Source organism: Paroedura picta, chromosome 18 (genome assembly GCF_049243985.1).
Source record: "Paroedura picta isolate Pp20150507F chromosome 18, Ppicta_v3.0, whole genome shotgun sequence".
NCBI classification, from domain to species: domain Eukaryota; kingdom Metazoa; phylum Chordata; class Lepidosauria; order Squamata; family Gekkonidae; genus Paroedura; species Paroedura picta.
This window is the reverse complement of record NC_135386.1, coordinates 15,409,962-15,554,140: the sequence shown is the minus strand read 5'-3', so window position 1 is coordinate 15,554,140 and position 144,179 is coordinate 15,409,962.

Sequence of the window (144,179 nt, the reverse complement as noted above, 5' to 3'; positions counted from 1 at the left end):
ACTCTTCTCCCTCCCCCCCCCAAAAAAAAACACTCTGCAAGAGATAAAGTTACAAAGGGACACATAGAGATATAACATAAACATCTACAAGGAGAAATCTATGAGAACCTCCTCTTTTTAAAGAGGATATAAAAAAAAATCAAGGGCTGTATCTAAAACAAGCCAGTTTAGGAAAAGGAAGCTCCCCTCCTCTGAGCAATCCTATAGACCAGGGGTAGTCAAACTGCGGCCCTCCAGATGTCCATGGACTACAATTCCCAGGAGCCCCCTGCCAGCGAACGCTGGCAGGGGGCTCCTGGGAATTGTAGTCCATGGACATCTGGAGGGCCGCAGTTTGACTACCCCTGCTATAGACAATCCATTAAGAATGGATATGAACCGCGTGTTTGTGTTTTGTTTCGGTTCGCAAAGCAATCCAAGCTGGGAGGTTGAGTCGGAAGTCAAGCCAGTTCATAGTGGTTTGCTGCCCTGTGTTTTGCACCGTATTTTGCACTATATTTTAAAATATACTTTTTGCACGCTGCCACAAGCCGCCACAAATTGCCTCGAAATTTCTGAAGTTCATGGTGACTCTTTCGTTCACAAACCAGGAACTGGGCACAATTCATCACAAAATGACATTGGCGAGCTGGCTGGAGCCCATCCCCAGTAAAAACGTAAACCCAGAATAACAAATCCGACTGCCAGGACTACATTTCATTGGAGACTCCTCTCAGCTCCTCCTGTCTGCATCATCCACGTGAATGCAACATCCTGGCGAGCGATTGAAAATGTACAAGATTTGTTTCCAGCCCGCTGACAGGTGGGCTCAAGAGACAATGCAGAATCCCTACCTTGTTGGTCTAATTTTAGGCCTGCCAAAACTGACAGTATCTCTTTGAAAGAAATCTATATTCTTTCCTCACTGATCTAAACAGCCGTGTTGTTGTCCCCCCCCTTCCCCCCCTCTACTTTAGCCTGCAACCACAACAACACAAGAATTGTCTATGCCTGATCGGACCAAAACAGCCTACTAGTTACACGTTCTGGTTCTCAACATCCACAAGCCAAGTATCTCTTCGAAGTCTGCAAACAAATAGAGGAGGTGTTTGGTTTCTTTTCCCTGCTGTTTTTTCCTACCACTCCCATTCCCGAAAAATTCCCCGGTTCAAAGTTGCTTCTCCCGTCTGCAAATCAAACCTGCGATTCCTCATTCCTTTTAATCAAATTAGTCTTGCGCAGTGTTTGCATTTTGCGACGTTATTTCCTCGTCAATAAATTAGAGGCCTTAATTATACAGATAACATGTATGACTTTCATATACAGCACGGTACGACACGCAAGCAAACAGAACAGCAGGGGGGAAATGGAGTGCCAAAACTTATGAGAATAACATATACAAGTATCCATACAAAGACAGTGTGGTGTAGTGGTTAGACTAGACTCTGGAAGACATGGATTCACATCTCTGCTCTGCCATAGAAACTCATAGTGTGATTTTGGGGAGGGTCTGTGTCTCAGTGGTCAGGGACCTGCTTGGCATGTAGAAGACCTCACTCCCAGTATCTCCAAGTTAAAGGACCCGGCAGCAGGTGATATGTATACATGCGTCAGCCCCCCCCCCCTCTCTCTCTGTCTCAGCCTTCAGGCCCTCCTGAAGGAGCAAATAGCCGACTCACATAAATGACACCGAGTTGCAACTGACCTATGGTGATCCCAGCAAGGGGCCTTCAATGCAAAAGAGAAACAATAATGGTTGGCCATTGCCTTCCTCTGCAGAGTCTTCCTGGATGGTCTCCCATTCAAGTCCTTAGAGTCTCCAGCATGGGGTTTTCAAGGCAAGTGAGAAGCAGAGGTGATGGGCCACTCCCTTCTTCTGCAGAGTCTTCCAGAGGTGATGGGCCACTCCCTTCTTCTGCAGGTCTCTCTTCTTCTTCTTCTTCTTCTTCTTCTTCTTCTTCTTCTTCTTCTTCTTCTTCTTCTTCTTCTTCTTCTTCTTCTTCTCCAGATCTTCACGGCTGTGGTAAGAACGCTAGACCAGATGTTCCCAGGGGGTGTCCCTATACCTCTATTGTGCAGTCATAATTGTCCATTTCCTGGATCGACAGCAACCTCCGTTATGTCGATCCTGAACTGGTACCATCTTATTTCCTCAGCATTCTACCGTCTCATTCTGCTCTGTGCACACGTTACCCTTTAGTTCCTTGCCTTGTTGGTTGCTGGGCATGCAAATAGTTCTGAGAGGAGGGAGGCAATAGCATTGACATCCTAAAGGTTTCCCTGAAGGAGAGGGAAAGAATGATATCCCTTTAGGCAGGTCCATTTTTTATTCCTTCCCCTCTGTTGTTTATCCCACTGTTGACACTTAAAATTGTAATGTCCTTGGGGCAAGAACTAGTGTTTGGGGAGTAGGTTTTTTTTTTTGCTTACATTACTCTGTCAAAAGTCAAGGCTCCAGTTAAACAATACATCCAAATGTCTGCTCCTCAGACTCCATGCTGCCATTAAGCAAACATTTGACGGTCTTCAACGGGGGAAAGACGAAAAGCGTCTTTGGCGAGAGAATCGCGCGTGTCAGTCCGTACACTCTGAGGCACAAGAAGATGAAGCGGCAGATATATGCGAGGCTCCCAGGATACGGATGGGAACAGATCACGGGCCATATCTCTTCAATCGAGCGACGGGACCGGTCGTTTTGAAGAATGGTTGACAGTTTTCAATCAATCCTTCCAGCCGGTATTGTCACGATTCCGCACTACCCTCTGATGAATTTTCCCAGTGCTCGCTCTTTCATGTGCGATTTCGTCTCCGTCTGCCACGTGTGCAACGATTCCCCGTAGTCTTTTGTTGCTGCTTCTATTCTCTTTCGTTCGGCGAGAAGACTAACGGGTACCAGCCTTCCCTCAGCAGGCCACCTTCTTCCTTGGATACCTGAAGAACCTTTCTTGGCTTGGGGCTCAACTAATTTAGCAAAGGGTGCATGAGAAATGCATCCTGCCAAGCCAGACGGAGCAACATGGATGGATGTCAAGGAGTCCCAAGCTGTGGGTTCCACTGGCAAGGGTGCCCAAGTGAATTTTGCAAAAAAAGATATATATGGAAAGTGTATTAGGACAAGTTAAAGAATATCCATTTGCAACCCAGCTTTTGCATATTCGTAAATAACTGCATATTCATCAAAGTTCCAATCGTGGTTCACTAGCTAGGGTTGCCAACTCCTGAGCTGGGAAATTCCAGGAGGTCTGAGGCCCAGTTCATCATTTGCACCAGGGGAACTGTTATCGGTAGTTTGGAGATCAATTGTGGTTCTAAGAGGACTTCAGGCCCTGCCTGGAGGTTGGTAACCTGAGGCTAGGGTTGTGAGATTCTTTGCTCAACTCGCAGTAACTCTGATAGCCTCTTGCTGTTGAGCCTGGGATACATCCTCAAACCATGTATGTTCTCAGAGCCGGTTTAAGGATTCGCAGGGCCTTAGCAGAGTACAATTGCGGTGGGGGCAGCCAGAATGCCCCCCCCAGTGGAAAGTGTCCATAAAGAGGGGAAAGGGGGAGGAGGGAGGCTACAGCCCTGTTCCAGGGGGGAATGGCACCTCATGGGATCCTTGGAAGCACGGGGCCTACAGCATATACTAGATGGATGAACCAGCCCTGGCTCTACCTGCAGTTACTTGTGTCTTTGGATTAGTTTGCCAAGAGCTGTATCAATGATTGTTCCGTTCAGTTCAGCTGGGTAACATTGCGTTGAGCCGAAGACCATCGCAAACAAGAACAAGCAAGAACAAAAGTAACATCCCGTAAACAAAACAATCAGAGTGGATTGCTGTCATTCACGGTTTAAAATGTGATTGCATTTGTTGGGGTTTTCTATTTGTTGCATTCAGGTGGCGATTGCTGAGGGTTAGTCAACTACCTCCACGGGCAGTTTCAGTCCAAACAAAAAAAGTATTTATTTTTTTGAAATGTAAGTTTTCGATTTTATTTCCTTTGCAATTCCCTGGAAGCTGCTTTTCAGCAGGTGACAAAGCTCGGTGACAAAAAAGAGGTGAAACAGCAACAATGAGGAAAAATTGTAGGAGGCTGGTTTACATCTCGGGTAGGAAGGAAGGAAGGAAGGAAGGAAGGAAGGAAGGAAGGAAGGAAGGAAAGGAAAGGAAGGAAGGAAGGAAGGAGGGAGGGAGGAAGGGAAGGAAGGAAGGAAGGAAGGAAGGAAGGAAGGAAGGAAGGAAGGAAGGAAGGAAGGAAGGAAGGAAGGGAGGGAGGGAGGAAGGAAGGAAGGAAGGGAGGAAGGAAGGAAGGGAGGAAGGAGGAAGGAAGGAAGGAAGGAAGGAAGGAAGGAAGGGAGGAAGGGAGGAAGGGAGGAAGGGAAGGGAGGGAGGGGGGGAGGGAAGGAAGGAAGGAAGGAAGGGGAGGAAGGAAGGAAGGAAGGAAGGGAGGAAGGAAGGAAGGAAGGAAGGAAGGGAGGAAGGAGGAAGGAAGGAAGGAAGGAAGGAAGGAAGGAAGGAAGGAAGGAAGGAAGGAAGGAAGGAGGGAGGAAGGAAGGGAGGAAGGGAGGAAGGGAGGAAGGGAAGGGAGGGAGGGGGGGAGGGAAGGAAGGAAGGAAGGAAGGGGAGGAAGGAAGGAAGGAAGGAAGGAAGGAAGGGGAGGAAGGAAGGGAGGGAGGGAGGGAGGGAGGAAGGGAGGGGGAGGGAAGGAAGGAAGGAAGGAAGGAGGGAGGGAGGGAGGGAGGGAGGGAGGAAGGGAAGGGAAGGGAGGGAGGGGGAGGGAAGGAAGGAAGGAAGGAAGGGAGGGAGGGAGGGAGGGAGGGAGGGAGGGAGGGAAGGAAGGAAGGAGGGTGTTGTTTATAGGAAAGAAAGACAGAAAGAGTCCATAAAATTGACCCCAGCAGGGTACAAGAATGAAGCAAAACTTACAGACACAAGCCCCACAATAGATCTCCCCACCGGTGCACACTATTGGTCAGATTCACTTTAAACTGACTGGATCCAGAAGACGGGATCTAGCCACACCTTGGTCAATTACGACCCTGCCTAGGCCCTCAAGCTCGGTCCTCGGCAGAACTACAGACACAACACCCAGCATCCTCATTTCCTTGTTTTCCATAACTTTTATTGTCATTTCCTCAAAAACATATTATTATTTTTAAAAAATTATATTTTAGGCTGCCGCTCCCAGGCCTGCCATCTCATGGTAGCCAACAATAAAAGCATACAATCAAACCTTATAAAAATAAAAGCATAACCCCCCACGCTCTCCCCTTACGCCCCCCTCCCAAACTGCCAATCCAGCAAACCCACCCAATCCCCAGGGTGATGTTCCAGATGAGAGACCCTGAAGGCGGGGGAGATCTTCCATTGGCCAGAACTCCACCAAAAGCCTGGTGGAAGAGCTCCGTTTTATAACTTCGGCAGGGACCCCAACTCTTCTGGGAGCTCATTTCACCCGGCAGGGGGATCTAAAGAGAGCTAGAAATCTGCCACACATGCACACAAAAAAGAGGATGGGAGTTTTAGGTTTCTATCAAACACATTACAAAAGAGGTCTTTACATGATCAGTTATGGGCTATATGAACTTTACAATATAGTTGGATCTCTCACTTTTCTCCCCTCCCCTCCCCTCCCCTCCTGTTTTTGGTAGATTAAAATTTAGGGGAAATAGGGTAGGGAGACATTTCAGATGTGAAGTCCAAAAGACCACCAGAATCTGGAGACAAATTACAGGGTAAATTTCACAATCCTTTTAGTAAATACAGTAATATTTGCAGAGGTTTTTTTTTTTTTATAAATCCAATAGACGGCTTTCGAATAACACACATCTACATTAATCCAAACAGGATAGCGTTATCTCAAACTGGGTCTCAATGAGAGGTTTCAAAAATGTGTATAAAACCCTGTAATTCTTCCACATTGTGGAGGAAGGGGGAGGAATTACCTTAATGCTGAGATTCTCTCCGCTGTGGCAATCCTAACCCACATTTCAAGCCATTTCTCAGGCCCTGCAAGAACCCACAGGAAATACCCGTGCTTGAGTTCCATTTGAGGATCCAGCTTTGGCAATAATTCTTTTGTGCTCTTCTTCTGAAAGTGGAGGGAAAAGTGTAATAGAAAACAAAATGGGTTTTCTGGTTATTTTGTTAGCCTCTGCAATTCTTTTTTTCTTGGTTGGGGGAGGGGGAGATGTCTCGTTACAACCCCATGTGAGCTGACTTGACAGATCCTGGTGTCAGAACCCAATTAAGGCATCCACAGCATCTCAGAAGGATAGGTACTCCTGTTCCCAGAGAAGAGGTCAAGATGGAGGACACAGCTTGAAGCAAAGGAACACGGGAATAAGGGGGAAGAGCTCTTGTGAGGCATGGGAGAGGAAGATGACCTCCCTGAAGAGGTATGGTTTCAGAACAGGATGGGCCAATTGAAGAAGAAGAAGAGGAGGAGGAGGAGGAGGAGGAGGAGGAGGAGGAGGAGGAGGAGGAGGAAGAAGAAGAAGAAGAAGAAGAAGAAGAAGAAGAAGAAGAAGAAGAAGAAGAAGAAGAAGAAGAAGAAGAAGAGTTGGTTCTTATATGGCACTTTTCCCTACTCAAAGGAGTCTCAAAGTGGCTTACAGTCGCCTTCCCTTTCCTCTCCCCACAGCAGACACCCTGTGGGGTAGGTGAGGCTGAGAGAGCCCTGATATCACTGCTCGGTCAGAACAGTTTTATCAGTGCCATGGGGAGCCCAAGGTCACCCAGCTGGCTGCATGTGGGGGAGTGCAGAATCGAACCCAGATCACCAGATTAGATGTCTGCACTCTTTGCTCAACAATTACAGTCACCTCATACTGGATGTCCCCCGTGAAAACGGATCATGTTTCTCAACACTTTTTAGAGCACTGTTAAATCAGAATGGCCTTTAACTACATATTGTGCGCATGAATGATATGTGCCGCATTTTCAGTCACCATATATATTATGGGCAAAATCCGCAGGCCTCAACACAAGCAACTCTACAAAACCAAGAGGGGAAAGCCAAAAGCTAGAACTGTCGCCAAAATATATAAATACAGGGAAATGAAATAAGACATGGGCTTTTCTCTAGCGGCGCCTTGCCAAGAGAGGTAAAATGTATCTGAAAATTCCTCTCTGATGACGGTTTTGGAAACTGATTGGGGTTGGGGGAATTGTTTCAAGAGCTCCCTAAGAATCGTATGAGACTGGCAAGTAAATGAATACACACCCAGGCCTGAACTTAAAAATTTAGGTTAATCGACATGTTACATCTTTCTAAGTATGATGATTTGTACTGTTCATCCCCCCTACCCAGTCCTAAATATAATCTCAGGAAGCATGTAAAAGGAAAAAGTATTTCTGAAGAAATAGAACTAAAACCTATCGTAGGTTTGAGCCAATGGACTAGCCCAGCTAGTTTTGTTTACCCTTGAGAAACCCCTGATCTTGTTTACCCTTGAGAAACCCTTGAAACATCCTTCAGGCTTCAAGAAACCCCAGAAGTGGTGTGATCGGGCAGAGTACAGTTGGGAAGCATAACTGGGTACATGCCTACCTGGGGGCCCTCTCCTTCCCACCCCCTTCAGGCCCATCATAGGCCATATTGGGAGGGGGGGGTAAGTCAACATAACCCAATGTAATATATATATATATATATATATATATATATATATATATATATATATATATATATATATATATATATATATATATATATATATATATATATATATATATATATATATATATATATATATAAAAATGTATTTAATTCCAACCTATTCAGGAACCCCTTCCAGGCCCATCAAAAAACCTCAGGATTTCACAAACCCCTAGTTGAGAAAGGTTGGTCTAGCCTATCTGGGACCCCATAGAAGGTACCTCCCCACACAAAAAATGCCATTCTTCTATCAGGCCAGGAGGGACAGGTTTAATGGGGCCATTTGTTTTGGTTTTCTTTTCTGTATCCACCTCATGAGAACTGTAGCTCTGTTATGGATGCATATCTAATACGACTCTAGAAGTGCGGTTTTGCGCCTTTGACATGCACAGGAAGCAAGCTAGCCAATTTCATTGTCTGCAGATCTTGATTGTGCCCTCCCTTTCGAAGTCTGCCTTTGCTCAATTATATTTTTTTTACTCCCCGTCACTCACTCACACCTTTCTCCATTCTTCCTCAGATCTGCTCTCTGAATTGGGATCCTATATTATAAAACGACTGTAAATCTTGTCATGGTACCCAGTGATTAAATTCTCTGGGATTTTTGGTGGTTATGATAACCCTCTTCTTCTTCTTCTTCTTTTGGAAGGAAACATATTGCATTTAAAGTTAAACCTCCCAAAGGCGAGGGGAGATTTATCAATCAAAAAAGAGAGAGAGCTTCAATAATAGATGGAACTTGTTCGGATTGTAGACATATTGTTGTTTTTTCTCCCTCCAAAGCTTCTCTCGCACTTTTTAAGCATTTTTGATGCCATGTTCAGCTTAAAAGCACGGTTGCTCTTTGAAAGGGCGATCGGTTTGGGTTTCTAATTAGGAGGAGCTGACTTTTTCAGTCTCTCCTTTCCCTCTAATCATCAAGCGACCATCTCCTCGTGGGCTTTAAAGCAAAGAATCTTGCCTCTTTATTTTTAATATTGAAATGCACTTTTATTTGCAGCACAGCACTGGACAGGCGCCATGGTGACCTCCTGTCATTAACCGAACCCCACCGCCGAAATCCTCAGCCTCAGAAGGACGGCAACCTCCTTTCTTTTTAAAATGAACTGTACCTCACATCTATGCTAAATAGCTGGTGAGAAATAATTATTTGCTGAATTATTCCAATCATCATTATTATGCCACTGGATTGGCCAGATTCTCCATTCTCATATCTGTCTATTTTGTCTAAGGGAGCAAGGGATGTGCTAAAACCACAGTGTGAACATAGATAACAATAAAACCTTCCTTCCCTCCTTCCCTCCTTCCTTCCTTCCTTCCTTCCTTCCTGAGTCGTTTCTTTCTTCCTTCCTGAGTCGTTTTCTTTCTTTCTTTCTTTCTTTCTTTCTTTCTTTCTTTCTTTCTTTCTTTCTTTCTTTCTTTCTTTCTTTCTTTCTTTCTTTCTTTCTTTCTTTCCTTCCTTCCTTCTTTCTTTCTTTCCTTTCCTTTCCTTTCCTTTCCTTTCCTTCCTTCCTTCCTTCCCTCCCTCCTTCCTTCCTTCCTGAGTCATTTTCTTTCTTTCTTTCTTTCTTTCTTTCTTTCTTTCTTTCTTTCTTTCTTTCTTCCTTCCTTCCTTCCTTCCTTCCTTCCTTCCTTCCTTCCTTCCTCCTGAACTTCAAAGACGGGCACAGAAGCAAATCTTGTCTCAACGGGAAATGAAAAGGATATTCATCCTCCCGACATGGAGGCCACATTTGTTTCAGATTTAGATGATCCTCTCATAATGGGATGGTTTTAGCCATATTTTAAAGCACGCTTCTGCTGGAAAACACCGCATTTCTGAAGCGAGGCAACCCCTGTGCTTCGGGGTGTTTCCCCCCCTTTCCTCCAGCATTGCTCTCTCACCTTACCCAGGTGCATGTTAAATCGGTATTAATGACAATATCATTCTTCGGCAGTCATCTCCGGCTCTCAATTTGGTTTTAATTACCCACCGCGTTGTCTTTCCCCCTCACTGACAGCCATTAAATAGGGAATGACACCACAGCCATGCTGGTGTTGAATAGACACTTCAGCAGAGCAGTTGGGGGCTTTGTGGGTGTACGTGGAAGCCTGGAATCTTTTATTTATTTATTTTTGCTGCATTTTTTTAAAAACGCAACCTCGATATCGCAGACTGCACTGCCTCCTGGTGGCACCCAGGAGAAAAGGGCCTTTCTCTTCCCCCCCGTTCTCCCCCCCCCTTTTTATTTTTTTAAAAAAAGATTTTGTTTTGATAGCTTAGTTAGCAATGCTTTCTTCGGCTAATTTAGAGCTCTTGAAAAAAAAAAATAACACCGTGCTTTAAGAGAGCAAATGAAAGACGGAACCAAAGGAAACACAGTTTAAGGCAGGATCAGGCCATGCTGAAGTGTTTCTTTATAGACATCTCAAATAAAACTTTGATGTTGTTTTTAAGAGCGACCTGGCTGTCAGCCACGGCTGCTCCGAGTCAAGAACTTTGCCCATTCAAATATCATTCCTTTAAGTAAATGGCTCACTCAGGTGAATGTGGATTTCCTTACAAACTCTGTACTCAAGCCTGTTTTTCCTTATATCGAGTCAATATAGCTTATATTTAAAGGTGTGATATCTTAAAGGCAGCTCAGTTACTTGTACACACAAAGGAATGTCTCTTTGTCGAATTACAAATAAGATTTTGTGAAGGTGTACTAGAAACCCGGGATGTGTTACACATTCGCCACTCTGTGAGCGATTGATAATATGAGACTCAGACTCAGAAAACCTTTATGGGCTTACAAATAATGTGGGAATAAACAAAGTATTCCCTCAGGATGAAAAAGAATATGGACAAATGAATGTCCAAACCCAACTGGTTATTTCTAGGAAAATGGCCTTTTCTTTAAAAAAAAAAAAAAAAAGTCACTCTGTAGTTCCCCAAACCAAGCCCTTCATTTTTTTTGTTTGAAATTTCTTCAAACCAGAAATTTGCAGAGACGTTTTTCTTTGGGATGTTGCTGAAGAGCACTCTGCAAACTGCATGCAAGTGAAAAAATATCAAGGTCATTGCACCATTAACAGGTAATGTTAACCGTGCTTTACTCCACTTTATGGATGGCAGAAGGCTTGTAAGGTCCGGATCCTACATCCTTCCTATTTTCTGGATAACTATGTAGAAGAAAGCCAGCTAGTAGAGTCGAGAGCATTTTGGAGGTATAAAACAAATGGGACAGTTCTCAATTCGGAGCCGAATCTAAGGGTGGAGAAGGAAGGAGTTTTCTCATGTGTCCCAAAGCAGTTTCTGCAAATCAAAGTCTAACGGTTAAGCAATTATGCTACTAGATTTATTAATGTCTTTTTCTTCGGGGGGGAAAAATTACCGGAGGGGATATACTGATAACTGTTAAAGAGCAAGGCCTTCTAAGCTACTGTCCCTTCCTGTCTGAAGTAGAAGCTCATATGAGAAAGCCATCCGCCCTGCCTTAATCTCCGATCCGGGTTCTCTTATATTGGTTTACGGTTATATTGCACCCCGTTAGAATGATTTCTTTACTTTCCTAATATGAAACTTGATGCTTGGGAAATCTGATAAGGGAGTTTCATTTCCCTGGAAATTTATTGCTTCTCTTTCCAAGTGCAAGGAAACCAAACAAGTAAAAACAATAAGCAGCCCCTTAGAATGGGTATTAACGAGGGGTCATTCTTTTCTCATGTAAACCAAGAATGGAGGCCGGGAATGGGGTAGGGGGAATATGCACAGAATCGTCCAGGCTAACCATGCAGCCCCTCCTCCCCCCAAAAAAAAACCTGGTTCTTACAAATAATCTGAAATGCAATGCAACAAAATGATTTTATTTGTTTTAAAAGCAAAGGTTTTCAGGACAGAGTGCAGATGAGATACAACTCTCTCTTCTTGCTGTCCAAAACAACCAAGCTGTGAAATCCTTATATGTGTGTCCAGAGGCAATATCCTAGTCTAGATAAAATGAAGAAGTTCTCAGGGGCTGCCATAGCCCTCTGCTTAACAAGGTTGCCCTGTCCCGGAACAACCAGGTATGGGATTTGTGAATTCTTCTAGACCTAGTGTTGTCTTCAGTAAGCATTGCTTGTTACTGGGAATTCTGAGAATCTCACAGCCATCAAGTTCATTAGGTTAACATGAGATTTTGAACACCAGCAATAATTCATGATCCAAGACTCAGATCCCCTTGGTTTATCTTCACGATTTACCATTTGGCTTCAACACAGCACCAAGCAGTTTTGAAAATGCACAGTAGTGAGATTTGTGTGTGTGTGGGGGGGGGGGTCATTTCCTTCACCCTTGCAGTTGTCCTTGCACTATGCAACAAGTAGATTCAATCCAATATCATGGATTATGAGTTTGAGCAATTAAATGAAGCGGGGGGACGGGGGACGGGACGGGACTGCAAAACTATGGCTCCCGTGTGTGTGTGTGAAATGTGCATGCCCACCCTGCTGCAGATGCAGCCATAACACCATTACTACTGATCAGACCAACGTGGCTAAACACTAAACAGTATGACTTTAAAAAACAACATGGCGTTTATTTATCAAACCACTGTTTTTGTCCATTCTTTGTTTAACCCATTGGCGATGAAGCATGGCAAGACCGCAGTGGGAGGTGGGAGAGTTTAATGTCCAGTGTGTGAGTGTCAAAAATAACTTGGCCACCCCCTCCCCCCCCCAAAAAAAAAGGTCTGGCTCATGAAAGCATATTTTAAACTTCATTTTATCCGTTTTAAGGTGCCACCAGTTTCTGGCTTAATAGACCAACATGATACACCTCTCTCCGACTGCTTTTGAAATGGAAACAACTATTTAAACATCACCTCTTTAAAAACAAATGTAGGAAGGGAGATTCTAATCAAGGAAATGAATTGAGAAAATCAGGGTTTGACTGGGAAGGACCCTTGCTCATTTGTGGAGTAGAAATCTTAGGTTCCATCCTTGGCCTCTTGGCTTCTAATAGCTCACAGATGCTGAGAAAGATCCTTCTTGGCCTGAGTTCTTGGGAAATCGCTGTCAGTCAGAGGAGGTGATACTGATCTAAATGGGCCAATGGCCACCATATGGATTTCGAAGTGGAATACTGAGTGAACCGTTAACTCAGGGAAATCGACTACCTTGGTAGAAGCACTTTCTGAAACAACTCAAATACCATGTTCTCTTTCTTGCCTACATAAAATGGAGACTTTTTGAGCACAGATGTACAGGATTCAGTTGTTTCTCCAGAACCACCTCTCTTCCTCATTCATTTCTAGAGACCAGGCCCGTGCCTGATTCTTTTCACTTCATGGACTTTCGGGAAGGATACGTTGGTTTGGATTTTCTAAAGTGGCCTTCATTGGCCGTCGTATTAGGTCCTTAATATGGAATTGCTCAAAGCCATGGTGCAGACAAAACAACAAAGATATACATACTTAAGTTCTAATTTAGAGATGATTAGAGGGGGGCTTTGATTAAAATTTTAAAGTGTTGACAAGGCAAATAGCAGTTGAGGGAGACCTGATACCAATCTAGGACATAACACAGGGAGATAAGAGGCTAGAGCTTCCACTAACTGCTTTCAGTGGTCAAACCAGCCCACATGCCCTAACATATTATCATCATCATCATCATCATCCTTAGAGGAAATATACATTGGATATGTAATTGGATTCTTCTTCTACTTCTTAATATGAATATTGAAATGCAGATTACAAAACATTGTACAGATCATACAAAAAAACCCACATCACATTCAAAAGGTTCACAGATGTCACAGAATGGAACAAGTAACCTTTGCCAAAATCTAGTTGCCCATTTTGGAGACATGCAGTGTTATGGTCCAGCTAGACCTCATCACATCTCAGAACTTTAGGTAGGGTCAGTACTTGGACGAGGGTCCACCAAGGAAGACTCTGCAGAGGAAGGCAACGGCAAACCACCTTCATCGGGAACCCAAGAGAATTGGTAGAAGCTAATTGTGACTTGATGAACAGGCATATACATTGTCCTATATTGCAGGATGACTTCAGCCATGATGTCATCATCCACCAGCCTCAAGATATGAAGTCAGAAACTGAGGTGCTTCTCCCACAGCAATCGGTCTTCATCAATCAAGAGGGGCACTGAGGTACTCTCAGGTTATTGTGTGATAATCATGGCAGGAATTGGATATGTGCTTCTAACAATGGCAGGCTTGATTTCTCTCTCTCCTGCCCTCTCAAAAACTTCCCGTACGCTCCTGCCCTTTCACAGTCATTAAGTTTTGTTTTAGATTCCAGTCAAATGTCATTTTCTTCCCTGACTGGCCGCTGGTTATATTAGAATATAAAATTAATCTCGGGGGAGAAGCCAGCACTTAAAATTATTGCTACTGTTTAGCTTACTAATGTGATTTCCTCTCCGTGACCTTTCCATTTGATCCTTTGACGAACCAGATCAACAAACACCCTCGTGTGGAGACGGAAACCCTCGGAATATTTTCCCTGAGCCTCGGCAGTGAGCTTGAAACTTTTCGTAGGCCCAGGGTTAATTTTTTCCTCTCGTTGGCAGCCAAGAGTTTATAACATTATGAAGGTTATTTAGGATGGATACCGTACACAGGGGGAACACAACATTGTTGAATCCACGGACTGCATATGACCTTCCAGTCAAAGAGTTCTATATTTTATTCTTTTATTTACTTCCTTAATTTATACCTTGCCCTTCCATCCAAAGGGGACCCAAAGCCAGGGCTGTTTTAATTCATGGACAGGCTGGACAGTTGTCCAGAAAGGGTCTCATGCTAATGCACGTATGTATTGATAGGTTGTAATATTTGATTACCCATTACTTGTAATGGCATAAAAACTCAAATACATATGAATGAGCCCAACTCAAACAGAGGCTCAAAGAAAATTGGCATAATACCACCAGTGCTCTATTTCCAATTTTAACAAGAAGAAAGCATGAAAGCTTAACATTGAACAGAGTCCATTGGCAACTTTGGACAGTAGAACATGATCCTTCTCACTAAGCATGGCTTGGATCATTTGACATTCATCCCTGAGGTTCAAACTTAATTTAACTATATAATCCTGAATTAAGCTTTGCTGACCAGGAAAGTCAGGACAAACTGGAATAAAGCAATTGGACAAGCTGTTTATATAAGATGTGAAAGTTGTTGGGGGTTCTTGAAAAGATAAAATAGAAGAGACGAGAAAAAAATGCAAGCCATTTTGCATCTCAGTTGGGGAGGAAGGCAGGGTATAAATAAGTAAATTAAAAGGAACTCGGAGTCCATCCCTGAAATGCATTTGGTAACTTCACCCTCAGACTTCAGCTGCTAGCCAACCCTGCTTGTCATCAGGGGGGTAGAGTTACCAGCTCCAGTTTGAGAAATTCCTGGAGATTCAAGATGGAGTCTGGAGAGGAGGGGACTCAGGGTATTGCCACACAACCTTCTGAAGCATTCATTTGCTCCAATGGAACTGATTTCTAGTCTGGAGATAAACTGTTGTTCCAGGAGGTCCCTGGGTCCCAACTAGAAACTGGCATCTACCTAAGATACTTGGCCTGATAAAGCCTACCAAAGTCGAAATCTTTTTGATGCAGGATGGCCATTGTCCAACCAAAAATACACAAGAATTATTTGCGACTGTTTATGTCAGGCTTTCTCAAGCAGGGTTTCATGAAACCCTGGGGTTTCTTGGTGGCCATAGAAGGGCTTCCTGAATGGGAGGGAGTTAATTAATTATATATATATATATATATATATATATATATATATATATATATATATATATATATATATATATATATATATATATATATATATTGTTAAACCTTTATCAGGTGACATGACCATGGTCATGTCAACCTGCCCTCCCTTCCAAAATGTCCAATGATGGGCCTGACTGGGGTGGGAAAAGGAGGGGTCCTGGGTAGGCACGTACATAGTTATGCTCCCCAACCATGTTCCACATGATAGAGCCCCTTCTGACATTTCTCAAAGCCTGAAGAAAGTTTCAGTCAAAAAGTTGAGAAAGCCTGGCCTACACAAAAGAATGCCCATGCTCCAGGGAATACAATACCCCCATGGGTACATACTGGGACAGGCAGACATATCATTTCCTTAAATGGTTTTTCTAGCCCACCTTGACTTTCTCTTCACTCTCTGTCTGCTTTAGCAGTCACTACTATACTAAAAAGAATTTTGGTTCCCTTGGCCTGAGTCTTGGAGATCTTCATGGAGAAAGGAGAATTTGGCCCATCTTTCACTGAAGACCTGTTCCTTTCCCTTTTGTCCCCCTCCCCCAAGCCAACATCTCTTGGTAAAGCTGTGTCCATCTTCACTGTCCATCCTGCACTTTCCCAGATTGTCATTTAAGCACTCGGACACTCCGGGGGACCGTGTGTCCTGCTGAGATAACGCTGACTGCTGAGTGCTTCTCACAATGGTTTTCCGTGAGCCGAAGAATGACATTATCCCAGCAAGACGCTTGGCCTTCACCTTCCAGATGGAGGCCCACCTTCAAAAGGTTGCCCGTCCTCAGAGCTTAAAATAATATTTTACAGTCACCGCTGCTTAGGATTCAGGGAAAGCCGGGAGGGAGGGCGAAAATGCTTGATAGCTGTGAAATTTGTAAAATGCCCATTAGACTTGGCAAAGGGAAGAACCTTGCATAAGGAGCGGCCGAGAGAGCTTTCGGTGCACGAAAGATTTTAAGCATAACACATTTTCTCCCAGTCGGGACTGTTAAGGTGCTGCAAAATGCCGGGGACTTGCGGTTTTATTCAAAAGGGGTACTGCCTGGGCAAACCGAGCCGTAAATGGGTTGGTGTGACCAGAAGCAGTGACTACGGACCCTGCTGTTCCATTCTGCTCTTTCTGCCTGCGCGCCGAGGCAGTGAGTCCCCAGAAGGGGCCTGTAATGGAGAGAAACAAAGTCTCAGAGCATTGTATTCAAAAGGTCCTAGGGTCAGTTCTTCACATCTCCCATTAACTCATTTAATGAAGGTGTCAGGAGGAGATCCTCAAGAACATTTAGCAGCCCTGACAGACACTGCTGAGCTAGACAGACCAGTGGTATAGCTTGATATGTAACCATCATAAGAGGCTTCAGCCATTTTATGGGGGCCACAGGCCCCTTCTTTTCCTCAGAGGTTTTAGTTTGTCAGCAGAAGACTACTGTCCATACAATTCCCCCAGTGTGAGAGCCAGTACCCTGCAGTGGGAGGGGGACCCATGTTCCAATCTTCAGTCAGCCCTGAAATGGAGGTCAGATGGGCACCCTCTCTGGGTGCTTGTTGTATTGGAACCCCTACTCCAATCGTTTTGCAAATTGGGAGTACTTTTGAGGAGAAGCTCCTGCATCTTCGCTGCAAGTTTGGTGTTCCTACCTCAAACACCTACCCCAATCTAGACCATGGAATAGATAAAAAGTCAAAAATTCCCATTGACTTTAATGGTACCATAAGTTATAATGGTGCCGAATCGATTCGGCGGATTCAGATTCAGCCGAATCGAATCAGGCCGAATCTGAAGAGTGCTGAATTTTTATTCAGGGCAGATGCCTAGTGCAGGCTCATTGACTGTTGTGGCTCTGAGTGTGCTCCTCCTCCTCTCAGCAGGAACATCGTTCCTTGTTCTTGCACAAAAAAGCACAGCTCTTACCATCCTGACACTTTCCGTGTGTGTGTCTGGTTTGCGTGTTTGGTTTGTTTTAAACTCCTCGTCTGTGTTACAGGTCTAATCATTCTTGCAGCTCAAGAAGTAGGAGATCTTTCAAAGTGGTAATTAGACAGCTGTGCTCATTAGCTCGGCGGGTAACACTGTTAAGATCTCCTTCATCTTTGTTTTCTTGTTTATTAAGTGGCACAGAGGGAAGGCAGGGAAGAAGAGAATGCCCCATTGCTGGTGGCTCCCTTATTGCTTCAAGACCAGCTTCCTTTAGTCATCATGCATGACACTAACATCCTTGATAAGAGTCGACAACTCTCTTTGGTTCTTGGTAGCACAGTGAGTATCTTTATGGTGGCCTAAGAATGTAGATCAAAACATCCATACAAATGGGTCCATGCACAAAAAGGGGGTTATTTTCTTTCCTGAAAGTCTGGGCAAAGCTCCAAGTTTTCAGGAGGGGAAGAAAATGAGATGCAATAAACAAACTCCCAAAAACAAAAAGGGGGTGCATATGAAACTTAAAATAGTAAAAGGAATGGGGAAAAATTAAAACATGCTGTCAAAATATTATGTAATTAGATCTTGTTGACCATTTGAGGAGTTAATGCCCTCTGACCCTCCTCTCTCTCTCTCTCTCTCTCTCTCTCTCTCTCTCTCTCTCTCTCTCTCTCTCTCTCTCTCTCTCTCTCCCCTTCATCACATGGCCTTCCATGGAGACATATGTCTCTGCAGAGACCATGCCTTCATACGCCCACACATGTGATGGAAAACAAGCTGGCCATTTATAATAAAGTACTCTTCCAATTATACTTCTTTCTCTCCTCCTGACTGCAACCTGAATGTGAACTGGATCTACTTGGATAATTTTACAATTAAGATTTTTGCAATATACTTCTTGGGAGATTTACTTCCTGCACTCAGTGCCACGCTTCAATGGCTGGGCAAAACTCTGCTGTAATCACCAAATGCCCCAGCAGTTAAGCAAACCCAAGCGAGTAAAAAATATGGAAAATTGAGAAAATGAAAACAAGGTAGGGGAATCTGAAAAGGTGGTTGGATGGGGAAGGGAATTGGGAGGCAAGGGCTTCCAACAGGATCCTGTTAACTGGAAATGCTAGAGGTTGAACCAAGGACTTCCTGCCTGTAGCCCCTTCCCGTATAATGTATAAAATTCTTTTGCAAATGCACAAAGAGAATGTATGAAGTTTTTTTTTGGAATTGATCCGTGAAGAGTTTCTTGCGGATTTCAGTTCCTTTTTGTATCTCTCCTCTGTGCCTGCACTTCAAAAAAACAATCCTGTAAATATTGTAAATATTTTATTTTCGAAAACAAGAGTAGAAAAGGGATGCAAAGAAAGAGGGAGGGGCCACATAGCAAATCATATACACTATGAAATATAAAAACTGGTGGAGAGTTTTCCCCAAAATTCTCTGCATTACAATTCTCACAACATTCTCTGCAATACTTCATGCATTTTGCATTTCTAATTTAAATGTCTAGCATGGTGTAGTAGTTAGGAGTGCAGACTTCTAACCCGGTGAGCCGAGTTTGATTCTGCGCTCCCCCACATGCAGCCAGCTGGGTGACCTTGGGCTCGCCACGGCACTGATAAAACTGCTCTGACCGAGCAGGAATATCAGGGCTCTCTCAGCCTCACCCACCTCATAGGATGCCTGTTGTAGGGAGAGGAAAGGGAAGGAGATTGTAAGCCACTTTGAGTCTCCTTCGGGTAGAGAAAAGTGGCATATAAGAATCCATTCTTCTTCTTCAGTAATATCAGGGATCTCACAGCATCACTCCCCCTCCCCCCACAGGGTGTCACAGGGTGTCCACATGTTGGCAGGAGCTCATGAGAATTGTAGTCCATGGACATCTGGAGAGTCACAGTTTGGCCATCCTTGCAACACCCTAAGCCTCTCCCCCCCAGCAGCTGTCTTTAGGAAACAAGTAGTACATTGTCAATACCATCCTATTAAGCATTTTGATACAAGTTTGACTGCAGTCACATGCTATGGTTTGAAAAGCTTGAAGCCATGTATCTGTATTGGATGGCTGGTATAAGGGCATTGCATACGAGAAAGTGTTGTCCTTGTGCCAGTGGAGAAGTTGAGTCACTGGATCATATATTTCTCTGTTGCTCGTGTTATGATGAGTTGTGGAGTAAATCTGTTTTCCCCCTCCTTGTTCGGGTCAGGTAACCCGAAGGCTGAAGCTTCCTCAACAGACTCAATCCACCTTCTGTTGGATCTTCCTCGTCTTCTGCTGCCTTCATCTTATCTCAGCATCACGGTCTTTTCCAGCAAGTCTTGCCATCTTGTGGTGGGAATAAAATGTGACGACCTCGGTGGCATTGTTTTAGATTCTAGAGAGTGTTCAGCCTTGGTTTCGTCTCGAATCCATGAATTAGGGTGGTCCAACTGTGGCTCTCCAGATGTTCATGGGCCACAATTGTGGTCCATGAACATCTGGAGAACCACAGTTAGGTGCCCCTGCCATAAAGAATGCTTGAACTGAGAGACCTAACTAAATATTCTAAATACTAAAAAAAAATAACTATATACTAAATATTCATCAGAAGACAATACTTCCCTACTGGAACGATGATACTTCTCTACTGGATACTTCTCTACAGCAGATGGTATCCTCCAAAGTTTTAGTCTGTGGGTTCATATTTTCGAATGACTTTAAGGCCTCTGTACTCTAGCAGGTGTCCTTGTCTCCCCGTTTTCCCCTCACTTCTTTTCCATTTGCAGTCTCTTTTGTGCTCCTCGCCTGGCATTGCGGGGGTGGGTGAAGGATAATTTGACTGACCTCCGTGGCTCTTCTGTCTGTTATTGCACAACCAGAGAATCTAGTGTCACATTAAAGCAATTCTTATAATATAATCAAAGTCTTGATGTCGTAGCGTCCTTCAGAGGAAGCGAAGTAATGGGAATGTATTGACCCTCCACTCATACTTTCGGAAGCGAATATGACTAAGCGATATCGGAATCATCGGGCGGAATGGCATCGGCATTGATTATGAAATCAGCATCCCAAGAGTCACTTTGGTGACTGATTAGAGAGTCACATTGACAATATGGACTCTTTTGAATAGGCAAACAAACAGAAATCTGGAAGAAAAGAATTGTTTCCCTTGATGGTGATTGTAAAAAGGAAGGGAAGGAAGGAAGGGAGGGAGGGAGGGAGGGAGGGAGGGAGGGAGGAAGGAAGGAAGGAAGGAAGGAAGGAAGGAAGGAAGGAAGGAAGGAAGGAAGGAAGGAAAATCTGATGGGAAAATAGCTTGGCCAGCAGCACCACTATTGCATCCAGGGGCTGGTGTTTTGAACCATGTAGACAATGGCCTGCAAAACTGCCAAAGCCTGTTCATATTCTATCAGCCATCTTCCACACTTTATGTGGCAAGTCAGATCCTGTGGGCTTCTCACTGGTGTTTATCAGGTTTTGCTTATTGGGTTTGCCACCATTTATTCCCTAAACCGAAACATTGCGATTGTAGGATTTGTGCATACCTGCAACGTGACAGCGGAACACTCACCTACGGTTCGCTAATATCAAACACGAAAGTCCTTCCCCCCATTGGCGATTAAACACATAAAAGCAGCAATAACCAAATCAAGTCCAACGCGGGGAAGTTCAGCAAATGTCTGCGTGGCCAACAAATGCCGGCGAGGGTTTGACATGAAAGCTTGCAAGGGAGTATTTGGGAGTGCCGGCTTCTTTTCTGCTCTTCCCTCTCTTTATCCTGCAGGCCTCCGATGCCTTTGCTTCTCCGGAGAGCAGTGTTGTCACTCCGCGTCGGCTGCTTACCGTGGCCTTTTGCTCCCGGATTTCTGTTCCCTGCTGCCCGACACAGGTGAACAATAAGTTCCACTTCCAACAGGGACTGGCCTCTTCTCTTACCCCTTGCCGGCAGGATTTTCTTGTGTTTGATGTGATATTTTTTAGTCACGCTGTGTCGTAATAATAAGAACAGGAACATGGGGGATCCACCATCTCGACCTGCGTTCAGTTGCCATGGATGTCTCCGTCTTGTGTTGTTGTGGCAGCTCTGGAGGACCGGCCACCGCTGGGCCGACTCCTTGCTTCCTGTTTCTTTAATAACATTCCCTGCCTCACTACAAAGTGAACAGCGGTGCCTGATCTCTCTAGTCGAGAGACCGTGTCCCCCCGCCTGGAAGGAAGATCAGCTTTGCTTGAAAGATACATGAGGTTATATTTATTATCTCGTGCACTTCCCGGTTACAGGGACAATGCTCGGCGAGTCTGTGGCGTCTCTTTTCCCTTTCCTCGATTGATTGATCGGTGGCAAATGCCTCCGGTGAGGGACCTAACTCGGTGGCTTGCATGCGCCCGCACGCATGGATACCGCAGTAATATCGTGCGCTCTTAGTGTTTTTTATAATGCCCGCTGCATTTTCACTACTTTGTTTCCATACTGATAATTTAGCCTTTTTCTTTTTAGAAAATTCTTATAGCGCTGTTTGTACTTGTATGCCACCTTGAGCAAGACTCGGGACAGGGGGCATACAAATCCTGTAATCAATAAATAACAAGTAAGGTTGCTGACTTCCAGGTGGGGCCTGGAGTGGTCTCAGAATTATGATTGGTCTCCAGATGAATTAGATTAGTTCCCTGGAGGAAAAGGCAGATGTTACATCCAGGCCGAGGTTCTTCCCGTCTTCCAAATTCTGCTCTCCCCAGGCTCCATCTCCAAAATGTGTAGGTGGTAACCATAATAGCAACCATAACCTGTTTTGAAGAAATCTGAAATGAGCCTTCAAAAACTCATTTGGGGAATGCTTTGGGGAATTTCAGAAGCCGGATTTCCTGTGAACTAGAGGAAATGGCCTCAAAATACAGAGAAATCTGCCTGATTGTCTTCATTGGGCAGTGGTCATTAAAAAAAAGGTAGTGGTGTAGAAAAACATTCATTTTTTAAAAAAATATATAAAAGTCAAATTTATTACCCTGTATGATTGTAAGTCACCCAAGGTTGAACTTCTACATTTACAAGGTGGAAACAACAGTCTTAATTTTGAAAGGGTCACCTGGTTGTCCAACCTCAAGCTAAGTTATCCCATTAAATGCTCTCATGAGTCAATAAATTTGGGAGGGTTGGGAAGAGGTAACTCAAGAGGTAACTGGCTGCGAGAGTTGGACCATAAGGAAGGCCGAGCATCAAAGAATTGAGGCTTTTGAACTCTGGTGCTGGAGAAGACTCTTGCGAGTCCCTTGGACTACAAGGCGAACAAACCGGTCAGTCCTAGAGGAGATCAGCCCTGACTGCTCTTTACAAGGCCAGAGCCTGAAGATGAAACTCAAATACTTTGGCCACCTCATGAGAAGGAAGGACTCCCTGGAGAAGAGCCTAATGCTGGGAGCAATCGAGGGCAAAAGAAGAAGGGGACGACAGAGAATGAGGTGGCTCTATGGAGTCACTGAAGCAGTAGGTGCAAATTTAAATGGACTCCAGGGAATGGTAGAGGACAGGAAGGCCTGGAGGATCATTGTCCATGGGGTTGCGATGGGTCGGACACGACTTCGCACATAACAACAACAACTCAAGATAGGACTGTTCTGTCAAAGAGAAGCAACAGGTCAAAAATGCTGTAGCCCACAGAGATTTGGGCCTTGCAGGAAAAGGATTGGATAAACTTGAAGTTTTCCAAAATACTTTTATTAGGAAAATGTCGAGCCTTCCTCGGGGCATACCAGCTACCTTCCTTAGATCTGAGGTTCGGCTCCTGATTATTACCTCCAGAGTGCACCTAAAACTCCTGATATTTTATTTATCCCTTATTAACAAAGCTGAGACCCACCTACAGAAACTCAGCTCTCAGTTTTATTTAGAATCAAACTACTGGACAACTATGCTTTCCCCTCTCTTGCATTTATATGGATTATGCCGCCCCCCCCCCCCTGATTTGATCAAAACCTGGGAATTTTGTAAAATTCAAGATTGGGAAAGATGCCTTACAACATGACAGGGATCTGATCCAAAACTCAGTTTCCGAGACTTAAACATGCCAGATCTTTCTCCAGATATCTGATAATCTAAGAAATGCTCATCTTGGAAAAGCCTTTACTTATGATCTTCCCTTCTGCGTTCCTGCAGGGCAGATATAATCAGGTTTCACCAGATTATCAGTTGTGCCCTTGAGGGCTGAACCAAATCAAGGTCCTTATCCCCTACATCCTGTGCTGCCCTCTATGCAATGACATAGTACTGTCCACCGTCTCTGGATCTGACGACGATAAAATAATATTCCTTTTGGCTGATGTTTTCTCTCCTGACACATTAAAGGTTACTAACTTCATTACCTCCTCCATTATTATTAGGAAAAGGTTCATTTCAAGTATGGCTGAGGAATCATGATTTTAGTTGACGCATAATTGTTTTATTTCACTTCTCTTATTTTATTCTGTACCTGCAGTTCCCTTATTGTTTATACTGTGGTGTGTGTGTGTGTGTGTGTGTGTGTGTGTGTGTATTACTGTTTTAACATTAGATTCAAATGGGTAGCCATGTTGGTCTGAGGTAGCACAACAAAATCAGAGTCCAGTAGTACCTTTAAGACAAACAAAGACCAACAAAGGTTTTTCAAGGTGTGAACTCACACCTTGAATAAATCTTTGTTGAAGACGCTACTGGACTCTGATTTTGTTTTAACATTATACATGATTTACATGATTGTTATGGCTTTGGCTTCAACAATAAATTCAATTCAATTCATTCATTCTGTAGCCCACACAACTCACAACTCATCACAAGTATTTCAAGCCTGTTCTCTCTTTGGTTCTGCAGATAGGCTATGGGAGCAATTTTTTAATATCTATATTAGCAGTGGAATTGATATGCAGATGAGAGGTCCTCCAGAAAAAAATCAGCAAGCTTAACCCAGAGGCCTTGCATGAGCTGATTCCTTCTTGTATCCACTTTCTAAACCCATGGTTGAGACAGGAAATAAGGGAACCCAACTTCTGGGGAGGGCAGTATATAAATATAATACATACATACATACATACATACATACATACATACATACATACATAACCTGAGATACCAAAGAAAATTGTCTCTCTAGCTAACAGAAGAAAAAGAGTTGGTTCTTATATGCCGCTTTTCCCTACCCAAAGGAGGCTCAAAGCGGCTTACAGTTGCTTTCCCTTCCTCTCCCCACAACAGGCACCCTATGGGGTGGGTGAGGCTGAGAGAGCCCTGATATCACTGCCCGGTCAGAACAGTTTTATCAGTGCCATGGCGAGCCCAAGGTCACCCAGCTGGTTGCATGTGGGGGAGTGCAGAATCGAACCTGGCATGCCAGATTAGAAGTCCGCACTCCTAACCACTATACCAAACTGGCCCAAACTTAGGGATCACATGACTCCGGAAGAGCCAATCCTATGCCACTGCTGTCGACATGGCTTTTGAGTTGGATCCAGGCTAAATACCCAAACAGTTGAATGGAATAGTCTTGCTTCCCATCTTCCTTCATCTCATTCATCTCCACAAAATACTGCCCTTGTGAAATGAGAGTTGAAGAAGGAGAAGGAGAAGGAGAAGGAGTTTTTTTTTTGATACCCTGCATTTCACAACTTGATGGAGTCCCAAAGGGGCTTACAAACACCTTTCCCTTCTCTCCCCCCAACAGAAACCCTGAGGGGGGGGGCGGCTGAGAGCTCTCTAACTGCTCTTGGAGAACAGCTTTCAGAGAACTGTGACTAGTTCAAGGTCACCCAGCTGGCTGCATGAAGAGGAGGAGGAGTGTGGTATCCCACACAGTTCTCCACATCAGAGGCCACCACAATTAACCCCTACTCCAACCTGTTTCTTGTTGTTCAGAGGAATGATGTGCCCATTGGCTTCCCTTCTACCCACCAGGCATTACCTAGAACTAGCATCACATCCTCCCCAAACTCCGCCTTCCTCAGTCAATCTCCTGGAGTTTGCCAAAGCAGGGATGGGAACCTTCTATGAGGGCTATCTACAGAGGGATAGAAAGAATCCGTGGGAATTGACTCTTGAATCTGGTTCGAGCCCTTGAACAAATGTTACACGTTCCTAGACTTGGGGACACTTGTTAGCTAGAGAGACAAAACACCCTAACCCGCCAGGGATCCCTTTCCTTCATTCATCTTGCTGGAAAATATTAAATTGATTCTTTCTTCTCCTTCTTTTTAATGACAACAGTGCATTTGTTCTATTGCTGGTCTTTCTTCCCAAAGGATTAAACATAGGATTCTATACAGAGAAATGGCATTTTGCAGCAGGAGAAACAGAGTAACGTTCTCTTCAAGAAATCATTTTTTTTAAAGATCTACTTCAAAGCAGTTCCTTGCCCCAGCTTTCTTCTCTCATGTTGCCGTATATATGCACCAAACATCCAGACTCTTTCAAAAAACACCAAGCATTTGAGATTAAAAAAAACCCTTTCCGCCCGCGGCACTCGGACACGGGAGCTAACATGAAAGTATGGCGGGAAGAGAGCTTTTCAATCAATTTGATGAAAAATTTAAGTTAATTAAAAAGAATGCTAAATTTTTTTCCCCCTAGAAGGCGACGCTGATCTTTATTATTAATGCATACTAGTGTTTCATAACCATGCATAATAAAGGCCCGGAACGCCAGATTCCATTGCAACCTGGGCTTAATTTGTTACAAAATCTTTTCTGGGATTCTTAAAGGATGCCCTTTGCCGCCCTATCTGTGATGCTCTTTGGCTAATTCCTAGCTCCTAGAATAGGCCTTATTCTCCATTTGCACCTGAGAATTAATTTAACTGATTGTAATTTTTGTGTAATGTTTTTTAACCCCCCCCCCCCCCAAATAAGAAAACCATCAACAATAACCCTCTTTCCGGCTCTCTACTTCACGTTTTGTTATTCCTCTCTCGGCTAATGGAAATATCGCCGATTTGAACAGTTCCTTGGAAGCCATAGGTGAGTTGTTTGAAGAACACCATGGAATGTTTGGATTTTTAAAAGGCTCCGGTTGTATTTTCCCCCATGCCTCAGAAAATCCAGATGTGATTTAATGAGGTGATGGAGACAGAAAATGAATGCCTACTCCTGATATAATCAGAGGTGTCCTGTGGGCATCTCAAGAGTCATGCCAGGGGAGAAGAACAAAGAACTGCAGAGTTCCCATAAATTATTTCCTCTGCCTTTTTCAACAGATCCCTCATTCTCTCCGTATTTGTTACCTGCTCTGGTGTGACTTCCACCATCTTGGGGTTCTCCCAAGTGGCTCCTTCCTCTTTATCGCTTATGGTATTTTAAACATTTTTATGCTACCGTTCCACCCACCCAAAGCATCAAACGATCAAAACCCTTAAACCAATCTTTTCCAGTTACCTATACTGGTGCATCTATCATAATATACTAGTTGTCCTGGACCCTCGGGACGTACGCCTGGCCTTGAACCAGGGCCTTTTCAGTCCTGGCCCCAACCTGGTGGAATGAGCTCCCGGAAGAGCTAAGGGCCTGTCGGAATTGTCAACTTTCTGCAGGGCCTGCAAGATGGAGCTCTTCCACCAGGTGTATGGTTGAGGCCAAGGTGGGGTCCTGATATTCGACCTGAGGATCCCCTATGATGTTATTGGATCTAGCACCTCATTCCCAATGATAGATGGCTTGGCCTTGGGCTAGACGAGATGGGTGGGATGATTTGGTGGATTATTTATCACCTGCTGCCTTAATTGTTAACTGTAAATAGTTGATTGTTATGAGGGAAGTTTTTATGGGGTTTTATTGTGTTTTTATTCTTTTATTATTGTAAACCACCATGAGCCCATCCGGGGAACAGCAGTATATAAATCAAAATATAAATAAATAAATAAAATAAAGACCTACCAATCAGACCAGTCATAGCAATTGAATCTGTTTTTAAGCAACCTTCCACAATTTCTTAAATCTGTAAATCAGAGCAGGCCAAACTAGAGCTCTCCTGGGAAAGGTAGTCCATGGATATCTGAAGATCCGCAGTTTGGCCACACCTGCTGTAAATGGTCATTCACCCAAGCTAGGAACTTTAGAAATGCTTCTGTTACTCTATGCTGTGGACACCACTGTGCTCTCATGCACAGAGATATCTGTAAGCGTTTCATGAGTCTTTTCAAAGCACCCTTTTTCATTTGGTATCTTTATTCGATTCCTTTAGGAGCCATGGAACAAGGAGATCCCATGGAAATTGCCTCACTTCAAAGGAGGTGGTGAGCTGTCCTTCACTGGTGGTCCTCAAGCAGCAGCTGGACAGATACTTATCCTGGGTGCTGTAGGCTGATCCTGCACTGAACAGGGAGTTGGACTAGATGGCCTGTAGGGACCCTCCCAACTCCTTGATTCTATGTTTAGAAGCAAATATGTAGGTGGGGGTAAGAAGAGGGAGCTCTACTTGAATTCTGGGGCCTCAACTGTTGCTCTGTCTCAGACTATGCTGCACCCATCTCAGGGGCCTTTTCCGTTTCAACATTTCCATGTGTGGTTTGATCAGAACAGCCCATCCAGTCATGGCCAATGAGACCACAGATACTTTCCGGAGGTTGAGTGGCTTGTTCTTCTTGTCTCGTTCGACCTGCAAGTGTAATGGATGTATTGATGGATCTCTCTTCTCAACGAGAACCTGAAGCGACTTCGGAAATCTTTCTCCCTCTCCCTGTTTTATCTATACAACAACCGCGTGGAGGAGTTCAGTCTGAGAATGTGTGACTGGGTCAAGGCCTCCAAGCAAGCTGCCATGCCAGGAGGAGGTTTTGAACCTGGTCTCCCCATAGTTGACACTTGCCCCACCATGGTTCACCATACAGCCACTAACATCTTATCTCCTTTAACTCTCTCATATAGCCTCAGTCATAATTGGCTGATGTCCTGGTCGGGAAGGTGAGACGCTGGAGACATTTTCTCAGGCCTTACACTTATTGGCCCAGCTCCAGCTTCAGACCTGGGTGCCAACTCTAGGTTGCGAACTTCCTGGAGAATTTGGGTAAGGATCTTGAGGACAGAGGGGATTGCAGAGGGAAGTGAACTTAATGGGGAAGTGATGTCATAGAGCCGACATTCGCCTCCACGTGGATCCACCTATTCCTCTATCTTATGGAGACAGAAGTAATTCCAGAAGAGCTCATTTCTGGAATTACCCATTTCCCCAGCTGAATGACCTACAAATCACAATGACCCCTTCCAGAGTGGTTTCATCCTTCCAGTCAGGCGGAGGAAAACCGTCCGATCCTCTGCCAACTTGAGGTGCAATCACCACCATTTTTAATCATTACGAAGAATAAAATGAAGGGTTAAACCATTCCGTAACAAAATTAAGCATTTCCATGTTTGCCCCCAATTATTAATAAAGTCCAGCTTTACAAACACGCATAATCCAGAGCCGTAAATTAATGCCAACCGTACAGCCTTGTCATTTTGCTCTTACCCCCTCCTGAAATGTAATTAATGGAAGGCTTGCGTTTGGAAGAAAATGTTGCGTTTTGGCAACGAAGCCCCACGCCATAAACATCCCTTTTGTCGCTCCAGCACGTTGCTCCTTTGTTCTTTCGATGGGATCAGTGGGGTTTCTTTTGTCTCATCTTCCCAGACACGGGAATTTCGGGGGGGGGGGCGCCTGTCAGAGTACGAGGACATTCCGAGCGATGGAGAAGGAGAGGGGAAGAAGGGGGAGGGAGGGGAGAATATTCATCCCCTGACCCCTCGTGCCAATTACGCGAGCCCTACTGCGCCTGGGTTCCGATGGGAGCCTTGGCGAGCCTTCCTCAAGCGGCAGGATGGCAGCGTAGATACAGGCCCTCCAGAAATGAGGACCGCAAAGGCAGGCCAAGGGAAGAAAAATAATCAGGACCTCCACGGCTTGTTGGAGCCTCCTTGAGGGGGAACCGAGGCCTTTAGCATGCACGGGATGGCTAATTAGAAGAGGACTAGGGGGGGGGCCTTCCGTAGACGTGTGCAATCCTTTAGGGATAGTTTAGCGATACATTTCTAGATCGGGGGATTCTCTGACTATATATGCCTATATTGGTAGGGGTGTGTGCATGTGTGCGTGTGTGTGTGCGTGTCTTTACCTACAACAGCACTGCCTGTGAGGCATTGCCAAGGTGACACAGTTTTAATTATTCAGTGGAAAATGATGGAGATGTGTCGCACTGCTCTTGCATACCTATGAGCTGAGGTACCAGGAGGAAATAAAAGCTGAGTCAATTGGAGGAGGAGGAGGAGGAGGAGGAGGAGGAGAGCTAGGGGTGGGGTTGTGCCCGAAGGAGTCTCAAAGTGACTTATAATCACCTTCCCTACCTCTCCCCACGCAGACACCCTGTGACATTGGAGAGGCTGAGAGGGTTCTGAGAGAACTGAGACTGGCCCAAGGTCACCCACTTGGCTGCATGTGGGGGAACCGTGGGGAACCAAAGCCCGTTCTCCAGATTAGAGGCTGCCACTCTTAACCACTACACCAAGTTGGCTCTCAAGAAGAAGTGTTGGTCCTTATACCCCACTTTTTACTAGCCACAGGAGTCTCAAAGCGACTTACCATCACCTTCCCATTGATCTCCCCATGGCAGACACCTGGTGGGACCTGGGGATCCTCTGTAATTAAAGCTCATCTCCAGGCAACAGAGCTCATTTCCCCTGGAGAAAATGATCCCTTAGATGGTGGGCATTCAAGTTGCTCCCCTCCCCAAACCCTGCCCTTTGCAGGCTCCACCCCAAAATTCTCCAGTTTTCCCCCACCTGGAGCTGGCAACAAGATGACCTGCAGACTTCCCTTGCAAGATATCAAGACTGGCAGATCCAGCTAGGCAAGTAGTAAGTGATGGTGTTTAAGGGCAATGTTGAATCTTCTCCAGAAGGTTCAACAAAGCACAAGGACAGAGGATTCGAGGAGCTATTTCCCAGTTAAATTACAGCCCCACACGACCCCAGTTCTTTAGAGCTGAACAGAGATGGGAAAGCACCCTGGGCTGGCATTGCTAATCAAAATTGCTCTGTCCAAGTTGATGTTGTTTAAGTCACATGCGGAACATTGCATGGTTTGAATATAATGTGAGAATGACTGCGAGGTTTCTGATTGCCACGATAATGAATCTCGATTTGGTACGATCGCTTTAATGGATAAATGCAAGCAAACCAGGTCAATACGTTGCCAAGACTGAACTGCAAATGTGAAAGCAGGCGTATATCTGTTTCCCGTCCCCCTAATTTCCAAATTCTGGTGGGAAGCAGGTCTTAGAAAATGAAAGACATAACAACTCATCGAAAAGGATCTGAGGGTCTTAGTAGACCAGACACTGAACATGAGTCAGCAGTGTGACTCGGTGGCTAAAAAGGCAAATGGGATTTTGGGCTGTATCAAACGGAGTATCATGTCCAGATCACGGGAGGTGATGGTACCACTTTACTCCGCTCTTGTGAGAGCTCACTTGGAATTCTGTGTTCAGTTTTGGGCACCACAACTGAAGAAAGATGTAGACAAACAGGGGTGTGTCCAGAGGAGGGCTCTTAACCACCACACCAAGCTGACTCCCCCATCTCCCCATCCCCTGCTGGCTGATCTAACCAACCTGGCAATGCTAGAATTTGAACCTGGGTCTCATCAATCCTAGCCCAGCAGCTTTTGAAGCATTTCCTTCGTCACAGACTCAAAAGTCAAGAGCTTAATTCCCTGGCAGACGTAAAAATGAAACTTCATTCTTGCAGTGAAGCACTTTTCCATTGGCAGAGGTGTGTCCTTCTACCTTGCAAGTTCAGCAACAGTCGATAACTGTATTCCCAGGTACACCTATACTTACACACCCATGGATGGGGCCTGTATGTATCCCCCTGTTCTAGTGAGGGGGGGATTAAGTGGAATTAGCTGCTCAGCATGAAACCATTATGGGCTGTAATTTATTTGAGAAAGTGGAAAGTGGTTCAGGGGAGGGGGGAGGATCCCTTTCTGCTGATAATTTGTTATGCTCTGGGCCCAGTTAATAACCTTCTACAGATGGAGTTAAATATACTTACTCACTAAGCATAATATATCTGAAATGTCACAGTGGATTGAACCTAACTGATATGATTAGAGTGCCGGTCCTCTTACTTGTGGCCTCTGAAATGGCGGTGCAACCAGGAAAGCTGCTTTTGATTTATTCGGCTCGTCTTTCTCATCCCCTTCTCCTTGCATTCTTTCCTCTCCACCCCCCCCCCCGCCCACCCTTCCCTCCTCCTTTTCAAGTTCTGAAAGCCCTTCAGCGGTTTGGGAGAACGGGTCATGGCCGCCACAGGTGCAGGCGGAGTTTTAGGGCCCGTTGGACCAGCGGGTGGGGACTGGGGGGGGGGGCAGCTTACCAGAATTGGGGAGGGAAGAAGCCTGAGAAGGCTGTGATGTTTCTAGATCACATGGAAGTGATATGGGGACAGCAGTGACATTGGGGGAGACACTCTGGTTTGTGGGCAAAACTCTATGGTAGAATTAGCTTCTAACCATAGAGTTTTGCTCAAAGAAACCATCCCCCAACCACCCCCCCAAAAAAGAAACATATCAATGTCACCTCTGGGTGATGTCAGCATGTCACAGTATTCTTTCAATTTTGGAGGGGCTTGGGTGGAGTTAGGAGGCAAGGTGCATCCAGAAAGCAGGGGATCCCTACGCGGACCAGGGGACTTGGCAACTGTAGTCTGGAGAACTCCTTGAAATACAACTGGCCTGCAAACCACAGAGAAAGTGGCAGCTTTGGGGAGAGGACTCAAGCTATTAAACTCTGTTGAGCTCCCTTCCCAAACCCTACCCTCTCCAGGCCCCGCCCCCAAAACTTCAAGAATTTCCAAAGCCAGCATTGGGAACCCTCTGAGGATGCTCTCTGCAGATGCAAAGATGATCCATTCTGAAGCACCTCCTGCTCTGAAGAAGGAGCGAGATACCAGGAGTGGCTCTCTGCATTGGGATTAAGAAGCAAATGGGCACCAGGAAACAGCCTGGTGATGCCTTGAGACCACAGACGCCATATTGAGGCCAGGCAGGCAGGCAGACAATAGATTGGGTAGGTGGGTAGGTGGGTGGGTGGGTGGGTGGGAGGGAGGGAGGGAGGGAGGGAGGGGGAGAGGGATGGATGGATGGATGGATGGATGGATGGATGGATGGATGGATGGAAGGACAGCCAGATGGACTGACGGACGGACGATATTTGTTTTTTGAAGGGAGTGGGAGCAATTTTTAAAAAGTTTTATTGTTGTGATGTCTCAATGGCATGCTATCTTTTCCCAGTCTTTGACTGAAAGATGGTATTTGGGGGGGGGGCATGGAAACACTTCTAATGATATGAATGCAAAAATCAGAAAAGGTTGATTAATTCCTTCTTTCTGCATCTCCAGAAGATACCAGGGGGCGGGCAGGGAGAAGAAAATAATCATTTATTCTGACATTGTTTCCGAAAGGAAGTCGCCAGGCTTCCAAGAGCCAACCGCCGCACGGAATCCGTGGTCACGTTACCAGACAGCAAGGGATGGAATCCAAAGGGAAGCGTCTGTTCTGAGAGCCAGGCAAAAACTCCATGGAGAGCAGATGGGGACCGTAGAAAAACTGAGAAGTGCCAATGAGAGCACCGTGGTCTGATTTACACCTACGTAGAGCTGTGGGGGTCAAGAGGGCACCGCTTGCCCGTCAGATTCTTTGGTTGTGTGGCGAGGTCAAGTGTGAGTCTAATAACAATTTGCTTAATTTGAATTCTGCCCCACATTTCCTCAAGGGTTCGGTCTGCCTAACAATGGCAGCAGAGGGTGGGAAATACAATTAAAATAGCACACCCAATTAACATGGAAATGAGGTCCAAATTAAAATGCAACCATGCACAGTTCCTGAAGAACTGTTGACATTTAGGGGCCTTGATCCAAACTGGCACTATCCCAAGCAGAGTTACTCTTTTCGAAATCAGCTGAAGTCAATGGACTTAGAACGGCCCAGCTCTGCTTAGGATCACACTGTTAATATTCTTGGAAGACTAACATATTTATTTATTGACTTCACTGGTGCTTCAGCTTTCTCCTGGATGGGGCCTCAGAGCAGCTTACATCATTCTCCCTTTTGCCATTTTGTCCTCGCAACAACCCTGTGAGGTTGGTAAGGCTGAGAGTGTGTTACTGGCCCATGGTCGCTCAGCAAGCTTCCAGGTTAGGATCAGGTCTTGAACAAGGGTCTCCCGGACCCTAATGCAGCAGCCTAACCACTACAAAACATGGGAGACTGTTCTGTTGGTAGTATTATGTTCAGTCTGAAGCCTGTAATGAAATTGAACCCTGAAACTGCCAGACAGTCATCGAGAACCGCACCTCGTAGAGTCCATTACAGTAGTCAAGCCTTGACAGCATGGATTGCAATTGCAAGGTCTTCAGCCCACTTTCAAGATATTAAAGCATCCTTAAATGTGATCACAGCTGGAACGTCCAAGCATAGCTCAAAAACATCCCAGATCATTACGTTGAAAGAGAAATCTTTCATTTCCATTGTTAATAACCAAGATGGCCAGCCTGTGTAGCTTTGTGAATCTCCATTGGAGAGAAAGAGGCTGCCCAGGGTGCACAAAATGTGATTTTTACAGACTTAAGACACATAGGGCTCTCTGAAGCTAGTGTCTTCCGGCTAGTCGATGGCAGGCAAAATGTGGCTGAGGTCGGAAGGCAGCAGAACCAGTGGCTTTCCTTGGCTATGGGTTCATTTTTGGCTTCATAGAAAGCTTAGGTAGGAATTAAGGAGCAGGGAGGAGATCCTGACCCAATGCAAAACAGAGCTGAGTCAGGGCACCAGTGGCAAGCAAGGAGGCTCAGTTAGGCAAGAAGGACTATCTTTCACAACCCTCATCTGAATCCTTCTTGTTTTTGGAGCCTGGGGAGCGAGGGTGATGGTCGCATGTGTTCTTTCCTTCTTCCCTGAGTTCTTTTCGTCTTCCCTGTTACTCTCAGAGCACATTCCTGCCTCCACAACTGTTCCGACTAGGATCACGCAACTACAGATTTACCCCAGAGCTCGTTGGTCCTTTTGTACTTGCCCCTGGGACCCCCCCCCCCCACTGCCCGTCCTCCACCTCCTCCCGTCTTTTACTGTCCACGTTTCTCCCCTTCCATCCTGTCTCAAAATCCCTTCCCTATAAGGGTGCAGAGGGGAAAAGAGTTTGGCAGACATTCCCTCCCCATAAACAAATATTTCATTTAATATTAAATGATTGCCGTTTTACACAAGATCATCCCCTCCCCCTGAAAAAAAACCCAATGAAATGAGTATGAATTTCAGAATTACCCATGGTCAGCCAAGGAACAAGGTCCTGAAGGACAGAGTTAAAAGATCAGAAGTCAACGCAGTCATTTGCTTAAAGAAGAGCCGTCGAGAATTAATCAAAATGAAACCTGGGTTTTCATGTCTCTCCACTATTCAGAATCTTTACCCCCCCCCCTTTTCTTCCTTTTGGAAGATATGATATATTTCTTTATCCTTTTCATAGCTTGTCCTGCCGAGGTTTTGTTCAACTCCATGTCATGGGCCTTTTCCTCCAGTGTATAGAACTATTTTAATCAGGTCCAAATCTCCGTGTGATATTAGGGGAAAGGTCGCCCGATGCCGGCACATTACTTCCAGTGTAGCCGCCGAAAGAAGAGAGATCCAACCCTTTGCGAAGGAATCCGAGTTGAAAAGAGCGATTCTATTCACCGCATTTTGTCTGACTTTAAAAGGGAACTTAAAAGAGAGACTCTGGCACTCAGAAGGAGAAAACTTTACATATTTTGTTTTACCGTAACCCGAAGAGAGCAAACTATTCAGCTCGAGAACGCTTTCATTCCTTTTTCAAAAGATATAACCCCCAAACTGATTAACAACCTGACCTTACCCTTAAAAAAAAAAGGAGTGACTATCGTATTTTGGGGGGTTCTATTATTCTGCTGTCTCCCCCTTTTGGCCTGTTCTCGTGGTCAGGGAGATACCAAAATATTTAAGCATTTAGTGTGATGTTCGCTTTAAAGCAGAATACGGAGGGGAAAGTGAGGACTTTTTCTCCTCGTGCCTCTCTTGGTAGAAAACTTTCACCTCCTCGATCAGCCCCTCTGAAGTTTCAATATTTCATGCTGCACACTGCGGGGAGGGGGCAATAAAAGCTAAGGATTTTAGATCCTCCGGAGGCGTATCGTTTTTTGCAGGGCTACAAGGAATATTTTCACCTTTAAATAGGAGGTCAAAAAGATGATGGGGAGGAGAAGAAAGGTTGATCCTCTCCCCCCTCCCCAGGTCTGGGTCTTGTGATGGTATGAATGGCCAACATTTCTCCTTCCAGTTAAATGTCACAGAATTATAGAGCTGGAAGAGACTGTGAAGGTCATCTAGTCCAACCCCCTCCTCAATGCAGGATCAGCCTAAAACATCTGGGATACGTAGCTGTTTAGTCCCTGCTCACCACCTCCCTAAACAGCTGATTTCACCACTGTACTACAGTGGTTAAAACCTCCAAATTCCCATAAAATTCCCACAAACCCATAGTCCCACTCCCCATCAGACTCGATGGACCTTTTGACTCAGGGAGGGTGTATGGAGGAGGGACCCAGCAGATCTTCCTTGAGAATGATTTATAAAACATATAAGTTCTACAATATTTGAGCTGTAAATTTTGTTGTAATTTTTGTTCTGGCTAGTGATATATTTATACATTTTTGCATTCATTTCACTAGTTTTGCCACAAAAGAAAAGGAATTTTGAAAACACAACGGTAGCCAGGTCACGTTCTGTCATTTTACCTGTTTCCCTGGATTTCTGCAGACAACCTGAATTGAAAGATATTTGTGAGTTCTTTGCATCTTCGTGTAGCTTCCCTGTCAGCATTCTCAGCTTCTTGGCTTCCCTGTCTGGAGGTTGGCAACCCTAGCAACTGCATACTCTCCCAGCTAACATGACCTCAGTCCAGGAGGGCGTCTGCCCCTCCCAACGAACCTATTAAATAAACAGCAAAAAACACCCTTCAGCCGCTTGCTTGTGAGCTGACATATCCAGGCATCGATATCATCCACGTAGCGCTGACAGTGTGCACAGCTGGTATATTTTTACAGTACTTGAAGCTCAGTAATTAGCGCCTGTTAAGGAACAGGGAGGGAAAGAGATGCCTCTCTGCTTGGCGACAAATCGCCCCATTCGGTACGTCCAATTCATCACGGCCCGACGTCGAAAGGCAGATCCCGGCTGTAATTTCTTATGATGTGCTTGTCACTGTTACACTTGACGGCTCCATGATATCAACAAAAGGGCTTTTAGATCGTCTAGCGGGGAACGACTCTTCCTGACAACCGCTGAAGTGAGGCACACACAGAAGCGTGGGGCTTCCCATTCCTGTCACTGTTTTAATTTCACTCCAGAGGAAGCCTGGAATGTTAAAATTGGGCAGACACGAATGCCCTGGGAGGAGTCTTCTGAACTCTTCTCCGAATACCTCAGCTGCGTTGGCCAAGTGGGATTCTTCCTCGGTTTACTTCAGGCAGAATTTAGCAGCAATCTCTGGTTGTGTCAAATGTTCAAAATACCAGTAAGGGGTTTCCTCTTGAGAGCCACCTTGGAGTAGTGGTGAAGTCTGGAACACCTTAAGCTCGGAGTAGCTGTTTATCAAATTGTTATAATAGTCCTTAGTTGGCTATATAGTGCTCAAGTTAAAAACCATACAGACCAGATTCTCTGTTGAGAGCTTGTTCTTCTAAATGGAAGCTTCCAGTGGAAAACAATTTGACACTGAAGTCCCTTGGCAAAGCTACGATGCAGCAAAACGCATTGGGATTTATTTCGAATTCTGGATATTAAAGAATCAACTCAAGTTTGAAGGCTCCCTGGAAGTCTGTTTATTATATTTGATGTACCATATTGGAATGCCAGTGTCATATTGCTTGCTTTCTGAATGATGTAATAGCATGTAATTCCGCAGTCCCTCATCCCAGTCTGGTTCTGAAATTCCTTTGCAAAGCAAGACCCCCTCTTCCTCATCTTTCTACCATTATGCAAGGCTTGATTATGTCTGCTTCAATGGATTTGAAGAAGTGTGCATCCACAGGAAAGCTGAGGCCTAGAATTAAATTTTGTTGTTCTATGAGCTGCCCCTGCACTCCGACTTTGTTCTGTTGCTTCAGACCAGGGGTAGTCAAACTGCGGCCCTCCAGATGTCCATGGACTACAATTCCCAGGAGCCCCCTGCCAGCGAATGCTGGCAGGGGGCTCCTGCGAATTGTAGTCCATGGACATCTGGAGGGCCGCAGTTTGACTACCCCTGCTTCAGACCAACATGGAGACCCACCTGAATATATCTACATTGTTGTATACTAGATGTTCCCTCAGGCGTAGTGTGGTCCCCATTTTCTTAGAAGTGTTGGCTCTTATATGCTGCTTTTCTCTGCCCGAAGGAGTCTCAAAGCAGCTTACAATCCCCTTCCCTTTCCTCTCCCCACAACAGACACCCTCTGAGGGAAGGGAGGCTGAGAGAGCCCTGATATAACTGCTCGGTCAGAACAGCTTTATCAGTTCTGTGATGAGCCCAAGGTCACCCAGTTTTTTGCATGTAGGGGAGCAGTGGGGAATCAAACCCGGCTCGCCAGATTAGAAGTCCGCACTCCTAACCACTACAAGCTGGCTCTCTTAAAGCTGTGTCCCATTGCCTGATGTTCATTGGATAACTTATGCTGTGTGAGCACCATTTCTTTCCTTCTGTAACCCACCTGGTGCCTCAATGCAAAAGGTGGGCTATAAATGAGAACGGCATAGCATTCTAGCAACAGATTGTTGAGAAAACACAGTACTTCATAGTATCCACATTTTATGCCTAAATGACAAAGGGAGCCGTTGTTTTTAAGGCTTCTTACTTGGCAGTGTGCTCAAAATACAAGTCTCCCCCAAGAGTTGTTTGAGTTGTCCTTTTTTTCCCTTTCCCATGTCAGTGGCCTCCAGTAGCCCTGGAGAGGAACGAAAGTTGTAGGGGGATCAATAACACCACTTTCTTTTTTTCTTCTTTTTTCCGAAGTGAAGTGAATTTGGGATTTGTGGCGAGTGCTCGCTAGGTTATTTGATGAAGTCCTTTATGTACAAAGAGGACCATCTCTCTTGTGACTCAAAGCGCTCTCTTCTGAAATGCAACCACTTCTTAAACTATCTGTGGAAACCCTGCTGGCTTCCAGGTTCTCCAGGGACCTCTTGCCTTCCGGTTTAGCTTGAAAGGAAACTTGATCAAGATATCTGAGCATGGAGGTCTCCAAAGAAGAGTAGAAGCTTGAACTTCAAGACAATCACTGTGCAAAGGGTGTTATTGTCCTCACTGAGTCCAGGAACTTCCAGATGGTTGCAGGCAATGGAGGAGGACTGTAAGCATGCAACAACGTAAGAAGAGCTCTGCTGGATCAGACCAGTGGACTTTTCATTCCAGCATGCTATCTGACACAGTGGTCAACCAGTTCTTCTGGAGGGCCAACTACAGGATGTAGAGGCCAAGAACTTCATAAGAACATCAAAACAGCCTTGCTGGATCAGATCAGTGATCTAGCTAGTCAAGCATCCAGTCTCACAGTTCCTCTGTGAGGAAGGGCATAGAGTCCAAGAGCTTCATAAGAACATTAGAAGAGCCCTCCTGAATCAGACCAGTGGTCCACCCATTCCAGCATCCTTTCTGATACAATGGTCTACAGTTCCTCTGGAGGGCCAACTAAAGCATGTAGAGGCCAAGACCTTCCCTTGAAGTTGCTCCTGGAACTGGAATTCAGAGAGTTCTGAATGTGCCTATAGGGGTTCCCTTTAGTCACCATAGCTAGTAGCCATTGATAAACCTATCCTCCACAAATACATCTAATTCCCCTTTAAAGCCCTTGGTGCCTGTGGCCATCTCTACATCCTCTAGTAGTGAATTCCACATTTTAATCAGTCGTGTAAAGAAGGATTTTCCTTTGGCCTATCAGCTTCATTGGGTGCTCTCAAGTTCTAGTATTTTGGGAGAGGGAGAAAAAAAATTCTCTTTGACAACTCTCTCTACCCCCTCCTTAGTTTGTGAACCTAAGTTCTTGAGGAGTTAGGAATCCACCAAGAATGTCTTTGATTGAACTTTTAGACCCTTGGAGCCAGCACACATGGTGCAGGTTCTAGAGTTAATGAATTTGTGTGGGATCCCTAAATTGTGGGCTAAGCTCACTAGGATTTCTCAAGCTGATCACTATTTTCTCAGCTTTAGCTTGCCTAACATTTATCTGTGGGTGGTGATAGTAAAATCATACAATTTGAACACAGTGTGCATTATCTAAAAGGTCTAGTATTCAGCCAAGGGAGCAAGTTTCACAAAAGTCAATGACTTCCCTTCAGAGATTCTGCAAAGGATTACTATAAAAGAGCTAACAAATTGATTCTTAGATGGGTCCCTGATTGGCTGACATTGCTCACCTGGCCAGCACAAGTAGCACTATTCCTATTCTAATTGATTTTAGTTGCCCATGGCTATGTCAGCCCATAGAATGATTGGCTAGCATCAGGAAAGCATCCTTTCTGGTACATCAATGGTAGTCAACCTATGGTCCTCCAGATGTCCATGGACTACAATTCCCATGAGCCCCTGCCAGCATTTGCTGGAGTGAGTTTCATTCTGATTTGAATTCTGTTTGTGACAGAACCTTAGCAGATCATCAACTCTGAGGAGAAACTTTAGTTAGAGTACTGAGTTTACTCCTGCCAGCTAATCCACACAGTGACTGGATAACTATTTAGCAGCGGGAATTTGGGCAGTGAGGGATTGTTAAACTCCCAATTCAAGCCAAATAAGAAAGAGAATCTTTCTAAGGAGGAAAGGAGGAAAAGCTGGCATGCATTTCCTCAAAATCATGTGTGCGAGAAAGGTCTTCAGACTACTTAGTAGGCAGTGAGATACTGGTTCATATAGGAAGAGAGAAAATGGAGATATTAGGAAAGAATACCCACTTTCTATGAGCCAGGGGAGTTCAGTGGAATTTTTTTTATAGATGTGTTTGGGGGACAAATACTGTAACAAAATTTCTTAGTCTTAAAGTAATCTCAACATCTGAAAGGAAAGTCTATGGTCATCTAAAAAGCTTCTAACTAAGAACTTGACATTGCAAAATAACTTATTTGTATGTAAAAGCTTGATCCCTCATGCCAACTATTCTTTCTCTCTTTGCAAAATAAAATATTGCATTTGTTTGGTGTTAAAAATACCTCTGTGCCATTCTGACAGAAAAGATTAGAAGAGGGCTCCAAAACTTGCCAAAAAGGTCCAGGGTTGAATAAAGCCAAAAAGGCATAGCAGTGAGATGGAGGGATAGTGACCATTTTTTAGAACCAAGCTACAAGGTAGCTCAGTCTGTTAGGGAACAACATGTCATTTTGGAGAGAAATTTTACCTTAGAGTTGGTAAAATAGCATCCAATTCCATGAAAAACATGCTAAGAAATTTCATTTCATTTATCTAGTCATTTAAGTCCCATTGAAATTCTTCTGATACCAGTTTGGCCTAGTTGCTTAGAATGCCAGACTAGGGTCTAGAAGGCCACGGCCATCCCCACTCTGCCTTGTTGCTAGGTGTCCTTTGGCCTGTCACTCTCAGTCTAATCTACCTTGCAGGGATTGTTGGAATGATAATGCTGTTTTGGGTCTCCATTGGGAAGAAAGTAAGACATAAACAACATGAATCAATAATTACATTGTTCAAGCAGGAAGAACGGGTACCTCTGTCCATCATCACCATATTTCAATCCGAATTTGGTGGAAGCATTCTGCTACAGAGATACAACCATAATCTGAAGTGATGTGGTTCACCTGTATGTAGAAGAACCTGGTCAAAGGTAGGTTCCATCTATGTTGTAGTACCACCTGCATAGGTGGTTTGAGGACATGAAATGAGTGATGCTGTGGTAGAAAGCAGAAAAGACAATGTGCATCTGGGTGGCATAAAAGCCCCTTTGTATGTGTAAAGCAAATCTCTCCTGTTGTTTCCCACAAATATGAGGAGTTTTTAATGAGAAACCTCAGCCTTCCTTGAAGGACAAATGCTGCTCCTCTCTGTCAAGTCCTGAATGCCCATCAAGGGCTGGGGGCCGAGGAGAAAGAAAACTATGGAAATGTGCAGGAAGAACCTGGTTTCCATCTCAGCTTTTGTCCTCCAGGAAAAAAATGCCAGGACGAATCAGCAGGTCTGCAGGTGAATTTCCTAGTTACACCCGATGAAAGATCACGTAAGCCACTTTGACGGATTGTTAACGTTAGTAAGGTTGAGTGTGATTAATATGCCCGCTCCATCAATGACAGAGAGGGAAAGGTTCTTTTTCAAAAAAGAGTGCACAGAGGTGACCGTCCTCAGATTCATTAAAGGTGCAGAACACAAAGAGAAAGGAGGCGGACTGCTCCGAGCACCAGAGACATGAACGTGTCAGCTTTTCCCAGCTGTGGTCTTCTGGATCATGGCAGAAGTGCCACTGATTGGAAACGAAGGAGTGGGTTGGGGATGGGTGGACATGCGTAATCCAAACTGGCACAAAAGAGGATTGATAGGGTCCATCTCCCATGTTAGCATCAAAGGAAGCAACAGATGAGGATGTGAAAGGACAGAGAAGAGAGAAGATGGCATTGAAAAGAGCTGGACGTCAGCTTGAGGTTTTTCAGACGGGTCAAGCAATCTTTTGTGTCGCTAACAAAGATGTGTTGAGGGTGGGGCAGAACCGCTTGCAGGCCTGGCTTGAGGACAGAGGTGGACCCCCACTGGAGCTTAAAACAAAATCCATATCTGTTTATGAAGACCAGCCATAAGGACACAAGCTTTGGAGTTCTCAAGAATTATTCATTAGACTAGGATCCCTAGGGCCAATTCTGCATGGACGGAAAAGGTTGGGCCAGCACCCATATGGCTACAGGCTTAATACTCATAGCCACATGATGTTGCTGCATCCTGGCCCTTTCCCACCCCTGGGCCTGGTGCGGATCAGGCTCTCAGTTGCTCTGCAGAAAGTGAATGTGGAAGTAACCCACATTCCCTTTTTCGTCATGGGGGCCAATGGAGCCTGTCCAACCACAAGCCCGTGTGGACATGGAAAAGCTGAACAGAGGTGGTTTGCCATTGCCTGCCTCTGTGTAGAAACCCTGGGCACTGTGAGGTTCCAGTCAATATTCCCAATAAGCAGACTTTGTGAAGAAAACATCTTTATTCAGGAACAAGTGAAACAGGACTTCTCCTTGCCAAGACTAAAGCTTGCCTCCACAAGGACCCCTATATCTTCAGAACCCACTCCCCCATTCTGATCCCAAATTCAGGTGTGAAATCTTTAGATGATACCCCTCCCATTCCTTTTCACAGTTCCCCAAAATGAAACTATCCACCAAACACAGCATCCCTGCCTGGGCTCCAGGGACATGGAGATAGCCCAAGCAGAGGCACCAACAGGTTTATTATTTGTCCCTCTGGACAGAATGGCAGAGGTGGCAAGTGTTAACCTAAAACACATACCCCCACACACTATCTGAACCCTAGTTGACCCATCCCACCTGCTACAGAGCTAAGCAAACACTAAAAACAAAATCAGACAAAATGGAGTCACAATCGTCAAGGCAAGAGCATATAGATACATTGGTAGATAAAGGGTTTTGACACCAACCCTATTTAGCTTTTGAGATCTACAATATTGAGCTAGCCTGGACCATCCAGGTCAAGGACAGGAGAAACTAAGAGAGGGACAAATGTTTCCTGTTTCCTTTGTTTCCATGCTTGCTTATTCTTTGGATAGTGTTGGAGATCTGCCCGTGCTGTATGGCAGGTCATACATTTTCAATACGCCATTCATGTGCTATTTCCACATTTCCGCATAGAATATCCATGGAATATATCACTCCGATTGACTGTCAGATGAAGTCGGGAACGTGCAGCCCTTTGACGTGGGGAAAGCAGTGGAAGAATGAGGTAAAAATAAAGAAGGGGGGGTTTAATTTGGGGAAAGGGAGTAGCACAATCAAAACAAGGAATTTGGGGTCAAAATGATAGGGATGAGATATCCCTGGTCAAATGAGACCCTCCCAGCACGGCGGCTCAATCCCAACAGTGGTGTCCAGTCCTGAGTTTCTGGATATCTCCGACCGGCATTCTTCACCCCGAGGAACAATAGCAAATACCCAGCACTCGAATTTGAGATCAATTCGATCGTGTCCGAGGAAGCTCAAACAATAACCAGGAGCTTTTCAGGAGATATATTGCCAGGTGTTTTTCATATTTCCCTCACTCTCCAGTCACTGGTTCCAGATGTTATGGACCTAGCGTGTAATAAAAGAGGTTGCAAAATAGCGAGGCCCCATAAAATCCATCTGGGGGCTCTGTCCGGCAGGGGCTATCAGCATCCGGCTCATCCTGACAAGAAACTACCCTGCCAAGAATTCCATCTGCCTGGTATGCGATCATAGCCATAAGAAAAGAGGACTCTCCCTTCGGTTACATTTAGCGTGTGAGAAGTTCCTATTAGGGATGTGCGTTTCGTTCACCCTTACCGGAATTTTTCGGCATTTCTGAGCTGAATGCTGATTCTCAAATCTGCTTTGTTTACGGGTATGGCCGACCCAAATAAAACTCAATTATTTGGGCATATTCAGCAGCTAAACTAGTAAAATGGCTGCCCGCCATTTAAACTTGGCAGTTTGACGGATCCGCCAATCAGCTGCTAAGTTTAAATTGCTAGCAGCCATTTAAACCCTCCCTTTAGCTTTGTCATCCTTTCAAAGGGAGGAAAGCAAAATGGATTGGAATTGCTGCCAATATGCAGGCTCTGTGAGGTGAGAGGATGGTCAATCATGTAGAGAGCTTCAGAACAGGTTAAACTGCTTCCCCCTAGGACTGTTTAAGCCTCAGTCTTCAGTGTGAACCTTGCTGATTCAACAACTTACTACTGACTTCCTTCATTGATTGACTTGGAAATTGTATTTGGTCTTAAGATCCTGTTTGCCTATTTTCATGATCTTGCTGTGCAGTGCTTCCTTGACCTATTTGAATGATCTTGTCATATAATGCTAGACTCATTTTATGATTTTGGATCTGTTCTATGATTTTGCCCAGACCTCTTTTGACCTCTTTTTAACTTGTGTTTTAATGGGGTAGTGGCTTCCCACAGCTTGCTGGCTCTCTATCACTTGTAGATATTTTATCATTTTGACCTTGCTGGACTGATCAGCCACATAGCGTCGAGACGTTTGTGTACGCCTTACCCTGGGAAACTTAGACTAAGAACCTGGCACATTAATTAGTGTGCCAAGATTCAAATTGAGGGAAGGGGTTGTGAAGGTAATATAAGAGTCTGATTATAATTTTGGTCTTTAGTTTTAGCAAGGGAAACCCTTGCTTCTGTTTGCTGTTTTCTTCAATAAAGAGTTTTCTTGTTTACAACAGATCTGCTTATTGGCAACTTGACAGAATCTCGACACCTGGATCACTTTACTCACTTTAGTGTCTGATGTCCTAGCGATAAAGCCAGATGCTCCTGCTCTTTGCTCTATTGAAGCCCAGCTATAGCATCTCCCCCCCCCCGCAAAGAGTAGAAACAGCTCCAATAAGAGCTCAGAACTAACACTTCATATGCAGTAAGGCAATAGGGGAACTCATTTTTCCATGTGATGCTAAGTATTCATAATTCTTCTGGATCCTGGGGAAGTTGTGGACTGTACGCTAAATATGAGCAGACAGTGTGATGCGGCAGTAAAGAAGGTGAGTGCAGTCTTGAGCTGTCTCAACAGAGGCATCGCGTCCAAATCACAAGAGGTCATAGTCCTACCATATACCGCATTGGTCAGACCATAACTGGAGTTTTGTAGGCCCTGCTTCTAAAAGGACAGGGACAAAATTGAGAGGGTTTAGAGGAGAATGACGAGGATAATCTGGGGACCAAGCTCTATGAGGAAAGGTGTAGGGGGTTGAGCATGTTCAACCTAGAGAAGAGGATGCTGAGAATGGACAGGATATTTATCTTGAAGTATTTGAAAGGTTATCACAGAGGAGGGCAGGAAAAGGTTTCTGCTGGCAGCAGAGGATAGGACTCACAGTAATGGGTTTAAACTATGTGTAGAATGATACTGGCTAGATATAAGGAAAACATTTTCAGAGTCAGAGTAGTTTAGCAGTGGAATCGATTGCCTAAGGAGGTGGTGAGCTCCCCCTCACTGGAGGTCTTCAAGCAGGTGCTGGACAGATCCTTATCCTGGATGCTTTATGCTGATCCTGCACTGAACAGGGGGTGGGGCAAGATGCCTGTATGTCCCCTTCCAACTCTATGGTTCTGTGGTTCTATTATTCTTTTCCCTTTTTGTTTTATTTTGTTTTGAGGATCCGGACTCGTCAACTTCTCCTCTGCCTGTCTTGACTCGTGATCGGCATTTTAATGTTGAGGGTGGTCCAAGCTATTCCCCCTCGCTTATTAAAACACACACCGTTTGGGTAGGGAGGGAAATAAGGAAACACGAATCCACCTCCGAGGAAATCCGGGGCAAGAGCGATTGTGTGTGGAGAGCCAGCTGGTTTGCCCCCAAGGTTTGGAGGATCTGGCCACTCCCCTTTAGTCATTACAGAACGAGACCTGCCAAGATGAGAAATGGCTGTAAGAGGGGAGAATATTAGGATTAATTGTCTCGAACCGACGCAGTGGAGCAGGTAGGCAAGTGAAATCGAGGTGCAGATAATGAGGGCCAATGAGCACCATTTATTGTCTTCTCCCATAAAGGCAAGTATTTAAAAGAGCCTTTTTCACATCATTCAGCGCTGCCGAAATTGGAAAGAAAGAAAGAAAGAAAGAAAGAAAGAAAGAAAGAAAGAAAGAAAGAAAGAAAGAAAGAAAGAAAGAAAGAAAGAAAGAAAGAAAGAAAGAAAGAAAGAAAGAAAGAAGGAAGGAAGGAAGCTCGGAACCTTTTCCAGCTATGTGATAATTATAGTGTTTAATAAAGAAGGAAATTATTCTGGAGGGACGGCTGGGCTCGTCGGCTATGGCAAAAATAAGCAGGATTCAGGCATAAACTTTCATGGGCAAGTGGATCACTCACAACTCTCATTTATTAATAGAGAAGGAGGGCTCTTCCCACTTTACACTTTGAAAACTGGCACTTGTTATCCGAATCTTCTCTTTGCATCTGAGGATCCGTGTTTTCTCTCTTCTTGGGTCCGCTCCGTGATGGGAAAGTCATAAGAACACAGGGAGAGCCCTGCTGGATCCAACAAAACTGCCCCAGAAGGTCAACGGATAAGGCCACGGAAGCCGGGTTTTACTCTGATGTTGACTGCCCCTGAACGTGGAGGTTCTTTTTACTCAGCACAGCTAGTCGCTGTTAATGGGCATCTCCTCCAAGAATCTATCCATCCTCCTTTTTGAGTCATCCATGCTTCTGAACATCACTACATTCACCAGCCCTGAATTCCACAATTTAGTTATTCACTGAGTCAAGGATGACTTCCGTATTTTAGCATTCTGTACTTTCTCTGCACCATGTGTTCAGTGTCTAGTACCTCCCCTCCTCATGCCTAATTTTAGAAACCTCTATCATGTTTTCCCTTAGTCACCCATTTCACAGACTGAAAAACCCCAGACAGTCTGGCCTTTCCTCATGTGCATTGTTTATTTATTTCTTAGATGGGATGTGTTGTGTAACCAGGACATCTAAGGATTGTCTGGTAGACAGGCAAGGCATGTTTGGAGGTGGTTGGCCATTTCCTGCCTCCACATCATGACCCCTCATGTCCCTTGGAGAAACTACCCCCCAAATCCATGGGGGTCTCCCATCCAAACGCTAGCTCTGAGGATCCTGCTGGGGTGTCTAAATATGCAAAGAGGATCCGAGCACCAGTCTGCTTTAAAGAATTAAATAGATTTTTTTAGAAGACAAACAACTTTGTGAGTCACAAAGCAGCTTACAACCACTTTCCTGTCCTCTCCCCACAACAGACACCCTGTGAGGGAGGTGAGGCTGAGAGAGCTCTGACAGGACTGCTTGGTCAGAACAGCACTATCAGGACTGTGGCGAGCCCAAGGTCACCCAGCTGGCTGCAAGTGGAGGAGCGGGGAATCAAACCTGGCCCGCCAGGTTAGAAGCTGAGGCTCTTAACCACTATACTATGCTGGCTCTTAGGACAGCCAATCAGGACACTGGAGAAGCTTATTTGAAAAACGCCAGTAAGTTCCTGATCTAGCTATGCTCAATTTACATCTTCTGCAGTGCCTCCTGCAGGATATCCTTCTCATGCTGTTTAAATCATGCACACTATAGATCTTGCATATCATAACAGATCCCTGACTAAGCTGGGATATATGGATTGTTATCCCTAACCATTGCACCATTGGGCATTTAATTTTGGGGCCCTTCTCGAATAATTCCCTGGCACAGAGTTCACAATTTCACATCCCCTGAGCAGTAAGCTGACACCTTCATGGAGAGGCTGTCTTAATTCAGAGACTGGTTCCCCTAGTGCTGTGGGTTTTGCATGTTTCAAGGATACTCGAAAAACGGCAAATCGTTTTGTGACAAAGATGTTATGATTAAAGATTAATAAGTTGCCCCTTGCAACGGAACGGCTGTTGAGGGGGGGGGTCTCCGGCGTGCTCTGTGGCTGCAAGCCTTCTTCACTTTGATTATTGTTTGCGTATTGTGTAGAACCGTCACCTCGCTCGTAATATCTTATTAATCTTTAATAATCCGCCACCACGATCGCAAACCAAAAATGCTTCTCCGGGTGTCTGTGAAACCTGTAAGCACACAGCCAGGGTGAACTCATGTCTAAAACAGATGTCCACTACAACCCCAAGTTCTCATCCCTTCTGTGCTTTCGTCCTGTTTTGATTGTTCAATTTGTTCCAAGGATAATGTCATCGGGTAATATTAAACAGGCCCAGGTGTCCCTGCTTCCCAACCAGGTGCCGGGGTATATGTTACACTGAGCATGAGAGTAAACAGAAGATTCTAGAGCAGGGGTGGCCAAACAGTGGCCCTTGAGATGTCCATGGACTACAATTCCCATGAGCCCCTGTCATCATTTGCTAAAAATTGGAGAGCTGCAGTGTGGCCATCCTTGTTCTAGAGCCTACTTCTATACCCCATTGGAATATGCAAGATCTGCAGGGTGCATGATGGAGCAGAACATAAAGAGTATTGCTTTAGGATGCTACGGCTAATCCTGCGTTGAGCAGGGGGTTGGACTAGATGGTCTGTACGGCTCCTTCCAACTCTATGATTCTATGATTCTATGATTCTATGATCCTCCAAGGAGCATTGGAGGAGAGATGAATTCAGCATAGTTAGGATAGGAACTTAATGTGTTGAGGGTTTTTTTAGGGGTTGTATTGTATTTTATTGTTTTATCTTAAACTGCTGCGAGACAAATTGAGAGCGGTGGTATATACATTCAGAAATAAATAGATAAATAAATAAATGAACTTCAAGATGATTTTCAGATTATCACATTTGGAGGCCTGATTGACTCTACAGGAGACTTCCTGCATTTGTGATCTCACTTCCTCCCTGCTTGCCTCCAGAACAGCAGTTGAACTGATGACTGCAGATAACACCTAGTTCTTACACCAAGTGTATGGTTGAGGCTAATGCCAACACTTGTGATTATCAAGGAATGGGCCCCCCTATTTATTTATTTTATTATTCCGATTTACATAAGTCCAGTAATAATAATACAATAAAACGTAGTAGAATAAAACAGATAACCCCATTAAAAACCCATTAAAAACCCCTGCCTACATCTTACCCTCTCCATCTGATCCTAGGGGCTGAAATTTAATCTGAATGTATTGATCCCAGGTTCACAGGGAGTTTTTGTGATAGAGAGGGTCACCTTATCAGAATTCTGAAGTGTTTTTTTTATACTTTTAGGAATCTTTGTATTTGATTTTAATTATATTTGCTACTCCGAGACCATGGTTGGAGAGGGACGGCCTAAAAAAAATCTCAAAAATAAATAAATAAAATGCATACATTTACAAAACTAGCATCAAGAAGCAGAAAAATAAGAGCTGCTTTTTTGTACCCAGCTTTTCACTACCTGAAGGAGCCTCCAGGAGGCTTACAATCACCTACCCTTCCTCTCTCCACAACGGACACTCTGTGAGGGAGACGGGGCTGAGAGAGCTCTGAAAGAACTGTGACTGGCCCAGGTCCTCCAGCTGACTGCACGTGGAAGAGGAGTGGGGAATCAAACCCATTTCCCCAAATTAGAGGCTGCCACTCTTAACCACGACGCCAAGCTGGAGTCACCCCCCAACCAAAACATCTTTGCCAGTATGCAAAACAGGCGTGTTAGTCAATACAAGCCTTCGGCAAGGGAAAATCCAAACCATTGGCCAACTATTTATTATAGATCAGGTTGGCACCCAGGTGAGGGTTGTCTTGTGAGAAAAGTCAGAAGGTTATCTCTCCTGGATGGAGAGGTACATTCCATTATCCTCGAGGTGAACTCGCCGGCTTTTTCTATTTCATGAGCTTGGCTCGGAGTGATAGATGGTATTAAAAAAATTCCATTTTGGCTAGTGGAGCCGGAGTGCTGAGACACAGAAAGCCTTTTGTCGGAGAAATGCAGCCGTCTTTACAAAAAAGGGAGGGGAAGAAAAAAACCTTACCAACTCTCTCATCAAGGGGAGCTGATTTAGAAGATGAAAGTCTCCCACAGTTCCATGCATACTGCGGTCGCGGGCTCTTTCAATCGGCAGAGGTCAGGCGAGGGAGAGGGTTTTCAAAAGTTCATCATAGTCCTTTGACAAGGCTGCCTGTACGCCCAAATCAAATCAACAAAGGCCTAGCTACCTGTCACGATGCCCCTGTCGGCGTCAGCCCAAGCTGTCGGAAAAGCAGCCGGGAATGCTTTCGCGCTGAGGCCCGGTTCTTTTCATTTTTATTTTTCTTCCCCCCGCCTCTTTTTTATTTCCATCAGCAAAACAAACTAAATCATGAGACCCAGGGATGGGAGAGATGGAGGTTGTTGTAAGTCCACAAGAGAGAGAGAGAGAGAGAGAGAGAGAGAGAGAGAAATTTCTGTGATCTGCTAACTTCCAGTAGAAACTGGGTTTTGTCCAGAACGTTGTCGGTCTCAAGTATTTCCATGCAAATTAAGAAATGGTGCAATGAGCAGAGGTGCCAGCTCTGGGTTGGGAAATACCTGGAGATTTTGAAGATGTAGCATGAAGAGAATGGGGCTTGGGAGAAGTATGGTTCCAGCAGGGTACAATGCCATATTGTCCACCCTACGAAGGGCCCATTTTCACTCAGAGAACTGACATCTATTGTCCAGAGATCAACTGTAATTGTGAGAAATCTCCAGATTAGGTTAGCATAGGACTCTGTCTCCAGCATCCCAGTCTGGGTTGCCAGCTCTGGATTGGGGAATACCTGGAGACTTTGGGGGTGGAGCCAAGAGTGGGCGGGGTTTGGGGCAGGGAGGGACCTCAGTTGGAGTATAAGGCTATGGCATCCACCCTCCAAAGCAGCCATTTTATACACAAATAAGAAACAACTCTTCTTCTTCTTCTTCTTCTTCTTCTTTTCCTTCTCCTTCTCCTTCTCCTTCTTCATCTTCTTCTTCTTCTTCAAAAGCTGAATTACTTCTTGTGGTATCAAATTCCCCCCAGGACCAAGACCACAATGCACAAACACAAATCTTCAAACTCTAATAACTCGTGGAGTTTTTTGTTGTTGTGTCGTTGTCGTTGTCGCTGTTGCTAAAAAACAAAACCAGGGAAAACACAAGCACCCATGAACAATTTGACAAATCCTTTTTCATGGTATCGGTGCCATGTCAATTATAAATGTGAGATGTAACCCATTAAAAGGGGGGGGAGAGAGAATAACTTGGATGCCTCCAGAGTCCAAGGATCCTTCTGTGTGAATTCAGTTCTTTCCAGGTGAACGCAACCCTGAAAGTAAATGCAAGGCTGTTTTGAATTTTGACCTCCTGACTTTGATGACAATTTGTTTGAAACAATACAATTAGAAAATGCTTCCCTTCCCTTTCTTTTCTCTTTTGTACTCTTCCTTGAGAGCTTCACGATGCCCTTGAAATTAGCGCTCCTCTTCAACGTTCTCCCACGCCGGTCCCCGTAAACTGCAAATGCTGCCCTTCTTGTCACCAGCAAAACCACTCCAAGCTTAATTACGTTTTACTCTTTCGGTAGTGTACACTTGACCGTGTTTAGGAGAGGCAGAGTTCCCTGGGTGTTTTTTCCCCTCCCGTTCCAGTCGTCAGAAAACTAATTCATTTATCTGTTGCCTAGGCAGATGGTTATTCTTTGTCTTGTTGTTGCATCAAGGCGCCTCCCCTCAAGAAAAGTGTCACATGACCAAATGTAGACCTACCATCTTTTGAATGACTCTGCGGGTCACCACTCACAGGGTGAGAGGTGCGCTGCTTCACGGTTGCCTCTGAAATTATTACCACAAATGAGGAAGGATGAAGTCTAGAGGGCTTTTAATATGCAGGCTCCATTCTCCGGGTGAGATCCAGGCAACTTTTCATTCCATCTCTCCCAGTTCCCTTCCTTCCTACAGCCCTGATTGAGAGCCAGCTTGGTGGAGTGGTTAAGGTGGCCTCTGATCCGGAGAATTGGGTTTGATTCCCCCTTTCTCCTACACTTACAGCCAGCTGGGGGAATTGTATCAGGGATGGTTCTCTTAGAGATCTCTCAGTCCCACCTACCTCACAAGGTGTCTGTTGTGGGGAGAGGGAGGGTAGGTGATTGTAAGACACTTTGAGATTCCTTCGGATAGTAAAAAGCAGGGTACAAAAACCCAGCTCTCCTCGTAGAATTATAGAGTTGGAAGGTACCTTCAGGGTCATCTAGTCCAACCCCCTGCACAATCCTCCTCTTCCTCCTCTTCCTTCTTACCATGCAGGTTCCATGAGCCCCAGGTGTGTAAAATTGAATGTAAAATTTAAAAAATTCCACCTTGCCAGAGGGCTTTTGGGGAATGCTGGCTAGCCGAAAGCCAAGGCGGAGGCAGGAAGGCGAGGGAGTACAGATGCAAAGAACCCCCTTTGAAAACCGTACAAATAAAAGTAGGATTTGGGTGTTGACTTGGCAAAGATCCAGGAAGCATTTATCTACCAGCCATCAGGAACCAAACAACTTTCAAGATAACTATTCTTCCTTAGCTCTTGAACCCTCTGAAGTTACTAAGGAAGCTCTTTTTAAAATAACTGGGCTTTGAACTGATCCACATTTCTTTTCTTTTTCTTTTGCCTAAGCGTCTACAAGTTTTTTTCCATCACTATTGTTCCCTCCACAAAAAAAAAATTAACTGGAGTGGACTTTACAGAAAGGAGAATGAGCTATGTGTAAATGATGGTATTTTTTTTTCTGTTATAGGAAACAATGGAAATTGGATGGGGCAGCCCGTTTGGCTGCCCTAGAACTGGACTTGATGGTCCAATCTTCTTACAACTTGGGGGTTCTTTTGATGAGAGGCTCCTGCAGTAACACTGCAAGTTTGGTGCCTCTACCTTGAACCCCCATCCCTCTGGAGCCCAGGAAAGATGGAAAGGGTAAAATCCTCATAGACTTGAATAGCACCATTGGTTTCAATGATGCCGAATTGATTCATCCGTATCTGAATTGATTCGGCTGAATCGATTCGGTTTGAATCTTCTTCTTGCAGAGGCCTAAGTTGGAGCTTTTTATGAAATCTTACCCACCCCCCTTACTACAACCTCCATCCTCCATGGAGTCACAGCTCTATGGGGGAGTTCCTCTGCTTGACATGCAGAAGGCCCACAATCAGTTATGAGTGTCTACCTGTTTTATTAAAAATGGGACACAATTGATGAATTAATTGAATATGGAATATTCAAGAGAAACTTCTTGATGATTGAGGAGAGGGAAATCTCAGATTTCCCTCCTGGAGATGTTCAAGCAGGTGTCTTTTGTTGTGCCTGGTCTGACCTTGGATGCCCTGTTTTGAATAAGGGGCTGCATTAGATGGCTTTCAAAGCCCTTTCAAAGTCTGTGATTCTCTGATGGACATATTTATGCTATGGCATATGTGTAGCAGAGCCAGGAAATCTGAGAATTGTCTGACAGCCAGGCAAGGCAAATTTTGGGGTGGTTTGCCATAGCCTGCCTCCATGTCCTTACCTCCAGTGCTTCTTGGAGGAACTCCATCCCAATTCTTGGTTGGTCCCGTTTCACTTTGGAGATCTATCAAGATTGGCCTTTCCTGGGTCTGATGGGTCTGATGGAACATGTCCTTACCTGCAGCTCAATAAAACAAAAAATCTGAAGTGGGCAACAAAAAAGCACCCCCCCCCCCTAGATTTTGGATTAGGCGCTTCCTGAAAAGAACTATTTCTTAGATTATCTCCTTCTGGGGGGGGGGATGTCTTCATAATAGTAATACGTTTGAATACAATATAGTAATACAATATAGTAATAACATTTGAATTTTCCCAACAAATTTTTTTTTTTACAAAAATCTACTTTCTGATGATTTAGATTTTTTAAAAAGAAAGAAACAAATCAATCTAGCTAAATCATCCGGTAGATGTAGTTGCCCTGGTTTTAAAATGCTTCCCTTTCCTGGTATTGTCAGAATGCCCCTCGGAGTCCGAAGTTTTGCTCCCAAAGGCGTAGAGATGGCCGGTTTGCAGGAAAGGTGATCAAAAGGACTACACTAGCACGGGTGCCCTTTATCTCAAAGGAAGGTGATGCTCAGCATCTGGAGATGATAGAACGCATGATTAACAATACCACGGAGGATGATTAATATCTTCTTAAAGCACCTACTTCCAGATTATCCATCATTTCATTAGAGGGGGAAAAAGCCCTCTTTTTGAAAAGGGGTTGGGCCCCTGAACCATGAATAACGAACCCACCTCTTGACATGTTTACTAATTGAGTCGCGGAGCCGGCCGACTACGAGCAGAGAGCAAAAGCAGCCATCTTTTGTGTTTGGCAAGGCGGGAGGGGAAGAAAAGAGGCAGTAAATTTGGGGTAATAGCTCAATAAAGCCATTTTCCTTTGCACGTGCAGGTCTCCGATAATTAACCCTTGGTTCTTAGGACCAACATTTCATGTTGGCGTCTTTATTGCATGCAAGCGTGTTTTGTTGTTGTTGTTTTTGGCTTGTAACATTGGCAGTTTACTAAATAAGCACCCTTCTCCACAATATTGGGGGGGGGCTAGGCTGGGGCATTTCATGTTCTGCAAGTTATATTTCAGCCTGCAGAGGTATATAGGGTGAGTTTTTTATTTTATATTATTTTAAAAACCCACGTCCATGCATGTAGTAAACAAGCAACTCAGGGAGATGGCTGTCAGACAACCCTTGGATTTCCTGGCTATACAACACGTGCCATCAAATCTGGTGATCTGGGTTTGATTCCCTGCTCCCCACATGCAGCCAACTGGGTGACCTTGGGCTCGCCACAGCCATGATCAAGCTGTTCTGACCGAGCAGGAATAGCAGGGCTCTCTCAGCCTCACCCACCTCACAGGGAGTCTGTTGTGGGGAGAGGAAAAGGAATCTGAATGTAAGCTGCTTTGGGACTCCATTGGGTAGAGAAAAGTGGCCTATAAGAACCAACTCCTTCTTCTTCTTCAGTAATATCAGGGCTCTCTCAGCCCCACCTCCCTCACATGGTCTCTGTTGTGGGGAGAGGAAAAGGAAGCTGAATGTAAGCTGCTTTGAGACTCCTTTGGGTAAAGCGGCGTATAAGTACCAACTCTTTAAACCCTATTTTTATATGTCTTATACATATTTTGTGCCAATAAAAGGTTACTGACTGACTGACTGACTGAGTGTGTCCCATCCAAGGATGCTGACCCTGCTTAGCTTTCAAGATCTGACAAGTTCAGGCTATGCTATCCCGCCTTCTTTCCCTCACCAGTATAAGCCCACTGAAATGAATGGGCCAAGAGTAGTTTAAGGATTTGCGTGGCCCTAGCAAAATACAATGGTGGCAGAAGTAGACACGCTGAGGGTGGAGGGGCCCCTACAGAGGAAAGGGGTGTCACTCCGAGTGTCCTTGAAGAGGGAAAAGACCAGAGGAGAGAGGCTAAGGCCCTGATCCATGAAGGAGAACCCATCTTGTGGGGCTCCCAGAAACACAGGGTTCGTAGCATGCACTACATGTGTCACATGGATTAACCAGCCCTAGACATCCCGTCAGCCTTCCCGTTCTGCCCAATGATGCAAAACCGTTCTCCGGAGAACGCCAAAACATCTGTCTCTTAGGCCAGCCTCTTGTTACAAAGGAAAGCTGTTTCCACCCAACTGTCTTTGGAATCTATTGATTGATGGGAGCTTATTTCAAAGGAAATGCCACTGCTTGTCACAAATCAGAAAGAAAGCAGAGGGGACGGTTAGGTAAAACGGCTCAGATTCGAGGCGGGACGGGCGCCAGCAAGATCTTGGCTGCCGCGTCCCTATTTACCGATATCTACATGCTTCTTTTGTTAATGGCGTCCCATGTTTCCAGAGGTCAAATCAATACCGCACCGCTTTTCATGTCAGGCTTATAATATATAATATCTTCTTATGTTAATCTTATATTCCTGGGGTTTTGACAGGCAGCCGCAAAGCAGAATACTAAACTGGCAGTTATTCATCACTGGGAGCATTTCGGATCAATGGAAATCTCCCGGAAGTCTTGAGGGTCAGGCTTCTCATAACTATTTGCATAGGGGCAGCAACTAACTGTCTCGGCCGCTCAGCAATGCTAGACTGAACTGCAGTTTGCGAGACAACTTTACAGAGCCCTCACAAAGAGGGTGGGCCAAGGGCATTCTGAAGAAGAACTGGTAGTCATCCATGGTGAAGGTGTTTAGCCCTTTCAGAATTATTTATTTGGATGGATGGATGGATGGATGGATGGATGGATGGATGGATGGATGGATGGATGGATGGATGGATGGGCAAGTGGGTAGGTATACCTGTGGATGTAACTACCTCCGGGTTGTGGCTTGTGGCAACTTAAGAACTCCATTGCTGGGGGGAATGGAAGGACTGCAGAGGTTCCTTTTAGTCACCATGGCCGGTCACTGGTGTAGCTGGCTCTCCTGAGCTCAGAACAAGTAAGTAAAACCATATGGACCTCCTTCTTTCCCTCCTTCCCAGAATATGCCACCCCTGAACATTTGGCTGAGAAATGGAACAACAGGTATTGAATGTTTTTACTGGTTTAAGGGGTACCTATTGTTCGTTTGCTGTTTTTATTTTATTTCAACTAGAATTTTAATGTTGTAATCCACCCTGGCCTGTTTGCAGAGAAGGGCAGTCCATTCATTATTATTATTATTATTATTATTATTATTATTATTATTATTATTATTATTATTCCTGTGGAGATCAGGCGCTTGAGCCTCAGCTGAGCGCACACAGCAGTCCCACAAACATGGCTCCCTACAGCAGCTGAAGAGGACCTTTCACCAGCTCTGGCCTCCACCCCCCGTCCTTCCCCACGGCTGGCATGCTCCCCACCTTTACTACGGCGTCCTCCTCTTTGCCCTCTCTGCTCCGCTGCAATTGTCCTGGATTTTTCCTCTCTGCAACTGCTGTCCAAACCAGCTGCACCCACTACATCTTCAGCAGTGGACCGAGGAGGGTATTAATCATATTTTTGAGGAGGACACCCTGCTATTTATCTCCCTGACATCTCCAGCATTTGGGAACCTGGTGCTACACACAGCCCATTGACTAGTAATATTACACATTACCGTGCTCCATTGCCTCTCCCTGCCCTCTTCATTGAGTGGCTGTTCAACAGTGGAGTTGTGTTTGTTCAATCAGACATAATTTATACCTTTTTTGTTCTTCCTGCCGAGCGCTTGTTAATTCCAGCTTGAAGCGCTGCTCTTTCCATGAGATTCCCGGGCCTGGCAGGATCATGAGGGAGGAGGATGTAAAGGGGAGGAGAGGGGAAGACTCCGATTCTGGGCCCCAGCAAGACAGCCGGTTTGGAATCATCCGGAACAAACTGCCAGCTTTCCCTACGTTCTTTTGAACCCTGTAAGGTGGGCCTTTACATGCTGGTGCTCACCCAGTTCAACTGGATCGCTTCAGGCATGTATTGTGGTAAGCCCCCTTATTGAGGGGCTGTATCCACATTTCCATGGAGCCCAAGACTATAAGAAGACCCTGGCTTGATCTGACCAGTGGTCTGTCCAGGATTCTAGTTCACACAATGGCCAAACTGTTGTCGTTCAAGAAACGGAGCACAGAGACAAAGGCCTTACCCTGAAGTTGCCTCCCAGCAATGGAATTCAGAGGTTGCCTGCCTTGTACTGTGGAGATTCCTTTTAGCCTCCATGTCCAGTCACCGGTGAAGGACCCATCCCTCTATGGGACCTGTCTAGTCTCCTTTTTAAACCATCTCTTCCGGCAGCCATGCTATTCTGAAGCCATGGTAGCTATCCCAAAAGTACCAGGCCAAAATGACAAGACAGTAACAAGAAGAGAGGCAACAGACACCCTGTGAGGGAGGTGGGGCTTAGACTGAGACCTCTGAGGACCCTAGGAATGGCCCAAGGCCATCCAGCTGGCTGTATGTGGAGGAGACGTGGTGGATCAAACCCGTTTCTCCAGATTGGAGGCTGTCACTCTTAGCCATCACACCAAGCTGGCTCTCAAACGAAACTCAGTCCACAAAGAAACTCCTCCATCCACTTCAGCTTCAGCTTCCTCCTCCTTCTCCTCAAACTTTTGTGATCACAACTCGCCACGGTGCCAAATCAGCTGCTGACTTCTCCCTGTTCTATTCGAAGGACCAGCAACACCTTTCAAGCAGCGAGAAATTTTAGGGCCTCTCTCTTCCTCCCCTCCGCTTCCATCGTTTGCAGGTAACTGTGATCCTGACGTGTCTCCTCTGTGGTGTTGGCAGCTGCTGCATATATTAGCACATCTTGGCAGCTTTGGCAACATCTCTGGGCTAACTCCAACTCCATCCTGACTTGAACAAATAAATAAATAACACAGCAGCCTGCCAAACGATGTCGGAAAGCTTGAGGCTGATAAAAGACAGACAAGAACCCTCAGGGAAAAGCTGGCTGCAGCCCTGGGAAAGCCTCCGTAATGATTGACTCTGGGCTTCATATCTTGAGACCTCCTCTGGCCTCAGTAGGTGTCACAGAATGTTCATGAACATTCCCAGTACGCAAAAGGGTTTCTTGTCTTGACCATGCTAGTTTTGTGTGTGTGTGTGTGTGTGTGGATAGAGAAAGAGAAGAAAGGGCAGGATAGCATTAGCACAGAGTTGGTCAGCTATCGGAATAAGCCACGCGAATAATGTTTGTTCACTGTCCAGGTACGTGCCCTTGAAGCAAACAAACACAAAGGATAGTAAGAACAGAATGACTGCATTTTTAAATGATTATGCCCTAAATAACCATTGCATCTGCAACTAAGGAGGCGGAAGGCATTTTGAGTCAGCAGGTTTCCAGTTCCGTGCAGAATTAGATTATTGTCCAAATATTTGGAGTAGGGCCGGTTTATCCCTGTAGTACGTACTACGGGCCCTGCACTTCTAGGGGCCCCACACAATGCCTTCCTTGCATGGATCAGGGCATGGATCAGGGCCACTTTAAGGCCACATGGAGTGACACCCCTTTCCACCATGGGGGAATCCCTCTGCCCCCCGCCTGGTTGCTCTCACCAAAATTGTACTTTACTAGGGTCCTTAAATCGGCTCTGGTACTACGGGCCCTGCAAATCCTTAAGCTACTCCTGATTTGGAGAAGTGGAGAAAAATAACTCTCCCCAGCTTGAAGCACTGAGGCCTTCTATGCATATCTGAAACATTAAGACTGGAGATCTTTCTTCTCTCCTCCTCCTCCCCCCCCCAAGTCCCTCCATCATTCAAATTCTTTGCCAAAAAGCTCTACGGGAAAGCTGCCAGCAACTTCCGTATTTCTGCTAAAGTCACTTGGAATATCTCCCAACGCTGCAGCGGCACATTTGCCAAGTTACGTGCCTGAAAAAAAAAATCCTTTGATCTTTCAGGCTCATAAATATGTAATAAAGTACATGATTGCCCCGCTGATCTGTCCGCCATCAATCTTGCGTCTCCCTTTTTATTGATTCATCAAAATAAGATACGATCAAGGTACAAAAGAGTTAAAGGAGCTATTTATTTTAATGCTTCCTTGGAGAGCTTGCATGTTATTCCGAGTACAAATTATCTATATAATATTTCATGAATGATGTTGAAGCATTAAAACTCACCTCTGCTCTTCACGTTAACACAAAACACTGGCAGGAGGCCATCCGGTCTCCGTTCGGTCTCTTACGGAGAATGTATAAACGGCAGCGTCATCTTCCCCTTACCACATGTCTCCGTTTCAATGATGACATGATGAAGAAGAAGAAGAGTTGGGTTTTATGCCCTGCTTTTCGCTGCCCGAAGGAATCTCAAAGCGGCTGACAATCCCCTTCCCTTCCTCTCCCCACAACAGACAACCAGGGGGGGGAGGTGGGGCTGAGAGAGCTCTGAGAGAACTGTGACTGGCCCAAGGTCACCCAGTTCTGCATGAGGAGGACTAGGGAATCGTACATAAGACCTTAATTGGCACGAGTTTGGAATCTAACCCAGTTCTCCAGATTGGAGGCTGCTACACTTAATCACCACACTACCTCTCAAAATAATAACTTTAATAATATTACCTCCATCGTTCTAACCCACCTTTCCCATGAGGCTCGGGGTGCCAACATCAAGTGCCATAATACACTCATAGAAACGATTAAAAGCTTATATTCAATTAAATTAGTTAAAATGTTTAAAATTCTACACATTCTATATACATCTGTTATAGTTATATCTGTTTTTCATTATATTTATAATTCTTGCTTGGCATGATATGTTATACCATGTATTTCTGTTATCGTGGAAGAAGAAGAAAATGATTGTAGGTCGCTCTAAAACTCCTTGGGGTAAAAAATAAGTGAGGTATAACAGCCAACTCTCCTTCTTCTTCTTCTTCTTCTTCTTCTTCTTCTTCTTCTTCTTCTTCTTCTTCTTCTTCTTCTTCTTCTTCTTCTTCTTCTTCTTCTCCTGGTCTTCTAAACATTACATGTCGGTGAAACATAGAAACCTAGGCTTGACTATATAAGCAGAAACTGAAGAGAAACCTGTCTCCTCAAAGTTTCAAAGACCTTGTAAAACAGCAGACATGTTTACTTACGGGCAACCAGTTGCCTGTATGAACACAAAGTTACCGCAGTGTTATTATCCGTTCACCTCATTCCTCCTACTCCTCATTTCCCCTTTACTCCTCCAAGTTAAATAAAACATGTTGCTGATTTGGAACTTACAAAAGTTTCCTGGGCGCCATTTCAAAGGCAGAATACAAGCAGGTGATTTCATCTTTTCCCTGTTCCCTGGGGGCTTGAGACCGAGAGGTGAGAGTCACCCTCCCTCGGCTCCTTCTAACACTAACAGTAACCCACCTACAAGAGCCCAAAAGCCCTGCTTCAGCCCTAAAGGGCATAATGCCATGTTGCCCCATCAGAGGGTGGTGTCATGTGCCATGTCTGTCTCATGTCAACTTGGTTATTTTCTCCCATTCAGGTGAAGTACTCCCCAGAGGTGCTCTTCTCTCCTGCTGCATCCAGCTCTTTCCAGTTAGTTTGTTTGTTTGTTTTGCATTTCAAAAGCTCTCAGTAGCGCTAATCCCGTATCCTATGTAACGTTGTAGAATGCATGACCATTGTTTCCCAGCACCTGGGTGTTAGCCAGACAAACTGTCTGTTGTTTTCACACTGGAGCAGATCAAAAGAAAATGATGGGGGAACAGGACTTCACGCCCCAAGTCTGGTTATGGGGGGGGAGGGGGTCTGAAGGTATAACTAGCTTGGATTCCTTTTGTAACTCGTCTTTGATGATCCTTCCTGCCTAGGATCTGCCTTTGAATGCTGCCTGTTTCCTTCGATAAAGACTAACTTCAGTTTCTCCCAATGCCAGGAATTTCTTAAGGGAACTTTTGAGACTGCACTTGAAGGAGAAGGAGAAGGAGAAGGAGAAGGAGAAGGAGAAGGAGAAGGAGAAGGAGAAGGAGAAGGAGAAGGAGAAGAAGAAGAAGAAGAAGAAGAAGAAGAAGAAGAAGAAGAAGAAGAAGAAGAAGAAGAAGAAGAAGAAGAAGAAGAAGAAGAAGAAGAAGAGTTGGTTCTTATATGCTGCTTTTCTCTACCCGAAGGTGTCAACAAACCCTGTGAGGTGGGTGAGGCTGAGAGAGCCCTGATAACACTGGTCGGTCAGAACAGCTTTATCAGTGCCATGGCAAGCCCAAGGTCACCCAGCTGGCTGCATGTAGGGGAGTGCAGAATTGAACCAGGCTTGCCAGATTAGAGGCTAGTGACAGGTCACTGGGTCAACAGCATGTGGCAATCTCCTGAGAAGAAATACATAGCATCCACACAGGGTTTCCCAGCTGGCTCTCCTATTGGCTGAACACCTTCCAGATCTGCCAATCACACTTCATGCTTCATTCAAACTGAACACTCTGGTGCAATGCCATCCATGGCCTTAACAGCCATCTCTACATTTCAGCTTACTTCTGTGTTGCGTTGCCACTTAAGGCACTGGAACGAAGTCATAGCCCCTAACAGATGTTGCAGCTTAAACAAACCTGCAGGCTTGCCAAACTGGGATGAGACACATTTGTACTTGGACTTAGGGAACGTTGGCTGATACAGTAAGTGATGAAGTTTCCAAATCCAGCTCCCACCGGGTGGAAAGGCACTGAAGTGGATCAAGCAAAAGTTGAGTTGGGAAGAGGGGGAAATTATGCAAGCCATAAATTGAAAGAGTTATATATAGTCGGTAGTAAAATCTACATTTTGGATCACCAGGGAGAAATAAGGGGGAACACTTAAGGGTTTGCTCTGTGATTCTTGCTCGCAGAGGGGGGAGAAAGAATTCATCTTTTTCTGTGATGACATAGTCTACTGCACAAAAGGGCCGTTCCTTATGACACATTTAGTGCAGCTTAGAGAGGTGGGCTCACGTTGAGGAGCATTCTTTGCACCACTGTTTTAGGGCACCTGTGAGGGTTTCAAAGCATGACATGGACCATTGAAAATGCAATTTCTTAAAAAAAAATAATGGCTGGCAATGAACAAAATATCTCATGGGTAGTACATGAGACACAAGGAACACCACCTTTCGCAGTGGAAAAGATCAAGGAAATGACGCTAAATGTTTGAGATAGCCTGATGGAGAATGACCATTGGGGTACGAAGGTTAGTGTTTTCTACTCAGACTGGCAGTATCTCCCCAGGGTCTTGGTCAAGAAGTCTTTCCCATCACCTATTACCTCATGCCTTTAAGGAGAGTTGGCTGGGATCGAACCAGGGACCTTCTGCATGCAACACAGATGTTCTACTGCTGAATCAGAGCCCATGCTGTAAAAATATGTTTCCGAGATGACTGAACACACAGGAATCTATGTTACATTGCTGAGTCAGACCTTTTCTCTATCAAGGTCAATCTTTTCTCTGATGACCAGCAAACATCTCTCCTGGGTCCAAGTTAGAGGTGTTTCACATCACCTACGACATGACTCCTCTAACTGGAGATCGCCAAGATTGAATCGGGGACCTTATGGATACAACACAGATGTTCCGCCATTAGTCACATGTGATATGATGATACAGTCTCTGAAGTGACCTAGGAGTTTCTCCAACAAGTTATGGCTCTTTTGTCAGGATCACTGCTTTTGCACAGCTGGATACCAGCCCCACTCTCAAATGCGCTGTCTTGTCCCGAATCCATCTGACTCCTGGCCATCCGTCCCAGATGTCTTCTCCAGAAATATTTGAGGGTCACCCAGCTCAATTCCCAATGGGACTAGGGAAAGGGGGAAAGAGAGCAAAAGACCATGCAAAAGGGAGAGAGAGAAGACACAGTGTGATTTACATACCATCAGATATCGTAATTATTCCTATCCTAGATTTTCCTGGCAAAGTCAGAAGATGATTTTTTTGTTCATTTCCTGGATTTTCCTGGCAACGTCCAAGGGTGAATGATTGTCCTAGCACAATATCCAGTAGCATGAAGATCCAACTGAAGACAGAGAAAACAAATTCTACTGGACAAGAAGATTCCAGGGTGGAGCATGGACTCAACTGACCTAAAGTATTGTTTAGACCTATCCAAGGAGTTTTCCCAAAAAAAATCAACCCATTACTTTGTAATTATGGAAGACACACACAATGATGCCCTGCATAGCCCTCATTGTTGGGCTGATTTAAATCCTTCTTTGTGTATCACCACGACTGCCAAGCCCATGTCAAGTCATGAGTTCCTCCACCACGGTTCTTATTTCATGTCAGCGGCAGAAGAAATAAAGGCCATTAGCCTGATGTCACTTTAATGGATAACCCAGAAGTAAAGTCAGTCCTGTCCAAGAATCATGTAAAGCTCTATGGTTTACCATAGAGTTTCTGACCATTCCTAGAGAGGCCTCATGCCGCTGCTGATGGCACTACCTCACTTCTCAGTTTCCTGTTGGTTGCTGTACCTGACTGCCCAACTTGTCAGAGTATACACAGTCTGGTGTCACATTTCCCCTTGGTGCCAGATGTATGATCACATGTGAGTTGTGGGTTCTCCTCAGTTCCTTGGTTTGCAGTCTCCAAGTGGACTTCAGCCTCCCCCCACACCAGAAACAGTCCACATGGATTCTTTGTGGGGAAACCCACATGATCTTCGGGATACACCTAGGCATCCCAACAGTGTTATCACTTTATGAGTATCTCAGACAGGCATGGCAGAATGCAGAGCTTTCCACTTTCCTCAGGGTCTGAAAAATGGAGCTCTTCTGCCAGGTTTATGGTTGAGGCCAGTGCAGCAAGGAAGATCTGATGGGCCTCCAAGTGTTAAGAGCGTAGCACCCGCCATGTGATCTGTGCTCCCTCCTCCCACTCCTATATTAGATTTTTGAGGGGCTAGCGGGTCAGTGACTGCCATGGTTTTATAATTGGTTTATGAGTCTGTTTTAGGAGTCTGTACTGAATGTCCGGATGGACTTTAATGGGGGTTTAAACGGACTGTTGTAACCCGCCACAAGCCAGTTATGAGAGTGGTGGGCAATAAGTCAAAATAATAAATAAATAACTTGCATGTGTTATCTCTGACAAAAGGGGAGGGCTCTGTATTGCCATTTCTGCTCACCGTCCCGGCAAAAGAACATTGCATGCCAATGCGACTGGCATAAAATATACCAAAGCCAAATTTACCCGAAACTGAGGTGAACAGAGGAACGAGATGACCTCTGAATACATAAATTGACTCTATTCCTTCTCCCCTTGCCTCTCAAAAGGGAGTTTAGCGATAAAGAGCTGACTCCGTCCTTGAATCACAAAGCTCTTTGGATCTTAGTTCATTAGCCATGCCTTCTTGCTAGAGAGGAAGTCACATTGGCTTGGATGCCAGTTTACATTGTTTAGAGCGGCCTGTTCAGAGCTCTGTCTCTTGGCGATTTTGGTCTGAACAGGATGGGGGAGGGGGGAGAGCCGCATCTTTGATTTGTAAGGTGAAATCGCTATTCTTAGCTGTTTTCATATCAAGGCCCCTGGTAGGAGGAAATGTGAGGGCTCCATGCTCCCTGCAGAATCAATAAACCCTTTAGCTGGTCCCCACAGGAAATGAAATTGCAGTGGAGAGAGACGGCAATTGTTTAAAATGGAGACGATGGGTAAAGTTCACAGGTTTCTTTGTAGGACTTCTCAGTGACACATTTCCCACCAGAAGGAGGAGGGAAAGAGCTGATTCTGGGCGAGCGTGTTTAAAAGAGGGTTATTTCTCAACAAACAATCTCTTTCTCTCCCATCCCACCCTGCCTTTAGCGATTGGAGAAGAGCCAAGTGTGAATCCTTCTACATCTGTTCCAGGGACTTCTCTTATCCTGCTAGATGCATCTCATCTAGGGTTAACAATTTCCGTGTGGGCCCACAGTGCTCCCAGACAGGGGTGTGCATTCGGCTGATCCAATTAAAAATAGTCCAAAAATGCCGATAATGTTTTTTTTCTGGGTATCAATTCAAATGAATTCCCCCCTCCCATTTTTCCTGCTGTCAAAATTGCCAGATCCCCAAAATCCCAAATTCCAATAGCAGGCTTTTTTTTTAAACCATCAGATTGTTAGAATTTAGAAGAAGAAGAAGAAGAGTTGGTTCTTATATGCCGCTTTTCCCTACCCGAAGGAGGCTCAAAGTGGCTTACAGTCGCGTTCCCATTCCTCTCCCCACAACAGACACCCTGTGAGGGAGGTGAGTCTGAGAGAGCCCTGATATTCCTGCTGTATCAGGACAGCTTTATCAGTCCAGGGTCACCCAGCTGGTTGCATGTGGGGGAGTGCAGAATCGAACCCGGCATGCCAGATTAGAAGTCCGTACTCCTAACCACTACACCAAACTGGCTCTCTTTATATTTAGGCATATAAAGGGATCAAGATCCTTTTAAATGCCTTGAAGTTTAAAGAGATCTCAGTCCCTTTAAATGCCTCAGTCTCATAGAGCTGAAAAAATTTCGCATTCCCGAATATTCCTGAATAAGTACTGAATCCCAATATCATACCAGTATTGGATTCGGGAACATCATGTCTATACATTTCAGGTTCAGTGTACTTGAACCCAAAAAATACTGCGTTTTCCGCTCCACACCACCACTCCCAGATTACACCTGATCTCTAGAGACAAGTTACACTGGGGGAAATGGCAACTTTGGAGGGCTGGCTTTATGCCATGTAATCCCTGCTCAGCTTTCTTCCCTCCCTAGGCCCCAAATCTCCAGAAATTCCCCAAGATGAATTTGGTAATTAGGATTGCCCAACCCCTTCATTGGTTGCCAGGGACGGAAGCTCCAGCAGGAGAGAACTGGGCGGAATGACTATAGCTTTTGCCAGGTGAATCCTAGAGTGTTCCCCTTGTCGTTGTGACATCACTTCCAGATTTCAGTGGAAGAGGCAGCACATCAATCCCCACTCCCCAAAGGCTCCCAAGAAGGGTTGGGAAACAACTGGAGATTTTTTTTTGGGGGGGATGGATTGTAGGGAGATGGGTTTGGGGAAGACAGGGATCTCAGAAGGGTATAATGCCACCGAGTCCCTACTCCACAGCAGCCATTTTCTCGGGGGAACGGAACTTGGTCCTCTGGAGATCTATTGTAATAGAACGAGATGCCCAAGAAGGTGACTACTCTACTTCTAGGCTGTGCTTTAGAAGTCCTTCAGTCTTCCCTAATCTCAAATTGTAAATTATGAAGGCCTCAAGGTGCCTTTCTTCCACCTGGAGGGCCGTCATGTTTGCACAAAATGGAGGATACAGGGTAGGGTTCACAATAAGCTCAGGACGGGTGACAACATAACATTCCAATTCAATAAACTATAAAATATTTTTTAAAAACAATAATTTCCATTTCCTCCAATCAAATCAACAGATCAAACAGGTGGAGGGGTTTTAGAGTTCTCGGAGAAGGTCTCCTTCCACCCCCAGCAGCAGAGGATCACCTCCTGGTGGTCTCTCCAGACCTCAACTCTACTCCTGGTGGAACGACTCTGCCTTACGGGCCCTGTGGAACGGGTTAAAGTCCCACCACCTGTGCTCGGTCACAGGCACATGGGAGTTGTAGTTGCTCCTAAGTTCCTCCACACAGGATTGTCCCATCCAGATTGTGGTGCAAGTGGCGAAGGTTTCAATCTCATCCCAGCACGGGTTCCCTGAGTTGCATGCGCACAATTTGGGCTATTGGGGAAATCCATACATGCGCTCGTGGGCTTCTCTAACTGTTCAAAGGCAGAATGATGCCTAACAGGGCCTGCACAGCACCCACCAAGGACTATCCAGGCACCCACTTGTTCCTTTGACATATGTCTTTCTGAGAGATAGCGGCCGCGACTGAGCGCGGCCGCCGTTGACGCGGCGGTGGCGCCCGGGAGCGGCGCGGGCCCTTGGCCGCGTCAGCGGGCTGCGCTGCAGCGAGCTGAGGAGAGGGGCGGGGCCGCCGGCCTTAAAAGGCCGTGTGCACGCGGATCGCCCTCTTTCCCTCTCGACACGCGCCCAAACAGCTACCCACCCAACCCTCCCAGCAGTTCGTTAACTTTCATCGCAGTCGTCGGGACATGCAAGGTAGGGAGCCCGTTGGTGGGGAGCCCGTCTGCGTACAGGACTCCCTGGAGTAGGGGGTCTCATTAAGGAGACTGGCCACAACCGGGCGCGGCCTACCCGGCTGGGAGGCCAGGGGCCCGGGGCCAAGCGAGAGGAGGGGGCCCCATGGAGGCGGACGCCTGTGGGGTCCTCGAGGGTCGCTTCCCAGGGATCCCGCGGCGGAAGGCATCCCATCCTCCCGGCTGGGAGTGAGGTGAGGAGCTGGAACGCCGCGGGTATGGGTGGTCAGCCAGCCGGCTGACAAGGCTTGGGCTCCTCTACCCTGCATGCGTGCCAACCCTCCGGTTTGGGGGGGGGCACTGGTTAATAAACGGCTGCGGCCAATTTGTTGCCAAACTTGGGTCCGCGTCGTTACTGGGATAGTCGCCACCTGCTAGTCAACAGTCAGTTACCACATGGGACAGGACCAGACCCTAGAGCAGGGGTGGCCAGCAGGGGCTCATGGGAATGGTAGTCCATGGGCATCTGGAGAGCCACCGTTTGGCCACCCCTGCTCTAGGGTATAAGACTAATGTACTTCATGGAATTAATATCCTTTTATTTGTTAAAAAAAACCCGAATAGCCCTGGGAGCCTGGCCTGTAGCGCTGAACTCCTTGACATGTCTTTAGCCTAAATCCCTTCTCATTAAAGACTAGCATATTATGGGTAAGAGAAAACACAGCCAAGGTGAAGTGGGGAGGGCAGAGGACACAGATTACCCTAATCTGATCATCTTGAGTTTATTTTGGTGCCTGCTGCTGGCAGGATTCACAAGGGCCATAATTCTTACAGGCCCCTGGGGAGTCCAGTGGGAAGGGAAATATTTGTTCGTTTAATCTGTTTATTGCAAGAATATGTAAGCCACTAATGCAAACCTCCAAAGCTCATTCACTTATGGCACGTATTCCGACCAGGTTTTTGTGTGTGTGTGTGTGTGTTTGCAAACATGGGCGTGTATGTGCATCTTTCCAATTCAGTACCATCAACTAGATTCTCTGGTGCTCTGCTGGTGGCCATAATATTCATTAACGGGCTGTGTGGAGTCTGTTCCCTTTCACTTTGAGCATTTAGAAGCAGTGGGGTGTGATGGATCAAGCTCTGGGTGAGCTTGAGACGATCTCACACTCTTTCTGCCTAACTTACCTCACAGGGTTGTTGTGAGGATGAAACAGCTGAGAAGAGAACTATACAGTAATCTGGGCTGCCCATTGAAGAGAAAACTGGAGTATAAATCCCAAAATAATTCAAAGGGGATGCAAATGCAAGTTGAAATACTTGGAACAGGTATTCTGGAGTTCCTAGAAATTAGGGAGACAATATTACATACACCAAACACATTCTTTTTTGCCTTTTATATCTAGCACTAGATTTAAAGCCCATTTTACTGGAGATAAAATGGGCGCTAGATGGCAGTGGCGTCCAGGCGCGCACTGGCCAAGGGTAGGCCTGGACGGTGTGGCGCGGCCCAGCGAAGCTGGCAGCGCCGTCCGTGGGGCCGCAGAAGGCTTTCTCCCCCCTCCCCCTGGCAGAGCGCAGAACGTGTTGGCAGGGACGGGGACGGTGCCGCATGGCGGGGAAGCGGCCTACCTTCAGGCGGCGGCGGCTCCTCATCCGGCAGGAGGTTCGTGGACATCGTAGTGCAGCCGGGCCTGAGGCGGGCGGCCATGTTGGAGGCCCGTAGGCGGGGTAGGGCATGAGGTGGGCGGAGGGGAAGGTTTTTCCCCAAAGTCCTGGGCCGTGGGGCAAGGCTCCTGCCCAGCAGCCATCTGGCAAGGATGGCGAGTCGGGCGGAGTGTGGACTTAGCGGCGGGCTGTCGAGACGGGCCAAGTGTCCAATAGGACACTTGGCCCTGGATTGCCACTCGGAGGAGCGAATCAGGAGCCACTTCTGATTCGCTCCTGCAAGTTTTTATCCCGGACAGAGCGTGCCCTAACTCCTCCCACACAGCCCTTACTGCATTATTAAGTCCGCGCGCCACGGGCGGTTTAAAGATAGTGTAGTGAGACCCAGTGTAGTGTAGAGGTTAAGAGCAGTGGACTCCAATCTGGAGAGCTGGGCTTGATTCCTCCTCTGTATGCAGCCAGCTGGGTCACCTTGGACTAGTCACAGTCCTGTTACAGCTGTTCTCATGGGAAAGTTCTCTCAGAACTCCCTCATCCCCACCTACCTCACAGTGAGGAGAGGAAGAGAGAGGCATTTATAAGTGGCTTTGGGACTCCTTCTGGTAGTGAAAAGCAGGGTACAACCTCCCCCCCCCCCAAGCTTCTCTTCTCCATGTCTTCGCAACCAAGAAAAGTCATTGTATGGCTCATAAAATATGACATTACAAGTTTCAGCTGTGCTGCTATTTTTGGACATTGCCGCTTATCAGTATGTCACTTAAATATTTCCTTTGAAGCCCATTTTTTAATTATTATTAATAAAACACCTCATAAAAATCCCAGCATTACTTTGGGTTCTTTTGTACCCATCGCTTCTTTTTGTGTGTTCTCCACACACACACACACACAAGCTGCTGTGCGTGTCAAAATGTCCTCATGACAAGAAGAGGGGAAGAAGCTCTAGGTCGGACTCAGGGCCTGGCCGGGGCTGCGTAAAGGCAGCCGGCGTTGTTTTAATTGAAGGCGACACCGTTGTCAGCCCAACCTGATGCTCTGGCCGGGAAGCCCCGCAGTCTGGCACTCATCAGTTCTGATTCCGCCTGACACTTGAGGGAAAGCATTTTGCACTAATTTGCTCGCCTCCTTGTCTAGAACATCTCCACAGGACAGGGGATAGAAGTGGGAGGTGACAGCGCCTTGGAAATGGGCATGGGGCACCTGTAGGGATGCCGGAAGCCAGGTGAGACTTGGGGGTCCCCTAGAAAAGGGGTGGCCAAACCGTGGCTCTCCAGATGCCCATGGACTATGATTCCCATGAGCCCCTGCCAACATGTTGCATGGAGTCCATGGACATCTGGGCATGCCACAGTTTGGCCACCACTACCCTAGAGCTACAAGTTATCTCCAGACTAAAGAAATCAATTCCCAAGGAGAAAATGGATGCTTTGGAGGGTGGACTCCATAGCAATGTACTCCACTGAGGTCCCTCCCAGCCCCAAATCCCGCCCACTCCCAGTGTCACCAGCTATTTCCCAATCCAGAGCTCGCAAAGCATGGGGATTGGATTGCCAACTTCAAGATAGAGTTGGGAGTTCTCCTGGAATTCCAACTGATCTCCTTCACCCTTCCACCAACCCACCCATCCATCCATCCATCCATCCATCCACCCATCCATCCATCCTTCCACCCACCCACCCACCCACCCACCCACCCATCCATCCATCCATCCATCCATCCATCCATCCACTCTTCCACCCATCCATCCACCCACCCACCCACCCACCCACCCATCCATCCATCCATCCATCCACCAACCCAACCCACCCACCCACCCACCCACCCACCCACCCATCCATCCATCCATCCATCCATCCATCCATCCATCCATCCATCCATCCATCCATGCTTCTGTATACAGAATTAGGATTGTTGGCATTTTTGTTGGGCCGTTGTGGAGAGCAGGCAGGAAATAGCTATGTCAAAGCAGGAGGGGGGTGAAGAGCTCGCTCTGTGGTCTCTAATTGGTTCATATTTTGGATGGGGAAGAAGAGAAAAGGCGGTGGAGGAGGCCTGGAAGGCCGCCTAACAAGGAACACATGGGTATCAGCAAACTAAACACAGCTGGACTCGGGGCTGCCTTTGACCGTCCGTTCCCGGCTCTCCATATCCCCCCGTATCGCACTGTTATTGTCCAAAGAGTCCCGAGCCCCCGATTTCAGTTGCAAAGAGGATGTGAACCCCACTGGGATAAAGCAGGCTGGAGAGCTTGACTAATGAGAAATCAAAACAAGGACTTCCTTTCTCCCTCTTTTTCTGGATTCATTCCTTTGCCTTGTTTCTTCAAGCTGATCTTTATCACAGCAAGTTGCTTGCTCGGACATTGTCCCGGAGGAAACCCCCTGGGCTCTTTTCCCTTCCTTGCCACAGTCTGGATGATGAACATGAAGACCACAATAGATTTCTGGCTTCTAGGCTTCCCAGTGCCCACATCAGACCTGGGGAGCTCCTGGAATTGTAACTCATCTCCAGACTAAAGAAATCAGATCCCCTGCAGAAAATGGCCAGGATGGATTTCAGAGCATAACACTCCATTGAGGCCCCTTCTCACTCCAAATCCAACTCTCTCCAACCTCCACCCCCAACATCTCCAGATGTTTCCCAGCCCAGAGCTGGCAACCTGACTTTTGCAGCTCCAAACTGCAGATGGGGGCAAAGTAGGCATGTCAGTGTTTTTGTATGTGACCCGTTTGGGGTTATATTGATCAGTGTATTGCCTATCAATTTAGTTTCAGCAAGAATAATCACCAGCCTTGTACCGCCACCTCAATCATCTGCTTTTGCTGCTAATGCCAACTCTGTTCATTGAGGAAGTCAACGGGGATCTGACAGTTGACTGCCTCTGAACATGGATGTTCCCTTTAGTAACCATGGCTAGCAACCACTAATAGACATATGCTCCATAAATATTCCCAATCTCCTTTTAAAGCCATCTATAAGAACGGAGAGGTGGTCTCCTGGAGCCAAGTTCCCCACCACCGGTTAAGACCAGGCCCATGCTCTGTCTCCTTCAAGGGGTATATATTTTTGCCATTCACGTCTTTCTTCCACCTTTTGCATTGAGCAAGACTCGCATCCAGTCAGCAAGCCGATGAGGACGCTTCCTTACACCTCTTGCAGAATATGCCTGGTCTCTCACACAGGGAGCAAACACAGGCAGCCTGACATGAAAAAACACCCGGACCACATAAAGGCTGGGAAATGGAGCCGAAGTGGGTAATGATGGGGGCCTGAATAGCATCAGAAGGTGAGTGGCCGGACTTCAAACGGCGCCCAGGCCGCCTCGGCAAGAGTATTTGCTCGTGGATTGCAGCTTTGACTTTTATCCTCGGCTCTCTTTGAAGAGGATGTGGCCGAGGGATGGAGGGTGTGTGTGTGTGTGGGGGGGGGGGGAATCAAGCCTCTTGGACCTGAACTTTGCCCTGGAGAAATTATGTGTGAGAGGAAAAGATGAAACGGGTCTCGTCCTGATTGCTCTGGAGAGGTTTCGGCCTTCGTTTGTTTGTTTTGAAGGTTTGTAACACAAAGGATTGGGAAGCCCTTGAGAGGGGAGGGAAGGAAGGGGCTCCGGGGAGAAGGAGACCACCTCAGGAAATATCATAACAAAAGTGTAAGCAAAATGCAAACACGCAGGGGACCATCCTGTCCATCTAGGGTTGCCCACCTCCAGGTGGGATCTAGAGATCTCCTGAAATGGCAACCAAACTCCAGATTTTATTTATTTTATTTTATTTTTATTTATTATATTTATATACCGCCCTCCCCGGGGGCTCAGGGCGGTTTACATAAGAACAAACAACAATACATAAAACAATCTATAAACATGTGAATAACTTTACAATAATAACTAATGGTTGTAACCGTATAACAATGTAAGTATAAATAATATAGACAATACAACAATGCAACAATACAAACAGGTCCAGAGCTTGTTGGTGGAATTCTGAGGGGGGCAGGGGGGGGAGCAGGGGCCTTGCTGTATGGTTGCAGAGAACCTGAGTTGGATCTGGGGAATTTAGATCCATTTTGGAGATTTGCTCCCCTGGAGGAAATAGCCATTTGGAAGGTGGATTCTATGGCATGAGATCTTTGCTGAACACCCTCCCCCCCCCCCCAAATACCACCCACACCCAGGGTGTTTGTGAGCTCCCCCTCACTGGCAGTCTTCAAGCAAAGGTTGGATACACACTTTTCTTGGATGCTTTAGGATGCTTAGGGCTGATCCTGCGTTAAGCAGGGGGTTGGACTAGATGGCCTGTATGGCCCGTTCCAACTCTATGATTCTATGATTCTGTGTTTGCCATGGTACTAACCTCTGAGCATGTGCCTGGGATTGCATTGTCTATGGCTGGGGTCTACCCTCCCTCTAGTTTCCTCTTGGCCTCCATTTCAGAACAATGGTCCATTGGGTTTTATGAACTGGTATTTCCCACAAAAAATGTTGTCTTACTTTCTTTGTTTGAGGGGTAGATTGATGATTTGCACCCATGCGACGAGGATGCCTATGGAGGGAAGAGAGCCACAGCTACATCTGAGCTCTCCAGCCCAGGAGATCTCAAAACCCATCAGGGATGTGTGAAAAAGGGGCCTCCCCTTCCACGTCCTGCTCAGTCTCAAAAAGCTGCAGCCCAGGCCAATCGGGGCCAATTCCCCAAACTCTCCGGCAGACTTGTCGAGTCTCTTTGATCTGGCACACGGATCCCATCTGATACCTCCCATTGTCTTGCCCAACTTCCAAAGCTGGATTTGCAGAAGCAAAGGAAAAAAGAGTATATTTCTTTCCTTTGGGATAATTTGAAACATTGACATAAAACAGGCCTCTTAAACTTTCTCGACTGTGGTTGCTGTCCTAGAATTTCCCTGCCAGCATCTCCTTTAGAAACACGTAGAGGTCAGTGCAGGATTCCAATTGCAGTTTTCATATATTTCATATATATGAATTCAAATTCCACTCTCCTAGATCGACTTACGTATTCCCTCATTTTCCGGTCCTGGCTAATGCCACAATGTGAGCTTGGTCTATTTTTCATGGATCACTTGGAAATCCAAAAGTAGGACTTTTCAGCCCTTAATAGGATCCAGCCACCTGATAACAGGATCAATCTAGCCAAGGACCTTGTACGACTTTAGGGATTTGTACAACTTTTTTGACGTCTTGAGGGATTTGCACAAAATTAGGGGGTTTTATCAGGAAGAGCTACTCCAATTCTAAATAGATTCAATGAATAGACTTCATTCGGATTAGTGAGAAACTATGGTATTTAAATATATATATCTTTATGATCAATGCCCAAGAGCCAGTATGGTACTGTGGTTAGAGTGGTGGTCGAAAGTACCATTAATTCATTGTTGATTTATGGCAATCCTTGTAGGGTTTTCATGACAAGAGACATTCAGAGGTGGTTTGAATGCAACCCTCCTTGGTGGTCTCCCATCCCATCTTGGGTCCAAATACCAACCAGGGCCGGCTCTGTCTAGCTTCTGAGATCTGGCAAGATTGGGCTAGCCTGGGCCACCCAGGTCAGGACTGGAAACCCAAAGTGGAATCTCCACTTTGTGATGGAAGCTTGAGAGGGAATGACTGGTCCAGAGTCATCCAGGAGAAGGAGAAGAAGGAGGAGGAGGAGGAGGAGGAGGAGGAGGAGGAGGAGAAGGAGGAGGAGGAGGAGGAGGAGGAGGAGGAGGAGAAGGAGAAGGAGAAGGAGAAGGAGAAGGAGAAGGAGAAGGAGAAGGAGAAGGAGAAGGAGAAGGAGAAGGAGAAGGAGAAGGAGAAGGAGAGTTGGGTTTTGCTTCACTACCCGAAGGAGCCTCAAAGTGGTTCTAACAGAACTGTGACCAGCTCAAGGTCACCCAGCTGGCTGCATGTGGAGGAGGACTGGGAAATCAAACCCGGCTCTCCAGATCAGAAGTAATGCTTCTTACCCACCACACCAAACTGGCTATGGAGACCCCAGCAAGGAGCTTTTAATGCAAGTGAGAAGCAAAGGTGGTTGACCATCGCCTTCCTCTGCAGAGTCTTCCTTGGTGGTCTCCCAGCCAAGACTTACAGTGTCCCAGCAAGGACATTTCAAGGCAAATGAGACGCAAAGGTGGTTGGCCATCACTTTCCTCTGTGCAGTCTCCTTGGTGGCCTCCCATCATGGTGTTGACTTCTATCTTCCCACATCCTCCCCCCTTGGAGGAAGGGCAGGCTAAAAATGTACCAAAGAAATAAATCTGACCACTGGTTAAAAAAAAAACAAATTATGGAAGAGGTAGACCCTTGGCTACATCCAGCAATGGAATGTTATGTTCTTAAGGAAACTCTGTCACTCGAAAGAGGGTCGCAGAAGCCGGAAAAGGGGGCGGGGTGGAGTTTGACCAGTGCACCGAATGTCCACCTCCTCGCATTCTAATTAAGTCTGGGTGAACTTGAGATGACTCTGCAGGACATTAGTAAAAGCTCCTGAGTCGCTCCCCGAGTTCAAAGCTGCAGCGTACGTCATTTTTATTTAGTGCCTCCTCCTGACAGCGGGGCCCGTAGGTAGAGAGCCATTAAGTGCCACTTAAATCCATTCCTGAATGTCTCATTAGAAATATACTGGAATGATACTCTGAGGTTGACTTCATTGAGATCCATTATAAATTCCTGCTGTTCTTGACCTCTAACATTAGTCCTGTCATAAGACCTATTTTTTAAATTCTTTTAAAAATATTTTTTTCAGGTCCTCCTCAAATGGTCTACTCAGATATTCTATACCCTCCTCTCTCTCTGTCTCTGTCTCTCTCTCTCTCTCTCTGTCTCTCTCTCTCTCTCTCTGCCTCTCTCTCTCTCTCTTTTAGCTGTCTACTCTCCCTGTGTGAATTTCTCTTCTATCCTGCCATTTCTTCCCTGACGATCAACAACTCTCTTTTTAATTATTATTAAAAGGATCGGAAAAGCTTCATTCACGAATCAATTCTCCCTGTCTCTCAAAATGAGAACCTTTCCACCCCCTCCCCCTGGCCATTTTGGGAGGGGGGGAGCCAACATCACCAGATAGGGTACTATCACTTGATATTTACTTTGATTTTTAAAATATATATACAAAAATTAATTTACTCCCATCCAATCCAGGAAACCTGTCCAGGGCCGTTAAGGAACCCCAGGGTTTCACAAACCCCCTGTTGAGAAAGCCTGACTGAGGCCAGAATTGGCAAACTACCTCAGAACGTCTCTTGCTAACCCATAATTCAACCGTGACTTGACGGCATTTTCCAACAGGGCCGGCAGATAGAATATTGTTTGTTTTACGGTGATTGTTTTAACTGCCTTGGGGACCAAACGGGCTGAAGAGGCAGGCTGGAAACGTTTCGGAATAAGCCGGTAATCGAATCAATAAATAAAGGGGAAATACCAACTGTGTGTGCCCAAATACAGCCATCACTACCGGTAGTTCTTCAAATACATTTTTCGTAAAGACCGTGGGCTCCTAGATGCATCGATCAAAATCCTTCCACTGCCACTAAACGAAACAGAATTAATTTCAGATCGGAAAGAGGGGGGTGGCATTGTGTTATCGGGGAGCGAACCCCCAGCGTTCATTTGCCACCATATGGGAACAACGGTTTCCGTCTCGCAAAATATGTAAAAATATGGACTCCCTTAAGGAATTGCTGAGACCACATCTGCTCCCCTCCCCTGCGAATGGATTTTTAACCCAGCATATGAGCCATGGAGGGGAGGGGCAGGGGGATAACCAAAAACACTCAGCTAAATTACTTGTTTCACATATAAAGTGTCACAAAGACAGAGGCGCACCCAGATGCCAGCTTTGCTGCAGGGGAACTGGGAAGAAACAATCAAACAAGGCAAGAGATGGGTATTTCTGATGTGCTGTTAAGCTACCCCATTCCTCCTTTTGAGTACCTCTAGAGGGGTCTGGACAGGGACTGCGGCTCAGTGGAGGAGGCCCTGCTTTGCATGCGGAAAGGCCCGGGTTCGATCCCCGGCATCTCCAGCTAAAAGGATCAGGCGCTGAGTGACGGGAAAGCCCTCTGCTTGAGACCCCGGAGACCCTGGGGAGTTGCCACCTGTCTGAAGAGACAGTGCTGACCTCGGTGGACCAACAATCCAATTCACGACAAGACAGCTTCGCAGGTGAGCCACGACCGAAACTGAACCTGGTTGCTGAAAGAGAAACAGACTGAGGAAAGCCAGTTGCTCAATGTCTCAAGGAAGCTTCCGTAATGACAAGCTTATGTGGGGTTTACAGTAGGGATGGTGCCATCAGATCTTGGAAGCTAAGCAGGTCCAACCATGGCTAGTATTTGGATGGGAGGCCTCCAAGGCGAGAGAACATGGTGGACGGTGAGCGTTGTTTTGGTTGTCACCTCTCCTCGTTTTTACGTTGATCTCTTTTTCTCGTTGGAGAGATACGTCGTCCTACCTCCTCATATTTAACTACTTAGAAAAATATTCCAACTCTGAGAGGTGAAGAGTGGGAGAGCTCCAAAGATTTGGGTGGAGTTCCTCCATGGAACACGAGGGGTCATGGCACAGAGGCAGGCCATGGCAAACATCTCTTGCAAACATCTCTTGCCTGCTAGCTATACTACACGTGTCATAGGATAGATGGGTAATCATAGAATGGATGGTTAAGGCAAAGTTCAAATTCCAATTTATTGATATACAGCTCCAAGCTGTGTATCCTGCTGTGCTATGATCTCATAAGAGGGTCGTGACTATCAGGGAGAAATTCCAGGACAAATCTCCCCGAGGGAAGCTCTAGATCTAACAAAGGCCACAGGGGTATATAGAACATGGTGTTACCTAAGACCCCGGAAAACCGATGTCAATCACAGTAAGCAAAACCCAACGGATTTCTTTAGGAAGAGTCTGTGGCTCAGTGTGAGAACATCTGTACACAGGAAGTCCCAGGTTCAACGCAGAATCCTAGAGTCAGAAGGGTCCTCCGGGGTCATCTAGTCCAGACCCCTGCAGAATGCAGGAAATTCACAACCACTGCAGGAAATTTGCAATTACTGCAGGAAATTCACAAGGTGTGCCTTGTGTGCCTCAAGATGGTCCAATGTGTATCAGCACACATTTTGGCAAGGGAAGATTCCCAGCTTACCACATCCTACCTCTGAAGATGCCAGCCGCAGTACCAGTGAAATCTGAGGGACAGAGACGACCAGACCAGGGTCATACAGTCCAGAAAAACCCACAGCGACCACTCGACTCCGTCCGTGAAAGCCATCAACATTTTTCTTCTCCCCCCCCCCGCCCCGGAAGAACGGCTGCTCCTTTCCATACCAGGAGAACGGCATTATTTAGGCTCACAGGTGGCAGCCCGAGGCGCCAGCTATCTTTTAACTCATGATGAATAATGTCATTAGCGTAAAATAATAGTATCTTTTAGCAGTGATGATAATATATAGAGTGTTAGCCATGCCTTATGCAGCAAAAAAAAGAAGAGTTATCTCCTAACGGGAAGTGAATTATGGAATTTTACTACCAGAGTAGAGAGACTGATAAAAATGATTAGCTCAGCGGCGATGAATGGGGACTTTTTAAAAGGCTCCCAAAGAACTCGCCTTACGCCCATAAATTAACATTTGGTATAACACGGGTTATCTAATCACACCCTTTCAGGTAAATCCCTTTTTAATAGGCGTGCACTGCGCAAGGGGACATATGAGACACGGGGGGAGGGAGGGGACACTTCCCCCCTTCCCCCCAGCGGACATGGCTGCAATATGCATCAGCCCAACCCCGGGAGTTCTCGGGAAGGTGGAATAATTGTGACGGCCAGAGGCTAGCAGGAAGGGAAGTCACGAGAGGTGACGGTAGCTGTCAAGAGCGTTGGATGCTGCGCGCTTGACGGCAAACATATTTAACGGTTGGATGTACCAAGTTCCGCTCTGGCGGTCAGAAGGAGCCAGTTACCCAGTCGGTTTGGTTGGCACTGGCCAAACAGGCATGCATGCCTTCAAAATGAAGTTGGAATCCAGGGGCTCCTTTGAGGACGGCCAAGTTTTATTCAAGGTGTCAGCTTTGATGTGGAAGACGGAGGAGGAGGAGGAGTTGGTTCTTATATGCCACTTTTCTCTAGCAGGAGTCTCAAAGCGGCTTACAATCGCCTTCCCTTTCCTCTCCCCACAACAGACACCCTGTGAGGTGGGTGAGGCTGAGAGAGCCCTGAGATTACTGAAGAAGGAGAGTTGGTTCTGACTTATATGCCACTTTTCTCTCCCCGAAGGAGTCTCAAAGTGGCTTACAGTCACCTTGCAGTCTGTAAGAACAAAGTTTGAGTTTGTGGGCACGTTGAAGACCAGCAGAGTTTCATCCAAGGCATAAGCTTTTGTGCGCAGTTAAGTTCTTCATCCGTTCTTTCATGCATGTCCATGAAAGTTTGTCCCTTGAGTAAAACTTGGTTGGTCTTTAAGGTACCCCTGGCCTCAGACTTTGTTCTGGGTGACCCACCCAAATCTAGGGCTACCTTGGGTTTCACAGAACTTTCCAAGCAGATCAACCACCCTTAGCATTGCCACAGACAACTTAGAAGTATGCTGAATGACAGCAAGCCATAATTGGCAAGCAGCTGTGGTAAAGCTGAATACATATTCAGCAGGAATAAGGTCTCAGGTTCAATCCCCGGCATCTCCCTTGGAAAGGGCAGGCAGCAGGTGACATGGACAACCTGACACCCTAGAGAGACGCTATCAGACTGAGTAGACCAGGACAGAGTAGCCATGGCAGAGGCTCATGGGAACTGTAGCCCATGGACAACTGGAGAGCCACAGTTTGGCCACCTGTGGGACCATAACAACCTTTGTGGACCAAGGGGCTTCTTGCGTGGGGACTTTGCCCTTCTTTTCTAGAAACACAAGCCTGGAGGCTCTCAAAAGTCCACCAGGCTCTTTCTGCAGCGAACATAAAAGCCGTTGTTGAACGTCGTATTTTGCATTTGGGGTAAGTGACATTTAGTGGGGCTTTGTGGGGCTGGTGATTCAAGAGCCTCCTGCCCTGACCTGACAGAGAAGCTATGTGGCCCACAAACTGCTTCCACCTGTCGGAGCGGTGCACATTTTTGGGAAGGTTAACTACAGAGCACCATTTGGAAGCCGTTACCGGAGATGCTTGAATTCCCCCAGGCCGCTTGCATTGTACACCTTGCGGTTTCTGAGCGTTTCTCGGTTTCAGCTTTATCTCTGAAGCCCATCAACTGGGGATCAGGCAGAGAAGACCGACTAACGGTTTTGCTAATCAAAACAATTTTGGGGCCATTACGGTGTGCCGTATTCTTCTTAGTTTTTTCTTTTTGCCGCAGCCAGAAAGTTCAGAAAGGAGCAGATCCTGGGGACGTAATCATTGGGCTTCAAGAGGGGACACGCCGTGTGGTCCTCGCTGTTAAAGATTGGTTTGATTTAACACTTCATTTGCACTTCATTTGAGTATTTGCATTTGGTGTAGTGGTTAAGAGCAGCAGCCTCTAATCTGGAGAACCAGGTTGGATTCCCCACTCCTCCTCCACATGCAGCCAGCTAGGTGACCTTGGGCTGGGTACAGTTCTCTCAGAGCTCTCCTGGCCTCTCTTACTTCACAGGGTGTGTGTTGTGGGGAGAGCAAGGGAAAGGTGCTTGTAAGTCCAACTCTTCTTTTTGAGAACCATCTTAGTGTAGTGGTTCTAATTTGGAGAACCAGGTTGGATTCCCCACTCCTCCTCCACATGCAGCCAACTGGGTGACCTTGGGTTGGGTACAGTTCTCTCACTCCCCCAGCCCCTTTTACTTCACAGGGTGTGTGTTGTGCGGAGAGCAAGGGAAAGCTGCTTGTAAGTCCAACTCTTCTTCTTGAGAGCCAGCTTGGTGAAGTGGTTCCAATCTGGAAAACTGGGTTTGATTCCCCACTCATACTCCCCATGCTGCCAACTGGGTGAGATGGATAGGAATGCTAACCACTCAACTTTCTTATCTCCCTGTTGCAGTCCCTTTAAGGCTAGGCTGAATCTCTCAGGGACAACTTCCTGTTTCCTGCTTCTCGTTGAGAAAATCTCATTTCCTCTCTCCATCTCACCTGCCTACGTCATGGGGGGGATAGCGATGTCTCCTGCATCTCTCCCCATCCAACTAGCTAGATTAGATTAGCAGCAATCTTTGTACCTCTCCTGTCTACAGTGGAGTTCTCTAACAAACAGTTGTTACGAGAGATGGCCACTAAATGAACCACAACCTCCAAAACACATGGAGGAGCAGGGGATCAAACCCGGCTCTTGAGAGCTGTGTGGGTAGCCACCTCTCTCTAAAGGTGTGATGTGAGGAGGTGGGTGGGGGACCACCTCCAAGAGACAAAGGGTGCCCCAGGCCCAGAAACCATGTCCACAATGAGGTGGTGCACACAGTGAATTTTGCATCTCTAGCACACCGGGAGAAAGCCTACCGCATAGCAAACCCAGGGAACCCGTCCGGCTCACGAACATGGGAGCTTCGTGTAAGTTCGGGGGTTGAGGTTCATGACACACACACCCTGACCCGTGAATCCTTGCAAACCTCCATTTTTTCAGGTTTGGGCCCACCCTCAATTAATCGTTTAATAGCACAACCAGGGCCTATGCTTTCTTTGTTTGTTTGTGTTTAGTCTACATGCATTAATAGCCAGCACTGCGGTGATGTGCATAGTAGCTTAATTAGGCACTCTTGCTAACTGTTCTGGGTATTGCCAACTCATACTGTGGGTCCCACCATTCAGTATCCAGCAGCGCCAACCTCTCTATGCCAGCGTCTGAAATACTTGATCACAGGAAGCGGCTTCATACTGAGTCAGGCTGTTGCTCTGTCACATTTGGTATTGTCTGCTCTGACCAGCAGCAGCTCTCCTGCATCCCGACCAGAGATCTTTCTCATTACTCACTTCTTGGCTCTTTTAACTTGGGCTCATTTGACCTATGAGAAGTATCATTCTGTTCAACAGAGCCCCCACACACGCACACGTACCCTTCCTAAACAATTTGGGGGGGCTTTTTAAAAATGAACATCTGATTCTGTGAAGGCTCAAGGGGGTGGCAGGTGACACTGGATGAGCGAGAGGGTTGTGAGCGTCCTGCATGGCACAGGGGGTTGGACTAGATGACCCAGGAGGTCCCTTCCAACTCTATGATTCTATCTCCCTCGGCAAAAGCCAACTTGCGATCCAAGTTATGCAGACATAACTCTGAAAACGAAGATGAAAATGTCGGTAATAAGAGTGGGGGGGCCTTCCAAGCACATTGTAATGCGCTGCAGCAAAGCCGCAGAAATGATGGGAAATTCAAAGTTTCAGCTAAACTTCCAACGAACCTGAATTCATTACCGCTCACAAATGGACCATTAAATCATTCCGGCCCCCTTAACTCTGCCCTTTCGGATCCGGTTTTGCAATAACCATGCAAATAGGAGACGCTCGTAAGTACCCTGGCATCCCCAGAATGGATTAACCCAGTCACTAAAATCATGGCAATTCATTTTCCCTCGACTCGTGTCAGAGTGACCCAGCCAGCTTTCGCTATGATGTGACCCTCGCTTGCCATGTGTCTGCAACGAGATGGGGAAAGATGGTAATGAAGAAAGGCCGCCAGAGATGGCACAAACTGAAGAGGCTGGAAAGTGAAGTGGAGTTGGGAGGAAGAACAAAAAAAAAAAACACCCACCAATCAGGAATTAGTTACTTCCTGCACAGCATCGGTAACGGCCTGGGGAGATGGTCACAAGTTCTTGGCCATGCACTTGAAGACAACTGGCAGCTCCCATAATAAGGCTGAGGGAAGGTTCCCTATTTGGATGTTTATGTTGAAATATAATTTGTCAGTGATTTGGGTTTTGCCCAAATCTTACATATGAAGAGTCCTGCTGGATCAGACCAGTGGTGCATCCGGTCCATCATCTTGTCTCACACAGAGGCCAACCAGTTCCTCTGGAGGGCCAACAACAGGGCAGAGAGACTGATGCCTTCATATGAACATCAGAACAGCCTTGTCTCACACAGTGGCCAGCCAATTCCTTCAGAGGGCCAACAGCAGAGCACAGAGGCCAAGTCTTTTGAATATCAGAAGAGCCCTGCTGGATCAGACCAATGGTCTATCTAGCCCATTATCCTGTTAGACCAATTAGTTCCTTCAGAGGGCCAACAACACAATATAGAGGCTGAGGGATTCATGAGAACATCAGAAAAGCCCTGCTGAATCAGACCAGTGCTCCATCCAGTCTCACACAGTGGCCAACTAGTTCCACTGCAGGGCCAACAACAGGGCATAGAGGCCGAGGCCTTCATGAGAACATCAGAGAGCCCTGCTGGTTCAGATCAGTAATCCATCTACTCCAGCATCTGGTCACACACAGGGACCAATGAACAAAGCATGGTGGTCAAGACCTTCCTCCTGAGGTTGTCTCCTAGCAAAATCTTGTTCAGCTTGTTCCATGGCCTCTTGAGAAACAGTGTGTCATGTTTGTGTCATGTGCATTAATTAATGTGCTAAAACATGGGCAGACTTCTAGACACTGCAGGCATTTCCAAGAGCGTAGCTCAGTCGGCAAGGTTAGAATGATAAAACACCTGCAAGCCAAAGAGGTGTGGAAAGCCACCGCACAATTAAAAGACAGGCTAAACAGAGGTCAAAAACCATAACACAGGCCAGCAACACATGACATGGCAAGATCATGACAACAGGACCCCAGGACCTTGACATTTCTTTCCCTTCCGTCCGGCTACGTCCACCACAAGAGCCCTTCCCATCAGTCCAAGGGTAGCCCTGTCGTCGAGACAATTCCTTGGGATCAAGTGGTCTTCAGCCGAACAGTTTTGAACATTTCCATAACCTCTTCCATCACAGCTGCCAAAATAACAATTAGAGCGCGAGAGAGAACAAACACAGGGGCAGGGAAGCATATGACGGAAGCGGGGAAACATTTGGCTGTCACAGCGGCGGGCGCCTGAAGACTCCCCTGCCGCTTCCTCGAATTGAGGGACAGTTTTGAAGCGACCTTCTTGACTTTGCGAGAGATGCAGGGAAAGGCTTTAATTATCCTTGACAGAGATGTCTTCTTATGGAAACGCCAACTAAACTGACAAATATCTTTGTAACAATTACTGTGTGCTGAGTCAGAAGGACGTGGGGGGGTGGGGGGAGAAGAAAGAATGCAGGGGACATAACCTCTTAAAACAAATCAAGCTGACAAATGTGTCATTAGCCAAGAGCTGGTGGTGGCAGTTTGTTACACCTTAATTGTGGTGTGCGCTCGCTTTTCGTACCCTTTTTCCTATCACACTTATATTCTCAGCCCGCCTCCGCTGAACTTGGGGCAGCATCATGTAGGAAGAAGGGATGGCGCCCTCTTTGCAAGACATTGCCCGTAATCCGTGATGCGGGCTTTCGTGACCCTGACCAGAGTCAAAGAAGGATGCTGCCACATACCTGGCCCGAGGTAGCCCCACCTCTCTCTCTCAATCCCTGTATAATTCTGTCTGAAGAAATGGGCATGCACACAAAAGCTTACGCCTTGAATGCAACTTGGTTGGTCTTCAAGGTGCCCCTGGCCCCAGAATTCGTTCTGCTGCTTCAGAGCAACATGGTGTATCTGATGAAGTGTGTGGGCTCATGCAAGCTCATACCTTGACTAAAGCTTTGCTGGTCATAAAGATGTCCCTGGATTCAAACTTTATTCCACTGCTCCAGACCAGCATAGTGACCCACCTGAATCTTCCACATGCATTTCCACCCCATCTCTCCTCCAAGGAGGTCAGGCAAGCATATGTGGTCCTCGCTTTTACCTTTACAACAACTCACTGAGGCAACCAAGGTTGAAGGATGGCCACTGGCTCAAGGTCAACCAGGGAGCAACATGTAGAAGTGGGGAGTGGGATTGGAGCCCAGCTAGGGTTGCCATTCCCCCCTCCTCCCTGCTATAGTAGGAAGTCTCCTGCTGACAGCCCTTTTTCCCTTCTGGGGAAAAAAAGAAATGTCAGCATCAACTGAGCCATCACATCATTTTCAGTGGAGGAGAACAGAAGAGAGTAGTTCTAGGAATCAACAAAACTCCATGGTTTACCATAGAGTTCCCAGGAATTCCTAGATCTGCAGCAATTTTTCATGGAATTAATGTAGCAATGTACACAATATGACACCCGCCCCATGTTTCCAGCCCCAGGCCTCCTACCAATTGCCTGCAATCCTAAACCCAAATCTCCCTGAATCCAGTCCTGCATACCATTGACAATACCACACTGGCTCACCTGAAGTTTGAAGGGGGTGGACTCTTTCAAGCTTCAAGCAGAAACAACCTTCTGACTGTCTCATCAACCAAATCTCATCTGGAGTGCGCATAGGTGAGGGCCGTTTCAGCGATGGCCCCGTGATTATGGAACAATTAGGAAATGATTATGAAGGTTTACCTGGCTCCCGCATTTCCCATCTTTAGGAGGCAACCTCATTTAGGACAGCATTTGATTCAAGCAACCCTAAATTGTAATTTTAAGATTTTGGTTCTATGTATTTTGGGGTACTTTGTTTGCTATATTTTGTTTATATTCTAAGCCAACTTGATCTCTGTAAGACAAAAAGGCAACGAATAAATGTGATAGATAGATAGATAGATAGATAGATAGATAGATAGATAGATAGATAGATAGATAGATAGATAGATAGATAGATAGATAGATAGATAGATAGATAGATAGATAGGCAGGCAGGCAGGCAGGCAGGCAGGCAGGCAGGCAGGCAGGCAGGCAGGCAGGCAGGCAGGCAGGCAGGCAGGCAGGCAGGCAGGCAGGCAGAGCCAAAGATAGACTAGACGAAGATGATACAAAGAATGAAAGAGGATGGATGGACGGATCTTAAATGGCTCTCTAATTTCCTTACTGCATTCTGCTTTGGGAAAGCCTCAGAACTCCACCTCAAGAGATCCTGTACTTATAAACAAAATGTCATCCCCTATTTTATGGTCTGCTCGATTTCTTCATGCCCAGCCCAACAGGTTTCAGTATCTTGGGAGGAGGGGGGGGGCAAACACAACACACAAAACTCAAGTCGTAAAAGCCTTCAGGCTATTTATTGACAATCAAGTGACCCCAAACCAACGGATTATCTGAGTTATAGTCTTTTCCAAAATGGCTCTGCTTTTTTTTCCTTCTTATTGTAGTTTGGGTAAATCCACATCTGGTAACCACCTCTGTCCTTGTCACTGGGGAAGAAGGATGTAATTTTAGCAGAGGTAGACATGGAACCAATTTTGCCAGCCAGTATAGCAAAGAACAAGGAAACGTAGACTGCAATGTCAAATTTTAGTGTCACAGCCTGAAAAATCTGCCTTCTGCTCTTCTCTCTTCTAAAATGTTTGCAGCACCCAGTCAGATGATGTACTTCTGCCAGCCGTAAAGTTTTTTCAGTGTTTTGGGGCTATTTGGATGGGGTCTTGTTTTTTAATTTTTCCTAGGCCAACATAATGGCATAATTTCCACCACCACCCCTTGCACCACAACCTTATGTATCATTAACTTGGAGCTAGACCCATTCAGCAACATGGGATATATTTCGGAGTAGATTCGCTTTGGAATGCTCCAAAAACAAAGAATCACACAACAGTAAGGAGGCAAAGATTTTTGGGCTACGACCTTTGAGAACCTTTCTAGACCCTGTCTAATATCTGAATTAACGCCGACTAAAGCATCCTCCGAAAGCAGAATATATACAGAGATCCCCTCCATAACTTCTGTTGGCAGAGGAACATTTTATCGCTTGCAAATTTACACCTTTCCAACCGGCATCTACCAGCGAAACTATAAATCAGGGGTAGTCAAACTGCGGCCCTCCAGATGTCCATGGACTACAATTCCCAGGAGCCCCTGCCAGGGGCTCCTGGGAATTGTAGTTCATGGACATCTGGAGGGCCGCAGTTTGACTAACCCTGCTATAAATCATCTCCTTCAGAATTCCTCACAGCTCTTTAGAATTCCTTTTCAAAGAGCCACAATAGAGGCCCCCATTTCTAATGAGATTTCATACATATCGAAATAAATATCTAGATTTGGCCACGGCAGAGATAAAGCGAAGAATATGATCCCCATTCATTTTTTTTTTACAAGATTTTTTTTTTTGTAAACTCGGAAGCGCATTCATCTCACTTCATCAAGCAAGCGCCCATTAAGAACAAAAGTGATTTATTGGGCTTGAGGAAAGGTGCTTCTAATTTGGAAAAAAGAGAGAGAGAGAGAGAGAGAAGTTTCCTGCGTGGCCAGGTTTGATCTTCGGGAGGAACTTTGCAAAAAGAACGCTCTGTGCTAAAAATTCCACCGAGCGAGAAACTCATCTCCCGAGCATCGGCGAGCTTTGGCCCCACTGCTAGCCCTTTCTGTCAAAATGGGAGGTACCGGCAGATCCCCACTGGCCACCCTTCGGAGGTAAAACAAGGGAAGCCTTAAACTTCACAATTGCCAATAATGAGCTATCATTACTCAAATTACACCAAGCACTGATTAGGTTTAAAGTAATGAAGAAAACAACACAATCAATCTTCATCAACCCCAAAGGAAGTCAATTTGTGGAGGAGACGCAGCGAGTCCTCAATACAGGGGCTCCATCTACAGGGGTGGAGAGAGGAGGAAAGCAAAGTCGTGGTTTTCGAGAGCTTTTGCGAAGGAAATCTCCGCGGTGCTCCAACGTGGTATGTTATTGCTCAGACTCTGGATTAAAAACAACAAAAACATACATTTGTCACATTTTTCCCCCACCCAATGCACCAAGCTCATTTTTTAAAGGAAGGAGAAAAAGGCAGCAAAGGAGTTGGAAGAAGAACATTGTACATCCGGCTAATGTTCTCAGGTCAGCTTAAGAAAACCGCAAAGCGACGGGTGCATAACATTCATCAAACGGTAAAAAAATTAGTTGGGGGGGGGGAAGCAAACTTGTGTTCAGAGCTCTGGGATAAAGCTGAGGTTTATAATGGAGGCGATATTAACGGTTTCTGCCAAGGAAAGGCGTTTTTTGAAAGAGTGCTCGGAGACGCCCATTTGTCAGTTTCCATCAGGGGTTCGAGGGAAATTTACAAATGGGCCGGACGTTTGTGTTGCTACTCGAGAGCATCTCTCTACCCTTCTGGCCCTATCCAAATGGGATTTGATGGGAGAAGAGGAAGAATTCCTGGAAAAGAAACTTTCAGGGGTCGGTCGGTTGGTTTCTAATCGAGATAACTGCATGGAGAAATCTTTTTTCTGAAATAACAATTAAGGCTCGCTTCCGCTTTGGTGAACCATCAGATTCTCAGGTATGAGAGAAACAGGCCCCGTTTTTCTTCCCAGCGTCAGACCCCATCAAGTCATTCTGAACAGGCTGGGTGAATTTTGTAAGTCCTATATATGTATATTCAGGGCTTCACTTCTGACTTCGGGAAGTCTCCGGTAAATCATCCGTCACATTCTTGTCCAATTCTTCCTTTTAAAATTCCTTTTTAATTAATACACAAATGACAACAATGGGGCAGATCTACATGTACGTTTCCATTAAAAGATTTCCTAATATCTAAAAATAACTACATATGCACTTGTTTAGATGCAATACATTTAAGCACTGATCAGGTTGTACGATCCTGAATCCGTTGATATACAGGAGGTAGACCTCTCTGGTGTTGCAATGCAAATCTTTTAGCTGTGGTAAGGTCATGATGGCTTCTTTGGCCATCAGATAACATCCTAGAGACAGGCAGAGAGTTTAAAAGTGCATGCGAATTTTCAAAAATCAATGAACATTCTTACACAAAATTGATCCAAGTCATAACTCCTGCCCAGAAAAGGCAAATTACTAGATACACCCAAAGCATATAAGGGGCACCTCCTGTGAATTACTGTCCAAATGATTGTATTTATTTGTTTGTTTGTTTGTTTGTTTTTAGGCTTATAGGCCACCCTCTCCAAAGTCTCAAGGTGGCTCAATACACAACAATCAAAAACTGGAGCTGATATACAGCCCTGTTTGACTCCGTTCACCATTCTTATGGGACCTGTTAAATGTCCCTGAGGGTTACATATAACCCTTATTGATGTTTGTTTGTGCAAGGCCCAATTAAATGTAGAAGTGCCTGGCGAAATATGTATAAGGGTTAGGACGGTTTTATCGAAAACATGAAGTATTTTGGAGCTTTTAATCAATCTTACATAGAAGAAGAAGAAGAGTTGGTTCTTATATGCCACTTTTCCCTACCCAAAGGAGGCTCAAAGCAGCTTACAGTCGCCTTCCCTTTCCTCTCCCCACAACAGACACCCTGTGGGGTGGGTGAGGCTGAGAGACCCCTGATATCACTGCCCGGTCAGAACAGTTTTATCAGTGCCGTGGCGAGCCCAAGGTCACCCAGCTGGCTGCATGTGGGGGAGTGGGGAATCGAACCCGGCATGCCAGATTAGAAGTCCGCACTCCTAACCACTACACCAAACTGGCTCTCATAGTGTTTTACTGTTTTGTATTTTGTACTGGTCGTTGACCGAAATAAATGTATCTAATTAAAAACTGGTTTGGGTTTTCCATCCCCAATAACTATTGCCATAGAAGTTCATGACTAGGATGACCTTTGTGGGGGGGAGGAAGGATCACATCTCACATGGGGGAACAGGTAACTATGTTGAGTACCTAAGAGAGCCAAAGAAGATCTGGTTTTTTATACCCTGCTTTTCATTGCCCGAAGGCATCCTGAAGCAGCTTGCAAACACCTTTCCTTTCCTCTCTCTTCAACAGACATCCTGTGAGGTAGGTAAGGTTGAGAGAGCTAGATAGAGGTAGGCAATGGCAAACCAGCCTTAGGCCTGGAAAACTCTATGGGGCTGCCACAATTCGGCTGCAATTGGAACACCTTTTGCACATCACGGTACAATGCAATCAATGCAGCCCACTTTTTTACCTCCCAAACATATCGAACGCCACTTAGCCGTCAACATAAACAGTGAGAAATTAACACACCCACCCCCCGCCCTCACTCCACTTATATGTATGGTTGAGGAAACTCTATTTCATTATATCTGAAGAAGTGTGCTTGCACAGGGAAGCATGTATCTTGGGGATAAATTTGTTGGTAAAAGGACTCAACATTTCATTCAGTGAGAAAACCAGATCAGCCAAACATTTATTTTTAAGCCTTGCTGTTTGGCTTCCTGTAAGTCCACCTTGCTGAGGTTTTTTCATGCAGACAACATTTGGGAAAAAAGCATTATCAAAAGTAAAGTTCACCTGCTCATCATTTCATTACCTGACTTGACCATCCATGGCACTCGGTAGAATTGCCTCCTCAACTATTGCACAGGTGCAAAAGTCCCCACAAGGGATGCAGCCTGGGGATCCCCCAAAATTACAGTTACATCTTTCTCATTCCTTCCTTCCTTCTTCCCTTCTTTCCTTCCTTCCTTCCTGCCTGCCTGCCTTCCTTCCTTCCTTCCTTCCTTCCTTCCTTCCTTCCTGCCTGCCTGCCTGCCTGCCTGCCTGCCTTCCTTCCTTCCTTCCTTCCTTCCTTCCTTCCTGCCTGCCTGCCTGCCTGCCTGCCTTCCTTCCTGCCTTCCTTCCTACCTTCCTTCCTTCCTTCCTTCCTTCCTTCCTTCTCTTGCCCCTGTAACAAGGGTTGCAGATACCTGCTCACAACTTGCTAAGGGAAAATGGAAGCGTAGAGCAAAGGAACTCAAAATTATTCATTCATCCCTTCTTTCCATTCATGGTTTTCTGCCCCGTACCTTGAAAGCTCAATGCCGTTTGGAAAAGAGAGGCGTCTCCCCTCCCCACGGCTGCCAGATATACTTTGATATGGAAAAATGAACCTCACTTGTTGGAAAGATTAATTACAAAGTTAAATAGCATACAGATGAACATCAAATTGGCAGCCGTTTCAAGACAGGAAACTATTAATTATTTAGGTGGAGAAGTTATAAATCAAGACGGCATCAAGTGCCGTTCAGAAAAAAGACCAAATTTACATGCACAGAAAATTTGTCGTGTATCTAGCATCTAGACAAGTTACAAAAAAATATTAAGTGGTAATTCATTTAGACTTGTCTTCAGATCTTCCGTCCCCAGTGGAATTCTTCTCTGGATCATAAATCAGCTTTGATCTTCCCAGCACCGCTTCAGTTCGTGGTAAAGATTGCACGAATGCCGCCCTCTGACCCCAGCGAAAATGTACCGATCCTATCAAAAGTTCGGTAGCTTCCCCCAGATTTCCTCCTGATGTTTTTGTTTGTTTGCTTTCCAGAGTTTGCGCACATGAAGGGAAAAGTAGGAGATCCCAGGGCCATCCCTCCCAAGAAGATGACCATCAAGAGAAAATCCCCTGGCACTCCCAACCCACAACCAACTTGGCCCTGGAATCTTCACCGGGACCTCTCAGTTCTACCTCTTCCTTCACTTCCTTCTCTCGTATGTCTTCTCCTGTTGGAAGCTCAACAGCTGAGTGACATGAGCTGTTCTGGGTGGTCGTCAGTGTCCAAAAAGCAAAATCTAAATCTAAATAAATTCATGGAAAGGCTAGTTCCAAGTCAAGCCTGTCTTTGAAGGATTTGGGCTGTTTGGATTTACAGGCACACAACACTGAGCAGTGTGTATATTTGATGGGAGGGAGATCGTTGCGAGTGAATTAATGATGGCACGAAACGAAATACTCGTGATCAGATCTCACAAAGAAGAAACAAAACTAAAATGGGGAGGGAGCAGGACTCTGGAACAGCAGAGATGAGAAATTGATTTAGGTCATGGGTGGAGATTTCCCAGAAATCAGACTGATCTCCAGGCAGCAGAGATCAGTTTCCCCTGGAGAAAATGGCTGTTTGGAAAGATGGATCTATGGAATTATATCCTCCTGAGGTCCCTCCACCCTTCCCAGTCCCCCCCCCCCACAAAAAAAAATAACCTCCAGGAATTTCCTAACTTGGAACTGGCATCCCTTCTCCTCATGCACAATCCTGTGGGGCAAATTGCAGTACCGAAACTTGGAAGCAAAAACAGGTCTCTTCAGCCCCCAAACTGGTTAAGCATGTTTGAGGCTTGTGCTATACCCTAGGCAGGAGGAGGAGCCTAGAAAGGACCGTACCACTTGAAACTGCAAGGGAAGGAAGACTACGGTAAAACCCCACCTAACGCTCCAAAGGATCTGCCCCCAGAAGTCCATCTTTGCAGCTATAGGGCCGAGCTCTTTGATCCTCGTGGAGTTTTTATGGAGTGCTAGCCTTCAAAACCAGGACCCCCTCGCCAACTGTCTGAAGTCATTACCATTGGTTCGACATTTCTCCTCTTGGCTACCTATTCGGACATGATGTCATTGGTTCCGAGCACTGCTTAAAAAGAAATCCATGCCCATGTCGACCGCAAACCGGCCGGACGCTTGCTGGAGGGCTGACTGGGCCATCCCCATGCCTTGCCTCTTTGACCTGCCAGATAGATCTTCTAATTGACTGTTCACTTTCGTCAAAAGTGATAAAGACGACATCTTCTGGGCTCGGCCTACCTGTTGTCAATTAACGACGCCTCATTACACCAGTCGCCCAGAAAACTGATGAGCTTTCCTCCGGACAGGAGGGGCCGGGTCAATCAATTGCCAACCGACCTGTGGATCTTCGATGGATGCTGAAAGGTTAACTCAGTTCTCCGAGGCCTCCCGTCATGTCAGCAGAAATTAGCGCGGAGGCGGGGCGACTTGTCAATAAAGGACCGAGACAATTAGTTAATGATTAGGAGGAGAGCACTTTGGGGAGCCGATAACAAAATGAGACATCTCGGGTGAATTTGCATGCATCCCGGAAATCTATAGGCCGGCAGGGGAGGAGAGGGGAGGAGGGAAAGTCTTGAAAAGAGAACAGTTAAAGGAGTTCAAAAGTCGGATACTGGGTTGTCAAAAACGGGGCTCATCCAGTTCAGTTCTTTCTCAAGGTCCACTTTGGTGCGGTGGTTAAGAGCAGGGGCCTCGATTCTGGAGAACTGGGTATGATTCCCCACTCCTCCTCCACATGCAGCCAGCTGGGTGATCTTGGGCCAGACACAGTTCTCTCAGAGCTCTCTCAGGCCCACCGACCTCACAGGTTGAGGGGAGTGGAAGGACAGGCGATTGAAAGCCACTTGGAGACTCCTTTGGGGAATAAAAATCAGGGTGCAAACAAACCGACTCTTCTTCTTTATATCTTTAAAGTTAGTGAAAACATTTTTGTGCCCCTTTTCCACCCAGTTTAGGGTTGCCACAGTGGTAAATACTGACTTGGAAATGCATTTTTTAAAACTAGTTTAATATGCCCTGATTCTTAATGTATTAGGAACTCCCCTGACACAATAAAATTAAGACTATCGCAGTGCAGCAGCCTGTTCTTTTCCGAATGCAATCTAACACTCTTCTATCTGCAGAGCTTACAGGAGGGAGTAGGCTGCACCTGGATATATAGCCCAGTGGAAGAGTTCCATTTCGCAAAACTCAGTGAGCTCTGACAGGGCCCGTGTCTCCTTTGGAAACTCATTCCACCAGTTGGGGGCCAGGACCAAGAACGTTCTGGACCTGGCCTAGGCCAGGCGAGCCTCTTTTGGGCCAGGGATCACTAGCCCGTTGGAACCAGCAGAGCATAATGTTCTCCAGGGGTGTATTTGGAGAGGCAGTCTCTCAGGCCATCTGGATAGAATATGTCACACCTAGAAATATATGCAGGGGGAGGTGTCTCTGTGCAACTGGGAACCCAGTTTGTTATCTCCTTGTATATACATTTCAGGGTATAGTAAGCATGAAAAGAACCCATTTTCCCCTATGTACATGCATGAGAGATGGTCAGGACATACCCCGTGCCTCCCTTTGGGGTTTTGGGGCTCAGGGTTAGGGTTGGAAGTCTGCTCCTCTCGAAGTTAGGAGATGTGGTGCACCCTTCCCTTTCTCTGTCCGCCGCAGCTTGGCCTGCAATCCGGTTGCTATGGGAATGTATGTGTCTTTTACAATTTTCACAGATTCTGGCAGTTTCGCCATGGGACAGATCCTTTTGGTTGGAGAGAAGGTGCCTCCTGGTTCATATCATGTGAAAGGTTGAGGGAACTTGGTCTGTTTAGCCTAGAAATGTTGGGGGAGCTTGGTCTGTTAATCCTGGAGAGGAGACAACTGAGAGGGGATCTGTTAGCCATCTTCAAGTATTTAAAAGGGTGCCATATGGAGGATGGAGCAGAGTTGTTCTCTCTTGCCCCAGAGGGACAGACCAGAGCCAATGGGATGAAATTAATTCAAAAGAAATTCCATCTCAACATCCGGAAGAAGTTCCTGACAGTAAGAGCGGTTCCTCAGTGGAACAGGCTTCCTCGGGAGGTGGTGGGTTCTCCATCCTTGGACATTTTTAAGCAGAGGCTAGATAACCATCTGATGGAGAGGCTGATTCTGTGAAGGTTCAAGGGGGAGGCAGGTTACAGTAGATGAGCGATTGGGATGTGAGTGTCCTGCATAGTGGAGGGAGTGGGCCGTCAAAAAAACCCCAGGATCGGTCTATTTGCTCCAAAGAGATCAATTCCCGGGCTTTGTCCAGGTCCTTTGAAATAAGTCTGTCCTAGGTGTGTCTCTCCATTGCATCATTACAAGCACTCTGTGAATAAGACGCATCTGGTTTAGTTGCGTAACAAGACATTTCCTTGGGTTTTCAGCTTAAGAAGATCTCTCGGCTATATACTGTAGGTTGTCTTCTGACCCAATTGCCATCCCATTGATGTGCAGATCCTGAGGTTTTTGTACCCGCGAGCTTTGACATACAAGCACCCAATTATATTCAATTTAATCTCCAATGGCAAAGACCTTCACGGCAATTTTTTCTCCCTTTAAGTCGAGCTTGAAACCTATAGGTTTTAAAGGAAATGTCACAAAAGGGAGAACATTTTAGATGTCTGACTCCTTTTTAAAGTTCTTCCAACCCATGTCCCTTTTTAAAAAAGAAAGAAAGAACGAATGAAAGAAAGAAAGAAAGAAAATCCTTGATGATTCTCATTGCATTAATCCTTAGGTGATATTTGGAATCGAGGTCAAGAAATGACCATAAGAAGTTTTCCGCAGAAAACAGGTCCCCCCCTCCCCGGTCGTCCATCAACATCCGTGGCCTTTTCGATCCATATTAGATAAACATGAAAGACTCATCTCTTCCTCCTTTTGAACATTAGCGGGTTGGAATATGGTGCTTCAAAGATGTCACTGTTTGAATTCCCCATTTGGTGGAGATGGCCTAATTGTGTGGCACACTGGCCCTCCACGCTTTTGTCACAACCCTTTGTGAGAGCTTTCCTCCCCCCCTTGAAGTGCATTGAAAACTTCAAGGGTTCTTCAAGATCCACACTAATGGTTCACAAGTTGATGTTACCATCACACACACGCACCGGAGGGGAAGAATGCTTTCGTGTTGTAGAGATGTCGCTCCGAACGCAATTACTTGGAGTGAATCCGTCGGTGGAAATGGAAGGGAAGCATAAATATCCGCTGATTTTCCAATGAGATCTCAGTCAAAGGGGGTGAATATGAATCTTGTTTTCACAAAAGATTGCATTTTCATATACCACATGATGGTGAGGTCCTGGGCAATCCGACTTCATCTCCATTTGTTATCGTTGATACATAAGTAGAGGGAATCACCACTGATGGAAAGGTTGAAAACAGGTATTCTTAATCCAGACCCCGTTTTGGCTGCCTCATATGTTTAACTTTTGAGAGTTCGGCAATTGGAATACAGAATATTTTGGAAGAAGAAGTCTCGTTTTGTTGAATTAAAATAAAAGAATCACACTGGAGGCATTAGTTAACACATTTATTTGTCACCTATACACTGCTTGCTTGCTTGACACAAAGTCTTGCTGGATTTTATACATCAGCCTCCTCAGCCTTGCTCCTGCAAAGACTCATCTTCATGGCTGACAGAGAGCCTGTGCTGTACTGCCAATATGGCACTGTACCTTCTGGTTTGCAGCTCCCTCCTATCCTTCCTTCCATGTCCCAGTAGCTCTGGTGAACTGGCCAGCAGGTGGTTCTCTGTTGCCTACACAGGGCTGAGGGGCCATTGTCCTGGTCTCTGGCCATGGATCTATGTCTGGATCCTCAGAGACGGTCTCCTCCTGAATGGCTGGGCTATCAGGAAAGGAGGGCGTCTGAAACTGCCCTGCGCCCCCAGGGAGGGCGGTATACAAATATAATTAATTAATTAATTAATTAACATTTGCTTAATCCCTTTTGAAAGCCATCTAAGCATTATCCTTTGATGGTGAATTCCATAGATGTCATCCAAAGAAGCACAGCCATCTCTGTTGCAAAGCTATTGCCCACCAACGTCATTCGGGAACCCCTTGTGATCTTTGCATTTGCGAGAAAGAGTTGATGGCATCATGCTGAAGCAGTTGAGACAGGGGCTTTCCTAAATCACTGACACTTGCTGAGTCATATTTTATGTCAATGCAACATCCCCAGGAAGCATATTCTTGGTTGAAGAAATCTCTTTATTCAAGGAATTAACAAACTAGTGCATGAGGTTCCTTGCCAAAACTAAAGTTAACACAAGTCCACTCACAGGTGGATGCAATACAGATTATTGGATCATCATGGAAAGAACATGTGACAACAGGATGTTGACATTTAATAGGAATCATTTTCTTTGTGGAAACCAGTTGGGGTTGATAGTACCCAGTGCACTGACCATGGCATCTTCATTTCTGTGAAGACCTTTAGATAGAAGAACTTTTTTGTACCCTGCTTTTTATGACCCAAAGGATTCTCAAAGTGGCTTACAATCATCTTCCCTTCCTCTCCCCGCAACAGACACCCTATGAGGTGGGTGAGGCTGAGAGAGCTCTGAGAGAACTATGACTTGCTCAAAGTCACCCAACTGGTTATATCTGGAGGAGGGGGGAAGCCATCTGGCTGCCACTCTCAACCACAACACCATGCTGGCTTTCAAAAGATAATTTGTCCAGGAGTGCAGAAATTGGGAAAAGATCCCATAACTTTGGTCTTGCAGTAAACTATTTCAATACTGCCTTGTTATCCCAGAGAGACAGAGAAAGAGAGATGGGGGAGAAATATCAGCGAGGAAATAGTTACAAGGGCCCTTGATAGCTATTGTCAAATTTCGTAAAGAACTCCCGAGTCTTTTGAGCGTATAGTCTATCTTATACGGATATATATTTGAAAGCAAAGCATTTCTGCAACCTATCCAAAGGATACTCATCCATCAGAGAAGTCGAGCCGCTCCTTTCTGCATGGAGGTCAAGAAGCCAATGTTATTAGCACTTGGATAAGAGAAGAGGCTCTTCTCTGTTACTTCTGAGGAACGCTCTTGTATGGGAGTGGGTCACCCAATGAACTCTCACGCCTGAAACACGGAGGCACCTTGGTGGCGCTTCAAGGTTTACTGCAGGAGGCCAAGTATGAGCTGCAGCCATGTCTGAAGATGCTGGCAGGACCTTTAATGGGCTACACCTCTTCCCTTATTGCTTGCAAAGGGGATTCACATTTCCGAAGCAGTGCCCATCTTTTAATGCGTCAGCTGGCAGAAGCACCTGGAAAGTGGGGCTACTTGGCATGCATGTGGCTTGTGGCTTCTGTGCTCTGCTTAGATAAAGTCCAACTTTGAGCATGGCCACTAGAAACCTACACGTGTTTAATTCATCGATGTAAAGGAAAACTGAATGGGCAGGCAAGAAATCACACCAATAAATATCAGAATTCAGAAGCCTGCCATGGTCTGCGGTGATTAAGACACCAAGGGAGGGGCTGCACACACCCAAACTATCTGATGCAGAAACGGCCCAGGGGGAAAGGGAAGATAAAGGATTAGTTTGATTAGGATCTTCAGTCTTAGCAAAGTTTCCATGATGTCTATTTCATTTGCCTTTCAATAAAGAGCTTCCTTTTTCATAAATGAAGCCTGTTCATTGGGAGTAATTGAAGATCCTCACATTGCGGGCGGTTGGCTGAGTTGCCTACCATTCATGGACAAACCTCCACTGATGATGTTGGTAGTGCCTTCTGGCTAGTGAGGAGCAACAGCTAGATAAGAACACAAGAAGAGCCCTGCTATAAAAACCAACTCTTCTTTTCTCTTATTTCTTCTAGCACGCATTAAAATACAAGTCCAGCTCCTCTGTCCTGACCTGGATGGCCTTCAATAGTTCAACTGGCTTTCCAGTGCTTGGTTGTTTCACCCCTATGGTGGGGATGTCTTTTCAGTGCCGGGTGTCCTAGAAATTATGTAAAGTTTGGAGAGGCAGAGGGAGGCTTGTTGTTGTTTCCCATTTTTATCCAAGCTTCCACCATGGGCCTAGTGGAATAGCACCGTTGATTTAATGAAAAGTACCCTGCAACTATGATCCACAGATTACTTCCTCCAGAGCAGTCCTACTGACTCTAGTGGGCTGGTTATAGGTCAAGTGAGTGGTGGGTTTCAATTGTCTCAAGGAGCAGCATAATTACACAGCACTAGTCCTGGCCCAGTAGGAACACAAGCCAACGAAAGGAGAGACACGCATCTTCCACGTTAGACTTAAATAAAAGTTCCCCCTTTCTACAGCGGTCTCCAGAGGCAGCAGAATTAACTGGTAACAGATGATCACAACTTTTAAATTAGGCCTTCAGCTGAAGGCGAATTAAGAAAGATAACAAGCCAAAATGAAAAGCAAATTAACAGCTAAATTCAAGCAGGGGATCATGGGGGGGGAAGCGAAGATCTCTGCAGGGTATTTGAAAATTTAACAAGAATTTAGCAGGCATTTGCAAGACTGTTCAGTTATTTTTTCAGGTGTGAACTAAGTCCGGCTAAATCTCATGCTTGCTTCTCCCCCCCACCACGTTAATACAATTGTCAATGGGAAAATCACCCTTCCAATGAAGACCTATGTCCATGAGCAGGGTTGGATCGATGGTTCTGTTTATGCACAGAGGCATGCTCCTGCGCCAGATCCTGGCATGCAAAGGACCTTATTGGGGATCAACGTCAGCCTCCATAAGCCATGTGGGCAGGAAATGAGGCGTTCCCCAATTGTGGCTTATAAACGCAAGATGGCAGCACATTGTGGCTGATTTATATCCCTCCCAGCTTCAGATCTCAGAAACTAAGCAGGCTTGACCAACTACCACTTTTGGGTAATGAAAAGCAAGGTACTAAAATGAACTCTTCTTCTCCTTCCTCTTCCTCTTCTTCTCCTTCTTCTTGTTCGTCTTCTTCTTCTTTTGGAGGACGCTGGACCAGTCATTCCCTCCCAAGCTTCCATAGCAAAGTGGAGATTCCACTTTGGGATTCCCAGATCTTAATCCAGGCCTGACCTGGTGGGCCCAGGCTAGTCTCATCTTCCTCTTCTTCTTCTTCTCTCTGGAATTTTCCTGGAAGCTACAACGTATAGATAGATAGATAGATAGATAGATAGATAGATAGATAGATAGATAGATAGATAGATAGATAGATAGATAGATAGATAGATAGATAGATAGATAGATAGATAGATAGATAGATAGATAGATAGATAGATAGATTAGAGATAGAGATAGAGATAGAGATAGAGATAGAGATAGAGATAGAGATAGAGATAGAGATAGAGATAGAGATAGAGATAGAGATAGAGATAGAGATAGAGATAGAGATAGAGATAGAGATAGAGATAGAGATAGAGATAGAGATAGAGATAGAGATAGAGATAGAGATATATTAAAGTGACCAGATTGTCCCACTTTTGGAAGGACATCTGTGATCACCTGGCAAATTGTACTTATGTTGAAATTAATATATATATATATATATTACAATACTATTTTTCCATTCTATGCACTCTATGAAGATTTTTGTTGCTCCATATATACCAAATCAAGACCCCCCTCCCCTGGTCAATGGTGTCCCGCTTTACCAATGTTAAAATCTGGTCACCTCAATATATATCTAACATCTTGGAGAGAATAAGGTCTTTTCTGACACTGAATGGCTGCCAGAGTTTGAACCTGGGACCTTCTGCATGCAAAAGTATGCTCTCTAACGTCAGTCCTCAAGGTCCACCCTTGCGTGTGCCACAAAACGTTTGACCATTCGGCAGCTGATTTTATCGCCTGGGCAGGTTCCTGTGGTTCAAAGCAGGCAGAAAACCTCACCATGCTGAGAACATGAATCAAGGCAAAACGGCTCATTGTAGGAAAATAGCATTACTTCTATAAAAGTCTTCTCCCCACCCACCCCCCTTAGATGTAATTACTTCTCCCGCCAAACACGATTCTTTTAAATAACCTTCAGTATTTTTTTTTGTCCCCTGAAATGAATAGAGTTCTGCATTTTCGAAAAAAAGAAAAGAAAAAAGAAAGAGGTTTTTTCCCCTCAGACTCTGTGTCCTTGAATCAGCTCAAAATGTAAACTAGCCCCTTCTATCTCCTCCTTTGAAGAGAAAGGAGTTTCAATCTTAGCGTCGCGAACACGGCCCATTTAAATAAGCAGATGGAACCCCATCTATCCCATCAGTTCTCTCTTTGTTTGACTTGTCAGTAATAACACTTGAGCTGAAATTGTACAGGTATCCTGCTAATTTAGTAATTATTGACACGGAGCCGGGTGAGGGATGATAGCAAACAGAGGGAACTGTTAACAGGAAATGAAAGAAAAGATCTTCATATCGGTGTTGAATAATGGCCGGGATCATTTGGCGCTCTGAGCAGGCCCGAGGCCTCGTTTTCCATTTTCCCAACACATTTATAATTTATGCTTTGTAATAGTTCCAAATATTTTTGAGGGCTCTACATTTTGTTTGAGAATCCCGGCGAACTGAATGAGAATCAGGGAAAACACACATGGAGGGGGGCGGGCGGGTGACCTGCCTCACATTTCTGAGATTTAAAAAGATATCCCTCATTTTGTTTTCGCTCACCTTTCTCCGTTTACACTTGTATTCAGATTGGAGTTGGTCCGGGAGTTGACCCGCCATTTTCCTTCCACCGTATCACGGGCAGACGGAGGTTGCAGGTGGATTTTGACCCCGAAGGTAGGGGGATCTTTACTATGTTAACAGGGCTGCTTTGTGGCCAGATGTGAAGAGGTTTCAGAAGTTTAGAGCACGGACAAAGCTACTCAAGTGAATAAAAGGGGTCAGCCTTTTTTTCGTAGCTGGGGTAATGCAAAGATAACAAACAAGTTAACCCCTGCGCTCATTCCCGCCTTCTCCTGTACGTTTTGTTGGTCCTCTTAAGATCCTTCCAAATTTTAATCAAGACAGAGTAAAGGTCTACAGACCTTTCATCCCACAAGGGAAGGAAAATAGACGAGCAAGGGCTTAGCGATACAGAATCCGTATTTCTTCTCAGGTTTTCATGGAGCTGGCTGTAGCTTCATAGTAAAGCATCTCCTTTACATGCAAACCATTCCAGGATGAAGCTCCAGTGGCTTCCATTTGGAAAAGACCCTGGGAAGATGCTGACTTGAGAGACACCACTGGCCAGAAGGGCAGGAGAGCGTTTGGCCTCAACCAGAGCCAGGGTCCCAATACCAGCCTGGGAGAATGAGCTACCAGTGGAAATCCAGGCTCTATGGGAGCTGCCATAGTTCCAAAGGGTCTAAGACTCTTCCACCAGGCATATGGTTGAGGCCTACACCAGCACAGTCACACTGGAACAAGCCTGCCTCCTCTCCCCTCCCCTCCACTTCTCCCCCCCCCCCCCATCACTGGAGTCCAGGCTTGGATCCAAAATTCTAGAAATTATAGTTCGAGGGGTGGTCGGAGCATTGTATACATTTTAAATGAGAAAACTGATCTTAACTGTCTTCTTTTTAAAATCATGTACAAACGGGTATTTACATCCTGTTAACCACTCCGAGATGGTTGCCAGAGAGGGGCGCTTCACTAATCACATTAAGAAATGAGCTAAATAATATGATGGAGAATGTTCCACCTAGCCAGCACCCGGGCTGAAAACGCCCTGGCTCCGTTTGAGGCCAATTTGACTTCTCTAGGTCTGGGGATCATGAGCAGATTTTGTGTGCTCAGTTGCAAATTTCTCTCAGGACATCATGGAGGAAGTGGACCTGCAGGTATGAAGGTGTGCATAGAATATGAAAAACATATAAGTAGCCATATAAGCATTGTAAAATAAATAAAGACATGCTGGCAAGCTTTATATTCCCCTTTAACAGCTATGTACTGCTCATAGAATCATTGAATAACAGAGTTGTAAGGGACCTCATGGGTCATCTAGTCCAACCCCTTGCACTATGCAGGACATTCACAACCCTATCACGCATCCACTGTGACTGTTCCTCCAAGGAGCTGAAGGCCGTATGGCGAGCCAGTTTGGAGTAGTGGTTAGGAGTGCGGACTTCTAATCTGGCATGCCGGGTTCGATTCTGCACTCCCCCACATGCAACCAGCTGGGTGACCTTGGGCTCAACATAGCACTGATAAAACTGTTCTGACCAAGCAGTGATATCAGGGCTCTCTCAGCCTCACCCACCCCACAGGGTGTCTGTTGTGGGGAGAGGAATGTGAAGGCGACTGTAAGCCGCTTTGAGCCTCCTTCGGGTAGGGAAAAGCGGCATATAAGAACCAACTCTTCTTCTTCTTCTCTCCCTTCTTCTATTTTACCCTTACAAGAGACCTGAGAGGGAGATTAGTCAGAGAGACAGTGACTGGCCTGGTGTCCTCGTGTGAGCTAAATGGCTCCCCAATTCTCATCTGACACACAAACCATTTCCCCATAGTTGGTCTCTCATGCCGATCCCAGGAACTCTTTTTGTAGAAAACAATAAAAATATCTATTTGGGGAATTATTTAAGTATTTATCGTATGGCAAGAAGATAGTTTTAGAGAGGAGCAAACCAAGGCAAGATATTAGGCAAGATATTAGGGCTAGACCGCACTTCCTTTGGACACATCATGCGATCAAACTCTCTAGGAAGACCATTAATGCTCGGCATGGTCAGCGGCCAAAGGAAACGTGGTCGCCAAAGGATCCGCGGGCTCGACATGACTAAAGCCAATACAGGGATGACCATGAAACAACTGAAAGAAGCAGTCAGAGACAGGGGTGCATGGCAAAGACTTTCCTACAAAATCACCAAGGGTTGGACATGACTGACTGGATGACATCATCATCATCATCATCATCATCATCATTATGTGTCATGTAGTACAGCCAGGAGATCTGAGGGACATTCAGAAGTTCCATTTCCTGCCTCTCCATCATGACCCCTGCTGTTCCTTAGGGGTCCCACCACCCAAATCCTTGGTGATCTCCCATTCAAATCCTAGCCAGGTCAGCCCTGCTTAGCTTCCAAGATCTGAGGGGACCAGTTTTTCCTAACGAGGTCAGTGTGTATTTCAGGGGGAATATATCCCCGAAATATGAATTAGACAAATCAACCACGAGCAAAAAAGGGAGAGGAAGAAACACTTTTGACTGCTTTCAAAAACGGTGGGTTTCTATAACAATGCAGTTTGAGTCTCATAGTCTCCGGCCTGCTTTAGCATTGCGTGAACACAAGGTAAACAGAAGCAAAGAGAACCTTAAGAAATTGCCTGGAGCTCTAAGCCTTACGTACACCGCCAAAAAAAAAAGAGAGAGAGAGAGATAAGGATAAAATAAAACCCACAAACTAACCGTTTCCATCCCCTAAAACTCCTATCCCCTGACTGGTCCCTTTTAATCTTAATTTTGAACAGTTGCTGTTCCAATTAAATTCTACCACCTAGCATTTTCAAACAGTCCTCGGTTGTCGCAGCAAACTCTGTTTAATGGACAGCTGTTTTTGACAGGTCCCTCTGATTTGCCAGCACTCTGTCATCTGCCGCACAGGAGGCATCATCCGCTGGCACTAGAGGGATATGCAAATGAATACATGAATCAATTGTCACCAGTACAGACAGAGTACGGAGAGGAGGGGAATGTGCCGGAGTTCAATCGGCTTAAAGTGGAAGGGAGGGAAGGAGGGAGTCCGGGGAGGGGGGCAAGGGACAGGATGCAACTCTTCCCGCTTAGATTTCTTCAAGTGATTTCTTTTGGCCATTTCAAGACTCTCCAGGTTGGTTTTCTTCTTCTTCTTTTTCTTCCTTTAAAGAAAGAAAGAAATCATGGGACATTTGTTAGGTTTGACGTCGCCGGCGTCCAAGCTGTTGCTTGCAAATCAAACCTACCTGGAAATTTCTTGAACAAAAAAAAAGAAAAAGAAGAGGCTTCAGGAATTATAGAAATGTTTCAGGTAAACAGCCTTAGAACTTCAAGGGTGCCGGCAGATCGGCGGTTGTTGGGGAGGGGGAGGACGCAACTTTTGCAAACTTGCTGCCAATTGCCGGGAGAGAAAACTTTGACTTCCCTTGAGTGGGGTACAGAAATCGGCACTATAGTTTGTCTTTCCTGAGGCATTCTGGGAAATGCACCATCATGGCTGACCCCGGCCAGGTTTTCGTTTCCCGACAAGCTCAATGGGAATATTTGTATAGTCGCAAAATTTAAGACTAAAGTGCTCTGTGAAAGAAATGCTTCAGGTTTCATACAAGTCTTCCTCTTCCCTCATAACCTTCTCCCTTCTTCAGTCCTAAAATAGGCAATAAAAGCATGCCCAAGGTGCTGAGAGGACAACCAAACCTGGCTAGGAAGAGGACGTTAGACTGAATGACACCTATCAAAGCAATGGGAAACGTTGATAGTCCATCTTCTTCTCACCTGGAGGAAGATATCAACAAAGCAGACAACTAATTTAAATGTTGTCACATGACTCCTGCCTGGTGGAAGGAGCTCCCAGAGAACACCAGGGTCCTGGCGGAAGTGACACAGTTCCACAAGTGTTGGAAGAGATATCTATGATATGATGCCTGCGCTTTGTCCTTCTCTCACCACAGGTCAAGAGAGAGAGAGAAAGAGATGCAGAGAACTTCAGGAAATAATATATCCACATGCTAAAGCAGAACTTGGTTCTTCCTCACGAGTAGGGGACCACCAGATTTGCTATCAGAAGGCATTTCAGAGCAACTACTTATCCACTACTTTCTCCACTACTTATCTAGTCTATCTCCCCTGAGAGCTTGCAGGAAATTGTACCGGTTTCCTGGCTTAGGAATCCTCTGTGAATGAGACATGCATCTACTGTGAAATCTCCCTAGACAGGATGCCATGAATGGAGCCACAAATCTGCCCAGCCGTCAAAGCCAATGCTAACCAGAGGTGATGGTCAGATGTGAGCATTTCATTTGGTCTGTTGGGTTTGTGCCGAACAGCCGTAGATGCCTGCAGAACCAGTTTGGAATTGGGCTTCCCCCCAACAGAGTATGTACAAAGACACGGGCGATTGGGGCTCTTAGCATCACTATGGACTGGTCAGATGAACACCGAAGGGTGGGATTTTATTAGAATAACACATTAACGGATGAAGGTACAACTCAACAGACCTGTGTGATAGAGAGTATGGCTTGGAACAGGCTGGGGGAACAAGACTGCCCTTTTGTGACAGTTTTTGGCGAGTTTGTTTATTGTTTTAAATTTTTGTACACCGCCCCAAGAGGGCTGTGCTGAGTGTGTGTGTGTGGGGGTTGGGGGTGTTATAAATCCAAAAAATCTAATCAAAACTTTGTCAGTTTTAAAGGTGCCACTGGAGTCAAACTTTGTTGTGAAGACCTTTGTTGTTGTTGTTGTTGTTGTTGTTATTCTTGTTGCTGCTGCTGCTGCTGCTACTGCTACTGAATTTATAGACCATCCCTTTAAGGCTGCTGCATAAGTTTGATTCCTTGCTCCTCCCCCACAGGCAGCCAGCTGGGGGACCTTGGGCTATAAAGCTGTTCTGATGAATGGTACTCTCAGGGCTCTCTCAGCCTCCCCTCCCTCACAGGGTGTCTGTTGTGGGGAGAGGAAAGGGAAGGTGATTGGAAGCCACTGTAGGGCTCCTTCGGGTAGAGAAAAGCAGCATATAAGAACCAACTCTTATTCTTCTTCAGTAATCTCAGGGCTCTCTCAGCCTCCCCTCCCTCACAGGGTGTCTGTTGTGGGGAGAGGAAAGGGAAGGTGATTGGAAGCCACTTTGAGACTCCTTCGGGTAGAGAAAAGCAGCATATAAGAACCAACTCTTATTCTTCTTCAGTAATCTCAGGGCTCTCTCAGCCTCCCCTCCCTCACAGGGTGTCTGTTGTGGGGAGAGGAAAGGGAAGGTGATTGGAAGCCACTTTGAGACTCCTTCGGGTAGAGAAAAGCAGCATATAAGAACCAAATCTTATTCTTCTTCAGTAATCTCAGGGCTCTCTCAGCCTCCCCTCCCTCACAGGGTGTCTGTTGTGGGGAGAGGAAAGGGAAGGTGATTGGAAGCCACTTTGAGACTCCTTCGGGTAGAGAAAAGCAGCATATAAGAACCAACTCTTCTTCTTCTTCAGTAATCTCAGGGCTCTCTCAGCCTCACCCACCTCACAGGGTGTCTGTTGTGGGGAGAGGAAAGAGAAGGCAATTAGAAGCCACTTTGGTAGAGAAAAGTGGCATATAAGAACCAACCTTCTTTGCCATGAGGTCCAGAAACTAGCAGCAAGTCAGTGGTGCACCCTTAATTTTAGACAATGGAAACACAGGCAAAGAATCAGAAAGAAAGGGTCCAAATATGCAGCTGTGGTAATGTTTCCAAAGTTAAACCAACACGGAACACTTCAGCTTTTCCTCCTGGGCCGAGACCACATGCTACAGGCCTCCAGAACTGGAGTCGGCATTTCAGTGAAGAGAAATCCAGCCCCTTCCCTCCTGTACATCTGGCTATTGTCTGAGAAAGGCAGCTGCACGGAATACAACACCGTTTGCTATCAAGATGCCGTTTGCCGTGTGTTGGTTTGCAGTCCCGTCTGTTTGCACTTCGCCGGGGCAGGGAAAATCATCAAATAGCTCCTTGTTTTCACAGTATCAATATTTCTCTCTCTCTCTCTCCCTCTCTCTTTATAAAAATCAAATCACACATTCTTGGCTCTTAATTTCCTTTGAAAACACAAAGCCTTGGGAAAGTTGAGCGGCAGGAGGGCTGGAGGCAAAGAGGCAGTGTAGAAAAACCCCTCTTGTGAGCAATAATGGTAATGAGAATAATGAAGGGGTTGTTTGGGGTTTTTTTTTTTTAAGCTTAAAGTAAAATTGAGTCTTATTATATGCCAAGATGGCAAGGTCCCCTTCATTGATCTTTTCAAAGAAGCAGCAACAATGGCAGACAAAGGAAGGGGGAAGGGGGAAATGTGGATGAGGGGAAAGGAATGTTAGGGGGAAAGAAGCTCTCAGGAGTAATTTAGATCCAAAAGCTACTGAGAAGGGTGACCCGTGAGCCATATAGATGGAAACCTAACTCCCACCAAGGCAGAAGGGCATGATCCACTGCTGCAGATAAGCTCGTGACCCTGACGTTGGATGCAGGCATTAATTCTACTTGCAAGGCCTGTGTTCAGTTGCTTTCAGTTGTCTGGGACTCTATCTGCTTGCATTAATAACCTGAAGCTAGCTTTGTGTAGTGGTGAAGAGCAACAGCTGCTAATCTGTGATGCAGGGTTGGATTCCCCGCTCCTCCTACACATTCCAGCCAGCTGGCTGACTTCAGGCTCATCGCAATCCTGTTAGAGCTGTTTTCCCAGAGCAGTTCTTCCAGAGCTCTCTCGGTCTCATCTACCTCACAGGGAGAAAAAGGGTAGTTGCAAGCCGCTTTTTGAGAGCCCTTCAGGTAGTGAAAAGCGGGGTTTAAAAAAAAAACTCTTCTTCTTGGTTTGGAATTGAGAATGAGCAGCATTTTCCTGGTTAGCTGGGTCATGTAAAGGTTATGGATCTGTTGCAGTGCTCAAGAGATGCATGGACGTTGGTTTGGTGCACATCTTGGGAATTAAAACTGAGGCCTCAATCCACCTGGACCCCACACATGAGTAAAGTCCATGAACATGCAATCCTTTTAGCACCCATTGACTAGAAAAAATTTTTGTCAAGAGCTATGTAAGATTGTGGATCAGGTTTTTACGCTGTTCCAGAGAGATTAGTCTTTATGTCCATCTGCCTTTCTACCTTCTCTTCCAGTCCTGGTATGGCCTGGTTGGAAAGCTAAGAAGAGGAAGGACAATGTGCTGCCGGAAGGGGCTTGATTTCCCACCTGAGAAGCACCTTCCTTCTCAGGCATCCCTTCCCATAGTCCCACAATGAAAGGCGAGGAATAAAGCTACGGAGATTCAAACCCAGTGGAAATCCATTATTCAATGCCCGATCGTATGTCTGCATAGAAAAGGGCCTGAATCCAGTTCCCGGCCAATTAAAAGGACTTCTCAAAGAAGGTAGTGGGGAAAGTCCCATCTCTGAAGAGGCTAGACAGAGCAGGTGGCTCCAGGTTCAACTGGCCCCTATGCTGCAAATAGTAATGCGTGAATAGTCACCATGAATGTTGATCAGTGCAAGGATGGAGTGAAGGATTTCTTCTAATGAGTGTCCCCATCAGCTCTGGAGGCCCCATGGTCTACGAATCACAGCTAGGTTCCTACACGAAGTTGTGAGACCTGGAGCTTCCATAGGTGAACCAGAGAAGACCAGGCTGTCTCCATTCTCTCAGCCCATCTGGAATTCTGAGCTGGATGATGCCAACTGCATTGTTGGGACTCTTTCCGGGGGTACACAATGCTTAATTTGAAGTGGAGACCTCAGATAAGCCAAGCCAGTGTCATTCCACGGTGCCTTGCCTTTCTTGCCTTTCGTGTGACTTATTTCAGCACCAAGGACAGTGGCGGAGCCCATAAAGTGTCCTCTATCCATACGCCCAATAGTTTGGGGAATGCTCTGCAGCAGGTGTGGGGTGGGTTTCTAGTTCCACCTCTTCCTGAGGACCTTGCAGCCTAGAATCGTAGGGTTGGAAGGGGCCGTGCAGGCCATCTAGTCCAACCCCCTACTCAATGCAGGCTCAGCCTAAAGCATCCATGAGAAGAATATGTCCAGCTGCTGCTTAAAGAATGAGTTGCCAATTAAAATCTAGGCCTTGACAGAGCTCGTCAAAGCCTGCAAAATGGTATTCCGGTCCTCATGTGAATTTGCAGTTTAAAGGTCCTGGGCTTTCTGCTGTGGTCTGAGCTATGTAGGTGATAGTCCGTATAACCTTGATTCCAATTACTGTTTCTCACCCCTATCCTACTTCGCAGGGTTGTTGTGAGATAAACGGGAGGGGGAAACCATGCACACTCCCCGGATACCCTCGGACTAAGAAATACAGTGACTACAACAAGAAATCAGGCCTGAAATTCCATTCTTTTCAGAGTCTGCGAGAAATACTTTCTATGTTTCCAGCGAAGGCACCCTCTGTTAGCCTCCAGCCTAAACAAAGATTTTTTCTTCAATTGCCACTTACATGGAGTATCCAAAAGCATTGCAGAGATGGGGGAAAATGCAAACTGTTTAGACAGAATCTATATGGCAGAATAGACCAGCATTGGTACGTTCACATCAGGGGGGCTGAATGCCTGAAAAGGGCGGGCAGAGAAAAATCTATTAAAAATGAAAATAACAAAGTCTTTTAATGTCTAAGGGGAAAATAAAGGCTTATTTTCTGCAAAAAGGAGGGGGGGGGAAAACACCACGATGAGACACATTCATTGATCTTTTTTTCCCAGAGACAAGAAGAAATTGGCCGGTGACTGAATACAAGAAAATGAAGTTCCATTAATATAATCTGTCGAAAGACAACTTGTGCAAATTGATCAATGCGGTACAAACCGTTCCTAACCCTTTTCCCTCATTTGAAGAGGATATTGCGTATTTGTGCATGTGGGAGAGAGAGAGAGAGAGAGATGTTTTTCCCCCTCGGAGGATAAACAATGTGCATCAACCATTTCAGGGGCTTTTTCGATAAGGCTGTCCAGCAATGATAGAACTAAAGAATTTCTGGAATTCAACATAGCGATAGATCCCCAGACGGGTCTGTAGAACTACAGTTTGAAGAGACGTCTTTTAAAAAGGAGGCTGCAATTGACTTTCACTGTCCCTTCTCCCACGGACTTCTTTTGGAGCTACGCCTGCAAAGCCGTCAATGCTGCAACGGCATGAGCAGCACATGGAATCGCAATGGCAGATCGGCACTTCGGTGCGCGTTAGACCACCAAAAACATTTACTTACCAGATGGTCCCAGCCATACGGGGAGAAGGGGGTGGTTCTGCCCCCCCCTCCACACACACACACACCTTTCTTTCTCCCACTGCTCACCAATATCCTGGTTGCCTTGTTCTTTTTATGCACGCTCTTACTTTAAGGCTCACATCACATCTACACGTGAAGCTGCCTGATGCCGAATGCGACGGTCGGACTATCCAGATCGATATCGCTAACTCTGATGGGCAGGAGGTCTCCAGAGGTGTTTCCCATCACTTGTGACTCGATACTTTTAACCGTCGCTGCTGAGGACTGGACCGGAGAACCTCTGCATGCCAAGCAGACGCTCTTCCGCTGGGTCCTGACCCAATTAAAGTGATTAATGGCACATCCCCAAGTTGCATCAAAGCACGTCAGGCTGTGGGCCTGGCAGGATCGCCCGAGATGCGCCATCTATGCGCGACTTGAATGGTCCTTCTCCCACGCAACAGGAAAACGTTACAAGAAGACGGCTCCTGGGGGAAACCAGGGGCAGAACGGGGAAAGAGGGAATGAGAGAATTGTAGATGAGTCCTGGGGTCATCTGGACCTACCAGTGCCCCACGGATACCCCACTTTTCTCTTTAATGGGGGCCCAAAGTGGTTCACAACCTTCTCCCCTCGTCCTCCATTTTATCCTTGCAGGAGCAACCCTGCAAGGTGGGTTAGAATGAGAACATTCAGGGATAAAGCTGGGATTTGAACTCAAGCCCCACAGCTCCTGGTGTGACCCTCTACCTCTTACACCACATGGCTTTCCATGTTGCGAGAAAGTGCATTTATTGGCAGTGCTGCAGCAATGGATGGTATGAAGCCAACATCATGGCAGTCAAGTTTTGTACTACGGGGGCTCTTGTCTCAAACCCCAAATTCTTGGTCAGGTTGGAGAACAGGACGAAAACCAATTTTTGTCTGAGTAAGTTTCAGGTGCTCTCTAGGGAAGGCAACTTCCTTCCAAGAGGGAAAATGAAAACAAAAACCAAAAAAACAATGATTGATTGAAAATTGCTGGAAAAGCTTCAGGGCAGAGTTGAGTCTTTAGGGCAGGGGTAGTCAAACTGCGGCCCTCCAGATGTCCATGGACTACAATCTTAAAGCAGGGGCTCATGGGAATTGTAGTCCATGGACATCTGGAGGGCCGCAGTTTAACTAGCCCTGCTTTAGGGTTTAAACTACATGATACAACTCCACAGAAGTCAGGCATAAATCCCCAGTTTCCAAATCTTGTGCTTGGGCAAATCCAAAATGGGGCAAATAAGCCCCCCCCCTCCCAAGGACATCCCAGACTGGGTGTGGCAGGAGTCCCTCCCTCTTCCATGTTGTGGTCCTAGTCCAAGTTAGATCCTAGCAGACTTTTAAAGTCCTCCCTTCCTGCAGCTCTTGTGGGTCAGCAGGGAAGCTGAAACACAGCCCCAGTTTATCAGGCATCACTACGCCAAGCCTCCTCTCTAGCAAAAACTGGAACAACCCATGAAAGTTCAAGGGATTCACGTGATGTGCAGAAATGCTGAAAATCCATTTGGTTGATTTTAATAGGACAAATAATCAAGAGGAGCATTTCTACTGAGGGAGGAAAACTCTATGGGACCAAACTGTCAGTACAAGGGGATGTCCTCTTTCACTCCTCCTCCACTTAAGAATTCCTTGCAGTTAAGAACTTAAGAAGAGCCCTGCTGGATTACACCAGTGGTCTATCTAGTCCAGCATCCCTTCTCACACAGGGGCCAACCTGGTCCTCTGCAGGGCCAACAACTGGGCACAGAGGCCGAGGTCTTCATAAGTGTTCTATGTGAATGTTCCAAAATGTTTTATGTAAACTGTCCAGAGCCGTAGGGAAGGGTGGTATAAAAATATAAATAAATAAAATAAATAAATAAAAAATAAGAACATCAGAAGAACCATGCTGGATCAGGTCCATCTTGTCCAGCATCCTATCTCACACACAACCAGATCCTCAGTGGTCCCCAACCTTTTTATCACCGGGGACCACTCAACACCTTTTACTGAGGCCCGGTGGGGGGGGGGTAGTTTACTCCTCTACTCTCAACCACTGCCCTAGCGCTCTCTGATCGCTATGGTAATGTTTAAACATCCCTTCAAAATAAGACATGCCACAACAATGAAGTGTGTTGTAAAGGGCTGGTGGGGATGAAGTAAAGGGCCGGGCGGGGGGAGAAGGCATCCTTCGAGGCCCACCTCCAATTAGTCGAAGGACCACATGTGGTTCGCGGCCCACAGGCTGGGGATCGCTACTCTAGATGGCCAGCAAGAGGCCATAGAGGTCAAGGCCTTCTGAATAACGTAAGAAGAGACTTGCAGGCTTAGACCAGTGGCCCATCTAGTCCCAACGTCTTGTCTCACACAACAGCCAACCAGTTCCTCAAGAGGGCCAACAACAGGGCAGAGAGGCTGAGGCCTTCCCTTTATGTTCTCTCTTCGGTGTCTGGAATTCATAGGCTCGAGGTCTCTGAAGGTGGAGCTTCCCCTCACTCACCATGGTTGGTAGCCATTGGTATACTTGCCATCCATGACTCTTACCTTGTGCTGGTGTTCTGTGTGCAGGCAGCATAAAAGGAGGGTCTTCAAAAACATGGCTCTCTAGCCTGCCCCAGGTTAGTCCAATTTGATGAGATCTCGGAAGCTAAGCAGGGCCAGCCCTGGATAGCATTTGGATGGGAGACCATGAAGGTAACGGCGACCCTCCTTCGTTAGCTTCTGGCCTTGAAGACGGGGTTGCCATAAGTCAGCCGTGACTGGGTGGCATTTTTGCACACACAGCGTAGGCTCGAGCCACACAACCCCCAGTAATGCAAAAACAGCACCTCTCTATTCTTCTGTCCACAGGGAGGACTACACTGGAACTCAGTCCCCCCCCCCCAGCTCTTCTGAGTCAATGTCACCAATTTACTGTTCCTTGACATTTGTGGGCAATATCTGCTCCCCCACCCACCCACCCCCGGAGTTTAATTTAATACCCGAATCCAATTATTATGTAAATTCGAGCTTGCTTCTAATTGTCACCAAACAAGTTAGCATAACAATAGTGAGTGGGGGACCTCCTGAAGTAAGAGCCAGCTCTAATTTATGAGCGTCTTCCAACTATGATTGATAAAGCCAGTTCTGAAAGGGAAGAGAGGGTTTCAGCAGCCTGTTCCTTCCGAACGTTTCCCCAAAGTGCTTCTGCAAACGGAAAGTTTCTTCAGAAGACAAAACTTCTCCATAAAATTCATTGTCCTGGGTTTTATTTTTGGCGGGCGGGAGGCATTTCTTTGTTTTTCAGGCAACCTCCCTTCTTCAGAGTCATTATTTAAACTGCTTTTGCTGGCTTTTCCCTCCTTCCGAATGTTTCTAGCAGATGTTTATGTGGAGAATTATCTGGATTCCTTCCGCTAGTCACAGAAGTGACATTTCTTGAGGGTTTTCACGGGAGAATTTGTCTTCCGCATCGTGTCTTTAAACATCTGTAAAAGGCAAGGGAAGCTTTATTATCCTGCTAACTTGAAGCAAAAAAGAAGAAGAAAAAAGACGGGGGGTGGGGGGAGGGAAGCGATGCCTTGCTTCCAAGTCCTTAGAAAGCTGTATTTAATGGGACTGACAGATCTATCATGAACATCTAGCTTCAGTAGAAACTAGCCCAATGACCTCCTGACTCTGGAGTTAGGCTGCAGCTTCTCAAAAAGAACATTCTGTTTCGCTCAGATGTGATTTTTTAAAAAATGATTTTTTGGTTGTTTTGCCAAGTCCCCTTTTTTAAGTTATCTGCTTTAGGGTAAACTATCACTGGAGGATTTGCAAATTTAAAAAGAGCAGAAATGTCCAGGATAGGTCTGTTTTATGCCTCGCCCGTGGTTGGTTGGTTTCCTATTCCACTGAGTTTCTGTCTTTTTGTCTTTACAGAAAGCCTTTTTCCCCACACACAAACACATTTCTCCAGGATACACAGACTTGCAAGAGCCAGGTCTTTGCCCTGAGGAAATGAACATGCTTAAAACCGGACACTGGTGCCATGGACAGAAAAAAAACCCTACACTTTCTACAAATCTGGGTGGGGAGGGAAGCTCCTAGTTTGCAGAAAATTATGAAATGAGTAAATAAATAAAATCTGGGATGTGGGTTTCATGCTTGTGCATACTGATTTTGTCATTTGAGCTGGGATTATTCTGTTTAAGAACTAATAAATGGTACATGAAAACACCTTTTCCATAGCGTTCAGCGTCCCTTGGGAAATGTACCACTCATCTGATTGGCTATGGAGTGGTGATGTCATCGCACTGATGATGACTGCCTCAGCAAACACCAGGAAATTTTGGAACACTGCCTGGGGAGGATGGAATTTGGAAGGAAATGATGTCATTTTAGGCAGTGCTCTAGGCCGCCTCTCTTAGTCTCTGCGGCCGTGACCACAGAGACTAAGGGAAATTCCCAGAAGAGCACTGTGTGGATGCCATTCCCCCCCACCTCCTCAGTGCACCAGTTTCATACCACTTCAGTGACCATTTGCATGTGGATTGGGACATTTCACACAGTGAAATCCAGATGTAAAGTGCATTGAAAGTGGATTGAAAAGTGCACATTAAAGCACTTTAAAGGCCCTTTCACACATACCGAATCATGCACTTCCAATCCACTGACACTCTAACCACTGCACCACATGAGCTCTCTCGGGTATTCCACACAGCCCTATCTCAACTGAAGCCAAAGGCACTATTTCACTCATACTTGGCCCCGTCTATAGCTCGGAAAGCTTGTGGGGAGGGGAGCTCAGAAATTTTTGGAACCGCGCTGCATATTCGAATGTTCCAAAGTTACGTTTGGCTCAAGTGCTCTTGATTTAAGGACTCATTCTCCTGCAAAGAAACATCAATTAATTACTCATGTTTAATTCTACCCTTCCTATGCCAGCTGGGAAGCTTGTTGTGCAACAATCGTAAATATTTGCAATACCCAAGTTTCTTCGGGGGGTGGGGAAGAAATCCGCGCACATAATTAATTTGTCGTCGAGGGCGCCCATGGCCGCCTGTTTTCCACCTGAATGATTTGTACAGCCACTAACGACTCATTAGGAATTAATCAGTTTCCATACAGAAGCGAGCAACCAGCGGCTGGCTCTGGCAGGCCTCTGAGGGCTGGGACGTTCCCAATTGGATGGATATCATGGGATTCCTTTTACCAGTGATGGGTCAGAGGGAAGAACTGGGGGTGCGATCCTTTGGCTCAATATCGGAGAGTGGTATGCGTGGAGGAGGGATGGGTGGCTGACCCTGAGAGTGTTGCTCTTGGATTTCACTCTGAGTCAAGTCCCTGTCCTTGGTTTGGGTTTAATTTCAAAAATGAATGCCAGATTTGGAAGATGGAGAGGCTGCCTCAATGTCAAACACCTTTCAAGTCTTTGCGTTTTCCAACTTTTTGTATTAACCCGTGCATCGGTCCGTCCATCCGTCTATCTGTCTATCCCCATCTATCGGGTCCGTGCATATGATTTTTAAATTCCAGAATCGTCATGAAACTTCTTAATTGGTCTGAAACTCTTTTTCTAATTATTTTTCCATCTTGTACAGTTGCTAACTGGTTTTCATTTAATCAATGAGTAGTTTTCTATATCATTTCTTTTATTTCATCCCCCTTGTGCATGATCTATCTACCCACCCACCCACCCACCCACCCACCCACCCAATGCTGAACCCAATGAAGACTTCTGCAGAGATAAAAAGCTTGCATGTGATATTATGTGTCCCTTTTGTTCTTCCCAATATGTACAGATTGTTTCAGAGGGTAGCTGACTCGGGCTGCAAGGGAACAGTTCGATGAGAATCCAGGAGCACCTTAGAGGCCAAACAGTTTGACGAAGGGAGTTTACCTGAAATAAACCCCCGGGACTTTGTTCTGCCACTTCAGACCAACATGGAGACCCACCTGAATCTTGCAGGAGTCATGTTCATGCACTCCAAAGCTTACACCTTGAATAAAATTGTGCTGGTCTGCAAGGTGATCCTGACTCCATCTTTGTTCCCTCCATTTCTTTTGTTCCACTGTAGTTGTATCAATGTGTGCATGGAGGGGGGTGGGGGGTGGCGAAGGTAGGAATATATCATATATATGAAAATGAAGTCCAAAGCCGGATCAGAACAAAGCATATGAAACGCGTTAGGGGCGCCCGTTTTTATATTTATTAGAAACAGCCTAAACAATTAAACCACATGGTTTATTGGTGGATTTCAGGCTCATGCTTAGAGTGAAAGGTCGTGGCCCAACATACCACCAGTCCGCATGGCCCGGATGATTGACAAGGAAAGGAAATAAGGGACTATCTTTCACGTGGGAATCACAGCTTGCGACACCCCTGAGCGACTGGGTTGGAGGGGGGCGGCTTTGTGGGAAAAGTTAATTGTGTTATTATTTGAAATCTTCATTCCCAAAGTTTGCCTCCACGGCTGATTTATTTACTTAGGCGATAAAACAGCTGCGTGTTCTAATAAAATCCAGGTCAGTGGCCGTCGCTGCAGTGGGCAGAAAGAGGGAACTTCCCTGGGGTGTGTGGGGAGCCAGGAAAGCTTCCAAATGGACGGCGTTTCCCGGCATTGCATTGGGAATTGTCCCAAGCCCCCTTCTTCCTCGTTTTTACCTCAGTTCTGCTGTGGAGGTGGGCGGGCAAAAGTTCATAGAAATTAGGTGCCAAGAAAATATGCCACCGGGCATCTCCTGACAATCGAAATCCAGGATTCGCTATAAACAGTTTAAGAAATGGCACCGCTGTTTAAAAAATGCAGTCGTCAGCTACCCTGATTTCAGACAGCTCCCCGTTTCCTCCCACTGGACACGTTCAGACGTAATCGCTTAAGCCCCATGAAAGGCAAACCTATCTGCCTTCCATAAGAACAAAGTGTTGTTGGCTCATGCTGACTGTGTAGGATAACGTTAGAGTTGTCACATGGAGCAGAAGACTTGGGGGGGACAGGAGGGGGCAGCCAATGGCAGCAGCCTCAGGCCACTCCTATACATGGTTGTTTTTCTTCTTAATAAAACTATTTTATTCTTTTATGCACCCTGGTGCTCCTGTCGCTTGCATATTTGAATTCTGCCAGCACCTATCTCTCAGTGCGCCTGTCTCTCTGTCTCTCTCTGTCTCCCTATCACTTTTTCTCTCTGTGTGTCTCGCTCTGTCTCACTCTCTGTTTCTGTCTCTCTGTCTCTCTTTCTCTTTCTGTTTCCCTCTGTCTCTCTCTATGTATCACTCTCTGTTTCTGTCTCTCTGTCTCTTTCGATGTCCCTCTGTCTCTCTGTCTCTGTCTCTCTGTCTCTCTGTCTATCTCTTTGTCTCTCTCTCTATGTCCCTCTGTCTGTCTGTCTCTGTCTCTCTGTCTCTCTGTCTCTCTGTCTCTCTCTATGTCCCTCTGTCCCTCTGTCCCTCTCTCTCTCTCTCTCTCTCTTTCTCTTTCTGTCTCTGTCTCTTTCTATGTCCCTTTGTCTCTCTCTCTCTGTCTCTGTCTGCCTGCCTGCCTGCCTGCCTGTTGTCTGTCTGTCTGTCTGTCTAAAGCCAGTGCCATCTTCTTTCCCTCTCATGGGTAGTAATGATTGGTGCAGGGAGTTGTAACAGAATGGAATCCATGACACCGCAGAACATTGAAGTGGAAAAGGAATAAGAAGACTGGGGGGGGGGGGAGAGAGAGAGAGAGAGAGAGAGAGAGAGAGAGAGAGAGAGAAGAGAGACCTTTCAAATTATTGTTCTGGTGCCAGAGGTGCCCAATCACCTTCCACCTGCGGATTAGTTGGTTGCCATGGAAATGCACTGTCGCTTTTCAAGTGCTGTGATGCGGGGGTACCCAGATTACTGACTCTGAGAAACACAATAGGGACAGAGGAATTGTGGGTTATTATTAGAACGGCTGCCGGAGATTATGTTGTAAACTCGGGATTGCGTTGAGTGACAAATGGGGGTGGGGGGGGAGAGAACTAGCCTTGAAACACAGCAAGAGGAAGGCAGAGAGGAAACCAAGCAGCCGTTGTGTGTGTGTGGGGGGGGGGGTTGGGGGGGATAGAATAGATAGCCTGCAATGATCATCACCAAAATTGTCTTTTTTTGTCATTCTCCCCAACAGCTGAATAGGCATTTTCTTGTAAACCCGAGCAATACAATGGCGGAAAACCCTCCAACCTTGCATGCCTGTGCAAGACCGAACTTCAAGGACTTTGCTGCTATCTTTAGGGATTCGAGCCATGCCCGTATGGTGGTGGGGGCAGGACAGGTTTCAGTGAGTAGAGAGACCCCAGACAAGCACCGCAAGTTGCAGTGTGCAAAAATGCAATACTCCTAGGACCTCTGCCAGGGAGCTCCTGGCCACTCATTGTCAGAGACAAAGAAGAGAGAATCCAAGCAAACCCCTTTTCTTTCCCCCCTTTAAAAAGGAGGAGCAGCTATCTCTTTAGATCAGCCATTCTCAACCTTTTCAGGGGGGTCATGTCCCTTTTAGGAGTTCTTCTCAGGTTCCAGGGCCCCTGCACTAGACTGGCCACTGAAGCAAGGAACTAGGCTTAAAAAGGCATTAGCTAAGAGTGACCTAACTATTCTATACTGGTCTCACATATATACTAGCAGTAAAACCCGTTGCATGCTGCAATGCAACAGGCACTGGCTCGTGGTTTGACATGGGTTTTGTGCCTCACTTGGAAGCTAGCAAACCTCTCTGTGGACAGCAGTCCTGACCCAAGTCAGGTCCAAGTACACCTAGGAAATGAACCTACACCTATCTGGCAACCTTTCCACTTCTCTGCAGTGCTTTCCTGAACTGAAATAAGCGGCGGCAGAGGGGGGGGTGTGGAGGCATTATACCCTTTTGGGATCCCACTTTGAAACCTCAAAGAATATTTCCAACCCAGGGGGAGCCAGCCTCCAGGTGGGAGTACAACAAACAAAAACTGGGGCACGCAGGAAATGGAAAATACCAGGAGAAAAGAGCTATCATGACTGAGACTATAGTAAATAATGCTTCCAAAAGTGCAAAGCAGTCATTTGTAACGTATCATAAAGACAATCATAATGACCAAACAGTACTATAAATGTGTGTATCATAATATAGCAATTCAATGTGTGATGCAAAAAATAATACAGGCAACAGTTCAACAGGTTAGTTCCAACTGAAGCCCAAACAAGGATCCGGTTTTGCAAGGTGGCTTCTACAGTGGACCTAAATAATTGAGGCAAAACAATGTAATAACACACAGTCTCAAGAATTTGCCATTTATAATTTTAAAATTTATCATAGAGCTGGCTATGCGCAGCTTGAAAATGCACCACCCGTATAACTTGCTGATTGAGGTTTTTTTCATTATAGAATTAGTTCACTTTAGGGAGAATCCTTCTCAGTCCACCTGTTATTTATTCCTTTGAGGAACTTGTCAATAGTGTTACTTATGTTAGGTAGAAAAGTATTTATGGATATTACTCTGTTTAAGTTAGAACCAGACCAGCTGCCAGGTGTGAAAAAATGCCCATTCCATGGAAAGCCCAATTACTTCTTCATAGGGACCAAGCCCTATGAAGATAGGTTGAGGGACTTGGGAATGTTCAGCCTGGAGAAAAGGAGGTTGAGAGGGGACATGATAGCCCTCTTTACGTATTTGAAAGGTTGTCACTTGGAGGAGGGCAGGATGCTGTTCCCATTGGCTGCAGAGGAAAGGACACGCAGTAATGGGTTTAAACTACAAGCACAACGATATAGGCTAGATATCAGGAAAAAGTTTTTCACAGTCAGAGTAGTTCAGCAGTGGAATAGGCTGCCTAAGGAGGTGGTGAGCTCCCCCTCACTGGCAATCTTCAAGCAAAGGTTGGAGACACACTTTTCTTGGATGCTTTAGGATGCTTAGGGCTGATCCTGCGTTGAGCAGGGGGTTGGACTAGATGGCCTGTATGGCCCCTTCCAACTCTATGACTCTGTGATTCTGTGATTCTATTATTCTTCTGTGCTCCCAGGGTGAGGTTGCCGCAGACAGAATTAGGGTTGCCTTGGGTTGGGAAACACCTGGAGGCTTTGGGGGATGGACCAGGAGTAGGTAGGGTTTGAGACAGAGAGGAGACCTCAGTTTTATATAATGATATGGAGTCCACCTTCCAAAGCAGTCATTTTCTCCTTAGTCTGATGATCTCCAAATAAAATTACATTGAATACATAAAACCAAAGTTTAAAATCAAAGTTCAGGACTGCTTTTTAGAAATCAAGTCTGCTGCACTTTCCCCCCTGTGCTGACCTGTGAACGATCTGCAATGTGCATGATTGAGCTGAATGTAACGTGTGTCCTGCAGGGGGCATCAGAGGACATGTGTATTTAGCATAGATAGGATAAGGACTTCCTGATGGTTTTCAAATTATTTTTCTCCAGGTTGGTCCAACAGGACCCTTCCTGCTTTTTGAGCACTCTTCCTCCCTGCTTGCCTCCAGAACAGCAGTTGAACAACAGAAGAACGACTGCAGAAAGCAGTTAGAGCAGTTAGGTAGGTCTCTGTTTCTTTCTGTACACAGTTGTTTCTTGCTTGAATAAAAACCACTTTATTCTTTAAGCATCCTGGGGCTCCAGCAGTCTGCATATTCAAACTCTAGAGCCAGTTTGGTGTAGTGGTTAGGAGTGCGGACTTCTAATCTGGCATGCTGGGTTCGATTCCCTGCTCCCCCACATGCAACCAGCTGGGTGACCTTGGGCTCACCACAGCACTGATAAAACTGTTCTGACCGAGCAGTGATATCAGGGCTCTCTCAGCCTCACCCACCCCACAGGGTGTCTGTTGTGGGGAGAGGAATGGGAAGGCGACTGTAAGCCGCTTTGAGCCTCCTTTGGGTAGGGAAAAGCGGCATATAAGAACCAACTCTTCTTCTTCTTCTTCTACCAACACCAAGTCGCTATTTTCATCCAGAGGAATTGATCTCTGTAATCTTGGAGGCTGTAATCCTGGGAGATCTCCTCCAGCCATCACCTGGAAATGACCTCCAAGCCTCAGCTTCCCCCTGTGTTTCCTCTCAGGCATGGATCACCAACTCACTCACTGATTCATGGGAATTCTCTGAGTTCCCATGGGTCAGCCCCACACATTCAGCCCCCCACAGGGTTTTTCAGTTGAAGAGAGAAGAAGAACCAAAAGCCATTTGGGTCTCGGGGGGGGGGGGCGGGGGAGAAAAGTGGGCGCAAAGATGAGGTAAATAAATAAATGTGGAGTTCAGGAAATATCCCCCTGTCAACACTCGTTTTGTCTTGACAACTGGCGAAGATTCGGTGCAGACCAAAATAAAGATGCAAATTTCGTCTTTAATCCCCGGCACTGCACAGCTGGCCGTGTTTCCAGGACCGAAGGACAACAAACCCTTGGACAATTGTATGTGTGGCTTTTTTTTTTTTTAATGTGCCGATAGCATGAAATAAAGTCAGTCGCTCCCTGGATGAACAACCGCCTGGCCGCCAACCCTGTCCAACACTGCCCCCCTCCCGGTCTTGTTTCAAGCCCTTGCGAACAAGGATTTACTCTCACTGCCGCAGCGTCACCCTGGCATGAGGTAGATAGAAACACTCTTCCTTCTCCGCAGTCAGCTGAGCGCTTTGCCTCAACAGTGTCCGGGAGCGCCCCAGTAGCTCGGCCCCCGAATCTCTCCTCAGCCCTTTGGTTCGCTCCTCCCGAACGTTCGCCCCTGCGGCTTGACGTCAGCGTTTGAAAAGGGCCGGCTGTGATGCTCCGCGGCCTTTTTCGTATCTTCTTTCGAGTCACAATATTGCCTCGGCCGTAACCTCGGTGCTTTGAGGTATAATTGCCCCTGACAAGAGGGTGAATCAATGGCGGAGGGTTGATAAGCATTACACAGAGATGACAGAAGTCGGGACATATTGGATTACAGCTGCGAATATAATAAAAGGACGCCTAAGCACGTTGGCGGCTCAAAGACAAGTCATTTCATAACTCTCTAGTGGGGCCATTAACTTCCATTTACTGCCGCTGATAACCAAGTTTCCACGGGTCTCTGCAGGATCCGTTTTCAAGCCGTTTAACACTTTCTCTGCCAGGCACGGCTGGGCCGTACGTCGGTGTGGTCGAGGGGGGGGGGGGGTGACCAACAGTCCTTCCACAGTTCCTTTGGTTTACAAAGGCCTGCTTGACCTGGCTTCCCCAGCTGAGAAGACTCTTAACTGGCTGATCCAGAGTGGAGTTCCCAGTTCCGGGTCCTTTCCACATTACCTTGGTGGAGTTTCGAAGGGCGTGCGACTGGCTTAAGAGGGCAGATGGAGAGAAAGAGATATATATCTTGGGTGGGACCCAAGATGCTAGCCAAAGGGTACGAACCAAAGGCCAGGGGGAGGGTGATTAAGAGTGTTGGACTAGTAACTGGGAGACCCGAGTTCAAATCCCCATTCATGCCATATTGCTCCTTCTCTGTTGACGAATGGCCTGACTGAGGAGGTCAGGGCGTCTCCCCCTTTCCTGCCTTTCTGCAGAAGTGATTCAAGAGGGCCTTTCTACCTACGCTAGCATGATCTTGGCACATCTCAGAAGCTCAGAAAGATTAGAAAGGAAGCCAGAGGCAAGCAGTGGCCAACCACCGCTCTGAACATCTCTTGCCTTCAAAACTGGCTGTGACTTGAGAGCATTTTGACCACCGATGATTTCCGGGGAAAAAATTTAAGAGGAGAAAAATGCTCCTGTGGAAGGCACAGTTGGGTGGAGGATAGAGAATGCTTAGCCAAATATATATATAATTTTTTGTCTCCCCCCACACCTACGCACTTTACTTTTCTTCTCCCCTGGGCCAAATAGCCACAGATGCCTTATAAATGCAATCATATTGGGAAATGCACACGATTTAGAGGGGAACTTCAATGAAGGGGGCGCATAAAACGGCTTGAACGGAAAGAAAAACGGGGCCCAGACTGTACAAAGGAGCAGTGGCATAAAAACACAACTTGGAAGCCGGGAGAGTGGGAATGAGAAATATAAAATCATTCTAGTTGTGTTCAAATGGCCAAGTATTTGGGGGTGGTTGTTGTGAAGCCCCAGAGCTATTTACATTGTGCGCACACATACATACCTGTCCTTCCAGAGAGTGGAGCACACATTTGCCTCACTTCACATTTGCCATCATAGCAACGCCACGTTTTACGAGCAAGAGGTGGGTATAAATAGGATTTCCCCGCCCCCGCTAGAACTGGTGAGCTAGAACTGTCTGAAATTTCACACCAGGGTTCCCTGGAGTATCTCAGTAGTAGGTACTTTGCAGCGAGGTAGTACATTTTACATAGTGATGGGATGTAGCCTTAGATGAGGTATATGTAAAAGTCCAGTGTGGTTTGGTTTTCAAAGTGCCTGGATTCAGGTGCATTTAACACAGGGATAGTCAAACTGCGGCCCTCCAGATGTCTATGGACTACAATTCCCAGGAGCCCCTGCCAGCGAATGCTGGCAGGGGCTCCTGGGAATTGTAGTCCATGGACATCTGGAGGGCCGCAGTTTGACTACCCCTGATTTAACACATCAAGTTATAAAGTGTCAGAGTTCTCTTGCTTTCCTTTTCAAAAGAGCGTCACCTTAGACTTGTTCTCCTCTGGCGCATGGCCAAGGAAATAGCCAGCCATAGATGCATCTTCTCCAGCACCCCAATATGAAATTTGGAGCTGGCGAACTCAGCTTCCTGCCCAAGAACTTCCTGTATTGGGTGTGAAACGAAACCTTAGATGCTGTTAAAATATTTCTCGGTAAGAAGTGTGATGCCGGGCAGGAAGGCGCCAGGTCCTTCTCCGCTCCCTGCAGATGAGGTGTTGTTAGATCCAAGACAAAAGCCGGCACACCACGAAAAATGTGCCAAAGTGGCTTGCCAGAACAGCAGCCTGAGCCGACAGAGGGAAGCCTGTATCAACGGGTCGTCAGGGGGAGAGGGTGGACAAAGGAAAGCTTAAAAGCACATTCCCAGCTTTAAAAAAAAAAAGTTTGACTTCAGTGACACCTTTAAGGCCAAGAAGGTTTTTCTCAAGTTATAAGTTGTGTGCATGCACATGCCTTCAGATGCACCATTTCATAGAATCAGAGAATCATAGAGTTGGAAGGGACCTCCTGGGTCATCTAGTCCAACCCCCTGCACTATGCAGGACACTCACAACCCCATCGCTCATCCAGTCACCTGCCACCCTCTTGAACCTTCACAGAATTATCCTGGTGGGGTCAGGCAGACAGGTCAATGGTTTCCGAAGTTATTTCTGGCCTCAGCCATAGACCTGATGGATGTGCTCTGTCTTGTGGAGCTGTCCAAGGTCCTGCACAGCTCTGATCTCATTTGGTATAGCATTTCAACAGTCTGGGGCCAGGGCCAAAAAGACCCTGGCTCTGGTTGAGACTCCTTTGATTTCCTTTAGGGCTGGATTTTTTTCCCCAATTTGATACCTTTATTGCCATAATATTGGCCTTCTCAAATAGTGGACCTTGCAGAAATTCTGTCAATCATCTCAAGAACCGATCTATCTCTGCTGCAGATCAGCTGCACAACCTAAGGCTTTATTACTGTTGTCCATATGTCTATGACCAGAATTTGTTTCTGGTTTAAATGTTGTTTTATGTATATCAAATCTTAAATGCCAATAAAGGTATCTGAATCTGGAAAAAAAAATTGGGTCAGCCTTAGCAAAGTTCTTTTGTGCTCCTCTTGACGTTCCTCAGGAGGCTGCATAGGAAACGTCAGCATTCCTTTTGCATTTTAGCTGAAGGCATTTCTAAAAAAGGCCCAGGATGCTTTAAGTTGGACACTCCAAGAAAACCTGCTAAAAATGATATATATGTGGCATCTTTCACCACAAAAATTGATGGATGAAAGGAGGAAGGAAGCAAGTGATGGTATTGTGAACACCTGTGGCTTGGTCCACCTATTGTGAACACCTGTGGACCATCTGTGGCTTGGTCCACAGGTGGTGGGAATGTGAGCCCTTTTCTCTTAGGACAAAGTGGTTCCTTGCGATGAGATGACATGGTGAAGGTTGTGGTCAGTGGCCAAAGGCCATTACAATCTGGCACATTTGACATCCCATAATTACAAACATCAACATCAGTGGAGATGCAGGTCATAACTGTTGCCCGCCTGGTGTTTTACTATCTTCACCAGCACCTTCTCTGTCAGCATTTGACCTTGCCACAGTGATCCATGCAATGGTCAGCTCCCTACTAGACTACTGCAATTCTCTCAGTACAGGGCTGCCCTTGAAACTAGCCCAGAATGCATCAGAAAGAGTCCTTACTTGGACCCAGTGGAGAGCGCAAACATGTTCTCCCAGCTGCGTGGTCTCCAGATCGAAGACCAGATCAGGTTCAAGATCCTATTTCTTAGACAGGCTTGAGCAGCAGAAGCAGCAGATGCATTTTTATTTATTTATTTCTTAAATTAATATTATTTATTTATTTGATTTTATTTACTAACCTTTTTATCACTGGGGACCGGTCAACGCTTGACAATTTTACTGAGGCCCGGGGGGGGCAGTCTTTTGCCGAGGGATGTCGCTGCCGCCTGAGCCCCTGCTCCACTTGCTTTCCCACCGGCACCCCTGACTTCCCACTGCCTGCTGAGGGGTGCTGCCAGCAGCAGCTGTGCACTGCCATGTCAAGGGGGAGCCCCAGCCATGGCAGCTGCTGGAGAGCACCAAAGGTGAGCCAGCAGCAGAGTGTCAGGGCAGCCCCCGAGGCAGCAGCTGGGGAGGAGGACAAGGAGGAGCCGTGGCCCAGTACTGCCTGATCCACGGAACGGGGGTTGGGGACCACTGTACTAGGGGATTGATCCTCTACCCTACATTTGGGGACACAGGGCAGCTTAATGATTGGGCTGCTGCACACTGACGGGCCGGCGAGAGTTAAAATTCTCCAACCTCCCCTCCCATTGGATGTTGAAAGCCTTTCCCTTAATCATTTTACTTGGACACTTAAGCCGGTCGGCATGGAGGAGATGCTAGGAATCCACATGTAATCCAAAACCCTCCCGATACGGGGACAGTGCCGGGCCGAGAGAACATTAGTGATCCGCTGGCTATTACACGGAGAATCATTTCTATTAGGCCAGCCCTGGGGGCATGACATCCTCTCCGTGGCCTTCCCCTGGTGCATCGCTTGATGATATTACCGGGTTTTAAGGGGGATAACATTACCATTTTATCACAGACGCCTTCCAACGTCCCGGGTCTCGTTATTACACCCGCTGACGAGATCGTACTCTGTTATCACTTTATTGCTTATTTAAAAAGTGCGTGTGTGGGGAGGGGGGAAACCCACAGTGATTCAATTTCCTTGAACACTAGAGGGAGGCGAGCGCTGTGGAGAGATGCTGAGACCCTGCTGTCGGTGCCGACACAAAGACACGCAAGGATGACTTCATTGCTTCAAGGAGCTAGTGGCGTGCGACAGTGCGTGGAGCAGAGGTCAGAGAGTGAGGAGAGAAAGGCCCATCCGTGGTTACTAGAGGGACAATTGCATCCAGAAATGTTCTGTCTCTGAAGGCCGGGCTAGGAGAGGACATCGGGGGGGGGAAAGTCTCTGTGCTCTGGGTTTTTTTAATTATTATTTATTTATGTATTTATTTTGCCTTTGAGGGCAACGGCTCTGGGAAACAAGATTTTGGACCAAACCATTGGTCTAACCCTAGAGGACCCCACTGAAAATGAAAAAGCCCAAATGGAATTGAAATAGGGACCTAAAGCCACTTTTTTTTCAACCTTTTGACCGTGAAGGAATCCCTGAAAGGTTTTCAAGGCTTCACAGAACCCCAGAAATGGTGGCCTGCCCCTTCAGAGAAAGGGACACAGGAATAAGATGTGGGAGCTGGCCAGTCAATCGATCGATTGTTTGTCATTTCCATGGTGGAGAAAGAGACTAGAGCCGTAGAGCAACAGGGGAAGGGGGTTCCAATGATGTCTAGTGATGTCAGAAACCATCCAAACTTCTGGGAAAGGCCGCATGACCCCTGGGGAGCTCTTGGGTAACCCCAGAGTTCCCCAGAACCCTGGTTGGGAATCCCTGCCCTAAAACTTAAGAAGATCTGAATGTATCTGCCCAATTTAGTCAAAAGTATTAAATACTGACAGATATACAGCAATATGTGTGTATTTATAGAATCATAGAATCATAAAGTTGGAAGGGGCCATACAGGCCATCTAGTCCAACCCCCTGCTCAACGCAGGATCAGCCCAAAGCATCCTAAAGCATCCAAGAAAAGTGTGTATCCAACCTTTGCTTGAAGACTGATAGTGAGGGGGAGCTCACCACCTCCTTAGGCAGCCTATTCCACTGCTGAACTACTCTGACTGTGAAAAGTTTTTTCCTGATATCTAGCCTATATCGTTGTACTTGAAGTTTAAACCCATTACTGCATGTCCTCTCCTCTGCAGCCAACAGAAACAGCATCCTGCCCTCCTCCAAGTGACAACCTTTCAAATACTTAAAGAGGGCTATCATGTCCCCTCTCAACCTCCTTTTCTCCAGGCTGAACATTCCCAAGTCCCTCAACCTATCTTCATAGGGCTTGGTCCCTTGGCCCCAGATCATCTTCGTCGCTCTCCTCTGAACCCTTTCAATTTTATCTACGTCCTTCTTGAAGTGAGGCCTCCAGAACTGCACACAGTACTCCAGGTGTGGTCTGACCAGTGCCGTATACAATGGGACTATGACATCTTGTGATTTTGAAGTGATGCCTCTGTTGATACAGCCCAAAATGGCATTTGCCTTTTTTACCGCTGCATCACACTGCCTGCTCATGTTTAGTTTACAATCCACAGGTACCCCAAGGTCTCGTTCACACACAGTGTTACCTAGAAGCGTATCCCCCATCCAGTAGGCATGCTTTTCATTTTTCTGACCGAGATGCAGAACTTTACACATCTTTATTAAATTGCATCTTGTTCTCATTTGCCCATTTTTCCATTGTGTTCAGATCTCGTTGAACTCTGTCTCTATCTTCCGGAGTATTTGCCAGTCCTCCCAATTTGGTGTCATCTGCAAACCTGATGAGTAGTCCCTCCACCCCCTCATCTAGATCATTAATAAATATGTTTAAAAGTTCCGAGCTGAGCACCGAGCCCTGAGGTACCCCGCTACTCACCTCTCTCCAGTCTGATGAAACACCATTGACAACAACTCTTTGAGTGCGGTTCTCTAACCAATTCCCTATCCACCTAACTATCTGAAAATCCAGATTGCAGTCCTTCAATTTATCCATCAGAACATCATGGGGAATCTTGTCAAAAGCTTTACTAAAATCCAAGTAAATGACATCAACCGAATTTCCCCGATCCAGCAAACCCGTTACTTGGTCAAAAAAGGAAACTAGGTTGGTCTGGCAGGACCTGTTGGAGACAAATCCATGCTGACTTCCTTGGATCACCAAATTGTCCTCCAGGTGTTTGCAGATCGCTCCCTTTAATATCTGCTCCATTATCTTCCCCACAACAGAGGTCAGACTCACTGGTCTGTAGTTTCCCGGGTCATCCTTCCTCCCTTTTTTGAAGATTGGAATAAAGTTTGCTCTCTTCCAGTCCTCCGGGACATCTCCAGTCCTTAAAGAGGTTCCGAAGATGATGGACAAGGGCTGTGCAAGTTCTCTGGAAAGTTCTTTCCAAACTAAGTTCCAGAAGCTTAGTTTCCTCTGGAAGTTTAGTAACCTAGTTTATTCTCAGACTCTCTGATCAAGAGGGCCTCTTCTCTAGTGACCTGCCATGACAACGTTGCTCATTGGAAGAGTCCTTCTGCCCATGCCACTAATGGGAAAGATCAACAGCTGTCTGAACAAGAGCCTTTTCGGTAATAGCCCTGATCCTGTGGAAGGATTTGCTCAGGGGGACAGTGTCAGAAAGCGTCCCACACCTTGAGCTTTCCATAAACCATGGTTTCTCAGCCAGGGTTTCATGAAACCCTGGGGTTTCTTGATAGCCCTGGAAATATTTCCTGAATGGCTGGGTGTTAATTTAAAAAATATATTTTTAAACATTTGTTAAACATTTATCGGGTGATATGACCATATATGGTCATGTTGAGAAGAAGAAGAAGAAGAAGAAGAAGATGAAGATGAAGATGAAGATGAAGATGAAGATGAAGATGAAGATGAAGATGAAGATGAAGAAGAAGAGTTGGTACTTCTATGCCACTTTTCTCTACCTGAAGGAGTCTCAAAACGGCTTACAGTCGCCTTCCCTTTCCTCTCCCCACAACAGACACCCTGTAGGGTGGGTGAGGCTGAGAGAGGCCTGATATTCCTGTTCGGTCAGAACAGCTTTAGCAGTGCTGTGGCAAGCCCAAGGTCATCCAGCTAGCCGCATGTGTGTGTGTGGGGGGTACAGAATCGAACCCGTCTCGCCACATTAGAAGTCCTCACTCCTAACCACTACACAAAACTGTCTCTCACACCAAACTGGCTCATGGTTTATTCTATGTCTCCTCGTCCTACTGATTGTACCATTTCACATTTTGCAATCCACCTTGAGTCGCAATGAGAAAAGCAGATGATAAGCTAGCCCTCCCCACCCCAATTTCCCTGGAGTCTGCTTCACATAATTGACCGTTCCTGTTGTGAGTGGAGAAGGTGAGGGCTAAAAAATTGCTAAGTTTCTCTAAATGTTGTGTGGAAACTTTAACATGGGGCTGCCATTTTCAGCAGAAGGTCTGTGTGATGTCAATGACCGCTCATGCTATTCCCTATGAGCAAGACTTTCCTGTTGTGCAGGAGAGAAATGAAACCCCTCCTCCCTACATTGATACACGCGGGCGGAAAGAAAATGATGGACGATCCATACATGCATGCGCCATGCAATTTAGCCCATCTGCCCATCGACAAACACATGTGTAGTGTTAGGTGACGCATTAATTGTACATTAATCAGGATAGAATGTCAAGGAGTTAATGCAAGTTACCTTGTAATTTAGTTTTATGGCTTATGCCGCGATGGCCATTGCTATCATTTAATAAAGTGGATGGTTTCAGGCTAACTCATGTTCCTGCAAAATCTATTTCCAGCCGGTCTTTATATTCCTTACAGCACAAGTTATCTGTGATTTATGCAACCCCCAAGACAGCACCATGGGAAGTGTGTTATTCTCTGGCTGGTGGGGACTTTTTTTGGCTAAGTTGTCATCCCAAGCTTTTCTTTAACACTTTTCCCGGAAAAAAACATTTTGCATGATTCCATCGTCACCTCCCAAGCTGTGAGAGCCATCTTTCTTCTTCTCTTCTAGACCTCAGATACATTTGACTATTATCAGGAGTTTTGAAAGTACCACATTCTTTCTCAAGAGCCATCATGGAGTCGTGGTTAAGAGTGATGGTTTCTAACCTGGCGAACTGGGTTTGATTCCCTGTTCCTCCACTTGTGGCCAGCTGGGGGACCTTTGGCAAGTCACAGCTCTGATAGTGGTGCTCTGATTGCGCAGTCCTGTCAGAAGCTCACTCAGCCCCATCTACCTCATAGGATGTCTGTTCCAGTGCCCTGATTGACTCTTTGGAGACTTCCTGCTACTTTGAGCACACTGCTTCACTGCTTGCCTCCAGAACAGAAGAATGACTACTATACGGATGGTTTCTCTACTTAATAAAATAAAAAAAGTATTCCTTGAGCATTCTGGTGCTCCACTACCTTTCATATTTGAACTCTGCCAACAATATCAGCAATAGGAATGTTCTTGCTAGTTTTGCTCTCAGTCTGTTCACCAGTTCTGAGCCAGGACCTTATTTTCACTCATCACACAGCAGCCAGAACTCAGGAGACATCAGGAGGTCCACCAGTGGGGCTAGAACTCCAGAGGTCCTCCCACTGTTGCCCTCCAAGCAATCAAGAAGACAGAGCATCACTGCCCCAGACATAAGAACATTAACGAAGCCATGTTGGAACAGACCAATGGCCCATCCAGTCCAACACTCTGTGTCACACAATGTCCAAGACCAAGGTGCCACCAGGAGGTCCACCACTGGGGCCAGAACTCCAGAAGCCCTCCCCGAGCACCAAGAAGACAGAGCATCCCTGCTCCAGACATAAGAGAAGCCATGTTGGCTAAGGCCATTTCCCTGCCTTCCTTTAGAAATCCTCTCATCTCTGTAGTCTGGAGATTGATTGTCCTTCCAGAAAACCTCCAGGTTGCACCTGGACTTAGTCAATGCAACATTCAGCTCATGAATATTCTGGACTTTTGATCAGGGAATGTTGCTTTATGGGCAATTGGCCCTAACTAGATGTGTTTTGGTCTACTGGCCTTCCTCAGTGAACAATTTGTGTATCTTTTGTGGTCGGTGTTGATGCAGCCAGGAGCCGTCAAAATTCTCTGATCAAGTGAGAAAGGTAAAGCTTTGATCCATTACTATAGGAAGTGTACCTGGCAGGCAATGATCAAGAATGAGGCCTATGAATAAGATGTTTGCCTCTGATCACATTACAAAATTTCATCTCGGTCAGTTTATGAGAAACTATTGTTGAACTGTATTGTCAGGAACCATTCTGTAATATCATTTGTTTGACTAAAAGGCCAATGGGTCGAAACACATCTGATCAGGATCAATAATTGTCATTTTTATGAGCACTTTACAACTGGATTCTTAATGGAAGCGATCACCATACCAACGTCTGGTTTTTACTCTACTATGTAATAAATATATAAGAGCCTCTTGTGGCGCAGAGTGGTAAGGCACCCGTCTGAAAGCTTTGCCCATGAGGCTGGGAGTTCAATCCCAGCAGCCGGCTCAAGGTTGACTCAGCCTTCCATCCTTCCGAGGTCGGTAAAATGAGTACCCAGCTTGCTGGGGGGTAAACGGTAATGACTGGGGAAGGCACTGGCAAACCACCCCGTATTGAGTCTGCCATGAAAACGCTGGAGGGCGTCACCCCAAGGGTCAGACATGACTCGGTGCTTGCACAGGGGATACCTTTACCTTTACCTTTATGTAATAAATAGTAGTCTTCAAGCAAAGGTTGGATACACACTTTTCTTGGATGCTTTAGGATGCTTAGGGCTGATCCTGCGTTGAGCAGGGGGTTGGACTAGATGGCCTGTATGGCCCCTTCCAACTCTATGATTCTATGATTCTAAGCTGATGGAAAGCATTTCTTTGTGGCTGCATTAATAAGGCGCAATGATTTCGCAGCGCAAATAAATTCACCTGTGTTTCATGCAGTGGCATATCTCCGGTACGGCTGATATGGCGTTTGCCCTGCATGCCGCTTTGTGGCAGCACCACTGAGCAATGCCAGAATTTGTTAATTAAAAGGTTAACAAGCTTGACGAGCTTCCCTGAGAGCCGGAAGGACTTTGGAGCATAACTCGATGTACTGACATAACCTGAAATTGATGGGAACACATTGGGAACATTGGGGGGTGCTTGTCATGGGTGCTATTTTACATAGATACACTCCTGGTTTCAGGGGAAGGACAGAAAACGTACACGGAGCTGCCATTTTCTCTGGCAGCCCCACACACAGCACCATGCCTTATTCCACATAATGGACAGTTCCTAGTGGAAGTGGAGAAATCAGGGGAAGGAACACAAGGAGGTTTGTGTAGATATGCTCCTGGTTTTGCATAGATATGCTCCTGGTTTCAGGGGAAGGGCAGATAATGTGACAAAGAGCTGCCATTTCCTCTGGCAACCCAAGTGCTGCATGCAAAAAAACCAATTAAATGCTGAGTCTAGCTATGCTTGGCATAATGTTTAAATGTTCGGTATAAAAGGCACACAGCCAGGATAAAAGGAGAGTAGCACTCCTCCAAGGAGTAGGGAGCATACTCCAAGATGACCTAGAGACCTTTCTCAAATACATATCTGCGTACGTGGTCTTGGCTGATCCTCCGGGTTATAATGTCAGGGTGGTGACTTAAAGGCCGAGGTTAGAAGGTTGGTTCTTTCACACACACCCATCGCTAGGCAAAGAGCTCTCTGGGTTCCAGTGGTTGAGATTATATTTGTTTTCAACAGGCATTCATTGTGTAATGCTTCAGGTTTCATATTCAGCAGCTGCTGAAAGATTGGGGCTGGCAGGTGAAGCAATGCAAGGTTGGCGAAGGGTAAGGAAACACCGGGTGATGAAATTCTAGTTTCATTTAAGCCACATGCAAATCCAAGTGGTGGAGTAATGGGGTGAAGGTCCAGGGGACTGACCCCTTCTCCAGAGGGCTGCGTTCTGGCGGGAGAGAAATACAAGGGGACATACACAAAACAGACCACTCACACACAATGTCTTCAGGGCTCATTGAAGTGGATGGTCCAGAAGGTTTCCATGACTGGAAGAACCGGAAGCCCATGAGAAATGCAGGAGCACCTACAGGGATGTACGTCTCTAGCCTAAAGCCAGCATGGACTAGCAGTTAAAAGCAGCAGCTTCTAATCAAGTTTGATTCACCATTTTACCACATGCAGCTAGCTGGGTGACATTGGGACAGTCACAGCCCTGATAGTGCAGTTCTGACTGAACAGTAATATCAGGGGTCTTGGCCTGAACGACTGTAATGAAGTTTGATTGAATTGGATTGGATATCAGAACTCTCTCAGCCCTACCTACCTCACAGGTTGTCTGTTGTGCAGAGAGGGAAGGCAATTGTAAGCTGTTTTGAGACTCCTTTGGGTAGTGAAGAAGAGGGTATAAAAACTGACTCTTCTTTTGTTCTTCTTGGTACTGGGAAGTGTTGTCAAGGTACAGCTGACTTACGGTGACCTTGTAAGGATTCCTGAGATCTGAGGAGGTCAGCCTGTACCATGCCATCTTCCTTCCCTCTGAGTATTTACTAGTCTTTCTCAACTTTTTTGACCATTGAGAAAACCCTGAACCATTCTTCAGGCTTCGAGAAACATCAGAAGTGGCTGATCATTCAGAATATGGTTGGGAAGCAGAGCTGAGGACATGCCTATCCAGGGCCCCACCCTCTCCTACCCCCTCCAGGCCCATCATCGGCCACTTGGGGTGTGGGCAGGTCAACATGACCATATATGGTCATATTACCCGATAAATGTTTAACAAATTTTTAAAAATTAAAAATATATAGAATAAATTAACTCCCACCCATTCAGGAAACCCTTCTATGGCTGTCAAGAAACTCCAGAGGTTCACAAAACCCTGGATGAAAAAGCCCAATCGACACAGTGAAATGTTGGATTTTTTTGAACATTTCCTCTCTGTTCCTCCTCTCTTAACTTCTCTTCGATCAAAACAATTTATTTGTTCCAAATAATATTTTTAAAGAAGTAAAGCAATAGGTTGTTGAATTTCAAGGAGGAACTGGGTCATAAGGAATTAAGAGATTTCCTCTTAACATGACATGTCATTTGCTATCCATAGATAAGATTGGCAGACAGGATCAGGGAGTCAGTGAGAGTTCTGGGGCGAGGACATGGGGAGAAATGGGGTTGTGTCCCTACTAGCAAACCCTAGAACTATTCTAGGTTGGCTATTTATTTACTTCATTTGTAACCTGCAAGCAGTGAGGTTGAGTAGCTCTAGGAATTCTGGCGATTCCTAGAGCTACCTGATGTCACTTCCAGGTTTCCCCGGGAAATGATGTCACACACAACATCAATGTGATTTTTCTTTTTCTCCTGTTGGCAATTACAGCTGCTGCTGAGAGCAGGAAAAGGTTTACGGGCTCTCTGTTAGGGGGAACCGCTTATAGCTAAACAGGCCCTCCATTTCTGGATCCGAGGTCTGGAGCGCTCATCTGTGCTGCTTTTCCTCATTCTGTTTTGACAGTCTCAAGCCAAACCCGGCCTGCAATTTGGCAAAGACAGGAGACTTCGGGGGGTAGGGGGAGGTTGTAGCATCTCTTCTGCCTCTGGCAGATTTCCTTCTCCGGGCTGCCTTTGGGGCCTGTCAGTCAGGCCCCTTTGTCCGGGAGGAGGGGGAGGGAAAAGAAGGAAATCATCTCTTTCGCTAATCACCTATCAGAAGCAATGAAATTCCGCAGGCCGGCTGCCAGCCCCGTACCTTTCAAGGGGGAGGGGGAGGCGGCGGCCGGGGAGTGAAGTGTCACTCACCGGAGATATTTATGAAAGATGACAGTTTTCAAATATCTCAATCTTGGACAAGGCCGCTCGAGTGACACGGAGGAGTGTTGCGGAATTAGAAGAGCTAGCAGCCAACGTTTATTTCATCAGGACCTGTCCAATCTCTTGCGATCGCTTGACAGTCCAAGGATTGCTGGCACGAGCCCTCCTCTTCCCATTGGCCCCTGGCGTCGCGTTTGCATGGATCAGTCTAAAGAGTCGTAATAAATATGTAAAGGAGGGTAACGAGAAGCCACTCAGTGGAGCCGGAGGAGAACGGCCCCTGGTGCCGCGCTACCCTCTTTAGTTATGCCAGGTAGGACCGGCGGTAATTACATTTATATTGATCGTTATTGTGTGGGAACAAGATGATTAGGGTTCTCTATCGCACTTGCGGAATAAACAAGCCCTCGTTCCCCTCCTGCCTTCCTGCAGCTAGAAACTCACTCTGTGAAGGAAGAAAGAAATTCCCGAAATCTCTTTCCCCAAACTTCTTCCGGGCTTGCTGCAAGAACGCCTCTGTTCCAAAGAGGGGGAGGGAATGTATTTTCTTTTATTCATTCATTCATTCATTCATTCGTTTGTTCGTTCGTTCGTTCGTTCGTTCACTCACTCGTTCGTTCGTTCGTTTGTTTGTTTGTTTGTTTGTTTGTTTGTTTGTTTGCAGTTCAATTTGTATCCCACCCCTTCCACACAGTGGCTCGTGGCAGGGAACAATCGTCATTCTCACTAAAATCCCATAAATTGGCATGGCCCCCATTAAAACCCCAACCCACCCCAATGTCAGAATCCCATGATATTTGTGAACCAGTGTGCATCCATTTTGATTCTGTATGAGCAGCTTGTATCCTGTGTAGTGCTTTGTTCTCCTTTGCAACATTTCCAGTCAGCCTTATCTGTGTAGAAGCTGGGGAGGTTTGGGTTATCATCTTGGCTGTTTTCCCAGGCGGCACCTGGACTTAGGAGGGGGCACCCTCGATGGAAGTGAGAACATCTTAGCACGGGAAAACCTTGGGGTAAAGTACTGCCTTTTGATTGTACTCACCAGTTTCGGCTGTCAAGACTGGTTCTAAGATAAAACCGGAACTGCACAGGGGCATGTGCCATGACAATTCACCTGTGCATCCCCCCCCCCATTTGCGCACCCTTGGTTCCTTCCAGTCACATTTTGTGACATTTAGAAGCCGGCGTAGAAAATCCTTGAAACCAGGGGATCTGACAGCAGAAGACTTGTATTTTTGAACTGAACAAATGTTCTTTTGGAACCGAACATTTTTTTCTCCCTGGAACTGCACGTTTTTCTGTCAAACTGCACATTTTAAAAATGTCTCCATCGATCTTCAGGACTGCTCAGATACTTCACCAAAGGGATATCTTACTCATTACGAAATCCTCATCTCTGCTATGATTCAAGGGCTTTGAAGCTGATGCTCAACTGGAGTTTGGAATCCCCCAGACTCACGTGAGCATTTTTGCCCTTGTAACGGTGGCACATGTTCTGACGTGACTACAGCTTTTTCCTCCATGCATGTGTCTCAGAACCACAGAAGTCACATTACATGTCTGCTTCAGAGTATTTGTGCTGTACCTTAAACAGGTAGATATAATGTAAAAAGAGGACCCAATATCCTTGGGAGTGGTGGGAAGAAGAAGAAGAAGAAGAAGAAGAAGAAGAAGAAGAAGAAGAAGAAGAAGAAGAAGAAGAAGAAGAAGAAGAAGAAGAAGAAGAAGAAGAAGAAGAAGAAGAAGAAGAAGAAGAAGAAGAAGAAGAAGAAGAAGAAGAAGAAGAAGAAGAAGATTTTTATACCCAACTATGTACCACTCTCAAAACTCTCAAAACAGCTTATAGCCAAGTTCCCTTCCTTTCCCCACAACACACACCCTTTGAGAGACATGGGGCTGAGAATGCTCTGATGCAACTGCTCTGTGAGAACAGCTCTAACAGGACTGAGAGTAGCCCCAGGTCATCCAGATCTCCGGATCTGGAGGAGGAGTGGGGAGTCAAACATGGCTCTCTAGATTAGAGGCCACCACTCTTAACCACTACACCAAGCTGGCTCTCCACACACCGTCCACCACTTTTGTAACATGGGATGTAGGCACCCCCTCACACACACAAAGGGTGCTCAGAGGAACTCATTGTGAGACCCTGCCTATCATGTAGAATCATAGAATCATAGAGTTGGAAGGGGCCATACAGGCCATCTAGTCCAACCCCCTGCTCAACGCAGGATTAGCCTGAAGCATCCTAAAACATCCAAGAAAAGTGTGTATCCAACCTTTGCTTGAAGACTTCCAGTGAGGGGGAGCTCACCACCTCCTTAGGCAGCCTATTCCACTGCTGAACTACTCTGACTGTGAAAACTTTTTCCTGATATCTAGCCTATATCGTTGTACTTGAAGTTGAAACCCATTACTGCGTGTCCTCTCCTCTGCAGCCAGTGGAAACAGCATCCTGCCCTCCTCCAAGTGACAACCTTTCAAATACTTAGAGGGCTATCATGTCCCCTCTCAACCTCCTTTTCGCCAGGCTGAACATTCCCAAGTCCCTCAACCTATCTTCATAGGGCTTGTTCCCTTGGCCCCAGATCATCTTCGTCGCTCTCCTCTGTACCCTTTCAATTTTATCGACGTCCTTCTTGAAGTGAGGCCTCCAGAACTGCACACAGTACTCCAGGTGTGGTCTGACCAGTGCCGTATACAATGGGACTATGACATCTTGTGTAGTACATTATGAGCACAGTAGAAGAGACTGCACATGGCTGCTCAGTGGGGATGCCAGATTCCAGCTAGGACCTGGGATCCCCTGGAATTACAGCTCATCTCCAGACTCCACAGACCAGTTCCCCTGGAGGAAATGGGTTGCTTTGGAGGGTGAACCCTGTGGCATTTCACCCCACTGAGGTCCTGTCCTCCATTTCTGAATCTCCCAGAATTTCCCAACCTGCATCTAGTAACCTTTTCATCGCTCACTTTTCATCGCCAGGGTAACCTGTCACCCCTGCTTCTTAGCCAACCCCAGCATAAGATTTGGGGTCCAGATTAATATCCAAACCAGGCCCTGAAAATTGAGATGTATCACATTTTGTCCAATCTATCAGATGGGAACTATTCCTGGCTTGAAAGGCAAAACACGGACTCCCTCATCAAACAGCCCATTCATCCATGGTATCCATGCACAGCCTAATAAACATTTTGGCTACAGTGGGCAGGTGCGCACATCTGCTCCCATCATCCTCAGCTGAATGCTTGCCTTCTCTTCAAAGGAAGCACGGCCACAACTCATGCTAGCATGCAACTGAGTCGAGCTCATTAGTGTACCTTTGGCGGAGTTCCCTGCAGGTTTAGCAGATGTCCCTTATTTTAAGGGACAACCCTGCATTTGAATGGGCTGTCCTTTCTTCTAGGATATCAAAGCGCCCTTGGAATTGAATTGATGTCCCTCATTGCAGAAGTTTACTCTTCGGCTGAATCCCACAGAACGCTCGCAAAGGTTCTAACCCTATCCCTCGTTTTTGAAATTTCGATGAACTTTGTTTTTCGGTTTGTTCTGTGCTCTTCTGTTTTCCAGGCTGTGGTTCCATGGGAAATGCTTTCAGATCTCTCCACAGATTGATGTCCATCCCTGGCTCGGTGGCCTCCACAAAACATCAATAGGAGATCCTACCAAACAAGTGACTCACGTAAAGAGCCAGTTCTAGCCTTTACTCTATTCGGTCTATATCCTGTCTACATCGCCCTTTCTTGTGTTCACACAATGCATGCTGAACTCTTGGCCATATTGATTTGGGGGCAGATGTTTTGCTTTCTAGGAGAAACGGGATTTGCCGCATGTTTCCTTAATTAATAAGGTTATTCCTCATTTCTGAAGCTTGGCATTTGCTTCCCCTGTCTCTTGGTCCTCCAGAGCCTTTAATTTGCCCAGTTAGGACTTCCTCCTAGAAAGAGTCTGGTCCAGGGATTCTCAACCAGGGGTTCACGTACCCCTGGGGATCCATGAGAGCTCCAGAGTTGGGTCCACAGCCTTCTCCCTCTTGCCTTAATAGATCTGGCCACAAGCCAGGGAATTGGCCATCCCCACCTGGAAGGCTTAGTAGGTGGGCCGTGGGTGTAAAACTCAAAGGAGGGAGTCAGTCGTAGCATGGTATGTGAGGAGTCAGGCTCATGGGAAATGTGCTCCATGGGCATCTGGAGAGCCTTTTGGACAATGCTGGTCTAGACACACAGGCACACCAGAATTGATCCAAACGTACCCTAACCATTTCATTGAATAATTGGTTCTCTGACTGAGACCCTTCCAGCAGGCCGAAAACCAGTCTGACAGGTGATCTCTTCTTCCTTGCCTTCATGTAACCCAGGGAAATGATTACTGAACTGTTTATTGTTGTTATTAATAACATCCTCAGCGATGCCAACACCAACTTCATGTTCTTGATGTTCTTTACAGAGAAGAAGGAGAGCTGGGATTTTGCCTACCACTTTTCACTACCTCAAAACAGGTTATAATCCCCTTCCCTTCCTTACTCCACAACAGATACCCTGTGAGGGAGGTGGGGCTGAGAGAGCTCTGAGACACCTGGGACTGGTCCAAGGTCGCCCTGTTGGCTACCTGTGGAGGAGGAGTGGGGAATCGAACCTGGTTTTTCACATCAGAGGACTGGACTGTTCAGATCAACAGTCCATTCCACTTGAGCCTGAGATAAGGCCAGATAGAATTATGTTAAAGAAATAAAAGCTTTATCTGCAGGGTAGTAGCCTCCTCTTGAGGTCAGAGAAGAAGACCACCTTTCTTTCTGTCTACCCACCCTCTTGGCAGAAAGGTGGTTCCCCCCCCCCCATCCCCATACAGTGGCATGAATCACCGATTAATCATTCTGCAACGTGAAACTCGGTCCCACTTTAGGGCCCCTGATTATGTTAGATTGTATAAATAGTGTTGCTAGGTTGACGCGTTTAAGGCAAATGGGATGCTTATGGGTATCTAAGAAGTGTGTTAACAAGATCTATTTTCCTCCATTGACTTCTACTCACGTATTAATGAGGCTCCAAAAAAAAAATTGTCTTTTCTTCACATATCAGGCTAAGCAGCCCTTTGTCATTCCCGAGAATGACACAAATATTTGCTTCGTTCACGTTTTTGTATTAGGGTGTCACTTGAGTGAAGTCTTTAAGAAAAGACATAAGCACCATATCCATTAAGCCACTTAAAAAGAGGGGGAGAGGGTGTTCCCTTTTTGTTATTATTTTTAGTGTGCGACAGCGGTTGCCATAGCAAATGTCCACATTTAGGGAATTGCATTTTCTCGACTTCAGGCTAACAAGATGCAAGAAGAGAAAGAATCTTCTCTTGCAATAATTAAATCTTTAGATACTCATGATCTAGTTTTTATACTTAGGTTGTGTTGGGTTTTGTCCTTACAATTATGATGCTATTATTAATAATAATAATACAATTATTATGCATATATATATGCATATATATATGCATATACACACACACACACACACACACACACATATATATATATATATATATATATATATATATCGATGATATAGACATAGATATATGATGTTGAACACGGGGTATCCTGCCAGAATTTTATTTACTAATTTTTATTTTACAATATGCTGGAAACTTACTAGTCAATGACCGTATCAATTTGTGTGTGTGTGTTATAATCGTTAGTTGGAAAAGTATGAAATGTATGGATTTTAAAAAGAAAACGGGTGCATGGCATGTATTATCCCGAAGTTTCTTTGGACAATGTATTTTATCCTACTTCTTCCTGAGCTCAAGGCAGGGGGGACTACTTAAAAATTATCACTATCACTAAACATTATAAGTTATCCAAGTTGTAACATTATAATTTCCAAGTGGTATAAGGATGACTCTCTCAGTCACTGCCTGATTGGCCTTTCATGGTGTGGGCCTCCAATAGGGAACATTCACTGCACCATGGAGGGCCAATGGCAGGTCTGCCCCACTCCTGACCACCTCCCCTTCTCCTTCCACCCAGAAGAAGAGCCTACCTAAGAGAGGTAATCCAGCAAGAGAGCAGGATGGCTGGGAGCGAAGCAGAGGTTGGGCTGCATGCCAGCCCCAGGGAGTTTAACACAGCCTCTATGGCTGGCTGGCCAAGAACAGGGGGGGAGTGAGAGGTCCAGGAAAGAAGCTGTGTCAAAACATTTGAGCAATGATGACTTGGTATAAGCAGGGTTTCTGTGAATTACTTGCATCCAGAGGGCTGATTCGCTCTCTCCCTCTCTCTCTAATGACCAGGGCTGTTTCTCCCAAAAGGTATTAAACAGGTATTGAAACATCATTACAAAAGAAAAATAAAGGAAGATTTCAGCAGCAGGATAGGATGGGAGCTCAATAGCATTCCTTTGAATTGTTTTCCTGCAAGAAACGGGAGGGGGGCGTTGAGAAGCTAACTTCTATGAGGCTCTTCTTCTTCTTTGTGATCTGTTTAAAGGGCTAAGGTGTTTAAAGGGCATGCAAAGTGCAGACGGCAGCACAGGCGATTATAACAAGGCACAGAGGAGACCGGCCTTCTGCTCTGTGTCTGATTATGCCAGAGAGCCTGAGTGGTTACGGACCCAGTTCGAAACCCTATGCAGCCATAAATATAGTTGCCTGTCAGGAGGGTGTGATTTTTAACTCCCCAAGAAGGGCAGGAGGGGGGGGGCTGGCCTGGATGGCCCTTTGTGGTCTCTTCCAGTTCTGTGTGTGATTCTAATTCTGAAAAATGAGCTAAGCAGATCCCAGACTTAAGGCCTGTGTGCTATCTATGCCCAGACGCTGGCATTGTGTCAAAGTGAGCAGGATGGGTGAAAGCCAGCTTCTCTCTCTCTGGCTGGCTCTCCACTCAAATTCAGAAAGTACCCTCTCGAAAGGCCGCCGGCAAAGAATAAAGTATGCGCTCTCCCTATGTGGTTTTTCAAAAATGAATTATGTCATTAAGTGCCAAGAAGAAAATTAGCTATGAGCTTTTAAATTTAAAACGATCCCCTTTTTAATTGTAAAACAGTGCCACTTAACTGCTATTGATCCGAGGAAGCACATTAGGGGCCGGGGTCACCATAACTGTTAATATTCACTGCTTAGTGAAAGAGCAACAAAGGACATTTTAATGTCACCGACTTTCTTGGGGAGATTTCAGAGAGAGCTTTCCACGGGCCAGCCTATGGATGAAAAGGACAGGAGGCAGACAAACGGAGAAACTAATGCAATCGCAATTTTCTGCTAATCAAATTGTAACTTGGGATTGATTTTTTTTTCCCAGGCAAAAGTTTATGTCATGGATTTGCGGGTGCTTTCGACATTTAAAAGTCAGAATATCTCTTTCCTGCCGGACAGGCTTTTCGGGAGAATTGTTACTAGCCGCACTGCTTGTTTGTTTTCTTCTGCCTTTCAGAAGGGATGCCCAGGTCTCATTCCAGCGGGAGCCATCAGCCAGGCCCTAAAAGAGAACTATTGTATGGGTCTCCACAGTGTTAGACCCTTTTAAGCCCCCTGGAGTCCTTACACAGTGTGACTCCTCAGACTGCGCTGTTAGAAGATGACATCCCGAACTCCCACAATTCCGCAGGGCCTGCAAAAAGGAGCTCCTCCACCTGGCATTTGCCTGAGACCGACCAAACCCAAATAACACCCACAGCTCCCCCTCAGACATCCCCTCCATGGCCTGAACCAGTCTGGCCTCTCTGGGGGCCTTAGCTAAGTTCCTGTTCCTGTTATCTTGTTCCCAGATGCAGGTGGGGAAATCCCTGGAGATTTGGGGGTGAAGCCTGGGGGGACATGGACCTCAGGGGGTTACAATGTCATACAGTCCCCCCTCCAAAGCAGCCATTTTCTCCAGGGGAACTGATCTCTGCCATCTGGAGATGAGCTGTATTTCCAGGGGATCCCCAGGTCCCACCTGGAGAATGGCAACCCTCCCTCAGCTCTTTGTGACTGAAAAGAGCCTCCCGTAAAGTCACATCCCACCAGCAGTTCCTTTGTTTTATCAGAATGTAAGGCTAAATTATTGTTCCCCTCTCCCTCCGAACCATTTCATAAAAGGAGCAGCCAGGCTTAATGGCTCAAGAATATAGCCGGACCGTTTTGGAGACAGAGCGGCTATCGATTTTTGATCCTGCCAAGAGGTCATTTTAAGAGAACAGCTTCGGCTCCGAACGGGAAAGGTGATGACTTCATGCCACATTTCTGAGGCAACCGCCAGGCCCGGCCAACAGCGCCAGAAACCGAATCCATTAATTGCACACAGAACTTTCACCGGTCTCTTTTGCTGACTTCACAGTCCTGATGGCGAAGAGAAAGCTTCCGGAAAGGTTCCCGGGGCAGGATTTACCTCCAAAGAGACACTCGGGGCCGTCTGCACCATGACTTCGGCGAAGGGAAGAACCTCTTGAGGGCTCCAAGGACAGGCTCTAAGAAGGAGAGCCTGGGACCCAATGAAGAAGGGATGCAGACACAAGTCCTCCCGTGGTCCGTTCATTTTAAAAGGTGTTTCCTTTCCGCAGTGCTCTTGTTCATCAGAGGAGTTCCCCAGAGGACACTTTAGGTGAACTTTAGGTGATGACTCTGTGCTAAAACTCCAGTAAGATGGCCAGACAACTTCTTTCCAATACGTCTCCTTCGGCCTACAATTTAGCCCATTAGCCAAGGCTCCCTCCCCCTACATAAAATGCACACTCACAGAGAGAGCTAATTGTCATGCCGGAGAAATTACTTCCTGCCGTTCAGGGAGACGTAGCTGGAGGGAAAACTTTTTAATCCACCGAGTCCTTAAAATGAGAAGTTTTCAAGAGGAGGGGGTGAAGCGTTTATCCGGGAGGGCTGAACCTGATAACTAAGCTTCTCCTGTGGCAGTGGTGGGCTTTTAGGTCTTCCTGTCCTCCCTCATCTCCAGCCCCCGAAGAGTCCATGGCTCGTGCGCGAGCGGATCGTTGCCGTCTGCCTGGCGAAGACAGTGTGGTCGACGGAGGCCTCTTGAGACCCTCCTAACGATCAGTGCAGCCAACACAACTGTATATCCTAGAGCGGGAAAGCTCATTACTTAATGAAAACGTTGTCCGTTATT